This window comes from Melopsittacus undulatus, chromosome 3 (assembly GCF_012275295.1).
Source record: "Melopsittacus undulatus isolate bMelUnd1 chromosome 3, bMelUnd1.mat.Z, whole genome shotgun sequence".
In the NCBI taxonomy this organism is placed as follows: Eukaryota; Metazoa; Chordata; class Aves; order Psittaciformes; family Psittaculidae; genus Melopsittacus; species Melopsittacus undulatus.
This window is the reverse complement of record NC_047529.1, coordinates 30,021,046-30,165,224: the sequence shown is the minus strand read 5'-3', so window position 1 is coordinate 30,165,224 and position 144,179 is coordinate 30,021,046. Positions and strand designations below refer to the sequence as shown.

The window sequence follows — 144,179 nt, the reverse complement described above, 5'->3', positions numbered from 1 at the left end:
TAGTAGTGTTCTACAGGTATATCAATTTATAGATACATGGATGTTGCTTGCATTCTTTTTTACAAATATTTGCTTAGTTAGATTGCTAGTTTCATATCATTAAATAATGGATCAAAATTATCTTGTGCATCTTTTTACTTCCAGATTTCAAATAAAAAGAATTAGTTCTAGTCACTCTCTCAGCTCACTACAGAAACAAATCTCTCTCCTCCACATAGCTAAGCTTTTGCATTTTGCTGTCCTCGGTCATCAGTGCACCATACAGCTTACACACTAGTACAGGATTTTCTAATAAAAAGCAAGATTTTTTTGCTGCAGCCAGTTTTGTGAGCTGGGCAGAACAGGAGTGTACTCTGGCACCATCTAGCAAAAGCACAAAGTAACTCTCTTGCTCCTTTCTGAGTACAGAATGAAAAGGGAACATTGAAATAACAAAACTGGGAGAGAATTCAAAATATTGGCACTGAGCCTCTTTTTTGACACAAGTGAAAGAGTGCTTTAAGGATCATTTGCAAGTACGTACCCATTGCTCAAATGTGGTTTTGTACTGTAGCATAAACTGATTTCTTCTATTTCAAGGAAATGGGATAGAATATATAATCTAAAGCAATGATTTAAGCCTCTTTAGATGGGGATTAAAATGGAAACTTTCATTTCTAAAGTGTAGGCTTCTGATTTAGTCTTACTTGGACTCACCAACAAAGGCAAACACCAACTATCTCCTGAGGACCAGAGTGATTTTAACAGTGGCTTGTTCACTGTTCATGAAAAAGCCACTTAACCCTTATATTCAGTATCTCTCTATACACAATGGAAAACCAAAATTTATTTTACAGGGCTGTAGTGAAAAAAAGTTCTTGAAAACTTACTGGTTGTTGTGAAAGCATGACCTGATCTCAAGCAACTATTGTCCTTCCCATTAATATTCTAAAACTCAGCTTTCAGGCAGAAGCTTAAACTTTTAAAGGGAAACAAAACCTGGCGATGAAAAAGGAAAACATGTTATGAGCTCTGCTCGGGTACAGAGGGTTTGCTCCTCAGCTGGTACAAATTGTGCTCCTTTTCAGCTGGCTTCAGAGGGTACCCCTTTACATTGCCTGAAGGCCTGGCCTGTGTTTTCTAGCAACTCTGACCTTAGAACTGCCTTTGTTTGAAGATGTTTTATGGAAACCTCGTCTTCAAAACATTTACTTTTGAAAGACAGAGACAGTTGGAGAAGGTTTTTTTCATCAAATAACAAATAATTGCTAACTTCTCTAGGGCTTTAGAAAAGTTAAACACAATTAGCCTGACTTTATAAACCCTATTGTTTGGGCTCATGTTTTAATTTTCTTCTCATCAAATGGCTTGTTCCATAAATACTTCCTTTTCTTTCATCTCACCATTACCATCTTGCTTGCAATTTCTAATAGCTGTTTGGGGCAGTTTATAAAGAGCCAGGGTTCCTTAGTACTGGCAACTTATCCAGTCATTTTAAGGTATCTGTAAACATGAGGGAAATCAAGGGAAAAGTTGTTTAGCAAGATGTTTGAAACTAAAAATGTTAACTGTGTAAGTTATTTCAGACATAAATCAGTAACTGAAATACATAGGTATTTATAAACATTTACAAGTTTATCTGTGGACTTTTTCTTGCTTTTCTCCACTTACCTGAAAGAAGAAATATATTTAAATCGCTATGTAAGTCTCATTCCATCCTCTCTTTTTCCACCTATTCTTGTTTCATTTCATTGCAACCTCTGTGAAAAAAACCTAACTTTGGAAGGTCCATTCTGGAACCTGAATGCATGTGAATTTTCTTTAATACTTCACTAATTGATTCATATACCACTATATAATATCTGTGAAACAGTGAAGGAGAGAGCACACTTCTGAATTTCTCACCTCTCCAGAGGGACACTGGCAGTTTCCAGGTCTAAGGGATTTTCTCTTCCTGGCTTCTCTTAGTCCCTGTAGTGCATATTCAGGCTACAAAGAGCTAAATGCTTCCATCTGCAGGGTGTAACTTCAAGACATGTTATATATAGCTGCTTTCTGGGCCAACACGTAACTTGATAGAGACATATATGAGCACACCAGGTTACCAGTGAGGAATATTTATCCGTACCTTGCCTCCCATGGCATACATAGGCACAGCAGTTCCTGGCACAGCAGGTTGCTTGCAGGGCTCCTTTCAGTGCCAGGCTCTTCCCATGGATGTGATGTCCCCACAGTTACTGTTCCCCCCAGGGGCCCCAGAGTCCAAGCACAGCTGGATCTTAATTCCAAGTCACACTGCAAGCACTGAAGGAGCAATGCGGAGACTGCAACAAATGACCACGCTAATAACCTGCAGAAGTAGGGGACCAGTATAACTCACATAACTGATCTGTGCTCCTGCCACCATTTCACAGGCTGGTGAGAAGACTCGGCCTAGGATCTCACAGAGATCCACAATGTCAGCTGATTGTATGTGCATAGCTTTTACCCAAACGCATTTGTAAGAACAATGCTTGGAAACACTTTTAAATTTGATTGCATATGTTATTTAGATACCTGCATTGGCTATTCCATACATAAAGACAAATTTTTATTGGCTTCTTCACGAGTTTAGAATGTGTTTGTGAACGTAGCTATGTGAGAAATTATTTGAAACTGGACCTTCTTCCATTCTGCTGGAACAATCTCTATGGCTTCAGGGTAAAGCAAATGGAAGGCATTTTATTTAAGCTCTGGCAAGCTTCCAGACTCCAATTTTTCACGAAGTCATGATACACATATGCTGAAAAAGTTGACATATCTGAAGTCTTTATGCAGCACAAATGTCACACTAATAATAAAATAAATGGACTATGCTCTAGGCCTAGGGTTTGTTTTTTTTTTTTTACCATGCCAAATTCCTCTGTAGGATAAAGACCAGAGAAATTATCTCTGGCAAACAGACTGATTACCCTTAGTTTCATTAATAAGCTATTGATGTCTCCCTCTAAAAGACCCACACATGCAAATACTGGCCTTCATATATTTAGATTTTTCTCTATCACCCCAAGACTGTCCTAGCTCATCACAGCTGTGTCCTTTCCAAGCTGTCAGACTCACATATTAACTGATATTTCATCAATTTGGCCTGAGCTGCATTTCTGAGCCCCAAGGGGAAAAGCTAATGCATTAAACACAGAACATTAGCCTCCTGGAAGTTGTATTTCCTTCAGAAGGAAAGAAACCTTCCTCAGTCTGGCTGTACAAACTAGAAGCACCAATATGGCATGGAGAAATTCTTATTGTTCCTTATGATTTTTCATGAGTATTTCTGCCCATGCATCTCTAACATACAGATGTGCTTTACTGACCTTTACTTATTCTCATCCACATGGTAAAGATGGGAAAGGTAAAAGTTACCTGGTCCTCCGCATTTTTGGGTATATTTGATGCATAAGGAAATAAAGATGCTTATTTTCTGTTTAAAAGTAGTTGAGGATACCAGGGAGGAGTATTTGGAGCTGGGACTGGCAATCAGGATGGATGGACATTAGTTTGCTAGTCCATAGCCCAATGTCTACAGAATCATGCAGTGCTGGAGGTAGTTAGTTTGTAGCTGTACAGATGGTCATGGATGATAAGATTTGCCTCAGGCAGGAGAGCTGTTCTTGCTTATTCTACTGAAATGCAGCCTTAGATATTTGTAGCTAAATTGCTTTGATTTTTTTTTATTTATTGTAAACTCCTCAAGTTAAAAGGGTAAAGCTCAATTTACGAACAAGATGTCAGAAGGCGAAGTATAAAACGCAAGCATCCCTTAACCTAGCTTAAATACAAATTTCAGAAACAATTTCTTTTAAAATACATTTAACTTGCAAGCTTACCAATCACATCATTTCCCATACAGTTCAAATCAAGACTCGGCAGAACTTTCTCATTAATGCATCAAATAATGCAGATGTCCTTTTTTTGCCCCCTTTGAAGTGACATATGCTTCAATTTATTTTTAATCTTCTTAGTGATGTTGTAAGTAAAGCCGCCCTGTGTGACATATGAAGTTACTATTTTCTTCATTGCTATGGATCTGGAGAACTCAGGCAGTAGTGGCTAAACCCAGATTGAATCAGGCTGTTTAACCTAAATGCCAAGGAATGAAAGCCAGCATTTAATTGTGAGGACATACACAAAGGCAAATGCAATGAATTTGCCCCTTGCACTAAGACACGGAATACACTAAACACTTAAACCCCCACATCTGCACTTTTCTTTTATAAGGCACATTTTCACTGCCAGATGAAGTCTTTCAGTTGTAGCTGTGTGGAACAACAGTGTCATCCAGTGGTTAGTTGGCTAACCACACACTTTTCTTCCCTCCAAATTTTTCCAGCGTGCATCCCAAGCTTGCTGTGTTACTTGAGAGATGACAGCTTGAAAATGAGCTGGCATGAACAACTCGCCCTCTGCATCACATCTTTAAGCAATATTTCAGGTAATAGAATAGCTTTCTGCTGCGTCAGCACCGGGGAAGGAGAACAGGTTCATGAGGAGCCTCTCAGCCTTTTGGAGATGGGGTGCAACAAGCAACCATTTCATTTCAGGATGATGTAATCAAGGAGAACTTGCAGTTCTTACAAATTTGTGGTCAGGGCCATTTCAACAGATTTTTGTAGGATTTGTCTCTAGGAAGCCGTTTCAGAAGACTACTCAGAAATCCAGCTAGTCCAAGGAGGGGCAGGCAAGTTGGTTCTTGAGATGCTAAAGACACTTTGCTAACCTCCCTTGGCCTTTGGCATTTGCAGCCCAGGGGCTTGCTGCACCAGAGGTAGCACCTCCATATTCAGCAGCCTGTCATAGAACTCTATGTAGTTTGCCCATAGATCCCTGTAGTTTGCCCAGTTGCTCCTTAAAACTGTGTTCCTTCTACAGCCAAGAAGCCTTGTACTTACATATATATGAGCAGGGAAACAGATTCTCTTGTTTGTTTTGACTCCTCCACCAGTCCTTTCTCCCAGAAGAGGAAATGAATAATCTATCCCAACACACTTTTTCTAGGCCATCATGATGCCAGATCTCCTCTCATCCACCTCTTTGAGCCGCCAGACCTGTATTTAATTGCGGCAGCTATTTTATATCTTTGAGTTTCTTTGACCTTCTCTGTGCTGTTACCAGCTCTACAATATCCTTTTTGAGACAGAGAGACATGACTGCAGGTAATATTCAAGATTAAAGATAACATTTTTGGCAAAGCTGGAACTTCCTTCCACTTTCAATAAAAGAAAGACAAAATTAATAATACAGTTTTGGTTTTTTTTTAAATAACATAAAGATCTTCACTAGCATAAAAATAAATTTATTTGACTTTATTGTTTTCATGTATTTTCCTCTGACCTAAGGATTAAATATTTATACTACTTTCTATATAATATATCTAAGTATTTAATATTTTATACTGTGATTTGCCATGGTCTAAATGAAATCCTTTAGCATTACTAAACTTGACATTTTTGAAACAAAATGAAATAAATGTTCTGATGTTTCCAAACTTAGGGACATAACTAAATAGAAAGATTCAGTTTGTCATAAAATTCAAAATTTCCATTTTATTTTGGCATAAGTTGGTTAACAAAAAAAAAATAATTCATGGGAAAAGAGTTCTATCTTCTCAAGGCTAGTTGCAAGAGTTTTCCAGATGGGAAATGATGCAGCTTCTCATGGGAATATAATGCTTTCTGTATATTTTATTAAAGGCATGCATACGATCACTTTGGAAAAGACATATTAACCTCAAGATTTATGCTTTGTTTGCAAGAAAAAATTCTGCCAGGGAAAAATAAAACATAAGAGACAGCCCAGGAGAGACCAACCTTGTGACTACAGATACTTTTATTTTCTTTGTTAGAGATACCTTCCTTTTTCAAGACTTAATTTTCATTTCTCTTGAATGGAACCTTAGAAGAAATTCGCCAGTCTCAGAGTCCTAGACCCCTCTCCCTCCTTTTGTCCATGCAACCCTCTCTGTTTCACTGCAGGAGAGCACAAAAGATAAGGAATTTTATAAAAGAACACAAGCAATTTAGGCACAATTAGATATGTGCTTTTAAACTTGCTAGGTGCATTTAAAAGTCTCCCTAGACAGGTTATGAGCATTTATATCCTCATTTATATGGCCTGCCAAAACTACTTCTTTAAATTAGCTTGAAGCAGGCCAGATAAACCTAGAAGGAAGTCAGTTGTCTTTTCTTCTGGCATATAGATAGCCATTGCTTCTGCTTTCAAGGCTAACAACAAACAAGATGAGGGTAGAGATAAAGAGGACAAAGACTAAGCTATCTTTTTCCTTAAGAGCTCACCATGCAAGCAGCAAAATGTCAAGATGAATTGGATGAAATAGTAGAGTAAACTCCAATAGGAACAATCCATCTTTTGAAAAGAAAGGCTGCCAGATAGGCTGAAAATGTTCCTTGGCTAGATTACCTTTTCCCCAGCAAAGCTCATGAAATCATCACACTAAGCAATCACAGATAAAATGATGGGGTAATTATGAAGGTTTGAGCCATAATACTCGAACTTGGCAAAAAAAGCAAGATAAAAGCTCTCTGTTCATTAGTGTTATTAGGTTTCAGTTTGTGCTGAAAATCTATATTTTAAGGAGCCTTGAAGAGTAATTTCTGCAAGAACATACAGTGAAAGAAGAGGAGAGTGTGTGTGATAGCATCTCTGCCAGTCTATCTGGGACTGGGTAATGCAGGGGGCATTAGAGGGGTGGGAGGAGACCAGAGGAGGTATTTCAATGCTCCTCAAAAGGTAACATTTCTAAGAAAGTTTTGGGGAATGTGTGTTGAGAATCTGGAGGAAGAAGGCAGGGTTTATATGAAGGTGACCTTCAGAAACATGCAAGCAGAATATTGTCACTGCCCTCTGCCTACAGCAGGAAGAGAAAGCTGTATGTTCATGTGCGGGGGAGTGCAGTCACAGCTACAAACCCAGGTGCTGCCCATATGTTTTTGTATTCTTATTTTAATGAAAGTGTATAACACTGACACTTTTTTTCTTAATCCACTGGTTTTTTTTTTTGATGCTTTTTTTCTTCTTTCTGCGTTTGGGATTTTTCTGTTTCCTTATGTTTTTTGCAGGGGATGTATAGGTGGTATAGCTGCAGCTTTTACAAGGCAAAGCATATGTACACACACAGATGTTCTGTTTTCATATGAAATAAGTTTTCTAGCTTCCAAGGAGAAAAAAGCAGGACAAGGGTGCTTGTGACTTCATGCAGTAAAGTTTTTAGCCATCTGAACAGTAGTGCACAGAAAGTCCATGTTATGAGATGAGAAGGTAAAAGTATGTTCATTCATAGAAAGCAGGTGACTAACACAGGCAAAAAGCAACCTCAACTGCAATAAGTCCTAAAATATATTTGCAATATATGGACAATATAAATGTGGGCACATACAGGGTTAAACCCAACATCCAGGGCAATACAATTAATTCAACCCCCCATTCCTAGAGCAAAATTCCTTTAAACATAACTCTCCGTGGTTTCTGGAAGCCAGACCTTCACAACCGAATCACACCTTGCCCAGGCTGCAGGCTGGTGGGGTGGAGATCCCCTAATTCACTTGGGCTAGAAAACCCAAGGAGAACCCTACAGTGACAGAGAGGGGAAAAAACATAGCCTCTCCCTAATCTCTCCACACTGCTCAGGACAATTCAATAAGACTGTGCATTGGTAGAGTATTCCTGCCCCGTACTGCAGCAAGTGAAATACTCCAGACCCTCACAATTGTGGCTGTAATTCCATTGAGGGTTTCTGGCGACATTAGCCAACCCCTGAAGTCTTCCTCTTGATGGAATTAGAAACCTGCTATGGTCTGTGGGATAGACATCGATGTTGATGTCATTAGCATCAACAATGCTTCTGCCTGAAAAGGCTGAAGCACTGAAAAGCAGCTTCTGAAAGTAGGATAGCAATATACAAAGGAATTGAATATGCTGTTTGCATTATTTGTTATAATATGGTACCTCCTTGCTTTTCTCCTTGCTTTCACCTTGCTAGCACCAGTATCAACTAAAATAGCACTACTAAAGGCAGTGGGATCATGCTGCATAAACCCATCTGATGTGAAGTCATGATTAAGCTTTAAATATAAGTATATTGCTAATTCTAGGGTAGCTATCAGACAGTGGTGGAAATCCTCATTACCTAAGGGGCAGTTTTGTGCCTGGAGCTGTGTCTGCATGGGGCTTTGCCTTCCATAGAAGGCTGCCTAACTGGTTCCTGCACTTTGTCATCTTAAGTGGCCTAAAAATATGCTGACAATAAAAGCTTTTTTTGACAGTTGTGTAGAGGCCTCTAGTGGGGAGATAAACAGAGGGTGGAGGTTATTCTTCCTTCTCCCTCCCCCACCCAGCCTAACACTCCACCCAAGGCAGAAGAGCCAAAAATGTGTCCAGTGCAGAAGCTTTCCCTTATTTTTGAGAGTTAATCTCCTCCAGACTTGGATTACCACTGGCTAATCCTTTAACCACAGGCACATAATGTTGGAAATGGATAACTTAGAAACCTGCTCAGAGCACACGCATTTACGACACATGCACGGGTTTTTGGCTGCTCAGCATCATGCCTGTTAAGAGCAAACACTGCCTGCTGCTATTTGCTGGCTCCTGCCTTGCTTAAGAGGCCTGTCATACCCTTTCTACATTACAGAGGGGTTTCTACTGAGCTGCTATGCACTACCCTCCGCATTATGCTGAAGCTCTGCTATTCCACCTCCTGCCTTCTCAGAATGTGTTTTATATTTTAGTTGGAGAGCTGTAGTAAAGATTTTAAATGAGGGGTTTCTGCTCATTACACAAGCCTGCTGCTCTATTAAACAGATAGATGTTGCACTTCTCATTGTGCTGGAGCCTTCTGCAGCAGTTTGTGTACTGTGTCCCACACTACACTGCTTTTTATTTACATTTCAAAACACCTGTCTAGTGCTGTGCATGCTGCACAAAAATTAAAATTACAGCCTGGCGCAGAAAATATGCTAAATATTTCTGCCTCGTTGATATTGCACTGGAATGTGTGAGAGGGGAGCGGGAGGAAGAAGCATCATTATTTCATTTGGAAAGCATATGACGAACCAGATCTTTTTGATTAGTAGTGTGAAGCACAGAGGTGAGTTACAGTACAGGAGTAATAATATGTCTTGGCTGATGAGTCAGCACCAAGCAGGGAGGCAGTGACATTGTTTTTTACTCTGGGCATCACAGGTATTTGTTTAGCAATCAGGCAGTATCTGGGATATTGATTAAGTATAGATAGCAATACTGATTGTAGTCTAATCATGTAACTGGAAGGCAGCTTTTGAACATAATTACTTATACAAAAAATCATCCATGCTCTGTGCTGAATTATCATATGAAAAGGAATATTATTAATATTCTGTAATGACACAGAGGAGAAAGTAATGATGATACAGTGTATTCTGAGTCTCCATTAACAACTAATCCAATGCTACATTGGTGATTCAGTGTGCGTTGTGTCTGAACCATTTGGTGTGAAGTTAGAGGCAGTCAAATTCAGTCCTACCCACCTCATAGTCTTGGATGTTGATACCTGCTTCATGTAGGATGGAAGGGGCATTTTACTCTTTCAGCATAGGCAAACTTCAAACTTACAGGGTTTTCTTATAAAATGTCTGTTGCATTTTCCTGCAAGCTCCCTGCAGTATCAGTTTCTAATCAGCTATGTATTTTTGGTGCTTATAATGCCTAGAAAGTAATTCTGAGTTATCCATGACTAGAAAGTCACCAATAATTGAGAGAAAAGGCATACCTTCTGGCTTTAATTTTAATACTTTAATATTGACCATTGGTCATTTTAATGTTGACCAGCACTGGTATAATCAATTAAGAGTATTTGTTAGGTTCACAGATTTCTACTACATTGGAAATACAAAAGTGACATTATGCCATTATGCCGCATGTACGTCATTTCTGTCTCCTAGGCATAACAGGGAAACAATTTATCACTATATTGCACCCAGCATGTCCCCATCTATCAGCCAGCCTTCATCATATGTTTGTGCCTCCATTTCAACAACAGGTACCAAATGTCAACGTTGTATTTACTATTGTTCGATTCTGCTGAGACAGCTCCTCTAAAGTCTTTGTACAACAAAACCCAGTCTTTCCCCAGAAAAGGCTTTTAAAAACTGCACAGAGACTGTGCCAAGGTAGGTGTCTGCGTCACATCAGCCGCCATCAGAAAAATCCAAGGTCTGGGTAAGCTCTTTGGAAATTATTCAGGTGTTCAGAATATGTCTAGTCTACAACCAGCACGTAAGCTTCCATTGCTGCCATGAGATTTCTAGGGAGACAGCTGGCAAGTGAGGAAGTCCATCCGCCAACAGAGGCGTTGAGACAACAATACTGCTCTTCTGAACACATCAGCCAAAGCAGCCTGAGGATGTCTTTGCCTCTGGGGGGCATCTACCTGCAACATTGAAGTTGTTTCAGTATTGTCAAACTGAGAAGTGTTTTCCACATGCTGAAGGTTTGTTGTTTGCGATATGGGCACTGGTCTCACTGGAGAAGAAAGCAGAAATTATCTTCATTTATTAAGATAAAGACTTTAAGTATCACTAATTCCTTAAAATAATTCTTTAGGTAACTGAATCTACATCAGACATTTGCTTTCAGTCTCTGGAATTGGGCTGGGTCTCAGTACTTCAGTGACTAGGAAGTGGTCATGTATCTCTGATGACAAAGACTGCATAGATGTTTCAATTTAGTCATGTTCAGAAAAAAAAATGCAGGTTTTAATTCTAGTTCCCCTCTATTTCCTATACAATTCAAGGGTGTTTTCATTAGTTAAAAGACCTGACAGTGACGTGAGATGTATAAATCTGGATTTTAAATTAGGTAATTTGTACCATTTGAGACAACCCAAAGCACATTCTTAGTTTAACTGACAGAGCCCTTCTGTCCCAAAATGCTGTTTTCACCTCTATCAGAGACTACTGCTCCAGAATAAGCTACAGATCTCAGCAACTTGTGCATGTTCAGCTGAGCACTGTTGCTGGATCACCTATACTATTAAATAGTTAGCACAGTCATGAGAATGTTTAATGAACTAGTAGAGATATCTCTGTTCCCAGGACAAGAACAGATGACTCAAGAAGCTATACAAACACCACCTTCCATCTATTATCATTATCCTTTAGCACTGTGGAAACCAATATTTGACATTTTCAATCCAAAAGTCAGGGGCTTTATAAAGGCTCCTAAACTGTGACTGTTTTTTTAACTAATACAAGCTACAGACAGCTCTTTCAACCATTGTGACAGTTGGATGCAGTCTCTGCCTCAGTTCCTCCAACATTTGCATGTGTTCTCTGCAAGCTGGGCTGAATCAGCTGGGATATCACAGATCTTCTTGTGCAAAGTTCCTCCTGGAGAAACACTGCCAAATCTTCTGCTGACTATGGCACACACAATTTTCCTAGTTTGACTACAAATCTTAGCAGTATACTGCTACCTAAGAGCTATTCAAATGTTGCTAGTCCATTCACTGAACCCAAGCACAATGGTATCTTGTGCTTGCCTTCATAAGACAAGAAAAAATTAAGAGCTTCAAAGCTTAATTTTATATTCATGAATTGCAAAGAAACAGACCTGTAATGGGTGAAGAATCCTAACATAAATGTCAAGGAGTTTTTATGCCCATTATATTCTCACCTTAACAAATCAAAATAGTTTAAAATTATTTTGGTGGCACAACAAGAGCTGGTGGACTCTAGAAAGCAAGTTTCTACTGCTTAAGAAACAGTATTTGCCTCACAGTAGAAAGTGAAATCTGTTTCATTTACTCATTTTGGTCATCAGTTGGTTTTCTGATGGAGCAGCAGAATGTACAGTTGGGAAAAGACCTTTTTTATTTATTTGCTTACTTACTGAATCTTTTTCATTGAACATCTGACAATGCAGCCAAAGAATGAGCTGTTGGGATCATGCCAGTGAGGTCAACCTGCCCAACATTTCTTAAATGAGAAAAGTAAAAGGTTATAGAAGTAAGTGCAAGAGCAGAAGGATGAGAAGGTGCACTTTTTCTTTCTCACTGCTTCCAGAATACACACACACACCAGAGAGTACCAGGCTCTGTGTGGTTAGTTGCATACTGACACATCAAAGTGTGTGTTTCAGTGAATTTGTAACAAAAGGACAGGCCACACCAGCCGTTTGTTTCTCAAAAAAACATAAACTTCCCTGGGGCCAAGTTGTGGTGCAACTTCCAGAGCCACACAGGAGAACAGCAAGACTAAAATACCCCATAAAAAATTACACTGTGAGTGTCTGCTAGAGCAGGGCCCTTGGTGACTCAGCTTGCCTTGCAGTCTGCTGCTGTGGCAATGTAACACTATGAAGCCTTTTGCATGGCTCTCACAGCAAAGCCACAGTTTGACCTTTAAAGAGTAAGTCTCCATCATTGTATTATGCCTGAATTTTCAGGCATTGTCAGTGGTCCATGTCAATGGTTAGTTTTGGAAGTTACATGGTGTTGCTGGTTAATATAATAGTTAAGCATGTGTAAAGTTGGAATTCTGAATATTGCAGCAGGGTGTTCATAACTTGACACATTTTTTCAAGGCAAAACTCAGTGTTACTGTTGGTAGCAGAGTCCTGTGTTTGGGCTGGGGTAGGGGAGGAAGTAGAAAAGGGGACAGGATAGCTGAAGGAGGCAAAAAATTTCAATAAAGGAAGCTTAGGTAAGAGGGTGTTGAAGGAAGAAGTGTGGCAGAAAGGAAAAGCAGCAGAGAGCTATAGATGGAAATGCTTTCCTTTTCAGCTACTGCTGGGATGGAAAGAGGGTCAGCAGTTTTATCTGGGTGGAAGCAGTACTGCTTGAAGTAGTAACTGTCCCATATACTTCTCTGCAGAGTCTGGAAATGGGGAGTATATAAGGCGGAATAGCCTGTCCCAGGGCAGCTGCTTGCTCTAACCCTGCCTTGAGATGTCCTGCCTCAGATTTCAGCTGTCAGAAACAGCAGGAGCTCCACTGACTTCAGAGTGCCACCTCTTCCCTTTCCTCTGTCAACCACAGCACCCAGGGGGCAGTAAAGGGTTAAGGGTCTGGCTGGAGCGTATGCACAGCTGCAAGTCCAGATGAACCCTTGCAGACATTGTGCTCTGCTGTTTGTACAGGGTTCATTTTCTACTGCACTACAGCATACTTGCATACCCCTGCTCACAAAGGCACAGGCACACATGCACACACGAGTGCCCCTCTGAGAAGATTACAGTAACCAGCAGTTATAATTTTACTTAAGCCTTTATGACGTTTTTAATTAAAAAGGCTTTAGTGCTTTTCTAACATGACATTTGATTGCACTCTAGATAATGCACCCTTGCCGATTCTGCCAGCAGTAAAGCATTTAGAAAATGTATGAAATATTTTTATAAGGAGTTTTGCCTGATCTGTTTTCAGTGAAAGACAATTATTTCAAATCATGTGTATTCTTTTGAATAAAATAGCAACATATGTCAGAGCAAGACAGCTGAAGAAATTCACCCTGTCCAAACTGCTGTCCATTCTGAACTCTGTTTTCATTGCTGCCTAGATTCACATTTCTGTTTCTTATATGAATTTACACATTTTTGTTGCACCATTTTGAATTATTGACTGAAATGAAACCTGCTACAAGCTGCTTCTTGTCTGTCTGGAAAACCTGGGTCTGATGGCCTTGTCATCCATACCATTTTAATTTATTTGACTTAATCCCGATTTTCATCTCAAGCAGAATCAAAGATCCTTATTTCTCAGCAGCTGTCAGCATTATGCCTTATTATTATTTTTATAACTATTAATATTTATATTCCTTTGATTTATTCACATGTATTCCTTTATCTGCTTTGGTCAGCAGTAATCACACTATGCTTAAACATGGTACCTTGTTAATCTTTGACACTGAGCTCTAATGTTGCACTCTTTCCTGGATTTATGCAAATCTGAATGCAGAAATGCTGTTACTGAAGACCTCACACGTTTTGATGCTATGGATGCATTTCCAAGATAAAAATTCTAGTACCACTGCAGTGATCTGAAAGCCGCCATTGCCAAAAAGAGCTCCTAGATCTTTCTCAGAATAATAGATCTCTTAGAGAATTATTTGACTTTTGCTTTTTTGGGTTTTTGTGTTTGGGTACGTTTTTTTTCCGATTAAGCAAAGCTCATAACATTTCAAACTGTTTCCACCCAAACTGAACCAAAACCATATTTAAAGAATTCTGAATACAAAAAAAAAGCAAACCCTGGGTAAAGCCAAGTTGCTATTTCAGAACAAATTAAAGCCTTATTTCATTTTTTTCAATTTGTAGGGGAAGAAAATAAGTGCTGAAAAATATTGAAAAAGTTTTACTTTTATTGCCTTAAAAAAAAAAAAAAAAACTTCAGTGGAATATCCCTGCAGAAAGCTTCAGTTGTGGGAAACAAATTAGTCATTTCATGACAAATTTTGTCTACAGCTCTATCAGGGTATTATGCAAATGCTTCCCAAATGGGTTTGTCCTGAGATCATTCTTACAAAATGAATAACTCTCACCCTTTTGCTATGGATGAGGTAAAAAGCACAAATATTCACATCAAAACCTCCTCTTCATTTGTTAAATCCTGATTTGAAATGTCCAACCCCAGATTTTTCAGCCAATATTTTACGGCACTTTAGTTTTTTGTAGGCCACTTTATCTACTCCAAGCATAATTCCCTTGCAGACCAGACACCACATGTCCCCTCATAGGCACTACAGTGAGGAACACACACTTGTAGTTACTTCCTGTGTTAAGAAAACTGATTTATGCCACTTGCCCAGGGATGAGGGTGGCCTGACCCTGCAAGAGCCCTGGGGTTCAGCTGGACCTGCTGCAGCCTTAGCACATCTGCCTGTGCAAAAAGAAGAATGGAGGTGACTGGCAGGGGATAAGCTGTGTGTTGCAGGAAAGAGATGGCTTCAAAGGGACAGCTCTGGGGACTAAACATTGTCCAGGCAGAGTGCTCTGAATTTGAATCTGCTTAAAAAAATCATCCCCACATTGGATCTGCTGTCAGACTGTTCCTTTAGGGGGCATGGGGAGAAAATTGTTATTCCCCATTGAGGATTGCATAGGGCTTCACAGTCAGAGGGCAGGACTGGGTATCACTCTCTGTTTTAACATTGCATCCAGCCTTCCAATGGCTGCAAACTCTTCACTGCTTTCCATTTTTATAGTGAGGCAAAGGTCCTTTTTAACTAGCCTTTGATCCATTTCCTGAATCCCATCTATGCCACATGATGTGTGAGGTGGGGATATAAAAGAAAACATTTTGTCAGACTAAATCTGGTGAGTCCCATCTCATTCACCAGCAGTTTGAGCTTCAAATGACAACAACCCCTACTCCTTGGCCCCATACAGAGAGTGGTCCTCTGTTGTGCACATTTGAGCATGTAGCTCCTTGCTTTTGGTTCATCCCATTTTTTTAAACCTTTTTTTATCCCCTGCTTTTAACTGCCCACAGCCCCAGAAGCAAGCTGGGAGTGCTGGTGGATGCAGCCCTGTGCCACTGTGCTCAATGCCCAGTGCTGAATGCAGGTGACGAGGCTGTGGGGAGAGCCCTGCTCAGCCCTTTCAGACCATGCTCACCAATGGGAGCATCAGGTCTCCTTAACGAACCTCCTCTGAGCTGCAGTGAACTGAAAGGCTGCAGAGGCTTATGACCTGGTCAGATGTTGATAGCTTTCTTTCTGGTGAATGCTACATGTTCCTGCCACGTAGTCAGGAGTGGCCCCACAACGCGGGTTTCAAATGCAGGGCAAACCATGGAAATGCTGCAGTCATTCATAAGATGGTGGCTGAAACTTTCTAAAATGGGAGAAGCAGCTCGTGTTTTCCTGCATGCCATGCTGGGGAGTCAGTGCACCATTTTCACAATGGTTTTCCTGAATGTTTTGCTAGCACTTTTCCAAAAGCATTCACAGCGGAGTAAGCATGCTGCAGGGGTTATTTCAGATCCGAAAGTTATGAGAAACTAAAAATGGGGTCTTAAAAGGATGTGTTCAGGCAGCTTTCACCATAACTGGTGCTATATATACTGTTTAGAAGAGGCATGGACTTGCAGAGTACAAGTGATTTTTGAGTCACAGCAATTATTTTTCAACGATAAATATTCCCCTGCTTTAAAATCAAAACTCAATACAACCATAGCTATGGAACTAACAGATTACCTCCACAATGAAATTTTATAATATCTTTAACACCAGTCATTTATATGACTCCTGCCATTATCTGTGGCCTGAAAGATATCAGGAGGAGGGGGAGGAATTCCTACTGACTTGAAAGAGGTTTTTAGAACCAGCATAATATAGAGTGCAGTCCCCTTTTTCTTAATGACCCAATTTGGTTCAAAGAATGCTTCAAGGCATTCAAAAATGCTTTAAAAGCAGCAGGTTCTCAACTACGTATGTCAAGTTGCAGCCAAGAGAGAAACTTTATAGCTCATTGAAAAATAAGATCATATGATGGAAAATCTGACACACCCTTAATTATTGCAGCCTGAACGAAGCTATTACAATAAAGCAAACTGATAAAACTTGGGAGACACAAAAGACAGGTCTGTAATAGGAAGCCAGACCAATGCCATGTGTGCCTCACTGCAGAGCTCTGGGGATCTTGGCTTTTTAATCAGAGTACCTGGCTTCTAGCCTCAGCAGCATGCCTTCTGCATAGCTGCATGGAAAACCAGCCCAGGATGCACTTGAACAAGGCCCGGCATCATTAAAATAATAAAAGATCCAGTTATTTTATGCTTGCTAAAAATCAAAGCTGCTGAGCCACAGCTACCTGCAACATATGATCCTCTTACACTCTAGTGTATTGAGCACGTTCAATTTCTCTGTAAGGGGAAGAAGTTACAATGCATTAATTTCAGACATAAAAAGCAAATGGGGCATAGGGGAAATAGGACTACAGTATTATTTAGGTACTTCAGTCCTGCAGCTTTTCTGAGTACTGGTTACCTAATTGTCCCTGAGGAGCTGGGTTTGGGTGATTTGCTCACAGCCGCAAAAAAGGGCAGTGACAGAAAAGACAAACCTTGCTTTAGCAGGCTGTTTTAAAGATAGAGCATTGTGTTTAAATTCTGTGGAATTGAAGGTCATATTAATCACCTTATTTAATATTCCCCTTTTCTCTTAGAAGGGCAGTACAAAGATACGTGTAAAAGCTGCATCTTTATGCTGTTTGTCAGCTTAGCACCTTAGCTTGTGTTCTCTATGAAAAGGAGATAAAGATTAAAAAAAACAAAAAAACAAAAAAACAAACTCCAACACCTAAAAGGTCTCAAAATGGCTTTAAACTATCTTTTGGTTTTCCACCTTCTAACACAACCCCATACCTTCTGAGCCAACACCTCTACCCTCCACCCCATTCTTCTAGCTCTTTATGCTTTATGCGTTTCTACCACTAAAGCTGGCTGTGCTTATCCAAAGGTATAACCCCCCCCCCCCCCCCCCCTTAAATTCCAAACTGTCTTATTCAGTGCTCTCGCTCCCTCTCGTGGCTTTGTATTATCTCTACAGCGACTCTGAAGGATGGCTTGCAGAACTGCAAACGAACAACTTCACACAAGACAACGTTAACCTAATGTGCTGCAGATTTCCCTTTATGTACAAGTGTGCTTGATACACTGGATTAATAGAAGGAGTAAAAGAAAATAAACTTAAAAGAAAAGCAACTGGCATCCCAACAGATTAAGGTACACAAATGGAGCAAGGCAGGTGGGTCTGATCTGCGGTGCTTCCCCCTTTGATGGAATTTATGGCACAATCCGTTTTAAAGTCAAAATGCTCACACCAGCTGTGCCAGATCCACTCCCTGTATGGGGAAATCTGGGCAAGAGGCAGGAAAGGCTGTGAGGCTCCATTTGTCAGATGTTGGCCCCCCCTGCAGATAAAGCCCCAGATCTCTGTAGATCTCTGAGGAAATCTGCCAAACCCAGAGTAACATCCCCTGGGTCACTGGGGTTCTGCCCTCCCTCCCCAGTCCTTTGTGAAGGGGAACCTGGCCTCCTTCATCTCCCTTCAGGCCCCCATGGTCTTGCAAGGGGAGGATTTCACAGTAGAGGAGCCTGCCTCAGGCAAAATTCACTCCCAAAATTCACACTAAGAATCCTTTTTCTGGAGGTCAAAAAAGGGGATCTTAGTGTCAAGAGGCAGTGCTCCTTTCTGCAGAGTCTCTGCACAGATTAACCAGGGACAACAATAGGTCATGTGTGCAGACAGCTGGTGATAGAAAAAGTATGCAATCTGAGATACCTGCTTCTGTCTGGGCTGGGCAGACAACCCTTACAAAAGAAAACATTTGACAAAAGAAATAAGAGATATTTGTCTAAAAGAAATCATGTTCCTTCCATGCCCTTTCATGCTATAAATATATTACGAGAATAGGAAAGCTTTTTGAAATCCTTTTAAATATTTCCCATACATCTCTCTTGCTTCAAATATTTGATTCTTCTTATTGAAGCACTTGAAAATTAGTATATCTTGAGGATGTAACCCTTTTCCATTGCCTGAAACAGGATGAGACACTTTCTCACCCCTGACCAACACACAGGACCCACTTGCCTGAGCCTCAGCATGTACACAACTCCTGTTAAAGACCAGGGGCTTAGTGCCCAGGGCTCTCCACATCTGAATGTTAGATTCCAAATCCACCATGTGGATCCTGTTAATTCCACATTGAGAAAGAATATCAGAGCTCAGAGTGATAATCCATAATGGACCTAACCCAAAATCCACAGCCAAAGCAGACATGACCTCTGAAGGAGCTCAGACCCAGATCCAGACTTCTGGGGTTTACCCCAGCTCCAAAGGCTCTATGTGCAACATTAACACAACCCAAATCCCAGGAGACAAAAGCAAACCACAGACTTGTTGATGCCCCAGCTGTGCTTGTTATATTGAAACTGGATTCAGGAGTTTTCCTGTCAAAACTGGCAATGCCACTGCCATAGCTGGGAGCAAGGTGCACGATTTGCTTTTCTGCTTCAGTGTGCTAGTATGTTCCCGCCTGTTTTCTCCCAGATACTGTAAATCAAGGTAAAGCAAGGTCTGATATTTGCTAAAAAGCTGTTTCTCTGTAGGGTGGGAACTAGAACAATAAGCTTGATTACAGAAATCGTTCAAGTCCTTCCCACTGGTCCTCTTGTCTTATGTCAATACTTCCAGTTCTGTTTCTATTTTCTGCTCCTTAACCTGGCAATGGGAAATGCTAAAATCACCTCTAATTTTTCCTGAGGGATATGAACCAACACCATCTACCTTATTTTCATTTGTCTCTCTGTGAATACAGCTGCTGAGGAAGAGGAAAAACAAAATCAAGCCCTCAAACAGAGAGGTGAAACAATGGTGAGAACTAGCCTCCCGCAAAACTTTCACACCTGCTGGCTGTTTTTTGATTCAGACCCCTCTGAGAGCAGGATTTATCACTGCATCAGAATTTATAGTCCTGCATGAAGTCAGGGGAAGGTATATATGTGAGGGAAGTTAAGCTTATGAAGCTTCTTGAGCAGTTTCTTGGGCTGGTAGGTTTGGTTTAAGAGTTATAATCATGACCAAAACACTCCTCCCACACATACTGCTGATGTTTTCTAAAAATTGATCAATGTATCATTTTTTTGCTATCTGACAAAGATGAAGTCAGAATCTGAATGAGGTACCTGCATTTCACATGCACGGTATAGACTTTGATCAAGGAACACATTCCAGCAATAACACGCCGTTTAAAGGTCTCCAAAAGTACAAAAGAGGAAAGGCTGAGCAGAAAGTCCATACTGAGTCCTCCTCCCTGTGAGATGCATTACTCATGCCTGTCCAGGACTGCAACCTCACCTTGGTGGTATCTTTCCTGTGAAAAGACAGGCCAGGTCTCACCACTGACTTTGAGAGCACAGGGGCAGAAATGCTCTTCCTTTATACAACAAAATATATTGCAGGAAACCCTAACCATGGGTCAGATCCTTGCTCTGCCTTCAGAGGTTCAATCCCTTGTCTCTTTACTCTGGTAAGAGTCAGACTAAAATACCTTTGGGAATAGGAGTGTTATTGCTCCTGTAGCCCTGAGGGGAAAATATTAGGAAATCACCACCCTTATCTTGCCTTTGTGAGAGAAGTCACTCTGCTAAGGAAGCACAGTGCAGACTGAGTACTGCATGCAGCAGGGTTAGAATTGTGCTAAAAGGCATTCACACCTAGGGGTGCAAAACAACCTATGTGGAGCATTGTTCCACCTCCACTGAAGTGTCCCTTACATGTATCAGGTTATGCATGGGTCATTTATCCCCACTGATGAGACTATAAAAACAGCCTGGGTGAACTTCTGGGATCCGCTGACCCATGGCTGTCATTCCTTAGGGATGCACATGAAACTTCCAGCAATTGAAAAAAAAAAAAAAAAAAATCTAATCTTGTCATATAATTAAGTCCTGTATCAGAGCCAGATTTAATTCCCTATGCCTTCCCCTGAATGAATATGCACCCATACACACACATACACTCATACACATATGCATAGCTCAGGATGGTATGCATTGAATCCAGCATCCTTGCATCTCTACAATCTTGCCATCATGCATTAGTGTGATTCTATCACAGATGATGAATTTTCAAACAGAAATGCCTCTACCTTTTGTATTTTTGCCATTTTTTTCCCATTGCTGATTTTGTATGGAATATTTGCTGTGCTTTCAGTGGCATGACCTGTCAGGAGGGAAACACGTGTTCCTCTGAGCCTGCCTTTTATTTGAATATCCCCCATTTTTTCCTGTCTCATTCTTTATTACAGCATAAGCTGAGCACAGCCCCACTGATTCTCCTGACTTAGATCTCCCCTCTGCCTGGTGGGCTGAAAACTTGGAGCAGCTCCCAGGTTGCTTTGTTTGTGTTGGAAGACTTTTCCTGTTTTCCTTTTGCCCTTTGAAGGAGCTTTCTTTAGCCTCCTCCAGTTTTGTTTGATCAGGTTTCTGGGGCACAGGCAGTGTCCCAGGGACTGCTCTGGCTGGTGAATTTGCATGTACAAGTGACTGCAGACTGTTCTGTTCCCTTTCTCTGGCACAGTTCTGCAGCTGCTCTTTTGTTTTGCCCTGAAAAGAACTGCCCAAAGAACTTCCTTGGAAAAGAACATGAGGGTAGGAACCCCTGTCCCTTCTGAGTATTGTGAAATCATCCTGAAAAACCACCCTGTAGATCAAGCATCTCCGCAGGATTTACACGAGCAACAGGTTTTGTCCCTACAGATTCAGGAAAACCACTGTAAAATGCCAGCAATATCTTCCTAAGATCAAACACTTTGAGAAAGTGAATCTATTTTTGGCGAATGCTGGCAATGTTACATAAAGGTGCTTCCTTTGAATTGCAGTTGCAGATAAATGTGTCTTAATTTCCTATGCAGAGCCCACATTCAGATGATTTCCTAGCTGTCTGCTCAGTGAAACTCCCACACAGAAAAAGGAGATGCTTTTTATGGTACCTTGAGAGCAATTTGTTGCACAGATGATGCATCCATCCTCCAAGGGATGCAGCTGTAATTGTAAAGCAGATGAACTCTATTGCTGAACCCTTTGCTGTGTTACAAGAGTCGTGTGGGAATGCTGCTGGTAGCTGAGGAGCTGTGCTGTTACAGGGAAGCAGAGTCAGACCCAGTTAAAGGCTTCTGATCCAAATACCACAGCTAAACCCAAACACAGTTCAGAAGCTGGGAACTGTTAAATAAAAGCTAACTGTAAGTGCTTTCCCTTCTTTAAAATAGTCTATATCCATTTGCCGAAACAATCTCTTGTGGGAAATGGAAAAGCAGAGCAAAAGCCATATTGCTTGGGCAATACACATATATAGTACACAAAAATAATACACAAACTGCATTATTAAGGAATATCTACATAACTCATTTGAGAACAGGCACACTTAGGTAATCAACTTCAATAAAATGTTGTTGTAGAGTGAGAAAGATCAAATGAAAGTATTATCATAGAGACACTCGTGACAACCCAACAGAAACATTGCATCCTATTTTAGAGTGAAAACTAAGAACAGTTTTAAGTTGTTTAATGATTTATTTTCTTGGAGGGACAAAATGGGTATCAAGGTTGTCTGAAGATTGTGTTGCCAGCTTACAGGCTGGGAACCAGGAGCACATGCAACTGGATACAGACCAAGCTTCAGAAACAGCAGCAGCACAGTATCTTCTATGTGTCAGTACACTGAAATCTGCTTGCGCTGGCCTGTCTGATTTGTTAGCATAGTGCATTGTTACTTACCGCCCCAACCTCATGCAAGTCTGACCAATATCACTAAAGTCAAGGAGGGTCCTCTACAAGAGTGCCCGTATCACCAACAAAAGCCTCAGAGGCATTGTCCCAAAAGACTTACAGGTGTGGGAGGTCCTCTGCAGAAGCTGTGTCTTCAATCTTCTCAAGAAAACATGTGCCTGGTGGATTACAGTATCTTTTGCAAAAGAAAACTGGAAGCCCAAGCAAGTACACAGACTGCACTAACCTTTCTCCTGTACAGCTGGCCCCAGCGATGGGGAGAGCAGCAGAGACAGTACATTACCCCACTGGAACTTATTCCCTGCATGTCACGTGCTTAAAGCGGGGCTTTATCTGGCTGGCTTTTTACATAAGTAATTGGTTTGCACACATGGCATTTTTCGTCATATTTCCCTTGCTTTAGAACACATGATATGCACAGTCTCTATGGTTGAATAAAAGGTCATGACTGACCAGCTGGTAGCACAGAATGCATTTTTACACTAATGGCAGGGTATTCTAGCCTTTGTTTCACATTGAAATAACTGCATATTTACATAAACCCTACATCTGTTTAGTTGAATTAAGCCAGAGAGTGATGATCTTTGTCTTTACAAAAGAGCTGATTTAATTTTATTGAACATAGCTTTCCATTTAAAAGATCAAAGTCAGCGCAGCCCCCTGCAGCAACAATTTAGTCCTATGCGTTTCTTCAAATATTCACATGAAGAAAATAGGGGAACTGGGACTCAGAAAGCTAACAAATTTTAACAGACAAGTAGCAATTAATCATTCCTTTAAAAAAAAAACACAAAACAAACAAAAAAAAACCCAAAACAAACAAAAAACCCAAAACCAAACAAACAAAAAATAAAACCCCTTTGGGGCCTTTGTTTATGCTCGTCTTGATGAGAGATATTTTTCCTTCCACCAAAGTGTCGGAGTCTCATGGAGTGTCCTGACTCTCCTGCCTCTGAAACTGTCAGGTATTGATAGTGGAGGCAGCATGCACATTTCTAGGCCAGTTTCTAGAGGATGGTAAATGCTATGGGGAAAAGACACAAAATAAGTAACAATGAAGAAAACTGGTGAAAACCTGGCCTCTCTAGCTATCATGTGTTAGTTCCAGGCACTCTGCACAGAGAACACCAGTTTACATATAAAGTTGTTTGTTATCTCTACTAAAAGTAAAGGTAAAAATCTTGACTATGAAACTGTATCTGTAATGGAGATAGACATTTCCTGTCTTCTGAAAGAGCCTGTATGACACCTCCGAGTATCTAACTTAGGGGAATTAGTCATTGTTTTGCAAACTTTTAATTTCAGGAGAGGAAAGGCTGAACACCAGCCTTATATTTCACTGCTGAAGTTTGGTATTTGCTTACAAGTGGTTTCCTCACCTCTCCAGCTGACAGCAGCACTTACTACTCAAACACTGGGTGAACACCATGGCTACACCCCATGCTATGGCAGGATAAGCCCAAGCACACGCTAAAATCCACTCTTTCTGGCTCCCTTCCTGGGGTTAACCCCTGCAGGCAATGTGGGAATATTGACCAAAAATAGCTGTAGGGTCAAAAATCTGTTTTGGCTCCATGAAAACGTTTCCAAGAGGTACATATTGCTACTGCATTACACCTACGTAATACATCCTCATTAGTATTTCAGCTTGGATCAGCAATGCACTTTTGGAGCATTTCTCCTGACCACCATTCCTCACCACGCTTTGCTTCACGTTATGAAACCATCCTGACACCTGGGAACTGGACTCCATCCAGACAAAGCTAACCCAAAAGATCTGGTGTAGCATCATACTTACTGCACTACAGCCGCTAACACGAAACCAGTCAATGTGGGCAGATTAGAGCTGGTCTGAAGTAAATCTCTGAAGTACACAGAGGGCACACTGAGTCCCCTGCACCAGCTCCTCTGTGCAGCAGATTTGTCCTACTTGTTCCAGGCCACCTGCTAATGTATGTACAGTCCAAAGAGGCTGCACTGCTGCTTTCTAACCCTCTCACTGCTTAAATGGGTGAATAGTGCCATTTTAGGTACCATATGGTATCCCTGCAGGCCTCCAGCTGCCACTCTGCAGATCAACAGCTTAACCAAATGTCTCGTGTCATATCTGGCAGCCCCATGCAGGCATCTCAGATACCTTAGGGACACAAACTGGCTGTGGATGTCTATGTTTAGGTAACTGAACAGCATTTTATTGAAGTATCTATTCCCCTCTAAACCAAAACCAATAGAAGCAAATGAGGTTAAAAATGATAAATAAGGTGTTTGAAATACAGTGGTAAGAAATAAATAAAATAAAATAAAATAATAAAATAAAATAAAATAAAATAAATAAAGTAATCGTAGAAGTCTCTCTCTCTAAAACCTTGGAGACTTTTTTTTAACAACTAAAATGTACACCTAATTTGGGTGTACAGCCTAATTTGGGCCAATATGTGTGTTATTTTGTCCTTCAAGAAACACCTGAACTTTACAAACATTATTTATTGTTCAGTGAGGGCTGGATTAACTGTATTCATCAATAAGAAGCTCAGAATTAAGTTTCTGTGTGTGTACTTTACTAGTCTAACATCCCAGATGCTCTGAGGACTATAGCATCAGTATCTTTACAAGATCATGTCCTAAAGCTAAGTTTGTACTCATAAATCAGTAAGTTATCAAATTACTAAATTTGCTGGCATCATAATAAAAGAAACAGGCTTTGGCATGTCCTCTGCCCTGAGAATGACTGACATAGAGCAGCCTTCATCTATGATAGCAAATGCCTGGCCTCCAGAAGGGGTTGCCCGTAGGTGAGCAGGGACGGATGCTCTAGGGGCTGGCCACACTCAGGACTGTGTGGCAGAGGCTGATGGTCACCAGTCACCACTGTGTCACGGGCTAACCTCCTGGTCTTACACAACAGTCACTCTCCAAAGCCTCGGAAAAATCTACCTAGAAATAGCCTAAGTTTCTGAATCCACGGGGAAATATTTGGAGCTTCATGTCTTCTAACTGCTGAAACCAAAATCCTGACCTCTTGTGGCCATCAAACTGCCCAGCAAAACAGTTTCTGACAAACACATGAAGCAGGCGATGCACTTGCTGGGTGTGCAAAGGCCAGCATTCATTTATTCCTGCTGCTCCCCGCCCCGCCCCAGACCTGCCTGCGTTTCAGCAGCCAGTGACAAACCTCACGTTTGCTATAAATGTAAATTAAAGTAAGTGTAGTCTTTTTAGATGCTGTTGACAAAAATGGGGTAGAAATGCCACAGAAAAGGGAAGTAAGGGAGTGATTATGCACATTAACATCCTGCCTGTGATGCACAACCTATTGCAGACCTTTAATTCTTACAAAGACATGAGATAGGCAACGTTGTTTTGGTCTGCCTTGTTTTGCTGTTCTGCTAGTCTGACTAAGTAGATTTGGATTAAAGAAAAACAGGGACTGAATACACACTGCCTATTTAATAGTAATTAATAATGTCTGATGCCACTTGCATATATATCATCAGCACTATTTTAAACATAAAACTAGACTTTTAAGAACTCAGCATCAAAACCAAACCAAAACAAAACCAAAAAAACAAACAGGCAATGTGGCTTCACGTGCAAGTTTGCATAAAGAAAATATGTATTTAGTGGCATTTCTCAGGCCAAGTGATCTCTCATCTAGAAAACATAAGGCTACACAGTGTTTAGGGCAGGCACACTGTATCCTCATTGTCCATGTGCAGTGATGCTGTCTATATGTGAATTTCCTATATTAAGTACTGAACACTTGAATGCTTCCTAATTTCTAAAATAAGTGGAGCACCTCCAACTATGTATTTTCAGTATACATGTATGGCAAATCCCAAAGATATATTATACAAATAATACATGAAATACAACAGCATACATTACTAGTATGTATAAATGTATTCTATTAATAGCATATAATCATAAACATTAAACAGTGCATGAATAAAACATATTTTTAGAAGTTTTTCTTTCTGTCACCTTGGATCTACAGATTGGGTATAGGAACTGCAGTACTGACTTTTATTTACAGGACTGATTCACTGATAATTGCACTTGTTTAACACAGGAAAGTAAATAAAAATAATGTTTTAAATCAAATTTACATTTTAGTTATGTGCTTTCGAGATCTGCAGATAATTTCTGACCCCAGAAAGGCTTACCCATATGTTTAATTTTACACTTAAGAGTAACAATAGTGAAAATAATGCACATAAAAATGAGCCTTTGCAGAGCGAAAGTCGTGATAGTAGCCTGCTTTCACATTCATCATGCACAGAAACCCACTCAAGGAGGAAAAGGTGAAGTGAAAAGGTACAATCATTCCCACTCTCCCGCATTCTCTGCAGATTTTCATTTCATATTCCCATTCCCTCAAAATAAGACAAATTGACATTAACAAATATTAATAGGATAGATAAAATATTTTGTAGGAAAATAATTCAGCAACTATTTATAATATTTTTTTTTAATTTCAGGTTCTTCTCAGGCCTCTGTTTCTAATATGCCAGCATATGTTTCCCTCTGACATAAATTGATATTTCAATTGCATGTGTTGACAGGCTTGGGCTTTACCATTTAGAGGCTTAGGTGCTTACTGACCCTCACTTAGGACGCATTTTTTCCAGTATGCCCATCATAGCAACAGCTGCTCATCCTTTATTCCAGTAAGCAACACTGGACCACTGGATTGTTTCTAAGTGTTATGTTCATTTTATTCTTTATTGATGAATGACATTTCAGCTTCTCCTTGGGCACCTAATGCTCCTGCTGCAGTCCAGTGAATCCTGGTACACAATCGATGCAAGAACAGGTTTTCCTGGTGATGAAGATGCAACGTGATAATATCTTGAAATGCCACATTGTTAGAGAGCACTCTGAAGTACTTCATACATAACCCTAGTATGTTTGCAGCTTTACTAAGAATGCTGAATAACATGTGGGTAATATTTTGTCTTTTACAGAAAAGTATAGTAGGAAATGGTGAAAAAAATAATCTGCACAGATTATTGCTGGCAGAAGAAAAAGATTTTTCTGTGAGACATAGCACATGACAGTGCATTTTCAGGTACCAAACCCAGAGAGGTAATAAAAAGTATCTCTGAAGTGCAATAAAGAGTTATGTTTTAAGTGCTATTATACAGAACTTGCTTTCACAAAGCACAGTGTTTCTTAATTAGCTGTAGCACTGTGTTGAGGACCTCTTCCTTGGAAGGACTGGCATCTATCTCTTGGCATGAAGGATTCATCATCCTTCTGTATGATTCTTCAACTCTGTTTAAAAACAAAACAAGAGAAACAAAACTTCAAATTTCAGGGATATGAAAAAGCATTAGTCATCAGCCTTGGAAGAAAGTGTTTGCAATGCAGAGAAAAGGGAAACAAAATCTAGCATGAAGCTAAGAATGAAATCTACTGCAAAGAGCGATAAATCATTAGTAACTATTACAATGCAAACCTCAAAGCACACAGTTTCCTTGATGCTGATTCCCAGAGCTCTATTCATATTCACATGGCATGGCACTGAAGAATTTGTTTCTTTGCAGCTTAACACTGCTGTATATATATATGAGACCCAGTCTAGCAGTACAGTGGACAGTCTACTTCTAACACCTGCATCAATTTATTCAGAGCCCACTCAGGCTCACCTCTCTTAACTATATGACATGGCATTATGTGGATGTGTTCACTGATTTCAGCTTTGAGTCACTGCATTACAGAGCCAACACAACATTCAACCCTTTCCTCTGATCAACTTTGCTAACTGGATGAATACCAGGATGCAATACAGGGTGAAAACCTCCTTACTTAAGCTATTCTCGTAATGCAGAACTCTCCCACATTTAGCCTATGAGGATGTGAATGAGAATGTTAATATAATTTTCTGTGTTCACACAACTAATAATGCCAAGATTCAAGCCACATGTCATAAGATGAATCGAGCAAGATTCTGGATGTTCTTATATCCAGACTGACATAATTAACTAAAAGAAATAATCAAGGGCTTTCTGGTGGGAATAAGAAGTAACAGAATTAGAATATGAAATATTCTTAAATGGCAGCATGTTTCCTAGCTCACCTATCCCTCTGCAGATCCCATTATATAAGCCATGCGTCCTCACAGAGTTTCTGTCAAAATTAAGCAATGGATATTTTTAAAGTACATCATCACCTGAAATTTTAAAATCCTACAGGCAGATTTCAGCTTTGTTACTTGTAGATATGGATACTGACATTCAGGTGCCTATACTGAGCACTAGGTATTTAAGTTTCCACTGCAAACAATGATGATCTAATCAATAAATTTGGCAGAGCCTAGACAGCAATTCAGAACACCCTGAAGCAGGAAACCTAGAGTGCAATTCAGTTGGTTAGGCAAATGTGTCTAGTACTGCTTGAGATGCTCTGGACTATCTCATTCAGCTTGGAGTTTCTGGTCGAGAAAGTGTTCACAGGTTCTGCATCATATCTGCGAGCCTAATGCAGATGTCTCAGATCTTATAGAATGGCTCTAGATAGTTATGCTTAGATCACTGGGATCCAAAAACATCTCAAGTCATATCAAAAGGCTCTAGATACTTACGCTTAGACCTCTGAACTCCAAGCGGCTGGTAAGCTGAATCACTTTAAAGGCTCCATTGAATGTATTAACTATACGGGGATCTGGGACACTTAGCACAACTAAAGATATCTACAAGATCTAAACTTTATTCCTTTATTCTGAAGCTCAATTCCAGACTTTTCTGGGGAAGCTATATGTTTCAACTTCTTGCCTCACAGTTCTGGAAGTTTTAGGTTGCTCTCCTTTGTGACCTCAGTATGAAAGGTGCTGCAATCAAAGCAGCAAGTAGCAAAACACAAGTATTTTAACTCAAAGCTCCTTTGCAGGAAAATGTAGTTCTTAGCCTGCAGCTTTAAAACACTTCTAATCAGAAGTGACAGAATTTACCTTCTAGGCAGCCATGAATCCTTTCCAAAAAAAAACCACACCTCAATCAAAAAACTTAAGACATTGGAAATCCTTGTCCCAGTAATGTGAGTGGGACATTTGCTACTCATCCCAAAGGAGCCAAGATTGTCTCCATTGGCTCTATTCCTCCTTAAAGTGTACCTTTGGCGAAACAAGGTGTTAGCTTCCAGTTCAGCTTCCTCCTTTGTTTTCTCCAGGCCCCGGTGCTGAAGTCTCCGGATTCGCTCCTCTGGGTCAACAGTCAGAAGAAGAACAAGATCGGGTTTAAGCAGATCACCAGGCCACTGGTACACCTCATCATGAGCTGGTGGAAGATCCTGGACTTTCCCATTTATTTCAGTGGCAATTGTGTAGGCAGCTGTGCTGTGCCAGTACCTGTCAGGAAAATATAGAATGGAAGGAGAAATTTTAGAGAGGACACGAATTCTTCAGAAATATATGAGACAGGCATCACTATAATGACAACTGCAATAATGATGACATAGGTGACACTGTGATTTTGAAGGGAAATGTAAACAGTAGTTCAATATTATCCATTATTTCTTAATTAATTAATTGATAATGAGTGATAATACTCAATGCAATTACAGTGAATTATTAAGTAAAACCTATGGCAGAAGCTACGCTTTTTGCAGAGTGTTCCAGATGCTCCTATCAAAAGAAAGTCTTCTCATATAATGAGAGGTCAAAAGAGAAGTTATAGTGTATGTCAAAACTCAGTACCCTAGGCCCCCTTTTCGTGGTTTCCATCCTACTTCATGCAACAGATTTGGCAGAGAGCATTCAGTCTTCAGTTCCATGTGAATGAAGACAGAATTTATTAACGGCTATGCATTTCACTTGCATTTAACATTCCCACCACTATGAGGCCCTGTATTTTATATATTTATATATAAATATTTGTATATTTTTGAGTAAAACCCACTGAAATTTAACCAAAATTTTGGTTAAAAATAGTGCCCATACAGATGCAAATAACTTCTATGTACATGTGCTGTGAAGGGGCGCGGCAATACATCTACTGAAACAAACCAGGAGTGCAAAGTGCATGTGGACTTCCTGTATTAAGAACAACGTCAGAGCTGCCTACACAGGTAGTGAAAACAAAAAATAACATAAACAAAACCAAAAAAAGTAGGAAGCATATTTCTGGCTTTACATCCTCAAAGAGTAAGTCTACCTAAAACTCCATCATTCTAAACCACCTGTATCTCAGACGCATATGAGAGTTAGCAGTGATCAGGAGCCCTCATCCTTCTTGGGCTTGTCACATGGCCTTGGTTTGGGTCAGGCTGCACATCCCATACCTCTACTATTCCTAACTGAGGATGCAACACTTTTCATTGTGTCCTAAAGCCAGTTATGAGTATTACACTGATGGCAGTGCCATTCTTACTGCTATCATAAGTATTAATCTTTAGAAGATTTAACGATTACCTATATGCAAAGTAGCATTCTCCCCCACCCCCCACCCCCAAAAAAAAGAAAAAAGAGAAAAAGAAAATAAAACCAAAGACTGTCATTAACAACTTCTGCCTGTAACACTGAACAACTGTATGACGCACTGATATAAGAGGACTTCTTAAATATACAAACCTGTCTACGATCACAGGTGCCTGAGTGGATGCTTTTGCTATTTCTGAAGCAAGAATGTAGTTGCCCGCAGCATAAAATGCCCTTTTAATGGGTGCTGGCTCATCATCAAATATTGCCCTCCACTGGCTGATGCAAGCTGGTGGGGACCTCAGCAGAAAGCCATTCAGGGTGTCCTTAACAGACTGGGTTACAGTGGTTTTGCCTGCATTTCATTTACAAAAGGGAACATTTATTATGTTACACACCAGATACAACCATGCTTTAAAAAATGATAAATGCTCCTATCTGTTCACTTGAAGCACATGTTCTGACACCCAACTATGTAACCTGAGCATCTTGTGATGAGGTTTTCAGTGGGAAATGATCATGAGTGTGATTGTAGGAGCTATTACTCCACTCTGTCCTCCCAGGCCTTCCATCCCTCCCTCTTACCACCTTTTGGTCTTCACACCCTTAAATGCATTAAATGCATGGGCACTTCTCTATATATCCATCTATTTCCATATATACCCATTTACAACATTTTTTCTAGGTCACAGTTCATGTGGATGTTGCCACCCTGTCACCCAATACTTTCTTCTTAGAGGGAATTTTCAGCTTTCTTTCATTGAAAAGTCAGAAAACAGTTATTCAAAGGCAACAAAAATACCTGCCTGAGACAAGATGCTGCCAGCTTCCCAGACTACCAATATTTTACTTCATTTATTTAAAAATCTCTCAGGTAAAAGCATGTTTCATCATTTGCACATGAAATTTAATTTCCTGTACTCCACTCTTTGTATTCTTTCATCTACATCGATAAAGAATTCATGCTCTGAATGAAAATTAGCATAGACTGCTTGATCTCTCAAGAGTAAAAGAAGACAGGCTGGTCTTTAGTAATTCTTTTAAATTAACTTTAATTAGTAATTCTGTCAGATCTGTCACAGGTTTCCCGGATTTTCTGAATTGCTAAACCCTATGCCTGGCTGAAAGCCACAACGGTCGCTCTTTCCAACAATTTCCCACCTGGGGTACTTTAACCACACGCTCCTACCTGTGGCGTCCAGCCCCTCGAAAACCACAACGGGAAAGCTTCCCTTCTGCTGGTGCACAGGGCATTTCTCCAGCAGGTCGAGCAGCGCTCCGGCCTCCGGGATCCGCGCCGCGCACTGTAGGGAAAGAGACGAGACCCTTCACGCCCCTGCCGCCGCGCCGCGCTCGGCAGCGGGTATCCCCGAACCGCGGCACCGGCAGGGGCTCACCTCCCGCAGGCGGTCGCGGACGGCGGGGGCTGCGGAAGGCAGGGCTCGGCGGAGGGGATGCGGGCCCGGCGAGCCCGGAGCGCAGAGCCGCAACATCGCCGCTGACAGCGGGACGGGAGGGGCGGGAGGCGACCGCGCGGCCGGGAAACGAAACTGCCCGGCGGGCGGGGAAAGCGGCTGGAGAGGCCGGCAGGCAAGAGCTGGCCCTCGGAGGGGCGGGATTTCTGCTGCCCCCTCCCGCTTTACTGGAGTGAACGGGCTCGGTCCCCGTGAGAAACGACTCTGTGCATGCATAACTGAAACTGGAAGTGGAAAGTGTAAGTCTTAGCCTCGGGATTTGACCCGTCCCACCCCTCATCCCCTCCCGAGCAAAAGAAGGTCACACTCCCATGGTCTGCAGTGGCTGAACCATGGGGTCTCCAAAATAAAACAAATAATAAAATACATTAAAATAATAATTAAAAAAGCACAAATACACTCTACTTCTTCAGTCTGGCCTGAAGAGACAATCAAGTCATGAATCCAGTGGACTGTTTTGCTGTGTTGCAGTGCCCAAATGGCACTGAGCTGTGAGGACATTATTCCTAACTCAACCTCATTATCCTCTCAGTCAGTACCTTAATAGCAAGATCAATGCACTAAAACAATTTTGGAAGTAAAACGTACTTTTACAAACCTGTGTTTTCATAACTTTATGATGGCCAGTTTCAGCTTCCATCTGCTCAGAGACAGGAGCAGGAAGGACTTGTCAGTAGCCATAACACCTACGTAGTTTCATGTCAGCTGCTATGAATAATTTGCCCAAAATGTGGATTTTGAGTTTCAAAAATATGTAACTTGAAATGTAAGAGAACCTGCACCTCTTTCTGCATCTTAGTAGTTCGGAAACTGACACTTAGAGATATCTAAAGTTAAAATTCTGACGCATCTTCTGAAAGAATATACTCTCGAAAAAGTCCATTCTGCAAGAAATTCCTCAGGAACTTGGAGTCTACCTCTGGCCAGCTCAAAAGAAAGAGTTTCTGCAGGGAGAGGGGAACAACTCGTAAGCAGTATTGGTGAGACAGAGATCAGCTATACTAGTTGGAAACTGCACATGCTGAGGAAGATGGAGGCAGGCTGGGCCAGAGCAAGAACTGGAACACAGCCTTGAAGGCTCCTGAACACAGTCTCAGAAGCCGGTACTAAAACTGGCCTTTTTTTTTTTTAAGGGAAAATATGCCCTTTTTTATGCCTGAGAACTCCTATGTCATTCCACCTCACTCATATGCATGGCCATGGCAGGTGGGTGTGGATGCCAGAAGACACAGTATAAAATACCATTCATTATAGAAGACACCAATAGATGGCAATTTTAAGTACATATTAATATGCACTACTGAATCAGACTAGTGCCTCTTCTCGTCCAATATTTTGTCTGGCAGAATGACATGCTGTGCAAAAGCCTGGAGTATCCGTGGTCTCTTATCCTAGTTCTTATGCTCCTACAGCATCCACAGTCAACAAATTAGGAATGTTTGACAGCACATCTTCATCTCTTTCTTTTAGCACCTATTTATGGACCCTTGCTCAGCCATCTGTTTAAATCCCTTTCTGACTCCACAATAGAGTCTAACTCCATAAAACCGCATGGTCTCACATTCCAGCAATGCACCTCTTGCATAAAACCAATTTTCTTTTATAAGCTTGAAACTCATATTTTACTTGCTTCAATAAGTGCCTCTTCTAGTAACATTACTAATTTTGGTTATTAACAGTTCAATATTTGGTTTATTTATCACCTTCATGATTTTGTAAGGCTCATTCAGATTTCCTCTTCAGCTTTTTCACATCAGAAATAAGAGTGCCTATATATTGAAGACAGCTGATTCATCCCTAAAACATTTATATAGAAGAAAAACTTCCCTAACTCTGTGAGGTCCTTGATGAGATGTGGAGATCTGAACTGTACCACTAGTTAAGGTATGGCTACAAATACTGAAGTTTCACAGAGCAACGAAAGGATGCCACCTGCCTTGCTCTCAATAACTTTCTGGGTGATACTTAGCTTTTTGCTGACTTTTTGTTTTCTATTGTCCCTCATAGAGTCATTGATTTCAGAGGGGTAGCAACAGTGACTCCAAGATCTCTTTCCTGAGATCCCAGTGCCACTGCCAAGCTCAATACCTTGTATACTCAGGGTTTCAATTATTCTTTCCTATGTGCACCACCGTATCTTTCTCTACACTGAAGCTTATCTGCAGCTTTTCTGTTTATTCGGTTTTTTTGAGGTCCAATTGACTTGCAGCCAAGTTTCATTGCAAAAGCATTTAAAAGCTGTCCATGTTCCTCACTGACCTGCCTGGTCCCTTGCTCTTCGTTTCTAATGTTTTCCAGATGCCACTGTTGCCTTTCCCCTCCCTACTGTCTAAAGGGAGAGCTGACTTTCATTTTCTATTTCCCCTCCCACTGCCTTGATACAATCTTGTTTACAAGCATTCATGAGACAAGTCAGTGGTGCCTTTTTACGTATTTATAATATGCTTATGAGATCATTTGTAACAGACACATGATGTCTGTCCTCCTGGCTAATTACTTAAAAGTATCTTCTTGCAAGATTTTAGGTCTTTCCTATCAGATTATACAGAAACAGTTCAGTCAAAAATATAGAAGAGAGCTGCCTTTTAGGTCCAAGACAAGTCTTTGTATTTAAAATCAGTGCAGGGAGTAGGAGTGTCTTGAAATTAAATAATGGGAAGTATTTTTCAGTTTCTTCACAAGGACCTTTATAATTTTGTCTTCTCTATAGTATGAAATGATGCTGAAAAGCAAATGTGCAAATTATGTGAAAAACACAGTTCTGGTGCCTCTTCACATCTCTGAACATTCACTGTGTTTGGATATAGTTACAGGGAAGAGCCATATAACCACTAAAAACCTTTTTGATCTACCCAAAGTGAAAAAAGAGGAAAAAAAAGCCCCAAATTAATCAACCTAACACTTTAAAAATATACCTCAGTGCATAGCCCTGTAATGTAGATAAACAGCAGAGACATAAGCAGGAATTACTTATGTTTGAAGGCCCATTAAATGCGTAGGTACATAAAACAGACACAAATAGAACACAGCTGTTTTGATGCACAACAAGCTTTCAAGAACACCAGTAAAGAGCCTTCCAGTAAGGACAAAGGTCTGGGTGTAAAATCATAAGAACATAGAAGTTAGCATCATATTAGGCCAAGACACCCTCATCTTCTGACCACTGTTGGTGGCCAGTGCCAGATGTTTGGAGAAGAGTATGGAACAAACCCAGAAGGATTCTTCTCCCAACATCTTGTTGCCAATAAAGGTCAGACAAGATGGTCCCTGAAGTCCCTTCCAACCTGGTACTCTATGAGTCTATTATTCTATGATCTTGGCCCAGATTCTAGGACTCATGTCTTTATATACTCCCTGAGGTGGAGATCATATATACACCACTAAGGGTCCATGGTGGGCTTCTTTCAAATGTGCCTAATCGGTGTATTTATATCATGTGTTTCAGAACTTAATTTGCATGTGGGTTTTAACTTTGGTAATTTTCCTTGGACTGCATTCCAAGGAGGGGTCAGTCACTGCAAGTACAAGGTCCTTGACAGAATCCCATTTATGGTGCTGCAGGTGCTAACAGGGAAGACATAATTTCCAGATGGGAGTCGATCAAGAAATAATATGTTAATCAAATGCTAAAAACTACATCTGCCATTGCGTGGCTTCTCTGGTTGTCCTTGGACCACCTGTGTTGGTCAAAGGTGACGTGATAATGGCTCCTATATTAACCTTATTTGTGTTACTGGCTCATGTCAAGAATTTGCTTTCCCTAGCAGCTGAGGCACCATGCAACAAGATCAGGGCCGAGGCTGCATTAGGTCTAGGTCACTGTGCCAGCCTCGGTGTATCTTCTGCAATTTCCAGCCTTTCAGAATGTCAGGAAAGTTTCTGAGACAGGGTGAGCCAAAGGAAAATGTTTTACCTGCAGTAAGATCTCTATACAAAGCTATAGGCAGTGCTCATGAACTTGGTGGCATACATATATGTGAATATATACATACATGTATATAATCATATACAGCACAGTATTTCTTGAGATCCAATATCTGCAGTGTTGAGATTGTCTTTTAAGTTCTTACGCTTATCAGAAGTATTCCTAGGAAAAGTTTTCCAGCTCATACGATGGAGAAAGGCTATAGTCCCTACATCTGCATTGGCTCAATTTTATATGAACAAAAGCTAGAAATGAGGTGAGAAAGGAATCTGAATTTGGGCCAAGAAGATACAAAATGGGGTAGAGTTCCTAACATAGAGAAGAAGGGATGTATGGAGAGAGGGGGAAATAGCAGTCTTTACCAAATTAATTGAAACACTGAAACAACCAAGAAGCAACTTCAAAGTCAGGTTTCAGTCTCAGCCTCAAGGAACTTAAGGGCACATGGATAATTCCGCCCATGGTTATTCGCTGACAACAAGTTCTGAGACAATTCTGGAAAGCCTCAGGAACAGAGATATTTTGCACCATGTTGCATCATTATACATTTGCGAGGTGGCATTACCGGGGTTAGACACAGCAAAAAGCCTCCCATCCTGCCCTATGGCATGAATGCATTCCAGTAAGAAACAGCTGGTAGAGATAACAGTATAAATTGGCTGAAGGGAAAAACCAAATCCCCATTATTCACTGACCCAGACATTATTGAGTCAGTAGATCATCTCCAGGAAAGTGAAGAAAAGGTGATGGGAATTTTAGAATAGCAAATGACAGCACTAATAAAAGAAACAGTTTTTATTCACAAGCAGATTTTGTTTCCTATTAAAGTTTGTGAACAGGATGAAGCTAGCTCTGATACCCCTTTTCCAAGGGGAAAAAAAAAAGAGTCAATATGAAGACAAGATTCTCCTGCTACATTAGCAGTTCTGCAGGCCAATGGAAGTGAGTGAAGCTCCTCTTTAAGCCTGCCATAGCCAACATGCAGTTGGCGTTGAGATTCGAGTATGGCAGCAACAGAAACATTAAACTGCCCATGTGAGAAAGAGGACAGACTGGCTGAAGGCAGTGTGAGGCTGAAAAGCAGTGGAGGACCTCTGGGTGTGCCTAGACCCACTGGGAGTGCTAATAGCAACTGGTGGACGTGTTCTTTCTCCAGCAACGGCTGCCCTGCCACTGAGGAATTAAGGAAGATGGGAACTGGCAGCTTAGTCTCAGTCTCTCCTGGTGTTATCATGAGGGGCAGTCATCTGCCCCACCAACATGTCAGTTCACAGAGGTACAAACTTTTCCTGCTTTTAAGACTAAACCTATTTTCAGTTTGGTGCAGTAGCTTTGCTTGAGGTGCTTTAGGCAGTATGGGAGACCAAGAATTAATGAACCTTCATGTATTTTCTGTTCATGAATCTGAAGTCATCAAGCTCCCTAACCTGGAGTGCTCTGCAATGAAAACCTTTTTAAACAGCTCTTGGCTGTCTCTGAGAAAGATGAAGCATAGTTACACTAGCTCAGCTTTCCCCCTGCTTCAAGAGTCACACCGGTTTTGACCAGAAGAACTGAAGCCACGGAGTCCACACACATTAAAGGGGGTACTTAGATGCTAGACGTGCTCAAACCAGTCAGCAGCCTGAGCACTCGACGGGTTTCACGATGGCACTCAGCCAAGTTATACGGGTCTGGGGCAGAAAAGCGAGGGGGGAATGTGGGTGTAGCACAACGAGAAAACGAAAACACCGATTCCTGGCCAAGTTTCCCTTCTGCGAGAAAGGAAAACGAAACCGATTGCTTCCCCACGCCCCAGAACGGCGGGATGGGGCGGGAGGAGACGGGGCCGTCGCTTTTTAAGCGCTGAGCGACCGGCGCTTCGCTGCAGCTTGCAAGCCGAGCAGGGTCGAACCTAACCGAGCCAAGCCAAGTCAAGCCAAAGCAAGCCTGGTCGAGCCGAGTTGAGCCGAGCGCAGGCGGATCCAAGTGAAGCGCAGCGTAGCGCAGAGGAGCGGAGCTGAGCCATGCAGCTGGGTGCGCTATACCGCCTGCCGCTGGCGGTAGCCCGGGCGGTGCTGGCGGCGCTGCGCGGGCGGCTGTGCGCGCTGTGCTGGAGCCTGGCGCCCCTCTCTCGGCCCCTCTCCCTGCCCCTACCCGGCTGGGGGTGGGTCTCGGCCTTCAGCCCTGTCTCCCCGGCGGGACCCCGACAGGAGCGGGACGACGACTGCGACGCGTCCCTGACGCCCACCAGCGTCAATTACCACTTCACCCGGCAGTGCAACTACAAGTGCGGCTTCTGCTTCCACACAGCCAAGACCTCCTTCGTGCTGCCTCTGGAGGAGGCCAAGAGGGGGCTGGCGATGCTCAAGGAAGCAGGCGAGTTTGGCTGGGTGATGAGCAGCAGGCCGAAATGGCGTGGGGAAAGTTATCCCAGGGTGTGCCCCTCTTCATATTGCTGAGGTCGGGTAAAGATAGCGAGTGGAAGGAATGAGCAACAGGTAGGTTGAGGTTCATAGCATCTTTCTTTGGTCCTTTTCTAGGAATGGAGAAAATAAACTTCTCAGGAGGAGAACCGTTTCTTCAGGACAGAGGGGAATTTGTAGGCAAACTGGTCCATTTTTGCAAGCAGGACTTGAAGCTACCAAGCGTCAGCATTGTCAGCAACGGCAGTCTGATTAGAGAACGGTGGTTCAAGAAGTATGGTAAGGAAAAACTGCTGTGCAGAGAAGCACTGGCGGGGCTTGGGAGCTTCTCGGGGTTTGAGAGTTCCTTTGGGCAGCCTCAACAAAAGATGGGCTTTGATGCAAGTGGGAGATGGTTTAGTTCATTTATAGTAAATGATTTAGTTCATTTATAGGTTAATTTTTAGTAAATGCAAACCAAACTTAAATACTGCTGAAATATTCTTGAATGTACATTTTCAACACAGGCGGTTTGTACTAGTACCTCTTTGGTATAATAGTATAATAAAGTAATAGCTCAAACTATCTTCATAGCTGAGGACACGGACACATGCACACACAAAATGTCTGTTTTGGCTCTGTTTTGGTGCTGCAGCTGTGGTTTTTGTGGTTCATGTGGTGACTCCACAAAACTGTATTTTCAGGTGCTTTGTGACATATCACAAGGAAGTGAAAATGGGCACAGTCCTGACAGCTTCTGAGGGACTGAATATTAATCAATTTTTAAAACTTGCTTTCAGGTGAATATTTAGACATTCTGGCAATTTCATGTGATAGTTTTGATGAGAATGTCAATGTTTTAATTGGCCGTGGTCAAGGAAAGAAGAACCATGTGGAAAATCTGCATAAGCTGAGAAAATGGTGCCGAGAATATGCTGTTGCTTTCAAAATAAATTCCGTAATCAACAGATTTAATGTTGAGGAAGATATGAATGAGCAGATCAAGGCACTCAACCCCGTCCGCTGGAAGGTAAGAAAGTAGTGTATACCATAGGTTTCATGTTCAGAGAAAAGTAATTATGAAGTCCTGGAGTTGTCTGAACCTCAAATGACCTCAGGCAGATCTCCAATTTCAGCTTGGTCTGCTTGTTAGTGGATTTCTTCTCTGTGTTATGTGGTGTTGAGACAAGTTCTGTCTTTTTCTGCAGTTAAATGGAGCCCAGTATGTCAATAATATTTTCTTATTGTATTGGAAATTATTGTTTCAGTGTATGTAAACCTAGGGGGTTTTATGATACTAAAAATAAGATAGAAGGTATTTAACATTTGAAAATGTGTCATGGCGCAGAGAAAACGAGGAAAAGTGTACAATGATACATTAGAGTTAATACATCATTAGCAATATATAAGTGTCCATTAGACATTAATGTTCCATATTAGTGTATTAGAGTATTAGTGGTTAGTGTGCATATATTACAACTCCTCCATAAATGGGATGAATGGCTGATACCCCAGAGTGCTGTACACACTTCCATTCAGAAGGATCCAGACAGGCTGGAGAGATGGGCAGAAAAGAACTTTCTGAAGTTCAACAAAGGTAAGTGCAGGGTCCTGCACCTGGGAGCCAACAGGCATAAACTAAACCAAAGGAAGTTCCACCTGATCGAAGAACATATTTACTATGAGGGTGACTGAGTACTGGAATAAGTTGCCCAGAGATGTTGTAGAGTCTCCTTCCCTAGAGATCTTTAAGACCCATCTGGACACAATCCTGAGTAATGTGCTGTAGGTGACCCTGCTTGCGCAGGGAGGTTGGACTAGATGATCTCCAGTGGTCCCTTCCAGCCTCAACCATTCTGTGATTCTGAGATTGTATTTCCTACTAGAAGTGTATAAAATACATTATGTTATCAATTTGAAAATGGGTAGATATACTGTGACTTATAAATATGGGGGAACTTGTGGTGAAATATCACATTATTTGCTTCATGAAAACTGGTATACACACATGATTTCCCAGAAAAAAAAAAATAAAATCTGTAAGTGAAATATTGTTCCTACTAAAGGGCTGTAAGGAAAATATGACATACATCATAATATTTATCAAGCTTCCTGTTATACTTTCTTACTGGGGTTACAGGACACATTGATGACAAAGGCATCTTCCCACCCCCCCCCCCCACCCCCCCAAAGTCTATACTGAATTCCTATTTGAGGACTTGACTTTTAGAAGGAGGCTGTTAAGTAGACAAACTGTTACATTTTGTTTCTGGGGAGTCATCCCTATCTTTCCTTTGACCATCTGAAGCTAGTTAAACTTACAGTCACCAATCAGGTTAAAATCTTGAAGAATAAAGATTGAGTTGATAGCCTGCACTGTACATAGTACTTACTGGCATTTATAATATAACCATACTATTTGAGGTTCAATCAGAAGTTTATTTGAGCTTTGATTATCTGTGCTCTTATTAAGACCAGAGCAGTTAAGATTTCTGTGGAAACCTGATCAGGAACCATTACTGTGTAATTACATTTGGGACTATGTAATGTTAATTTGCTACAAACAAATCTTCACTGTTCCCTTCGTGTAGCATTCACTTATCACACTTTCTAAGAGTGTGGCTCCACTGACAGAAAAATCAAAGACTGAGACAACTGAAGGTTTTTGCCATGATGACAGTCTCTTATCCTCAAGGCAAGTAGAAACAAAATCTTAACCAGGTGCCTTCTGTCTTCAGGTATTCCAGTGTCTGCTCATAGAAGGGGAGAACAGTGGTGAGGATGCCCTGAGAGAAGCAGAGAGATTTGTTATTAGTGATGAAGAATTTGAACAATTCCTGGATCGTCACAAAGATGTCTCCTTTTTGGTACCTGAATCTAATCAGAAGGTAAAATTGAAACTTTCCTTTTGTAACTTTATTTTCAAATAAATTTGGAAAGATGGAAAGGACCTAGAAGCTTTCATGGCAGTTAACACATTCCCCATTAGTGCTGGCTTCAAAGAAGCACAGTCCAACTTTGTCAGCAACTGGATTTGTTATGGTGGAAGCCAAGGTTTTCAATTTTCTTTAAGCATTTTTATTGAGCACAAAGTTATTAATAGAGGAGTAAAACCTCATTGATCTCAGTCCTTTGGAAACCAGTGGGAGTCCTCTCACAGTGTTGTGTGGGCCTCTGCTCAGTGAGATAGATGTAGACACCGAAACTGGAGAAAGTTTTCCACAGCTCAGACGTGAACTCTAAACAGTACTTAAGCTCTCTGGAATTGAATAATTCTTCCACACCAGGGCACAATAATCTGAAAAAGTTGAATGCTAATGTAAATGAACTTTATGTTCCAAGCGTAGTTTCCTAATAGAGATTCACCATGATGTTATGCTATGACAGTGTCTCTGACCTGCATGAACTAAGATATCCCAGTCAGCATTACATTGGGTACTGAGGAACATGAACTAGTATTTTTGCCTGATATATCTTACTGGGTACTCCCTTCCACAAGAAAATTGTGTTTTAACATTGTCTATCTGAGCACCTTTGGACTACACTTTCAGGCTCTTTGTTCACAAGGAGACTTCTGTTGCTATTACAGAGCCCAGCAGTTAATTTGATGAGCTGCCATTCAGCTTACATTAGCTGCAGTAAAGGACATCAATGCCTAAGGGTGGAACCCATGATATTTTGTAAGATGACCCCATATATGAGGAGAGCTAAAACTCACTGTTAAGGAAGTTTATGAACTGAGTGAGGAATTACTAAGTTGACCCGAGCTCAGGAATTCTTAAATCTCCCATTGGAATGGGAGAGATGATCCTTTTCCTCCGCAAAGATTATGGTTCTCCATTTACAGTTTATTTCTTAATGTATGGAGAACTCAAGTGAGGAGGCTGAGTTGCCTCTACTATGTAAGACATACAAGTGGGACTGTACAATCTAACATTTGAGGCATTTTGTGATCTGGGAGATTACCTTTGTCTGCTGGGTAATAATTAAACACCTCAGCTTAAATGGCCACTTTATTTGTTTGGAATATTATATAATCATTCCTGTATGCAAACCAGTGTAAGTTCTGTTGGTATAAAAGTTAGTAGAAAAGTTGGATATTATTTAGAACACTTTTATCCAGTTGTGTACCCACATTTCAATGAGACACTTGAGACGTAATATTCCAAGAGTTACTGGTTTATTCATGAATTAAATCCTGCTAGTAATCCTGTAGTTTATTTTTATAAACTTGATCCAAGCTCACTGAAATAGTGGTAAGAAACTGCCTGTTTCAAATGATTGTTTGTATTGTCCTTGATGTTTCATGAGAATCAAATTTTGATTTGTATATTAATTTTTTTTTCTTTTGGTCTATTAAAGATGAGGGATTCGTACCTCATTCTGGATGAATATGTAAGTTTTTGTTTGATACTTGGTATTTGTTTGCTAATATGTATATCTGTACAACAGTGATAACCAAATTAATTTACTGTGCATTCTATAAAATAACTTACCATGTAGTACAAGGAACAGATGTAATATCTTCGCATCAAACATATTAAGAACTTAATAGAAGACATAAGGAGAAATTGCCATCAGGTTTATATATAATCATTGCATCACAAACCTGAAAGTGTAGATATATGTCTTTGCAGGACAACTTTGCTGTTTTTCTTAAAAATACAGAACTCATCCTGAAAGCTAAGTTTCAAGGAGTCTGCTTAGTTTACTTATAACTGAAGAGGAAACTTTTAATCTTTAGGAATTATGCTAAGGCTTTATTCCTGCTGAGATGTGTTGATGTATCTGACTGTGAGCTTCTGAGCTTTCTAAGGACTAAGTGAAACTGTTCATGCACTTGTGCAGGCTTTTGTGGGGATTAAAGAGCAACTTGTTCAATTCTGTAGAAAAATTAAGCTTTTACAAACTGATTTTCTAACATCTTATCTATTGATGTTCCAGATGCGTTTTCTGAACTGTAGAAATGGACGGAAAGAGCCTTCCAAGTCTATCCTAGATGTTGGTGTAGAAGCAGCTATAAAATTCAGTGGATTTGATGAGAAGATGTTCCTAAAAAGAGGAGGAAAATATGTGTGGAGTAAAGCAGACATGAAACTGGACTGGTAACTCAATATACTGAGTTAGGACAGGTGCATTATGTAAAGAAAATGGATGTGTGCATATGTGCATGGATGTATATGTATCTAATGCTTTTAACTACACTAGGTGTATTGCATATATGGCATACACAGTATAGTTCTGTATTTGAATGTGCTAATATTTTAGAATGTAGACTATGTTCTTAGCCGTTGTTTGGGTGAATATTACCAAGTAGCTTGAGAGCTTTCATATAAACAGATCTCTGAGATCGACTTTCTAGTCCATTGTATGAAGGGCAAACCATTAATGTAATGTCACACAGGAAACAATTTTAAGATAATACGTAAGTGTGCATGCCATAAAACAAACCAAAACACATCCCAACGTCTAAGTCATTATAAACAGCTTTAAGAATGGGTAAGTGGAATTTATTCACGGGGAACGTTAGTCTACTTCCTTCATATGGAAAGGTGGATTGCAGTTCCTCGCTAGATCACAAGAGGGCCAGCTGGCAGTCCTTAGGAAACCGCCCTCGTTCTTGGTTTTCTGGCAACGGTCACGGCTTTATAATTACAGTTTTCCAAACTTAATTAGTTTCCCCCTCCCCATGCTCTGTATGAAGAGTATGGGGATAAGTACTGCACAAAGCAGAAGTGAGCTGCCGCTACTCATTCATCCTGTCCATTGCACTCAATGCCTGGACTGTCTCATAAATTTAAATGTTTGCAGCAGTTGGGAACCAGCATGTATTAAATATACCATGTAGAGAAAAATATATCTTTCATTTTTCTGATAGTGTTAGTTTGTTGGGTTTTTTTTTATATTTTTGAGAGGACTGTTTTGCATTCACCTAAATGTAGGGGAATGCGCTTAAGTAGGAGCTGCTACTTCTGAGTAAATGAAAGTGCACCTCTGAATACACTGTGAATTTTTTTCCATGTATAATTCCTTCAGTTTCTATTTTTACTATCCTAACTAAATATACTGTCTCTAGTGCTCTTTTGTCTCTTTGTATTTTGCATTTTGCAATCACAACACTTCCTAAGCACTTACAGTTCAGTATTTTTTTTTCTTGCATTAATACTAAGTGACGTTTAAAATGTGGCCCACACACATTAACCCCACAGTCTTTTGGCAGCTCTTTCACTGACCTCAGTTGGAGTTCTGCCTGAGTAGCGAGTATGGGCAGCACAAATTTATGTAACTGGGGTTTGATTTCCTCTGCATTCCCATTGCTCAAATGTTAAACCCAGCCTCTTTCTCAGCATCTACACTGCATGATAGAAAAGAAGCATTTTCCTTTGCTACTGGCCCAGTCCCAGCATGGAGAAAGATTTAGTGCATCAATGTACCAGTAAATCTACCAGCTTGCTGCTGCTGCAGAAAATGCCAGCTGTATCACAGCACACAGATGCGAGGCACACAAACTCCCATTCAGAACCAGAAATCCTGCCATTCTCTGCTTTGCATTTTATTCTGTAAAGGGCTATTCTTTTGATGCAAGAGCTCCTCTGTGCCTGCGGAGGAAGCTGTAGAGTAAACAAACTGGAGGTGAAAATGTGATAATCCAGTAAATAATGTAAAGACACTGAAGATGGCTTTTATCAGAATATTCTGAGTCCTTCTCTTCTTAAAATCTTAAGGATTTTACATTGCCTTTAGTTACCAAACCGAATTAAGATAAAGTTGCTGCTCTGTGTAATAGTCTTGCACATTGGAAATTAAGAACTTGCGTAACATGTTTTGACAGACAGTCACCATAGTTAATGAATAGCTATCAGTATTTTTTTTGTATACAATTTTTTTTTTGTGTAAAATCTCAAAAATATTCTTGGCTACAGCTTGGTTAACCTAGTTTTGTTGTTTTGTTTTGTTTTTTTTTTTTTTTTATCTATAAACACAGTTCACATTGGACCAGAAATGGACTTTAGGCTTTCAGTTTGCACTGAGGCCTAACTTTCAGCATAGGGCTAGAAAATTAATACCGAATTAGACAACTTCATTAGACAACTAATATACAACTACTCCTAGGCTTAGAGATTACATGTACACTGTGACGCTTAAGAGTCATGATTTGACTCTTAAAGTCCTGTAAACACAGATACGCTTAATTGCATTTTCGTGTGTAATCTCCTGGTACTGCAGCCAAGGGCTTGCTAAAGATGCTGAAGTGGGAAGGAACTTTTACTGTATTTTGCTAACATTATGCAGCTGTTAATTTGTAAAATTTGTTATGAATGAGTGTTTGGGAGAATAACCTCAGTTACAATTATGAATATAACTTGGGCAATGAGTAAAACTGTCATTTAAGATGTATTTTAAGATGACTTCTTTTTCAGCATGAAGTATATTTCAATGTCACAAATAATGGAATTTTTAAATGATGGTGTCACATAATTAGTGCCAAATATTTTACATTGCACATTTCAATAAATGTATCTATTTTCTTAAGTTTGTCCATATTATTACTATGATTTTTTTATATAACTCAGAACCAGACTAGCAGAATGTGTGACTGCATGTGCAAGAGAGCTGTAATTCTGGGTGCAGTCTGTAGTTAACACAAGGAGCTTTTTGCATGGTGCCAAGGGCATCTAGACCGAAAGGAAGAACAATAGCGGTGATTCTCCTTGTGATGAACAGCATTTGTTACAAGCTTGAGTGGACTGGGCTGTGCTGGGAGAAGATGGTTAAAACATCTTGTGCTGTTTGGATGACAGGTGTTACAAAAGCCACAGCTATCCATAAATATCTGAGGACAAAAATAGATGATCTGCTATGGTAAATAAGAGAGAAAGGATAATCAATTTAGTGGCATAAAGACTTTAAAGCTCATCGGTCTCCAGGCTGCAGTATCAACTCTTGTACTAGGCAGCCTGAAATTGAGCTTTTCTCAGTAATTGGTTGTCTGTGATGGGAGGCTTAAGCTTTTCATTCCTCCTTGCTTTTGACATCTTTTTCCCTGGGTATTGTAGTGGAGTGAAGGTACACAGAAGCAGAGCTGCAGCCAGATGCGCTACAGCTTCTGCGATTCTCTGACCGTGGTGCTCCCGGAGGCTGCTGTGTGCTGTCACCCCTGCGATGGGTCAGGCAAGAGTGTAAACCAACCAGACAGCTCTTTACTCATCTCCCCATCTCGGGGTTACAGAAGAAAGCCGGTGGTTGCTCCATACATCAACCAACAACGGGAAAGCAGCTGGTTTTGCGAAGCACTGCTTGCAAAATAGCCATGCCCATCACAGTTTCCTTATGTTTACCTCCTTCCTATTCTTGCCAGAGAGCAAACCCTTCTGCCCTCCTTCGTAAAATCAATCTCCCATTGTTTCTCTCCTGCCGCTGAAAGATATGCTGGGCTGGGGAGCGTCACACTAGAGCAACCAGAGACGCGCGTCCGTGGAATAAATTAAAGCAACATGGGAAAACCGGCAGCGCTGCGCGGCTCTGCACAGCTCGGCCCACCCAGGGAGAACGCTGTTCGGAACACACAGGGAACACGCCCGGGGCTGCCAAGAGGGAAATCCCGGGATCCCCGCGCCCGCCGGGCAGGGAGGCGCCCCCCGCCGCCGCCGCCAGGGGGCGCCGCAGTGCCTGGCGCGGTGGAGCTGGGCGGCTGCTTCAAAGCAGGCGGCGGCGGCGCGGCGGTTAATGGCGCCCGCCCAGCTGCGGGCGCGCCCGCCCCCGCCCGCCCTCACCACACCTCCTGCGCCCCCGCCGGAGAAAAGCCCGGGAGCGGCGCCGGTCGCGCACACTGCGGCCCCGCGGCGGGGGAACACCATGCCTGGGGCAGCGGGATAGCGCGGGGTGTCGCGCACCTTCCGCGGGCCGCCCCGCCTCGGCTGGGGCTGCAGCCGCTGGGTAAGGCGACCCGGGCAGTGAGCGGGCTGTGAGGGGTAGCCGAGCGCGGCGGGAGGGGTGCGGCCGGGAGGTGGGGGAACCTCCGCCCGCGCCGCTGAGCCCTGAGGGGTGGCGGTGTCTCTGAAGCGGCGGTGGGACAGCCGCATCCCCTTACGTAAAGGGTTCTGCTGCCGCTTGCCGCACACATGCCTATCGGCGGGCTGCGGGCCTCCCCCGAGGAGTGCTGCGAGGGCAGAAACTGCGCGGCTCCCGCTCTGCCGTGCGCCTGTGCCGGAGAGGTGGCACTTCGATGCGGACCGGCGGTGCCGGTGCTGGGAGCGGTACCTGGCCAGGAAGGGTGCTGCCGTAGGTGCTGCCTGCAGCGCGTGTTGCCGGGCACGCAGTGAAAACGGTTGCTTGGGCTCGTGTGTTTTTTGCGCTGTGATTGCCATAAGTGAGCTAAAGCCTCGTCAAACGATCTAGTGCCTTGGAGTGCAATAGCCGCTCTTGGAGGGGATGAAGAGAAAGGGGGGTGTAGATTGACATCTACAGCCGCTGTGGTCAGATGCAAGTGAAGTGTGCAGTTTGAGAACAGACTGGTTTGCTTCGGTTGCACGGGTGGGAAAAGCAGGAATAGGACTTGTTTGGGGTTGTGGTTTTTTTTTTTGGTGGTTGTGTTTTTCATTCCTTCACTGCGCTGAAGAGATGCTGCCGTTTACTTTTTTTTATGTGTTGGAAAAAAGCGTATGTATGATAGTAAGGTTGTTCCCTTACTCCCTGAATCTCCAATGCCCTTTAAAACCAAGGGTATCTTGCCCTGAAAAATCAGGCCCTAGGGTCACTTTGTTTTTGTTTCTTCTGTAGAGCTGGAATAGGGAGTGTCAATGGGGCAGACTGGTGGAATAAGATAGAAGCTGCTTGAGTTTCCACTGTGTTCTTGGAAGTACTGTCATTTCTGCCCTGGAACATATTATCCTGCGTTTTACAACGAGCATGCATGATGATATATATATATAGATCCATTTGTTTATATTGTTCCTTGTGTAACCAAACAACTGTTAGCATTGTGAAATGGATTGCTTCATTTTACATCAGTTTATCAGTGCTGACCCAGGAGAGGCCACAGCTGAAGTCAGTGCTCTTGGGCAGAGTACTACTGGAGAGATTACATTGGTACTGTAAACTCCTGGTTACTGGACTTTGCTTGTGTGTGCTCCTCTTACAGACATGAGATGTACTGAAGAGGGGTGGGGAGTGGGAGAAGAGGCTGTGGATATGTTCTATGCTGAGGGGCAACTATGTTTATGCTTAGATTGGACTTTTCAGTGTGGGAAAATTTAAATTGCTCCATCCTGGTAATGCCAGGGCAAAGTGACCTGACTTGAAGTTTATTAAATACCTAACTGAAGCAAGATCAAGTGAGATAAGAGTGATGGTTGTAGTGAAGTTTTTGCTTTTGTTTAGGAGCTATTTGAAAAAGACAGGATTTCTCCTGGCCTCAGCGAAGTTTCATACCTCTGCCACTCTTTTGCCTTAGCCATTGTGTTTCGTTATCCTCTTGCACAATCTGTATATTATGAGGGGGAGAAACCATCTGTGACTGAAACAGTAGTACAATGACGGATGTTTCAATCTGATAAAGCTACTCTGAATGAGACATGCTTTAGATAAAACAAAGGGTTGATTTCCCCTCCTTTCTAAATCACCCTTATTCCTATTCTGGGAGCTGCTAGATCAAATCACATGTTTACCATCTGCAAACAGTTGTATGTTTTTGCCCTTGAAGTACAGTAGTATAAGTTACCTTCACTTAAAACCTGGACTTTGCATATTTCAGTATTTTAATGCAATAATTTCTGTAATAATAAAAACCCAACCTATATATTTGCTTAACTGCTTTTGCTTGTAACTTTTTTTTCAGTACTACTTTTCAAGTCTTTGTCACATTTTCTGTGTTTTTTTGTTTGTTTGTTTGTTTTTTTTAATAACTTTTTACAACTTTTAGTTAAGCCAATGGACAAGGACAAGGCTGCTGTCTTAACTATGAGTTTTGGCTGCAGTACCACACTGGGGGTATGAATGGCTGCAGTGTATCTGCTGTATTTACAAGAATGCTCTCATAGGCTGGCAGAAGACTGTTGTTTGCCTTCCCAGTGCTGATTCAGGGTAAAATAACTCTGATCATCCTGCAGCTTGATGTGTACATGTAGACCTTTTCCCTCCTGGGGACCTAATGTAGCAGGAGAATAGGAAGCTATTATATTTACCACCATGTTTCCTGTGGAGTGGTATTAATAGTTGCGCAGTTGAGATAGTTTATGGTTTGATAAGGAGATTTGCTTTTAAATGTATTCCTATTTGTATCTTGAGTTACAAAAAGGAAATGGAAAACAATAAAAAACCAACCTACCACTCAGTTTGAATGGTTTAGCAGTTCTGCTGTGTCTAACTTAGATCAGCTGTTATTTTTGTAAGACAGGATCCTTTTCTATTTTGCTTTGCAGAACTGAGCTCATAATATTAATCTTCTCATGACCTTTTGAAGGAGATCAGACAAAAAGATCATAATGATAATTTCTATTTTTCACTTCTGATAGCTGGGAGGAACTGTTGAAAATACACTTGTTCCTTTGGCTGCCTGCTGCAAAGTGATGGGAATGATTTTTCTATTTCATAATTAGATCAGAAGTGCTTACAGCTCTTCTGTGTATGCAGGCAGTGGATACTGGAGTTGGCAGTGCTAGTATGAAATGGGTTTTCAAAGAGCTTGATTGTTTGCTGATGGTGCCATTTATGGTGGTGACACCATCAGTGTCCGCTCTTAGAGGCTGAAGGAAATGATGAAAAGCGAAAGTGAACAAGTGTGTCTAGTAGTCTTATTTATTGTGAAGAAAAAATTCTCATCAGATGATTCCAGTCTTGGCCAGACAATGTTATTTACCTCTTATAGCATCATTTCCATATTTTCATTCAAAGAGTAGCGAGTGGTGGCTGCTGCATTACATGTTATATTCCAGGTATCACTGCGGCAGTTTACAACTACATCCTGTTTGTTTAGTAGAAATTACTTACAATTGAAGAAATGAACTAAAGTTTATTGAATATAAGCTTTTCTACTGTATGATAGCCAAAGAATCATCTGAAATACTCATGAATGAAGGTGAGCCTTGGAGGTTGTCCTGAAAATTACAGATTCTAACTTATCAGTTTCTGGCATAACTTTTTACTACATATGGATGCTCGACTTGGTTTGCACTTCTCACTGCTTTGCTTGTGAGCAGCAAGGTTCCAAAGCTTTGGAATCTTTATACTCTTCCAATTGGAAATGTTACTGTCTGTTTTGTTTCTGGAGTATTGGGGTTATTTCCTGTTATCATGAAACTCCACACAGAACTGTGGTCTGTGAAAGCTATCACTGTGGTTCTTGGAAAAAGTTCCAGCTGACCTGCCTTCATCCCCACTGCAGCCTCTAGTAAATAGGTCATATGCAGCATAAGAATTGGATATTAATTGGATAATACCTGCAACTGTTGTACACATCCAGCCCTTGTGGAGGACTCTTATATGAAGCTAGTGAGGAACATGAAGATGAACTTAATAGATTGCTGCCTTAATATATTTTCTTATTGGCCCACCATAATCTGTTATGTGATCAGCTTCTGCCTATGCTTATTATCTCTGCTATTGTTGTTTACCATGCAGTCTGCTTCATGTTTTATTGCCAGTGAGGATCCATACAGAGGAGAACATGTGTGGATTTCTTCATGTTGCTGATATTAATCTCCTTTAATTATATATGTATATATATATAAACATATTTTATATATAATATTTTCTAATTTATATTATGTATTTCATACATATATAAAATATTTTTTACCCTTAAATTTCTCTGTAAGCAGTGTCTGCTAGGGGCAAATGCAGCAGAGTTGTCAAGAGTGATCATGTGCTGTCCCACCCACACTGGCTTTCCTGAAGCACTCGTTATGGCTTTTGGTGTGTCTTTTCTCAGCACATTACCCTTGAGCATCCTGTCCAGGTTTGGGTATGCTGATAACAAAGCCTTAATTTTGTCAAGCAGTGCAGACTCTTGAGTAGCCTCTTGCTGTTGCAGGTAGTTTGTATTCACAAGATCTGTCAGACCTATGCAGGCTGTTTGTGATAGAGTAGCAGAAGTAGTGAGGAAGCGAGGTTATCACTGATCATAGTCACAGAATGGTTTGGGTTGGAAAAGACCTTCAAAGATAATCTAATCTAACCCCCATGGCATGCACAAGGGCGTCTTTCAGATCAGGTTCCTCAAAGCCCCATGTAGCCTGACCTTGAACACTTCCAATGGCATGGGGGTCAAAATAGATGATCTTTGAATGTCCCCTTCCAAACCATTCTGATGAAGTCCCAACAGTTTTCAGGCAGGGCTGCCTGCCCACAGTGACTTTGCAGGGTGGTGTGGGTGAGCAAAGCCCACTCCCTGCCCAAATAACTCGTCCCTGGGACTTTAGCAATGCTAATGTCCACTTAGGAGGAAAATGTGTGTCGTTTAACTCTGATTTTTTATATATATATATATATATTTTTTTTAATGTTGCTACTTAAAGTAATAGTTTTCCCTTCATCACTATGCCTGTGTTAAGAAATACATCCATCCAGACAGAATGAGGGCAATGCTCTGTGACTTGTGTGGTCAGGCTTATGTCTCCAGTGCAGTCTTGTAACAGTGCAAATTCAAGCTATCAGCAGATTGTGTATATATATTTTAGCTTGTTTTTCTGAGAAAATAGACTATGTGCAGCTTTCTCTGAATGTCTGCCTTTTGCTCTTAGTAACTTTTAAACCTCTTGACCAATTCAAGTTGCATCTGTGAGTGGGGTAGAAGTTTATTCCAATAAACCTACAAGTTTCCTGGCATTAGGCAGCCTAGGCAGATGGAAGTATGCCTGCTGAAGGAGAGGTTGCAGTCTGAACTTTCCCTAAAACTTTGACACACATTCCTAGGAAACTGGATTTTACTGGCTCAGTTGCTTACGAATCAGCTTATATTGTGCTCTTATTTTTTGACCCTGTTTCAAATTAGACTGCTACTTCCTCTTTGGCTATTTTTGTAAAAGAATTTGAATATGCAGGAAGAGCAAGTGTTTAGTCTTCAGCCTCAAATAGCTTTGTAATACTGCAGAAAGTGCATGATGAGAAAGGAAAGGCTCATTTGATTCTTAAATGTTATATTCTAATACAGGATTTGAGTGTTCTGATTATGTGAATTTCCTTTTGTTAAAATAATTATTTAACTCTTTTTTATTATTATTTATTTTTCTTTTTCTTCTTCTTTTGCCTTCTAATAGCAATTCTGTAGACTCCCAGAAACTGTTAGGGTTCTTGTAATGGTCTTGTATGAAGTTTGTTCTCCAAATGGATCATATGACTTCATAGGGCATAAACTGAAACATAAACTTTCATATTTCTTGTCTGTATTTGTTTTACATGAACATATACTGTGTGACACTTTCAATTAGCTTATCAGTTTTGCACACAGATATCTGTTGAATATGTCTTATGTTCTGTTTGCTTCTTCATGCTGATTTGATTAATATTGTTCTATCATCTTTCTTCATGCTTAATATATATGTTGTCGGGCATTTGGAGCCTAAACAAAAAATACCTACATCAACTTGAGATTAATTTTGCATTACTCTTACCTTTGTGTACTGTCCATTTTTACTTTTGTGGAGAAAAATTCTGACCTCATGTACACATTGAGGATATGTGTAAAATGTGTTAAATTTGTTCAGAAGTGATCCATATTTAAATAAAAAAAAAAAAGAAAAGAAACTCAAGTCCTCCATTTTAAAGCTTTTAGTTTTTTCCTGATGGCATTTGTACTTCTGATATACGTCTTGGGGTTTTGGAAGGCTTGCAGTTGACATTTCTCTCTACTTTAAATTACTAGGTTATGCTTGTGTCAATTATTCCTTGCTAGTTGTGTGTGTAGCAAAGATGTAGTGACAACATCCACTAAGTTTCACTAACTGTAGCTGTAAAGCTGCAAGGGTAGGATAACCATGGTTGTGGCTGTAGAAGGCATGTACCAGCTCTGAGTAGCTATGGCTGCATGTTGCACCTTGAGGTTTAGTTTCAGCTGATCCTCAGGGCCAGCTGAGCCTGGACTTGCTCTTAAGACTCTGCTGGGGTCATAGCCTTTGTGCCTTGGGTAAGCTCCATTAAAGCAGTCCAGGCAACTCTTCATCTCACTGGGAGATGAAATCTGTAAAGGTTGTGAAGCACAACATGGTGGTGAACTTTGTAGTTGCCACATGTGTTGATGCCAACCAGTTCCTGAGGGTGCAGTGTGTATTCTCTCGTTTGCAGCTCTGAAGGCAGTTAAAGGTTTAAGTTCATGGATTCCCATCCATTCATACACACCTGCAGTGTATAAGCTTTTTCTCAAGGCTCCAAGCTAGTTTGTTTTTCTTTATCTTGTGATGTGACAGTCCCCAGCCCTGGGAAAGATTGTTAGGAGCATTTGTACTGTGCAAGGCTTGTGCTAACCTCTGTTGCAGACCCTGGCACCTGTCCATGCTGTTGTTGGCTCAGTATGTCAGTTTGCTTGTGCCCTGTACTTTGCATTGCTGTGGCTCTGAGGGCACCAGTCTCCTCAGTGTGAGTTAATCCTCCTCTCCGCTGCAGTTTCTCACCTCTGCTTCCTTCCTGAGCAAATGCCACTGGATCCTGGCTTGCATTGAATTGCTGACCTCATTGGGCATCAGCTGCTGTGGTGGTCAGAATATGTTACCTTTCATATTTACCTCCTTTCTTCCATAATGTGATATCCCATTGAAGCAGCAGCATCAGCCACATGCTTTGTGTGGATTTATGTCTGAAAATTCTCAAGTCTTTTACCAGTGACTGCTACTGAAGGTGAAACTTACAGTTCTTGCTTATTTTACTGTCCCTTTTACATCACCAAAGAGACATTACGAGGGTGATACCCCACTTCTCTCATATTTTGTTCCAGGTTGACATTACTTTTGAAAAGAATCTCACTTCAGAGGGAGAAGCAATATAGTTCTAACTCCACGTTAGATATTGAGCTTAAAATCAAGTTATGCAAATCCTTAAACAACTCATAAATCCAAAGAGTGTGATAGTCTTTTTAGCAAACTGTCAGTTACAGCTAAATATTTTCACCAGTTACTTCACATTTCCATTAGCTCCTTAAACAGCTGAAGATCACAGATTTGAATGAAATATGTTTATGGCTGTGTTCCCCACCTTTCAAATTAGACTACTGCTATGAAACTTTATTACAGTGACATTATAGTAAAGGTGTGTTCAGGGGCTGCTCTTCCTTGGGAAAATCACCCTTTTGTTTTCTCTTGTTTGAGAAGTTCGCATGGGTTTTGTTTCCCTTTCCTTCACAGTTCTACTGTACTGGTCTCCAGGCCTGTCCTTGTTACTTTTGTTACTGGGAATTGTTACTTTTGGATGGAATGATACAACATGACTGCCAATGTAAGGAAGAGTCAAACCATTCTGTCATCTCATTGTGCTAATAATAGCAATGTACCATTTTTCTGACAGGCAACACTGCTGTTAGTGGCAGCTTCAGGAGGGATCACTGGAAGGGCAGTAGGGTCATTCAGGATCTTGGGTTTTTTCCTTTCACCTTAGTATCTTTTCTCATACAGCCTAACTTCTCACCCCTTGAGACTGAAACATCATTTTATTTGAAACAACTGTTTCTCACTCTGGTATCAACTAATTTGGATCTTGAACTGTGGAAGAAGGATGAAGATGGTGCTATTTTTTGGAAGACAATAGAAACTCCTCACAATTCCCCCACTCCCCCCCAAAAAAAACCCAACCAACCAACCATCAAACAAAAAAAACCCCACAAAACAACCAGTCTTTGTACTACCTTGGAGAGAGTGTTACTAAAATTTTGACTTGGAGAGTGCCAGGGTAAAACAATCCATGGGAAGGCACATCAGAATGTCTTATCAAAGTCACCTCAACTAACATGAAAAATCCACTTTTCTCAATACCAAGAGAGCTTTCATATGGTTCCCTGAACATGGGTGACATGGGAATTGGACAGCCCTACTCGTTATTGAGGTTTCGAAGAATTCATAGTATCTGCACTTTGATATGAGGAGAAAAAAAAAAGGAAGAAATCTTTATGATCAAAGAAATTTAAGGAGAGTAGTCTTAAATGAAAGATAGTAGAAATCTGCCAGTTTATGATAAGGTCTAGATCTTTCCTAGTTTAGAGACTTCTGATAAATGCCTTATGAACTTTGGCATTTTTTTCTTTAATGTTTCCTTAAGATGAGAAGTTAATTGGTGGTGTGTGAGTCTAAAGTAAGAAAGAAAATGACCTGTAAGTAAAGTACAACTTTATTGCTTCAGAAACAACAGCAGCCCTATCTTTACCCTGTGTAGCTGCCTGCATTATGCTAAGGACTGTGTAAAACTGCTAGCAAGTCAAAATAGCCCGTTTCTTCACATAGGCTGTTTCCCCTTTGGGAGGGAAAGGGGAAAACAAGCACAGAATAAGGTTGGAGGGAAGTCAGTGTTTGAGTGAACAGAGCAGCTTAAAGAACCTATTGATAACTACATGAAGCTAAAAGCGAGCAGCCTGCTTCTAAACAGGTATTTGGAGATGGTGATTTGGAAGATGGGAGTGGTCTGTGCTCTTGGAAGTTGCTGAAAGTCTGTAGGAGGTTAGTATCCAACCATCAGCAAGTAGGTCTTTGAAGAAGCATGTGGGAAATGCTCTTAGTGGAAGCTGTAGACCTGAACTCAGGTGTTTTGTGTTAGGGAAAGCCTTTGTGCCTGCTCTCCAAATGTTCCAGTGCTTGAGTGGGAAGAGATCAGAGGTTCCTCCCTGAGATCCCTCTTGGACATTCATCAGAGCTTTGATTATTTTCATTCAGTGAAAATATGTATAGCTCGATAGTGGTAAGTGCTGTAACATGACAATAAGAAATAATTTGAAAGACTTGTTTGTATTTAGTATAGAAATCTTAATTTTGAATGCATCAGATATAAGCACATACTGTTTTGATGCATTTATAAAAGCTCAAGAGGGCTTAATGATAACAGTATCTTCTGTGTTGCATTGTTACATGGTTATAGAGTCAAAGTACCAAATTGACTTTCTCTTTAATTGAAGTGGTTCCTGACATTTAAAACTAATATATGCCTACAGTGATAGGAAATCTGCAGGGATCAGAAGAGATTTTCTGATTTCCCTGAGAACTTTTTTCTGAATATGCAATTCTCATTTCTCTAAAGCAACCATTATTTTTCATAATAAAAGAAATTTTTTTTTTATTTTTTTTTTTTTAATTTCATTCCTACTCAGCAGTGGTTCAGTACACTGAAACAAGGGAATAGTAATATTTTTAAATAGGGATGCTTTGTATGAATTATTTCAAAAATTATGTGCTGCTTTTGAATATTGATATTTCCTATGATTTTAAAAGTTAAGTAACATAATGGATCTGCAAAGAAAACAAGATTTGAGTTCCTCAGAAAGGGATAATTGTAAATATAGTGATTTTCCTGTAATGCAGTATGCTTTGGCAGATGTCACCTATTCTGGTGAAGTACCATATATGGAAAAAACATGCAAATGCAAAAAGTTACTTCAGGGTAATCTGTCCCAAAATGAACCAGAGCATTGGACATCTGATGGTACATCTTAAAAGTGTATAAACTCTTAGAATATAAAGATGTGGTATGTCTGAACTGGTGGTATGTAACTGAGTGAGCAGTACTGTATGATGGGAAAGACGTGAGTTATTTGAGAACCTTCTTAGAGGATTGCCTAGTGTTAACCATGGAGGCAGCCATGATGAATGGGGGCCTTTGACTACTGTGGTGTTATGGCATTGCATGCCATGATATAAATAAGTACACAGAGAAGGGGCTGTGTACCATCCATACAGAGCTATACTTTTCCTCTGGATAGTCCTTGTTTGGATCATTCGCATCTTTTCCGTGCTATCCCTCTATTCTATGTGTATTGGGGAGCATTGGGTGGCTGTCTTGGTTTTAAAGCTACATTGGAAACTTTAGGCAGAAAAAATGAATATAACTCACATATTTTAATTCCCTTTTTCATCAAAGAACTGTAGTCCTCTCTTAACACATACAATGCCTTTGGTAAATGTGCTGATACAACACAAGACATGGGAAGAGCCTTGACAGTCACTGTCCAGCTCTAATCCAACAGGCATAGAGAGAGTACTCCCATAAAGACTGGGGACTACAGGGAGTGGATGCTTTGGGATAATGCCATTATATCAATTTCTTCTTGCTTCCTATTTACCTTTGTTTTGGCTGTACAGCTCACTGCTAGTCAGCTGTGACCAAACCATTGCCCAATCTGTCCATCTGGCTATAGACTACACAAAATACATTTGTAACTCTGCTACCCTGTGTAATTCTGTTGCATGTTGTGTGGATATTTTGTGGCCTCAAAAGAGTTGCTCTGTGTGTTTCTCTTCACCTGATGAGTCTCCTGTGTCAAGGGCGAATGTAGGCTCTTTGGGACTGCGGATATGTGAACCTGGGACATTTAAAATTAAAATTTCCTTAATAAATATAAAGTTTTAATAAACCAACCAATAAAAAAAAACAAAAAAAGACCAACAAAAAAACAAACCCAACAAACACAAACCCACACACTAAACAAAAAGTGTGAAAAAAAGCCCTCAAAAACCCAACAAAACCCAAGAAACACAAACCTACAACAAACTGAAATCCATCACCTTTTCTCCAGTGAAATACTTCGTGTGTTTCAAAGTATCTGAGATGAGCAGCAACTTCTCAGGGCTCCTTGTGATTGACTGTTAAAATGAGGTCAGGTTAAATCTGTGTGAATTCTAGGTCATGCTAAACCTGCCATTGGACTCTTGTTTAATTTCTGTAGTACCTCAAGTGAGGAATGGATTTATGTTCTCATATGTTTCTGAGAAATTGATAGAAAATTTCCAAAATTCAGACTTACATTGCACTTCTATCCAAATCATAGTCAAATTATTTTGATATTTCTCCTTAAAAAAATAGACTAGCAAGCCATATAGAAAAAGCATTTTTTCCCTATGGAGTATTAAGACCATTTAAAGTAATGTGATATGCCTACATCTCCCTTTTTATAAGAATCATACAATATTTTGTCTACTGCATTTGAAGATCATCTGGAAAGATTACAAAACTTTCTTCAGTAAGATAAATATGAAATGCTGATTTCATTATGTTAACGGTAGGTTTTAAATGTTTGTTATTCATTGGAAGGAAAAATAAATACAGGGAAGACATTTTCCATTCCAACTTTTTAATGAGCAGTGTGTGTGTATGGGGAGCTTCCTTCTCATGAAAGCTTAATTGTGTGTGCTTTTCTATTGCATGCATTATAGTAAACCTGGTAGTTAAACCCAAGATAAGACCACCTCTTCTTACAAATCCAGAATGACAAGGCTTCTTCTGAAGGTGCATCCAGGAGTTAGTAGAGTAGTAATAGCTGTCAAGTTCAAAGCAAAGCTAATAATTCAATCTTCTGGCCTACCATGTGTTTTTCCTGTTTTCAGGAACCAGCATCTCCTCTGTTAGTATGAATAGTTATGTTAAAATACCTTTTATCGCTGTGCTTTGAGCCTTTCTGTTTTCATGAAATTGTGTAGCTGCTTTCGTAAAAAGCCTTTAAAGAGTTTCCCACATCTGATTCGATATAAAACAACTTATTGTCATGAACCAGCCAGATAAATAACCATTCAGCTGTGGTAGCCTAAGTAACGCTTGCCAAGAGAAAATGATGTGGGATATGTAAACCATAGGGAAGGACTGTGGCAGCTGGGTACCTTCAGACTCTGCTCTAGGGAGTCCATTGGAATTTCACCTCCTGGCTTGAATGGCTGCAGAGTTAGGCTGGCAGTGAACAGCAAGGAGCTTTGCCCAAAGCTTTTATTGTGCCTCTCTTTTCACTGGATAGCATACTTGAGTTCTGCTTAAATGTTTCAGGATGTAATCTCCCTGGCACAGGGATCACAGGACTTTGGTTTGGTTGTGGCATGTAAATACCTTGCACAGCAGAATTTTCCTTTGAGTGTATTGTGTCCTTGGTTTCTGAGAGAGCTGTCATTGCTGAAGGATTTCATCTTTCACCCTGCAATCCCTCTTTCTGTAGAGGTGATGGTGTAGGACTGTATGAAGTGTAGCCCTCTGACAAGGGTAAGGATGCTGGTGAGGAGATGGTGTTTTGCATAATCACATATTGTCACCACCATAAGTAAAGGTGGGAATCTAAAGCTGAAACTCTTTCTTAGGTATGCAACCTGTCAAACTTCATCCTTGTTCCTATGTGTCCTTTAGCTTTTGTCCTTGGACCCTGTGGCTATCTGGCTGTGAGCTGCATCATCAGCTCTGACAGGATGAAGCAGAGAGAGATGAGTTTCACGGCCATTCATGCCTCCTAGCTACTCTTGGCTGACACAAAAAGCAGATGAACCATGGGCTGTCATGCAAATATAGAGCAGATCCCACAGCCTTTCCTTCAGCATCTGTCACTGATGCTGTGCTAAGCCTGACACAGGTTTGCTAATTCTGCCTGTCAGCTTGTGGCTCTGTGCAATAGACATTCAGTGTCAGGAAAACGATTACAGCACAGCGGCAAAAGCATGCCAGGTGAATGGAGCAGCAGCTGACTGCAAAATATAAACAAGTAGATGCCTGTAGGAAATAAACTGGGAATCAAGATGCTCCAGAACTGGGCCTGGACAAGACACCATGTAGCAGGTTCATTTGTAAGACAGAAGCTTAAAATAAAAAAAAGCTGATTATGCTGTTTACCAGTCTGTCACTTCCAGATTTTAGTAAGTAAATAGACACAGAGAATTTCTTTCGTTTTGATGAGTAAAACCAAAGGTAGGTGTGCAGGGTGTGGCTGAATGCAGACAGTTTTCTCAGTAACAAGTGTTCTAGATATCCCTAGGGTGGGAGATTTTCCATTCTGGAAAGCGGCAACCCTGCATAAATACAAGGGATCAGGCTGAATACAGAACTTTAAGTTAAAAATGCACTTTTGAAGGGAGAAAAGAGGGCTAATTTAATCCTTTGCTGATGGAATTTATGAAAGAAACATTTTGCACAGCATTAATAACAGTAATACCCAAATTCTAGCTTTCAAGCCTTTAAAAGGTTTTTTGAAAACCTGCAGGAGGTATAAAAAAGAGCCACAAGAGTTATTAATGGTGAAAAATTCCTGATGGTGATTTCATGTGGAAAGGGTGGGGTATGAGCAGATTTTTTTTTTTTTTTATTTTCCTGCATTTGCTTTATTTGTTATTATTGGATCCTTGTCCAGATAATTTTAGGACAGACTCAATCTCATCCAAAGACACATGTCTAAAACAGGTCAGATGGATTGATCTCTCAGGTACATCTCTGAGATGGATTGTTCTGTTGGTGATGAAGAGCAAAGTCACAAGCTGATTTCAAGTAGGCAGCTGTCTCTTAAACACTGGTAGAAAATAGTCAAGAGAAAACAGGCTGAGAAGATTATTAAAATTATGGGGAAGGATTTTTTTTTTTTTTAGTTTTTTCTTGCAGTTAAAAAAAAAAAAGGTTAAAATGGCAAGGCAGCATGAGAGATGATCATTACTTATGCCCCTTCAGAAATACTTGTCAAACTTTCTTGGTTGAAGCCCAAGGAAGGAGGAAGATCTTGAGTGCCTGAATAAGCATTTTAGCTGTCTGACAGATCAGAAGGAAATGATTGAATTTTATGTATATTATGCATTTGTTCTACAGAACTTAAATGTGCAGGCTCTTGTTGAATGTAATGGTCAGTCTGCAGGCTGTCAGGATGCTGGCTAATCAAGGTAGAGCCCCTTGGGAAAGCCTCGTGTGGGAGAGGAGATAAGAGGTTTGCCTGGCTCTGTGTAGAGCTTAACCTAGTAGCTGGATATCACCAAAGATATATTGGAGAAGAGGATTGAAATTTTCAGTTTGGGTAAAGAGAGAGAGACCTGGAATAGGTGGTCAGTCCCTTTGTAGAGAGTATAACTGGATTTCTGTGGCTTGAAGAGATTGCCCAGGAGTAAACAGGAGAGACAAATGCTGCTGATAAAAAGGGCATTATTTCCTCAGGATCCCTCCTGCCTTGAAAGATAGAAGTGGAAGAGAGGGCCTCAGGAAGGCAGTACTGGTGGAGCAGTTAGTGAAGTGCTCAGTAAAATGCTGGCAAGGGCAAGATTTTAAGAGGAAGAAAGAGGTCAGGAGATGCTGGAGTTGGATGGAGCTGATGCAATAACCTGAAGCACTAGCCAGGACAAGTTTCATACTAAGGAAGAAGGGCTGGCAGACGAGCTGGAAAACATCTGTGTCAGAGCTGTATGAAAGGACTTTGCAGGCAGCTTAAACACAAACTGTACTCCAACAGTATTAGAAGGGACTCAGCATGTTAGCTGCCTTCACAAGATACTGTCTAGTACTAAACTCTCTTTTACTTTCCTTTTCATTTGTTTTATTTTCTTCATTCTCACACTTAGAGAGGCATAACTGGAGCCAGGGGCTGAAAGTCTAAATGAAAAGGTGAATAGCTGCAGCTCTTCAAACCAGTGAATTGCCCTTCTCACCATTAGGGAAAGTGGAGTCCAGCCTAAGGCAGGCCATGTGCCCAGGCAGTATTTGTTAGCCATGTGCAAATTGCTTGTCTCACTTTCTGGGTACTTGGGAGATGGGTAGTAATTTGTGGTGTTCAGGTTAACAACTTATTGCATCCAATGGTCCTTCTGATTCTAAGCACCAGAAAGCTGTTTTCTTATTATGGTGTATCCGCTTGTAAAATGAAAATAGATTTTGTTGGTTACTTTTTTTTCCCTTGTAAAATGTCAAGAGAATATAGGAAGCGGGCAACAGCAACATCTTGTCAGATTTCCTGATTTTCAAGCAGGATCTGTGGCAAAGAAGCAAGTAGGAGGGTAAGGTTAAAAGTGAGCAAGATGTGCAAGAGGAGGGAACCTCTTTCTGGTGACAGAACTGTGGTTGATGGGTAGCTGAGAATGTTACATTGTATATATGTCTGAGCTTGCTCAAGTAAAGGTTGCCTGAGTAACTACTGTTTTTTGTTGTTTTTTTGTCTAGAAGCATGGTAGGTATTTTTTCCTTATCACATCCGTCTCTAAATGAATATCGGAGAGTGGAGGATGGGAATATTTCAGGAATTAAATGTTAATTTTTAAAAATTCTAAAGGTTAAGGCATGCTTCAATAATTACAAGTATTTTTAAGTAGCATGTTGTTAAACTTAGGGTGAATAAGGAAGACCAGAACCTTGTGTGTTTGGCTAGAAACTAATCTCAAGCTGCATTTTTTAGATTTGGTAATGAAAAGAGGGTATTATGTTAAAAATTTACATACTCAGTTTGAGGATACAGGTTTTCTGAATACTCATTGGAAAGGAACTCAGCTGATGACTTCTCTCTCAGAAGCAACACTGTCAGATTAATCTGAAAATGGAAAATAGCTTGAAGTCAAAGTAGGACTCTTGCCAATTGCTGTGTTCTGAATTCATAGGATCATGGAATTGTTTCAGTTGGAAAAGACCTTTAAGATCATCGAGTCCAATCATTAACACTGCCAAGTACACTACCAAATCATATTCCCAAGTTCCATGTCTACATCACCTCCAGGGATGGTGGCTCAATCACTTCCCTGGGCAGCCTGTTCCAATGAAAACATTTTTGGTGAAGAATTTTTTTCCTAATATCCAGTCTGAACATCCCCTGGTGCCACTTAAGATCATTTCATCTTGTCCTATCACTTGTTATTTGGGAGAAGAGACTAATGCTTCACTACAATCTCTGTTCAGGTAGATGTAGAGAACAGTAAGGTCCCCCCTGGGCTTCCTTTTCTCCAGACTAAACAGCCCCAGTTCCCTCAGACATGCTTTGTAAAACTCATGCTTTGGACCCTTCATCAGATTTATTGCTCTTCTTGGGACCTATTCCAGCATCTCAATGTCTTTCTTGTAGTGCAGGGCCTAAAACTGAGCACAGGATTCAACGTGGGACCTCACCAGTGCCGAGTACAGGGGGGTGATCACTGCCCTGGCCCTGCTGGCTGTGCTATTTCTGATACAGGCCAGGATGCTGTCGGCCTTCTTGGCTGCCTGGGCACAAGCTGGCACATGTTCAGCTGCCATCAGTCAGAATCCCCAGGTCGTTTAACACCAGCAGTTTTCCAGTCACTTTCTTTACTCAATGAACAGTACACCAGTCTAAGCCATGAGCAGCCAGTTTCTCCAGGAGAATGCTGTGGGAAATAGTGTCAGCAGCTTTACTGACATCTAGACAGGTAATATTTGCAGCCTTTCCCTCATCCACTAAGAAAGAAAACAAACAAACAAACAACAACAAAAAACCTCTTGTGTAATGGGATTCATTTTCCTAAGCTGATAAATTCAAACTGAGGCAGTAAATGCAGAGAGTAGAAAGGGTTGAGAGGCAAATTTTGCCTGTCTTCACTAAGGCTGGTTGTCACATCACACAGCTTTAAAAGCTCGTTGGCAGAATGGAGCTGTTAGTTCCGGTTTTAAACAGTCAATCTAAATGAAGCCTGACCCTTATTTTTTGTCTTTCAGGCTTGTCTAACACTACCTTGAGCCAAATTCCTAGACTGGTTGGTGGTTTCTCATGGGATCCCTGTGACTGACAAAGGAGAGATTGTTGTGGTAGGAGTTTGCCTTGACTGTCTTAACAACACTTGGCCTGGGCACAGACAGATGTAGTTTCCAACACAGCCACTTTTTTTGTAGGGCTCTTATGCAAACAGGAGCTGTGGAAAAAGAAGAAAGTGCCTGAGAGATGGCTTTTATAGTCTTTGGAACTGCTATTGTGTTACCCCATAAAAATCTAAACCACATAGCCCAAGCTACTACGGAGGATGGAATTTGTCAGAGTTTGCTTTTAATTGTGGAGTTCTAGAATGAAAAGGATTGGTTCATTTGCCAATTAAATGTAGGAAGAAACCCAGAATGTGCATTCTAGTGAACTTTTTAGTGAAATCCAAGGCACAGAGAGAGACTTGTTTGGTTTTGTGTAATTCAGTTACTGTCTTCAAAGCACAGTTTTATAGTACAACCTAAAATGGGTTCACAAGGCTTTTATTTTTATATCTTTATATAAAATAAATATATAATATGTACCTTTATATCTTTATATAATATGTATCTTTATATATCTAACAGGGCCTGTTTTGCTTTCATATATGGTCCTTGGTTTAATAGTATAATGTCCCACAATTTGCAATTTTAAACAGCAGCAAATTGATACTTCAGATAAGGAAGATAATAAAAAGGTGATTTCCTTTTTTGAGATGGCTACATATCTATATATACTCTATAGCTAATTGTTGATATATTTGATAGTTGTGTTTCCAATCAGTCAAAAACAAGTAGCACATATTTATCTTGTTTTCCAGAAGGCAGTAAAATATCTGCTTAAATAATTAAAGTCCCATCAGCTTATCTATTTGTGGTTTGGAAAAGATCATCCTGTAGATATGACTAGAGCTGGAAGTGCTGCATTATACTTATGCTAATATATAGCTATATGCAGAAATAATGACATCTTTAGATTCTTCATTTGCTTTAGCTCATAGTTTCCTGTTGGTTGCTTTCCATTTTCCCAGCCAGTGCCACTTTCGCACGCATACTTCTTCTGGAAATAGTATTGAAAACACAGACTGGCAGACTCCTTTTTTTTTTTTTTTTTTTTTTTTTTTTTTTAAATCTTTTCGCTAAAGCTCATGTTCTTGGCTTAATTATCAAAGTGTAATGATTTTGCTTGACTTTTTCTGATCACAGGAAAAACCTCTTGTGAAGAAAACATAATCATGCCCTCGTTGGCTTGAATTTCAGCATTGAGATTTTAATGTAAGAAGCTGTATGCTCGGCTTCAGTAACATGTCTTACTGTAAAGTACTGTTTAATTATAAAGCTTGTTGAAATATTTTTTCATGTTTTTTTTTTCCTGCTCACTTTCTTTGCACTCAGTGAAATATTTTTTTTTTGGTAACATCTTTTTTTTTTGCTAGGAGAAACACAAAATGGGGAGAAAAGGAAGAGAGGAAATTTAGTACCAAAATATCCAATATTGTTTTCCATATCTCTTGTTTAAAAAGCAAGGTTCAAAAAATTTACAGTTTCATTGCTTTCTTTTAATTTTGACTAGTTGATTTAAAATTTAGAGAATGGAAAGGATTTCTGGGGTCCCTCACACTTTGAACTGTAGGTAGTATAATTCCTTTAATAAATTTTCAACTTGCAAATAATCTGCATTTCTGCTCCCCCTACTTTTAGAAAGCTGTAATAGAAACATAAAATGCATCTCTGACTCTTCAGAACTTGAAGAAAGTTTCTATATAATACATGGACAGTGGCAAATTTATATGTTTGTTGTGGTCAGTGATGTCTTTTTAGCTTAAAGAATTTCTCTCCCTTTGTGTGATGTATATTAGCCTGCATCTTGTGCTTTCAGGGAGTGACCATATCTTTTATTGATCTCCATGTCCCTTAGCCTTCTTTGCTAAGATTAGCTTTCCATCCCTCTCCCTGAGAGTCCCAAGGCCTTCAAGCATAGTGGTCTCCCTCTGTGCCCATTCCCCACGATGTTATCTGCAGTGCAGCTTGTTCTCCTCCCTGTTTAGTTTTCTGCTGAAGTGTTTTTGAAGTTTCCTGCAGAGGTTTCAGGATCATCTATTTTTCTAAGCATGAAGGGAAAAGTGTGCATAAGGTACTCTGAGGACCTGTGTCCAGTCTCTTGGAAAAGTATGTGCAGCTGGTCATTCTTTTTTTCCTTTTCTTGAAGTAGAAACCTCAGTGTATTTGCTTTGGCAAATGTGAAACAGCTATGGACTTCTATGATCAGTGTGAGAGCAGCTCCGACATACTGTGCCCATAACTAGCTGAAACAGGCCTTGTTTCCTTTGAATCTTTCTGCTGCCCACCAACCTTATTTCACTGAAATGTCTCTAAAGGATTACTGAAATGGAGCATATCCTGGCAGAGGTCTGTACTGGAAAATATTTGTGGCATACGGATGATCATGAGGTATTTGTGTAACAAACAAGAACATACCATGCATAGTTCAGACTTAATACAAAGCAGAGGAGTTTTACCCTCTGAGTTTCTTCTCCTATGAGGCAAGAACCTGCCACTTGTTGTTGTCATTGTGATTGTGAATGTAGTGTCAGAATTCACTGATCTTTTCTAAACATCTGGAGAAAAGCTTGTGTGTCTCATCATCTTTAGAGATGCTTTCATCGATGTAGCTTGCTCCTGCTCATTAGCAGGGAGAGAAGGGAGCAGATGGGCAAAATCAGAGTTTGCCAGTAAAAGGCAAAATTCTTCTCTAATGATCTAGCGTGGGCTTGAATTTGTGGAGCTTTCTTATGGAGCTGTTCATTTCTGTTTCATTGTTTATAACATTAAAATAGTTATAGTGTTTCATTTTACTGTGGAAGGAAGCAATCAAAATATTTTGGCTTTGCTTCAGACAAAGGTAATGTTTTGTAAATAGCTGTCTGTAACCCTAATGACAGCTGAGACCTCTATAACTAAATCAATGTAACGTAATTTGGTGATAAGTGTGCAGTGTGGATGATCTACGATGATGACACATTCATAAGTTGCATTATGATGATGACGTTATGCCCTGTAGCAGTAGCCAGAGGCATAGCTTGGCCCAGTCCAACATAAAGACTTGGCTAGCTAAAATGAAATTTAATAAAGATGTAAATAAAAACTGCCTACATCAGTCAAGTAGTGGGTTTTTTTTTTTTTCAGCCTGTGACAAGAACTGCACTGCAGAGGTGACAAACTCATTCTGTGGTGACAGCCACAAGTGGAGTTTGGTTTTCATTATAGCTCATGAAACAGAATGTGAGATTAAACCTATCTGTTTGCTTTAGTCCACAAAAAATTTGCTCCCAATAGCAAAGAAAGTTTTGAAGGTAGGAAATTTTGTTTGCTTTTTTGTTTTGTTTTTTTTTTCTTTTTTGTGTGTGTGTGTAAGCAAAATGTAAAAAAGTAAACTAGGCCAGTTCATTCTAGAGCCCTCTGCATTCCTGTGTTTGCCTGGTGGTTAATATGTGTAGGGTTCGTGGCCTGATCAGAGCAACATGTAGTGGGTCTAACCAGGCAAAGGCTTCTCAGTCTTCAAGGTTTTAAATTTTGTTCTTAATGTCTCTGTTACTACAGAGGAACTTAGCATCCTGTTGCAATAAATAACTGTGGGTTGCATTTCTGAGGCTTCATTTGAAATGCTGGAGTGTGTTTTATCTTTTTATTTGTTTTGTTGTTGTTTGGTTTTCAAAACACCAACACCTGAATGGGAGTTATTTCCCCCCTTCTTTTGCAGTCTGTCAAACTAAAATCTGGCTACAAATGTTTACTTTTTGAACAGGTTCTATGTGTATGTGATACTGATTTTCTCAAGTTTGTTCCAGATTCTGTAAGTTACTTCCCTGTTAAAAGGGGATTGCAAGAGTCAGTAAAGTTAATTTTACTTTTTGAGGGGTTTGTTTGTTTGTATTAGTGTTTTAGGAGAAGGGTTTTTTTTGTGTTGTTTTTTGTTGTTGTTTGTTTTATCTTTTTATTAATTTTTTTTTTCCCATTCTGTTCAGTGAACTCTCACTAGAGGACACTGACTACTGCAGATGCACAAAGCAACAGGGAAAAGCAGCTGGATTCCAGTACTTAAATGTGCTGGAATGTCCTGGCAATGTATGAAGTAGGGAAAGAGGCACAAGTCAAGACACTTGTCTGCTGTTATGTATTTTGACCTTCATAGAGAAGAGTTAGGCAACCATTGCATACCAGTCCTTGTAGCAATCATCTGTCTTGTGCAAAAAGGTCTTGTTGCTGTTTAACAGAGGCAGTTCCTGAGCTTTCACAAGCAAAACTTCTACTTTTTCTTTTTTTTTTTTTTTAAATTCAGTTTACAGAAATTCATTTCAGTGGTATTTGAGAAATTTTCTTGACCCTTTGTAGGTTCAGACATTAGAGTGGGTCTTGAATTTTATTTTTGATCTGTTTTCCATTTTCTTCTTAGTATAGTAATTCCAATAGGGATTCATAGTTCTTTCTGTGTTTGCTGTCACCTCAGTGTTACTAAATTTTCCTCCCATCCCCAATAGCTAGAAATTCAGCTCTTCCTTCTTTTTTTCTTAAGTTCTGGCTTGCTTTCTCCTTATCTGAATCATTTAATTTTCCTATAAAATTTGCAGGTTGGCTTGAAATCATGCTGCAGGGTAAGAACTGCCAGTGAGAATGAAGCTGCCAGATAGCTCCGCATCTCTAAGAGGGAACCCGTCAGCTTCACTCTTTTCCTTTGCTACCATGGTAAAAGGCTTATTAATCAGTAGTTCTCTTAGCATATCTACCATAATTTCGAGGTGCTGTTTCCCATTTCTGTAAAGACTAGAGCCCAGGGAGGAGGAGGAGGCGGCAGGTTGGTGGCTGGTCTGTCACAGGCACAAGCTGAGCTGCACAAGCTGAGCTGCACAAGCAAAGCAGTTTTCACAGAGGATGTGTAGGGAACTTCTCCAGGAACTTGGAGCCCTCTCAAACCTCACTGCTTGCTGTTCCAAGCACAACACCCACTTTTTTACCACACTTTCTTTAACCAAAATGTAAAGCCAGTCTCCCCAGAAGAAAACATTTCATTTCATATATTAGTAGAGAAGGCAGGAGTGAGTACAAACTGTCTGTGACACAGGATAATTATATTGCCTTATACACTACATACCACTTTTCTTTTTTCCATCTGCTAAGTCCCTGACCAATGCAGGAACTCTGGTTATTTCAGGTTGCTGGCAGGTATTGATTCATCTTCCTCAACCAACTCGGGTAATTAAAGCATTTGGTTAGAAGTTAAGCTAGTTTGTCACTTAGTATGAAAGTGTTGTGCCTGAGTGCAAGAGACTGTATGACTGACCAGCTCCTGGGAAAAGAGGTCTGCCCAGCTGCCTGAATTATTGCTCTGGTGCCATTTTTCTGTAGCAGTAACAGGTTCCTTTTGTATTGCTTTGTGAGTATTTTTTTCTATTGATTTTTTTTTTGGTCATCTTTATCAGGCATTTTTACAAATGGTGAGTTACTTTTGTTCATTTGCTAACAACCACATAGAAACCCCATGTGGTCACCTTATGCTTTATATATTTTTAAACCTTGTATTTGGATGTTTCCTGGTCTGCATGTCCTTCTCATTTTGACTGTTTTCCATAGACCTTCATTAGTGGGTTTTTGTGTTTTTGTAAAGTATGAATAGACTACAAATGTATTGGTAGTTACTGACCTAGTTGCTTTGTCAGTTGTATTCCCAAACTCCCCATTAACACAGCTGTGTGACTGCCACTATTAGACTTCAGAGGCTTAGAAAGCTTATGCAGCATTGCCTTAGCTTACAGCTAGTATTGGTTGTAATGTCTGGTGTAGATACTTTCCTAATCTCCATTTAGAACAAATATGGTATGGATGAAAAAAAATCTGAATTTTGTATCTTCTGTATCATTGTGAGGTCTTCCTACACTGCTCTGATCTGTCCTTTCATACCTAAATGAGTTTTGAAGCACACTAAGCACTTTTGTTCCAGTTGCAATGCTCTTGCTTCCATTTGTGCTGACGTGTAAAGGAGATGTGCTGCCCTTGTGTCTCCAATTTTTAAACAAATGGATATTCTAACTGTCTTGAGGAAGAACACAGCAGTCAGCTACTATGCTCCTCCTTGTTTGTTTTGAAAGTAGCCCTGCTTTGCTCTTGAATCTATTTAATTGGTTTCCTGCTGGAAAGAAACTAAAGGGCTGCCTTTGCCAATTAACTAGGGCAGAATACTGCATTAATAGACAATGTAGGTTAACCAAGGATTTCAGAAATGTGGGATACCTTTGATGGTTAAACACTTGTTCTGTGGTGAAGGGTTCTTTCCATTAAATATGACACAGGAATTAAGAAACTGCCAGGGTTCAGTTCCTTCATTTGAAAGGTTTCTTTCTGTCTAGTTTTAATAGTGACAAACTATTTCTTCCTAAAAGCATGTAGAGCTCTTAATTCCTAGCCAAGCACTTATTGTCCTATGGAAAAAAAACATCTAGGCCTGTGACACAGCTTACTCATGTAATAGACTATTTACATGAGCTTTAGGAGTATTAATATCCATATTTTAAGTGAAATTTCTATTACTGGCCTCCTAGATTGCTAGGTGCAATAAAGTCAACCAAGAGGGAGTAATCAGATTGAGTTTGTTACTAGGAATATCTAAAAACAAACCACAAAAGCTATTTTTAAGCAGTGGGTGCAATCAGTGTTGTTTAGTTTAGAGCCTCGGAATAATGCCTTTCCAAACATCTCTATTTTAAACTGGTATGTCAGACCACTGTGGCTGCTCTTTCATAGTGTCCTTAATATAAAACACTATGGTGACCATTAAAGTAAATAGGAAAAACTAACATTTGCAGAACTTACAAAAAAAACCCAGTTAATTTCTTAGTACAGTGGATTCCCTTTAAATAGGTGGGTATGTCTTAAGAGCTGGGTGGGTGGTGTGTGTGTGTGTACTGTGCTACTTGACTGGGACCATAATGAACAACCACATCTGTGATCTTCCCAGAAGCTGAAAAGAGTGCAGGCTTCTGTGGTTTGTCTTGTTTGGTTTGGGAAAGCACAAGTTGAACCTGGAAAGATGCCTACTATCTGAAATGTTCAGCTGTGGCATCTGGAAAGTACAGAATATGTTTACCTACCATTTTTTAATTCATCCTTTTTAATAGTTGTTTTCAGTAAAATTTTGGTTTACTAAGGCTTTTTCACTTTCTGTTTTTAGCACTAAAATAATGTTAAATAGTTGATGTGACTGCTTCTGCTTTCTCAGGCTGCATACAAAAGGAGGGAGAAAGCTCCAGGAGTCAGAAATGCTCAAATACTATTTCAAGATACTTTCTGGCACCCAAATGGGTCTAGGTAAAATGGTTGCCCACTAAATTCAGCTACTCAATCCATTTACTGAGCAGAGAGTTTAGTACCAAAGCTATTAATATTAGTTGAATTATTTTATAACTTTGTATTGATATTAACTTCTGAAACCTGTGGTTCACTGCAGTGTGCACAGCACAAACATAAAAGAAAAGGTGAAATCTTTTCCTAATGAGGAGTTTGAGTGTGATACTGACCCTGTTCTGGGTATGTTACAGTACGGAGGAAGACCTGACCTATTTTTTAAGGCAGTTTGTTTGATTTCCATTAATAAACTGGCTATGACAGTGCAGAGCAACCATCTGAGTATCTGTCAAGATCCTGAAAAGTTTCAGAAATGACTGGTGTCCAAGGGGAGAGGCTTGACACAGGTGTTTTACACAGGGAGAAGCAGCATGTCTTCAGAGAGCTGTTAGTTGTTTCCTGGGTATTGTTTTTGTGGGACAAACTTTAGTCACCTTCTAGGCCATGAGCTCATTACTTGGACTTGTGGAAGGAGCTCATTTTATGGAGTAGTTCAGGAAATATATTTGGTATATCAATGCTTTAAATATAAGTGTTGCTGCTTTATTTTGTTTCTTTAGGAAGCAGAATGAGTTAATTCTGGTAATGTGAACTTCCTTTAAAACCCATCAAGACTCAGTGCAAGAAGCTTTTCTTTTAACTGTTTTGGTTTTAAAATTCTTTTTTTATAAAATCCTAGAATGATGGCCACAAACTTAAGCTGGCCTAGAAATGTGTTTCTCCTCACCAATAAGTCTGCAAATTTTCCTCACTTTATGTTGCATGCCAGATTTCTCTGCTGGGAAACTGTGAAGAATAAGTAGGTGTTTTCTACCCCAGCATACGCTCTGGTATTAAGCATGTTGATACTGTGACCCACAAGAAGTTTGCAGCCAGGGCTGTGTTTCAGTATCTTTCCTGCCCATGCTCAAAAGCAGAGAGGAGTTCCACATTGAGCAGAGTGCAGGTGGCATGTACAGAGCCACAGACCAAAGCTGTCCCTATCAATGTGGGATATACCCCAACACACCAGAACTGAGTACCTGTTGCACTGTGTGTATTGGTTTGGGGAAAGGTTTAATATCGTCTAGAAGTGCTAAGAGGCAATGCAAAATATTAGCAGGCAATTACTATCTTGTGAGTAGACTTTTACTACATTATCAAATCCATCAAGTACTCTGGTAACACTGGGTGTTTTTGCATTGTATCATTGTTACCCGAGATGTTTCCTCTTTAGCAGGATGAATTATGTGGGTATGTAGAAGGTATAAAGGACAGACCTAAGTACCTTCATTTGACTTTTTCTAACAATGCAGTGATATCTAGGGTAACAATCCTTTTTTATTTTAATTTTATTTATATTTTTATTGCAGTTGAAATAAACTATGCTGATACCATGTTAGAAAAGTTATTTTTAATTATTTTCACTTATTCTGTATGAGTTAATATTTACCTTCATGGGAGAAACTTGGCTTTTGAGCTACCCAGAGAAAATATATTTGGAAATTATGAAAAGAAAAGGTTAAAACCGCAGATTTTTTATCAGCTCCACACTATACTTGCTAAATGAGTTAGTTGGCCATTAACAAATGTAAAACTGCCAGTAGCTTGTTCTTAAGGCTTTGTTATAAATGAGGAAAGAAAAACTGTAGTTCAAGCTGCAAAAGCATCTTAATTTACTACAATTCATCAATGAATAAGAGGAGATATCTAAATGGAAACTAGAAGTAATAAACCAAGGCCCAGCACCTATTGATTTTTATTAGCTGTGCTCAAGTGTACAAAGCAGTACAGAGAAAATCCCAATAGCATTCCTCTGCATGTGTTCCCGGAATCAAAGGTCTGTAACTTATCTGTACTTGTTATCTAGACAACTGTAGCATGGGGAACCCTGAAGGGAGTGTTTCCACTGCGGTCAGCTCTGCTCTTTCCTTTCTTTGCCTTATGCTTTCTGCTGTCTCTACGTGCTCTTAATGCTTCAGCCTGTGGTTCCGATCTTTCCGCCTTTGCTGTTGCAGAGGCATTGTGCATGGTCTCTGCCACATGCAGCTGTGATGCTATAGTGCTGCTGCTTTCTGCACTAAACAGGTACGTGTGTTATAGATGCGTGTTTATACTGCAAAGGTAAAATGTGGAGAGAGGGGATTACAAACAACAACTCAGGAAACATTACTATGCAATTGTAATATTATTATGAGGGATTAGAGCTGGGGTTGATGTTGAGGCTAATACAGTATGCCTCTGGAAATACTGCAAATGCTGATTGTCAGTCTGCAGAGGAAGAAAATGTGCCTTTAGGCTGCTAATTCACTGCTCATTCACCCACCAGCCTATGTGGTGTCCTAGGTACCAGCTGATGTGTCTGAGCCAGGACTAAGCTGTGTGAGCTGCTCAGTTATGCCGGCAGTTTGAAGCAGAAGAGGTTATCAGTTGTTTCTTATAACTTGGGTGATGCTCTAATCACTAGATCACCCTTTTTTTTTTTTTTTTTTTTTTTTTTGGTGTGTGCAATCTGAGCAGTTCACGTAAGAGCTTTGTCTTAAATGTGTTTATTGAAAGTCTTCCAAGGCCTTTGCTAAATGACTTGACTGGACCATCAATAAGAGTGGAGGAAGAAACAAGACCAAATTAAATATCTGTCTCTCAGCAAAATGTTACTGCATACTAGGAATCTGTCTGTAAATTCCTTAGCCCATGGGAGTGTCAGGTCTGGGCCCAGGCAATGCTAGTTGAATATCATATCAGGACATGGAGAAATGTGGTTGTAATGTGTAGTTTTGTAAAGTGCAAAGGAAACTTGGGAACAAGCAATGCTTCATTCACTGAGCTAGCTAGCATAGCTGGGATATTAATATAGATTATAATGAAATTAAACTTTGTAACATTGTGCTTAAAATGTCAAACTGCTCCTCTCCCAGAGTGAAGAGGAAGATTTGTTCCAAGCCAGTTTCCTGGTAGGACACCCTCTTGTTTGGCTGACCTGGGCTATCCCCCTGTGGGTACTCTGCAGTGGAAGTGAGACTGAAGTACTGGATTGTGATGCAGAAGGTGTGATGGGAAGAGGGCAGGAGGAAAGCAGAGCAATAGTATTATATATAGGAAGGGAGACAGAAATTAAGAAACAAAACTTTTAGGAGGATGCAGGGAAATAATGGTATTTCAACCGCATGTATGATGAATTCACAGTCATCAAGTTTGTCAGGCCATAAGTTTTTTATAAAATGTCCTAGATGATAAATGTATCTTTTATCATGTGAAGCATCAGGTGATATGAGGAGTTGACTGTTTTGTGGGAGATGCAGGTATTCTCAAATCTATACTGTTACCCATTTTTAAATTCAGTGATACTATTAAGAGAAATGGTGAGTAGCTAGTACTTTTGATGAGCCTGGATCCTGTTTGCGGGATGTACAGCGCTGGCTGTATTGGAGTTCTCTCAATGTTTGAGGTGGAGAAAACCATTTTACTGATACATAGTTCAGCCCATTGCACAGCTCAAGCCACTGGATTCATTGTCAGGAGATGGAATTCTTCCAGAAAGATGTTGTGGGTTGTCTTGTGGGGTTTTTTTTATTTAATTTATTTTTTTTTATGTTGTTGGGTTTTGTTTGGGTGTGTTTCTTTGGCTGGGGTGCCTAGTATTAGACACAGAACCTCCCTCTGAAGGCCTTCAAAATCACTATCCTTCCTCTCATTGAGTAGGTAGTGCAGGCAGTTATCTTAAAAAAATCTGCTGCTTCAGTTGCTAGCAGTAGGGTGACTAAATATATCCTGTCATAAGTTCTTTCTTATGCTTAGCCTGACGTGTCACACCAACATAGAGAATGAGTCTGTATACCATGGCATCTAATTTAAATCCAATATATTTTTTCATCCTTTGAAGTTTAGAAGGGTGGTTCTGGGTCATAGCTGATGTACAGTGTGATATAGTATAATAGGAGCTGTTACTTCTGCAGAGAAGCTGTCCAGCTTCTAGCTAGAGTTGCTGGTTTTAGGCCAGCAGATGGCTGTAATTACTGTACAAAACACTTCTATGAAGTTTTTCTCTTTCTACAAGGAGTCTTTCATCTTGTACTTCAGCAGTATTTTCTTGTCACTCCTATTGACTATATATGCTCTGTTGGTGCTTCTCCATCTTAGAATTGTTAATGGAAGATAATTCTTTAGAAAAAAGGAGAATTCCATGATAATCTCTGAGGGGCAGATCTGGGATGTGAGACCAGGAACTTGCTGTTCACACTGGGAGCTGTAAAAAATGCTGTCTCTTACAAATATCTGTCTGGAATTTGGTGTTGGTTACTGAGTTACAGGAACAAAGGGAACTGTCGGTAAGTTAACCAGACTTAACCCCATTCTGAATGTGTTTTTCAGCTACCAGCATACCTGATTTGCAGTTCAAGTGTAGCACATGAGGGGATGGTACTTGCATATGTATTGCCTTATAACTAGGATGTGAGCTGTTGTTAAAACCTGCATCATCAGCGTGCAGGTGACAGTAAGTGGGTTTATGGTGGGTTTTTTCAGTTCCATGTACTTTGTTCCTTCATCTGAGACTTGTTGGGATCAGTGGAAGTACAGCACTGGGCAGTGCATCAAACATGCATTTTGCCACAGTTGCAAGGAAAAAGACAATTTTTATTCCCTTTTGAGTGGTGGAAATGAAAGAATTGCTCAGCTAGTCTGTCTGTCTTAGTCAGAACTAGGGCTCAACTCTGCTTGCTTATGTTCACACAATTTTTCATAGCATTAAATGTAATTTCTAGCTTTAAGCTTCCAAGGCTTTTCTCTGCAGCTCCCCTTCCCCCCCCAGTTAGAAACCCACAGAGCTCTAACTTGGTGTTATTTGGACTTTGTGTAAACATAGCTCTTACTTTTCTGAGACAGGAGAAGGAAGAACTTTGTGGTATGTTGAAGTTTCAAACTTCTCCTTAGTGATTTATTGCTATTGTGGAAACAGCTCAGAGTGCACTAGTTCATCAGTTCTTTGTAAGCAGAGAGGAGAGAAAGAATAGGAGGAAGCAATGAAGGGGGTGGAGGGGGAAAGAGTTGGGGAAAAGAAAATAAAAACATAAGAAAATGTAAGGGGCAGGAGGAAAGGCGTAGCAAAGCAGTTGTTTTTGAATAGTTGGTGTACAAGTTTCTGGAAAATAATAAGATGTTACCCTAATCAGTGGCATTGTCTGTGCCCTTATTATTACTCTGGTCTTCTTAAGCTAGAGCATAATTCAGACATGAGTGACTTCTCACTGCCAGATAGTCTTCAGAGGTTGTTGTCGCTGCAAATTGTATGGTCAGGTTAAAACTGGCTTTGGTTAAAACCAGTCTCTTAGGTTGACTTCATGTTACCTCACTTTAAGACCTTTTACGAACATTTAATGTGTCAGCTTTACCCTGGGCTACTTTTATTGTGGGAGAGTTGGGACCAGCAAAAGGGCAAGACATATGGGTGGAAATCAGCCTAAAGTTTAAGGTAGTTTAAGTGCAGGTGGCTACTGGGTTACCTGTAGCTAGTAGGAGAACTGTGGTTAGTATGGCCAGCAGAACTGCCGAAATACTCAACGCACCCTAAAGTAGGTACTTCCAGCCCACAAGTATACCGGGAACTCATAGCTGGAAAACACAAAAGTATTTTCTTGGCCATGTCAATTTGGAGTAGGACTTTCCTGAGCTGCTTACTTTGGAAAATGAATGCTAGCGGTGTAGCCCTTGGTGTACCTATGGTTTTGAGCATGAATTCTGTTAAGAAAGGTGGTGACTACAAGGTTCAGAATACTCAGTAAATCTGAAGACTTGGTAATCATCCGCTTTCTTGTGGTAGACGCAAAATCTGAAAGCATTCAGCCAAGAAAATTATTTTGACCATTCCTGATTTTGTCTTCTCATAAGTAAAACGGCCAAGTCAACAAGATGTTGCTCTTTCACTCCGAAAGTCTCCTGGCTATTCAGCACCTGCTGAAATGGTTATTCATATCACAACTCCTTTCCAGAAAGGTTACACTGCTTTTGGTGTATTCAGCTGTCAGTGGAGAGGGAAGGCTTGTGGTTTTCTTTTTCCATGAACTCTTGTTCCTTTGGTCATGATGCCAAGGGGTTGTTTTAATCTGCTTATCTCAGTTTCACTGCTGTTTCAGTCATGTAGTCTTGGTTCTGGTTTGTTGAAACTCGAGGAGAAGAGGAACAGTAGACTGCAGAGCATTATTCTTAATATGGAGAAAATCTTTCCTGTTTCCTAGATTCTGCAGCTGACTTTTCTGTCTCTTAAATACTGAGTTTAAATGTTTCAACTGTTAATGATTTAATCTGTGAAGCTTCCACACTTTTTCACTGGCTTAGTAGTTGCCGCAATAATCCGTAGATGGTATCTTGGTCTTGTCCCTAGTATTCAAAGGCAGTGGTTCATTGCATTAAAGCTTATGGGAGGTTTTAGTGAGGTTGTAACGGGTTCACTACTCTTTAAGCAAGTAAATTAGATGGACAGTCATTCTCCTCATGCCAAAATGTATTGCATTCATGCTGGTTTCAGATCCAAGTGATACAATGTCTAGGCTTTTCCCCAGTATAATGTGGGTGTAATTTTCCTACTCAACATGGAGGAGGATGCTTTTAAAATGATTATTGTCTTGCTCTAGCTATTTCAAATCATCTTGAGGCCTTGTTTTTGGCTGTTAAGAGTGCCCAGAGGTGTGCAGAGGGTCTGGGACTGCAGTGCTGGGAAATGGAATGGCGCAGCACTTCCAGCTGTCTTGCCTGAGGTACTCTGCTGCTCCAGGACTCGTATAATCTTTTGGATAGCAATCATTTTTAGACATGTGAATTACAAGCAATGTTCATTAATATTACCACATCTCTGTCCTTTTGTTCATGTCATCTTTTGTGGATATTAAATGTTGGGGGCATAATGCAGTGGAATTCCACTTGAGTTACAGTATTCTGCACAAAAATATACTTCTGGGAAGAACCAGAAGATATTTTCCCCTATTTTCTGCTCACTTCTCCCCTGTCTTTCTTATGTTCTCTACTATCTGTCTTCTCATCCCCTTTTTTTTTATTAAATTACAGTGTTTTGTTTTTTTGTTTTGTTTGGTTTTGTTTTTTTTTTTTTTTTTTATCTCCATGCCTCTGAATCTTCCAGTTCTTTCCCTTCTGCCTGACTGCAGTTTGTCATATGGAGTAAAGTAAGTGATTTTATTTTATTTTTTTTCATTTGAAATGTTTTCACCCATGCCTGCGGGGTCTGAATAACAGTCACACCCAGTTTATTTCAGGTTGCTGCTGTTTGGCAATGCTTCGGGAAGCCACAGTGGCACCAGAGGTGGTGACAAACACAGGGAAGATGCAAGGTCAGAAAAGTCTTTGGCTTTCTCACATTTTCTGGACAGTATTTTTGGGAATACATAAAAGGATCTTGCTGTCTGAGGTACTGCTGCGTGGAAAGATGAGCCTGTGGCATGTCTATTTTTAGCATTATTTAGATGTTGGAGCTTTAAAAATTGTCTTCTTTGTCTCAGTAGTATCTTTTCCTCCTGTGTATTTGATAAGCAGTATTGTCATATATATCCATAGATCTAGAAGCTGTCCATTACCTTTCTAATTAAAATCTTATTGTGGTCTGTCCTGTAATCAAATTAAGCTGTGTAAATTTTCAGGGGTTTTTTGGGGCTTGTTTTTTTTTTGGCCTTGGAATGTAATCTCTATACATGTTTTTATATTATACATATGTGTACATATATATATTAGATATGCATATTTAAAATATGGTGGCTTTTTATTAGTCAGGAAGATAAAGAAACATAGTGGCTATTCATGGGGTGGACTGAAGTCCCTGGAGTAACTGGTTCCTTCATGTTATGTTGACCAGGAGATGGAAGCTGCTGACAGTGCTTTAAGCTTTTACAGTGTCTTTTATCTCTTCTAGGCTTGGGCCCTGGAATAGTCTTAAGATAAGAAGAGAGATAGTGAGCTTGGGGTTGATGGTTAGCCACTGTAAGGACTTAAAGGCCAGGTCTGAAGAGTTCATGATATGTTGTGTGTTAACATGACTTTCTGCAGATTTCTGTACAAGCTGAAGTTTCCTATGTGTTGAAAAGAGTTATGCTGAGAACAGCAGCCTGTTATACTGCTGGAAGACAGAACATGGCTTTACTGGCTGGGATTGTCTGGAATTTGAAGGATGACAGATCTGCTGGGCTCATGCAGTTGATTGTGCATCAGATTTGATCCTGGAGTTAGTTAGGCATTTGGCAGGATTTGAGAGTCAAAGGCAGGCAGGCCTTTGTCTGTAAGTTAGTCATCTCTAAATACCTGAACATTTATGCAAATCCAGTCTTATGTGTGTTGGTTTGCCTTACATCTAGCAGAGTTAGTCTGCTTAACCTCCCAAGCAGTTCTGTGAGGATGAACACTTGGAAACAGTTAATGCAGTGACAGATGCTAGTACCTAGCTGGGATTGATAAGTAAGAGATACTAAGCCTGCCAACTTCTTTAACTATAAAATCTACCTAGTGGGTGAATTTATTCATTAATTTCTTTTATAGAAGTACTTTAAATGTACTTTATCAGCCTGTGGTACTGTTGTGTAATAAAAAAATGACAATACCAACAAAATATAGTTGCTAACTGGTCAGTTATCTCATGCAGGCTTCTTTGACTTTTCCCTAGCCATATAAACTTTCTAAGGATCCTTGGAAGAACATAGGAACAGAAAATGGCATCCAGGTGGAAACTCTGACAGAGGATTAGCAACTAAACCAGAATTGCAGGGCTGTTGCTGAACACCCTCCGCCACCAACCCTGGTCATGTAAACTGGTCCCTGCTGACCTGGGGTCTTGGAGATAGCTGTTGAATAGCATGCAGTGAGCTACAGCTGTGGCTACATAGCAAGGCTCATAATTGTTTAGGCCAGAGTAAAAATATTCACTTAATATATGTGGCAGGCACTGCCAGACCCAGCATGCAATATAGTGGCCTTTCTGCAAGCAACTCCACCTCAGAAATGTGCATTTTTTCTACATAAGTAAAAAATCTGGAAAAACTTTTATAAATTCATATTTTGATAGATTTATAAAAATGTATAAATAAATACAAGCATACTTTATATATTAAATATATAAAATCATATTGTGACAGATGTGTTTAATTTTAGGTAGGGAGAAGTGTAGCCTGGATTATGTTATATACACACATCCACTTATTTATATGTATAAATATATTATACAAAACTAAAACTGTAGTATAGCAGATGTGTTTGATATCATCTAGTAGCCTGCATTATTTTAACTGAAGTTATTTTGATGAAGAGGCACAACAGGAGTGAGAATCAATTTTAAATCCTATTTAAATCTGACTTCTAAAAGATCTGTTTTCCATAATGTCAGTAAATTCAGATTAAGATAACTCTGTAAGGCACGTGACTTAAGTGTACCTGCTTGCTGTCTGCTCCAAGAGGGACTGAAGCCCTTAATTTAGAAATTAAATTCATCCCTGATCTAAAGGTGAAATTTAGATTCTGTTGAAAGCTCTATTTTAAGTCTTGCTGGATGAAAAAGACCCAGCATGCTGTGTATGACTTTTATTCAACCATATTTTCTAGTCACTTTATTCTGACATAGCTCGTCATGTATCTGTGAAGTGCTGACAGTGTAACTGTAGCTTGACTGTGCAGTGCCATGAAATATTTGACTACAGTGCAATAAGAAAAATAATGATGTTCTATGATTTCTTAAATGACTGACATAGAAGAAAGTTGCATTATTTCCTGTTTTCAGAGTTCTTACAGTTTTCCCAGTATTTCTGTTTCACTGTTTTCTGCAACTTCTTGAAGCCTGGAAAGAAAGAATTATTCTATTCTTGACTTAGCAGAGATGAAGTCTGCCATTTGTTTTCACTTGAAAATGTAATCTGTGTAGGTGGACCAAAAAGTAAGGGATTACTGTTCAGAAATCCAGTTTGTATTCACTTAATGAATTATTATTGTGCAGAAATAATGAAAGTTCCCTTTCCTTTCCATACCCATCTTCCTGAGCCACAACAATAATGTTTAAAAGAAAGTGTTGGTACAGCAGCAAAACTTCAGTCACTTCTCTGTATTTATGCAATGGTTCTTTTCTTGTGTGGACTTGCACATGGTTGCAGAATTAAGTAGTCATTAGTCAGTTGCTGATTATTTATGAAAAGCCTGCTCTGAAAAAAGCAATTTCCTATGCTTCATACTCCCAGCTCGTCTGGGGATGCTGCCCTAGAAAATGATGTGCTATATTTTTTACAAATTCAGTATTACCAGGTATAAACCACAGTCTTCAAAAATACGTAATCGAGACTGACCTTGACTGCAGTAGAGTTTGGAGTCTGAACTCCCAACCAACCTCTCTTCTGGATTTCTGTGTTTCCAAGTCTGATTTGATGCATCTGTTATAAGGACCTGTGAAGTATTGATGTTTGTGTTGAGTCTGCTAATCAACATTAAATCTTTGATGAACTAAATATTTATTGGGTTAAGACTGTTCAGTAGGTGGATTAGGCTGTAGTTCTGTGTCCTTACTAGCTGCATTTCTTGGGTCCTCCTGGCAGATAGCCAAACCACAAGGCAATATTTCCTACTGAGTGGTGCTATAACTGGTGGTCTTCAGCATGAGGGCACATCAGTACATAGTTTTCAATACTTTGCTCCTCTAGGACTCCTTTCAGTCGCCTTTTCTATTTCTTGCTGTTACTTTATGTTGTCACTAAGTTAATTGCACATATCTGGAAAGTGTGAGAATACAATCTGAATCCATAAGAGACCACAGCTATGGGACAATAGGAGTCAATCTGGTTTTGACAGAGGGTGGGGTTTTTTCCTCTGCTCTTTTGTTTGTTGTTTAGTTTTGGTTTGGCTTAAAAAAAAAGGTTTCTTAAGCATCATGCTGTAAGCACAAAAGCTTATTATTTAGTTGCAGTAGTGTACCAGGTGGTTGTGAAGCAAGATCTAGTTTGTGCTTTGGAAAGCTTTATTCTCTATTCCTTCATAGGGATATCCAGCAGAGATTCTCCACTGGAATGTGGTAACTTTATGTATTTTCCAAGTCTAGTTGGCAAATTTCTTGATCTTTGCTTTAATGCCTCTAGCTGCAATAGATACTTCACCCTTGTGCCCCATTGTGAATGTAAGGTCTCATTATTAAAAGGAGTTTGGCAAGGAGGGCTGAGCAGGCATGGCTCTGCTTCTGTTTGAGGCTGCATTTAGGTTTTACTTTGTTATAACTATGGCTGAGTTCCTCATGGATTACATGCCAACTGTATGGGGAAGCCAATTTCTGCCTGCCTTCTGGATGCCAGCATGAAAGAAATTTCACTTTGATTCACTTTTGTTTTGCAGGAGAAGACAAAGAGGGGAAATATTTCTAAATGAGGTGTTCCTTCATGTCCTGGTTTGAGCAGTAGCAGTCATTTTTCTCCTTCTTGGTAGTTGGTGCAGTGCTGTGTTTTGACTTTCGGGCTGGGAACGGTTGCTGATAGCAAGTATGTTTTGGGTTACTGCTCAAATATTTTGTTTGTTCAAAGCCTTTTCTGAGCTCATGCTCTGCCAGGGAGGAGGGGAGGCTGGGAGGAAGGAGAGACAGGACACCTGACACAGGCTAGCCAATGAGGTATTCCATACCATAGCACGTGATGCCCAGGATGTAACCGGGAGAAACCTGGAAGGGCTGGATGTCTGGGGGGATGGAGAAGGTATCGGTCAGTACTCGGTCGGGCAGGGTGGGGTGAGTTATGGGTCAGTGGCTGGTGAGGTGTTGTATTCTCTTCACTTGTTATTTGCTTTATCATTATTGTTTGTAGTAGTAGTAGCAGGAGTGATTTGTGTTATGCCTTAGCTATTAAAATGTGCTTTTCTCAATCTGTGGGGGCTACATTCTTTGGATTCTCCTTCCTAACTCTCCGGTAGTTGGGGGAGCAAGGGGGGGAGTAATGAGCTGTGTGTGGACTTTGGTTTAAACCACGACACTTCATTATAGTTGTACTACAAAAGAGGAATTACCATGTGATACCTGTAAGTCTCTGTTGAAAGTCCTAGGGAACAAGTGTAAGCCTTGGAGCAGAGAGGTTATTTTCACCTTTATTCACATCTTCACCATAAAACCTGCTAGGATTTGGTCTGCCTGATGTATGCTAGTGCATCCTTAAATTTATTCCTCTTCATTGTTTATCTGCTAGTTTCATGTTTGCTGCTGTAAGCAACAGATGTGCAATAAACTGGGCAGAGTAAGCAAAGGACACTCAAACTAAACAAACAGTTCAGGTGTGTTTGATTGCTGCTTCTCAAATATTTCATGAGTCTATCTCTAAGTAGTCAGATAAACCTAGAAAACTGGTTTTGCTGATATTTTTGTGTTAAATGAAAAAATAGTGGCACTTGACAGTAAAGCAGCAGTCTAATAGCCTTAAAAATCTTGGGGTTTCATTCATATCACCATGTCAGATTCTCATGTCTCAGAAAAGACTGCCTAGCACACGTCCCGTTTTGTGATGTGAAGCCATTATTCATGTACTGTTCTGCAGGACGGTTTCATCTTTTTCCTTTGAAACAGTTCAGAGTTTGTGGGTGGGCTTTCAGAGAAAGTGCTCCAGAGCATCCCTAAAAATGGGATTTTAATCTTTCTAACCTCCGCCTCTCCTCCCTGATGGCTGCACTAGAAATAAGTATGACTAGGCTCTGCTCTTTTGGTGTCCTTTAGGTGCTTATATAAAGGGCATCTTCTATGAATTAGACTGAATGGAGGGCTAATGTAAAAATCTTCACTTTATTATGGAAAATTTGGAGATGTTGCTGGAATCATGTCTATGATTAATAGATATCCAAGTCTCAGACTTTACAAACATGCCTTTGAACTGTCTATGTGATTTCTCTGGGGTGGAAAAAGCACATTTTGCTTAAACATATGCCTAGACCTAGTCAATAAACATTGATTTGTTGTAGTTCTGGAGTTCATCTCATTACAAGATGGGGTAATATGACTTAGATGTAAGCAGTTCCTGCAAGTGCTAATAAAGGGAAAAATAAAGAGAAAAAAGGAAAAGACAACCTACCCACTGAAAAACCTGTGATCATGGTGGGAGTGGTGGAACTGCTGGTGTGGGGAAGGTAAGGAACCAGCTGATTTTGAGAATGAGGGAGGTGAGGTTTTGTGGACCACCCAGTAACCTCAGGATATGAATTTTCCCACACTTGGAAAGTCAGTGTCACAAAGACAAAGCAATACTAGTAAATATGGTGTTAAGATAACATAAGCTACTTAAAATATTTGTGGGAGTGTTTGGTTTCTTGGTTTAACTCCCCCCAGCCCCCCACCCCCAAGTGTGTAACCTGTAAATTAGCTTTCATTTTTGTGGGAATACATTTGTTATGTGTGAGATTATTTTCTTTCTGGTTAGTCAGTTGACAACTCTCCATCTGGGCCCTAAAGCCTAGGATAAAGATGCCTTGCATGGTCCTAACCTGTTGCTGTCTTGAGGGTGATATATAGGCTTTAAAGCCTCTTTTTATAGCTCACTTTGTGTTTATATTTGCCCCCATTGATTATTACTACAACAAAGTTGTGCTTTTGGCATATTGCAAGGCTGGAGGAAAAATGCAGGCTAAAACTCTGAGTGTACTCAGAATGTTCATTGTTTCTAAAATTAACTTAGCAAACTGATCGATCTGTCATGCTCTTTGGAACAAAAATATCTGGCTCTGTGAGTTGCAATATCATCAGACTGGAAAAGGGGCATAATAGATGCTTGGTTTGTGAAAGACCTTGTGAGTGTTGCCTGGGTAGCTGGAGTTGTGGGAGCTAAGGAACGCATTTTAAGTGATGGGTAATCAATGCTATTGGTTTTAATGTAATTGTAACTGCTAGTAAAAATGACAGAAATCGAGAATGAGTTTTTGGTATGTATTATGTCAGATAAAAGTTTGTGACCCAAGCTTATATCCTACTTGCTGTTATGTTTTGTCAGTATATTATGTGGGCTTTTTTCTCATTTTTGCTTTTGATATGCATGTTCTACCAGACAGGGGATATATAGCCTGCTGCAAGTGCTGACATTGCCCTATTAGCCGCTGCTGTTTATAATTTTTTTTTCCCCAAAGGCAGCAGATTATAACGAGATTTCCAGTGGCAGAAATGGACTGTATCAATATAAGGGAATGATGGAGTATCTTGTGCTGCTTTTCAGACTCTTCTGCAATGACTACAGCAAGATATAGGCCTACCTGGGACTTGGTACTTGACCCATTAGTGTCCTGCAAGCTTTGCCTTGGTGAATATCCTGTGGAACAGATGACAACAATAGCACAATGCCAATGCATCTTCTGTACTCTGGTAAGTTTGGTTTTTATTTTTTTTATTTGGCATAAGAAACAATGCACAATTTTAACTGCAGAAGTCATGTGCGTTTCTGTTGAGTGGGTTTTGCCCTGAAGTACTGATGCTGCAGTGGAAATAAATACTGTTGCTGCATACTTGGCACAAATTCTAGCAAGTAAACTTTTTCAGTTTTCCTGTTTAAAAAGAAAAAAATAGTAATTATTCAGTGCTTCAGTATACTGCTGTATACAGCAGGGTTATTCACACTTCCTTTTTTTTTTAATTTATCAGTGGCTTGGATTTAGTTTGTTTGGGTTTTTCTGCCTTTAAACTAGACTAGAATAGAATCCTTTCAGTGGGAGGGGACCCAAAACATTCATCTGGTCCAACTGCCTGGCCACCTCAGGACTGACCAGAAGTTAAAGCATGTTGTTAAGGGCATTGTCCAAATGCTTCTAAAAGAGTGACAGGCATAGGGCATTGATCACCTCTCTAGGAAGCCTGTTCCAGTGCTTGACCACCCTTTCTGTAAAGAAATGCTTCCTAATGTCCAGTGTAAACCTCCCCTGCAGCAGCTTTGATTCCAATGTGTTCTGTTACTGAATACTGGGGAGACAGATCAGCACCTCCCTCTCCACATCCCCTCTGTGTAGAGCAAAGGGGTTACCACTCAGCCTGCTTTTCTCCAAGCCTGACAAACCCAAGGTCCATAGGTGCTCTTCACAGGGCATGACTTCCAGCCCTTTCACCAGCTTTGTGAAATATTTTAAATAATTATTTTTTTATGATTATTGAGATGTCATGGGGGGTTGGGGTGTGTGTGTTACAAAATGGCAAAAAAGCAATGAAAACAGCTCAGTTTCTAATACATGTAATATTCTAAAAGCTCCAAGTTGTCACAACCAACTTTAAAGTTGATGTTCCTTGGGAAAAGAGAAAGCGAGCACACAGGCAGGTAAACAATCTGTTGCAAACACTGTGCCTGTCCAATTAAAAAGTACATATTGCTTCATTATGCACTTTGAAAGGAGTGTTTGCTCAAGCATGCGAAAGTATATAAAATAATAAGCTTCATGAAAAACAGAATAATAGGCTTCATGAAAACTGTTCTCTACTGTTTGATTATTTACAGCTGAGGTTTTCTTGTGTCTCTCCCTGTTGCCTGGATGCAGAGAAAATTTTAATTTCATTTTTCAGTAACATTTAAGTGGCAACAGAAAAGCGGGGTTACCAGATATGTCTTCTTTACTTTGTTCCTTCTTATTTTTGCTGCCGTCACTTATCTTCCATAGTTTTTTCTTGGTAGAACAGGGTTACTGACTCCTACAACTGTTTTGAAAGATATAACCTGTCACAGATATTATTTGCCAATAACATGTTCTTAGGATGTGGCATAAGTAAATTTACTGTGGTGATGTTTGTGTTGAATTCTATTCAGGTGGAATCATCAGTCCATTTTCACCACTTGTATTTAATTATCCTGAATGGTTCATTCAGCTTTGAGCTGTTTAAGTAAATCAGCGCACCTTAGAATCATAGAATAATAGAATAGTTAGGGTTGGAAAGGACCTTAAAACCATCTAGTTCCAACCCCCCCTGCTATGGGCAGGGACACCTCACACTAAACCATGTCACCCAAGGCTCTGTCCAACCTGGCCTGGAACACCACCAGGGATGGAGCATTCACAACTTCCCTGGGCAAACCATTCCAGTGCTTCACCACCCTTACAGTAAAGAACTTCCTCCTATCCAATCTAAATTTCCCCTGTTTAACCCATTATGCCTTGTCCTGTCACTACAGTCCCTAATGATGTGTCCCTCTCCAGCATCCTCATAGGCGCCCTTGTCTGACTCTTGTCTACCATTTCTATGAGCCTTCACTACAGTGACATCTGAGTGCTCTGAAAAAAATTATTTACCTGAGAGTTTTCCTGTGAATTAAGATGAAATAGTATTACTTTTGCTATCATTGATGGGGAGGGGGGTGGGGGTGGAAGAAATAAGAATCAGTCCCAGTAGCTGCAAGCGGCAATAGCTATATACCTGTTACAGCCCAGGAATTCAGCATGACTGAAACCCATTGCCTCCGTTTCTACCTTGTGGACAGCCTGCTAGTTATTAAATTATGTAACAAAATACTTTCATAAAGAATCAGGCAGTCGTTAAGGAAGAGTGTGACAACTCTGCACTGATGTTCCTCCAGTCCTGATTTTCAGAAACTTGCTGTTTCTGAGTATCACCATTGCAATCCTCAATATGAACTGTGTTTTGTAAACAGCCAAATGAAAAGTTACTAAAAAGCAACAGGAGAAAAATATACTCTTGACTCAAGATTTGGATTGAGTCTGTGTACAGTAGATCCAGTACCTTATACTAGGATGAGTGGAAATATAATTGGAGAAATATTTGACCATCTCTGTTTTGTTCTTGATTGACCAATATACAATTTTATCCTGGCTTCTTCTTTTATGTAAGTGATCAGAAGTAACTAATGGCTTCTACAGTGACAGGAGCAAATAAGAAATAGGGATATGTCCATTACAAGTGTGAAAACTGTTTGCTGCAGTTCTTGCCTGTAGTTCTAGCTCTTCTGCCTAAATCGCAGCAAGCTCGGAAAGAATGAGTATGTATTACAAAGAGCTTTTTCAAGTGCAGTGCTATTGGTATGTGGGCAGAATTTAGATCAACATGCAGATTTCTCAATCCTATAATATTTTTGTCTGCAATTCTTCACTCTTTATAACCATAGAAGTGCTGTGGTAGAAATCTCATGAAGGATTGTCTCTTCCTGACACTTATCCAGTAACAGAGCATTGCTATTCAGAAAGATAGAATGGGGACACTGTTTCCTCTTGATCTCTGGCAGAGCTGCACATGGATTGAATAGAGCAGACTGCCACTCCTCTGCTGATAAGGCATAGATGCTACAATTTCCCATCGTATTACTTTGCCAGTTGTGGCTATTAGCACAATACTCCATTATGGTTTTTATCGTTATGATCGTTAATGTGCACACAATGCTGTGAGTTCTCAAGTTTTGTATATCTCATCCATTAGGAATGTATCCGTTGTTGAATTGCTTGAGGTACCAGAAGAACAAAAGTCTAGGGAGTAGAAAGGGAAGCAAGCTATCTGCTGCTGGCTTTTTGTTTGTTTTTTCCATGTATTGTCAAGGGGTAAGCTAGTATCTCTTTTCTTCTGGAATCCTGTTAGCAATAGGATGAATCTTAACTGTGCTGTACAAATTTTGGACCAAAATGCTTAAAGGTCTTGCTTTTATTAATTCAGTTTTCCCTACTTAAATAGCACACAATACATAGCTAGTAAACCTACATTTCAAGATCATCAATTATCAGTTGCTTGCCATACCAGAAGTAGTTGATTTTGTGTGTTTTCTTCAGAAAGCTTTCCTTATGAAACTTTTATCTCCTCCAGAGGAAAAAGAGAGTGAAACAAACAGAGCATCACTTTTCCTGTTTGTTTAATTTGTTTTGCAATAATTAAAGCACAAAAATTTTTCAGTTATTTCAGTCATTTTAATTTTCTAGTTATTATGTCTTTGCTTTTTTTTTGGGGGGGGTGAGGGGAGGAGATAGGGAGAGAACAATTCTAGTCCAATTTCTGCCTAAAATCCTGACCACTTTGCATTCTATAATGAAATGCTCATGTGTCTTAAAGGACAGGATGTTTCCTTGATGTGTTACCAGTTTTATATGTACTAAAGTTACAACAGGCTTTGTTCCAGTTGATGTTCTTGCATGGAAATCAACCAGATACTTGCTTAAATCAATTCTGGTTCAGGATTAGGTGTATATGTGTACGTATCTATTACGTAATTTATATATGTATAAACAGATGCACAGAAGTGTCAAATGATGTGTTGCAAGTACAGTAATGCCACGTTTACTGAAGACAGGCTAAGCTCCTCTTCACAGTAGGTTGTTCAGTTCTTTTCAGGAAGTTATGCAGTGCTGATCATTCAGATGCTGGATGCTTTGTTGTTTTCCTTTCTCAAATTTAAAATCAATCAAGTAGGCAGTTCAGGCAAGCAAACATTTAGAAGTATGAAGCCTGAGAGAAAACTTGTCTTTAATTGGAAAAAATTTTGATTACTAATTTGCAGCCCCCTTGTTACCAAAGGAAAGACTGCTATTTAGAAGTGAGTGAGAGAGAGGTTCTACAATCAAAAAGAAGATAACAAAACTAACCTACCTTCTGCTGCTTGTTCGTGATTTCTTGTTGGCCAGCTGTGGACATGTAGATCAGCTTTATGGTGTTTGAAACTAACACTGCTATGCCAATTCTATATCTGTTTAGTAGATAGTTATACTCTGTTTTTTACCCCCAGGTTCTACATTAAGCCCTTGAGACAGCTGGTTAATCTTCCCTGGACATCTAGGTGTCCCTCTGAGTTTGGTAGAACTATGATTTAGTTCTCTAAGTGTATTCTCTCTCAAGTAGCATAACAGTAGAATGTTGATAGACTCTCCTGCTACCAGTAGCCCTCTTTAGGCAAATACAGCAAATCCTGGTTAATCATGATTGTTCATATATGTCTGTTTAATTCTAGTCATTCCTCTAATTGAGCTTCTTCATAGGCTGGAGACCAGAAAGGAAGATGCTGTGATCAGCAAGGAAAATATCCTGCCTATAACTGGCAGCAGGCATCTTTATTATTTTCTCTCCCCTGTTGTAATGCTTGACTGGAAACACAGAGCTCTGTTGGCCTCTGAGCTGAATGACAGGAAAAATTATGATTTCCTTAATGTTATCCCTCACTCCAAATAAGGCAGAGACAGTGGCAGTTTCTCCTTGCCCTTGGGCAAAGCAGACACCAAAAGCAGCATGGATTGGAGCAGGTGGGCTTGGCTGCCTTCCCTATCCCACTTGGTTTGTCCCTGCTTATCAGGGGGAACCTACCTCAGCCAGGAGAGCATCAGGCTGAGGTGAGGCTGTCCCCCATCTCTACTAAGAGAAGATGCTCTGCTTACTTTGGAACAGGAGGGAGGGGGAATCTAATGGCTTATGGGATTTTGTAGAGCTCTAAGTACTTCTTAGTAGCTATAGTGTTTTCCTGTTTCCCACCAACTGCTGGTAAAGCTTATCACTTGCCCCTTAGAATCATAGAATAGTTAGGGTTGGAAAGGACCTCAAAATCATCTAGTTCCAACCTCCCTGCCATGGGCAGGGACACCTCACTAGTAAGTAAGCACAAGTAAGCTTGTGCGTACTTCCCCCCAAACCTTAGCAGAGAACTGACACTAATCTTGACATGTGATTTGTAGTAGGGAATTCACGTTTAGCAGTCACTTTGTGTTATTATTGCACGTCATATGCCTACCTGGGCACTGGCTTGTCTTGTGGGGGCTGTGATGACAAAAGTCCTGGCTTAAATCATAAGCTCATCTATTTACAGAATAATTAATGTATGGTTGGGAACTGCAGAACCCCGAGTGAAATCTAAATTTGATCCAGAGCCTTCAGCTCTTCCCTCTCCTGTGATGTTACTAAATGAGATTAACGTTACCCATCTTCATCTGGGTGTTGGAAAAACTAGTTCATCTTTTGTTTGCATAATGTTTCGCATGTGAAAATGAAAGGTTCTTTGTGTACAGGTGCATTGTCCTCCCACTCAAATATTAATTCTGTTCTGAAATAGAATAAATGTTGCTCAAACAGCCATATAGGGGAAGACTGATTTTTTTGTTGTTGTTGTTTTTTCCCTCCTGAATATTTGAGTTGCATCCTGCATATGTTGGCATTTGAAAACAAATTTATTTCTGTAAAGGTTATTCTGTGTGTTTCTACCAATGGCAGCCCTGAATAAGTGAGAACAAACAGTTTATGCAAGCTAAAGGAGGGGTAAAAATCCAACATGAAAGCATGTTTACATGTACATCCACTTGAAAGATCTCTTCTAAGATGAAGGTATGCACGATCTGCAAGATACTATCATTGTCCCATTTGGCCATTCCCGTCTATCTACGGATGTGAAAGATTGAAGAAGAATTTTTCACCTTCTATATATTTTATGGTACACTCTTATATAAATGTGCCTATAAAGTTCCTCAAGCAAACCCCAAACCCAGCAACCCACCATTTTAAAGGATGGACATGAAGTCTTCATTGCTTTCCCCTTATCTATTAAGACATTCAACTGGAAACACACATGGGTTTTTTTTCAGTTTCATTTAGTTCCTTTTGTTTTGTCCTGCTTGAATTTACACAGCCATTTATTGCTGTGTCTCAGAGGGTATCCACCATATTCTAATATTTCTCAAACTGAAGAAGCCATCAGGGATCCTCTTTCTGCATCCTTGCTTATACATACACTTTTTTCTTGCCCTCACCTTCATCTTTTGTTAACCGACGGATGGCCTGATGCTGACACTTCCCTACACTCAAATTGGCACAGTTACTCCAACACAGAAGGCTTGGAGGCTGCACTCAAGAGTGGTGTGGCATCTCATCCCTAATGTGAATATCATGTCAGAGAATCATATCATAGAATGATTGAGGTGGAAAGAACCTTAAGGTCACTTAGTCTGTGAGTTGTTTGCATCAGTTAAGAAGTGTGCCTCAGAGATTGCTGTGATATTTGTCAAAAGTATTTTGGCAGGGATTGAGCCAAAGCAGCAAAACCTTCACGGCTGTTCATAGGATAAATCAGCAGATGTCTCTACATTAACCACAGTGGCATTTTGCAAAGAGTGAATCCCTGCTCCTGGCAGGCTGCTGGCCATTTCCCATCCTGAAATTCCACCAGCTGATGGGAGCACAAGTGCTTCTGGACAACACCAATACATAGGACACTCAGATGGTTTATCCCAAGACATGGAAGTGTTTATCTTCCCCAGCCAAGACACTGTTTCATCAGCATCTAAAGGCAAGATGATGTGTCTAGATTTAGGCTGATAATAGAGGCTGTACCAGGGCTGTAGAACAGCTGGTTCAGTTTTTAAAAACTGACAGCACAGAGGGAGGAAAAGACATCTACCCTTGGCATTTTTGAACAAAAATAAATGTTTGAAAAGAGGCTGAGTGCTGGGCAAGTAGAGGCAGGAAGCCTGCCCAACAGAGCTTTTTTCAAATGATTTGCCACTTTGGGGAAAATGTTTATCACCTGCCATGTTATCTGTCTCTGATCCTGTCCCATCTGTCTCTGTTGGTGTGTACCTTCTTCATAGCACATAAGGCCAAATTTGGTCACTAGATGGATATATCCCTATTGCAGAGCTGTGGAATGCCTTGTAGGTGCTTGCCTTGGAGTCAGGATTTTGTATGCTTGTGCAGTATAATTTTTGCCTCTGCAACAAAACAAAGGCTACAAAGGGCAAACGTTCCTATTGTTGCTCTCACACTTGTAGATTTGAAGTATTATATGTCAAGATAAGTGACATGTTCAGTGTTCTTCCTGTTATTTATTCTTAAGAATGATGAATCAGCTGCAGGGTTAATAAAAAATGGGATGTTGGTAATGAAGATTTCTTTGAAAGTAGATTAATGTATCTGAGAAAAAGTCCATAAAAGTGGAAGTGATCTATTGAAGTTCAAAGTAGTATCACAGAACTTAAACATCTAATGTACATCTGTCTGAGCTCTGGGTGGTTTGTGAGGTTGAATATAGTTTGTGCTCTTGGATTTGGTCAGTATAGTTGACAGTATATCTAATAATAAAAAAAAAAGTAAAAATCACTCCCACGGTCATGTATGTGCCTCAGACTGACCTCTGTGACTAAGTGTATAGATATTTTCCAGTAAATCACTTGTTAACCAAATTAAGATTAGGGTGATACTAAAAAGCCAGATTGTAGATCTGATGTGAGCTGTGCATGTTGTAGCAGCAATGCAATAGTATTTCAAAGTTGAGCCTGTGATTGAATAAGAATACATTTGAGGCAGGATTAAAACTACTACTTTACGTAAAAAGGCCATGTAGTAAGTTTGAAAGAACCTTAAAAGGTCTCCAAGGAACCTACCAGTTATTTTTATTTTCTTTCACGTTTTATTGCGTGCTCTAAGCATACCACAGAGTTGGATGAAAGTAGTTTTGTTTTTCCTATGAAACACAGATTAAATGTTGGATGGCTCCTATTCACTGGAGTGAAAGGAAACAGACTCTACAGGAAGGACAGGCAGGGGAGAGGAGAGAAGAGGGTGTCAGCCTCTATGTCAACACCCAACTCAATTGCATGGAGCTCTGCCTGGGGCTAGATGAGGAGCTGACTGTGAGAGATTGTAGAGTCAGGATTAAAGGAAGAGCAGAGACAGTTGACTTTATCATAGGAGTCTGGTATAGGCCACCCAACCAGGAAAACTGAGTGGATAAAGCCCTCTATAGACAGAAGCAAACTCATGTTCACAAGCCCAGATCTTCATGGGGGACTTTGACCACATGGATATTGTTGGAGTAGCAACACAGCAGGGCACCCCACCTTGGTTATTGTTTTCAGTTCTGAGGCCTCCAATGTAAGAATGATGTGGATCTGTTGGAGCAAGTCCAGAGGAGGGCCATGAAGATGATCAGAGGGCTGGAGCACCTCTCCTGTTATGATAAGCTGAAAGAGCTGAGGTTGTTGAGCCCATCGAAGAGAAGGCTTTGGGAAAACCTTAGAATAGCCGTCCAGTGCCTGAATGGAACCTACAAGAAGGACAGAGGAGAGACTTTTTACAGGGGCATGTAGGGATAAGATGAGTGAGAAAGGCTTTAAACTGAAAGGGGATAGATTTAGATGAGGTACCAGGAATTTTTTTTCTGTGACGGTGGTGAGACACTGGCACAGGTTGCCCAGAGAAGCTGTGGTTGCTCCATCCCTGGCAGTGTTCAAGGACAGGTTAGATGGGGCTTGGAGCAACATGGTCTAGTGTAAGGTGTCCCTGCCCATGGCAGGGGTGTTCAAACTGGGTCATCTTTAAAGTTGCTTACAATCCAAACCATTCTGGGATTGCTAGATGAGCATCCCTGTTGCTTTTACAAATATCCACCAAAATACTAAAAAAAAAAAAACAAAAAAAAACCCAAAAAAAACCCAACAAAAAAAGCATGTGATACATATCTGCAGGAATCTGTGCTTTTCAGGAATAGGGAAGACTCAGATTCAAATTTTGCTGTCATTCTTCCCTCCTCTTCAAAGAAGTCTCCAGCTGTAGGCTGCTTATATTAGGTTTTTTTTCTCTTGTTCAGTTTTGCCTCAATGGAAAGTCTTTCTACAGTGTTATATTGCTTTCATGAGGGAAAAGCTCTCTCATCCAGAGTGAATTTGCTGTTTGTACAAAAGGGAGGGGATCCATAAGTCCCAGAGTATTATCTTCCACCTGAGACATCAACACCCTAATTAATCTCTCCAATTTTTTTGCAGTGGACACATTCAGTATCACACACACTCTGTCTCTCTGCCCCAGTATTTCACATTATATCACTATGTACTGTTCTAATCTGAAACTAAAAATGGGCATTACATCACATTACCTGAAAGAATACAGACAATTTCTCCATCATTAGAATTACTTGCTCACTTGGTGGAATTAGTACAGAACAGTAGATTAATTGGTATTACACTATCTTAGGGCAAGACAAGATACTACTTTCTCAATATTAATTTTTAAGTCCTGTAGTGAAAAATACCTGCAGAACATGAAAATACTACAAAATTCTATTAAAATTAGTTGCAGTGGTTATTCTCATCTAGGTAATATCATCACATGTGTTTTGAGTTTTGACTTATTATCCTTTTAGCACTAAATCTACAAACAGACCAAACTGCCAATGCATAGCTACAGAACAGTGTTAAATAGGTTCTCACTCATATTTTTCATATTATTTCCTAGAATACAAGGACAAAAGGGATCTTTACATTCATCTACCCTTATGTCATCTGTAATATGAATCATAAAATAACAGCCAGTGTTACCTGACCCTTCTTGTGATTGAATTCAGGTTTAGAAAAATACATGTATGTGTATATGTATGTATATATTTTTATAAGTTTATCTAATCCTGGTTTGCAGATGATGCAGAATTTGTGAGACCAGCAATTTAGTCTATATGTTAATAATCATCATACTTGGAAACATCTTACTCAGTTTGAGCTTTCTTCCCAGCATTGTTTTCCATTTTCACTCAATGCATTGAGACCTAGGCTTATTAATTTTAGAATCAGATTTTGGGGTCCAAAAATATTAAGAAAAACAATCTCTCTTGTTGAAAAAGCATGTCAGCCTTTCCTTGTGTTCCTGAAGTGTGGTGCAAAGCTCTTAGTGATTGTCAGTCCAAGGTGAAGGGTTATTTATTTGGTCAATATTTGTCAATCTACATATAACATTCACCTTTACCAGATGCATTGTAAAAAAAAATTCATTCTCTTTCTTTTTCATAACTTGGTAAATGTCAGATTTCTTTCATTTTATTTTTTTTTTTCCTTTTCAGTTTTATCAGTAGGTGTTTGGGGTTTTTTTAATGTTTCACCAATACCAGCATGTGATGATTTTGTGTAGTGCACATTCTGTTTTGGAATGGCTGTGGCCTAGTGCCAGCACTAAAATACACTTAAAGTTTTAAGAAATAAATCAAATGACATGGTGATGATATTTTTGGCTCTGCAGTCCTGTCACGCTTTTTTGGCCCTTCCAAACCCATTGACTTATTTATAAAATTTCCCATATGACTTGGCACTTGCATCTGCAGCACTAGTGCAGTCAGAAATCTGCATTTTGACAAAATCCACCTAGAAGCAGTTAAGAAAATAATACAGGACTATTTTTTGCCTTCCTAACTCTCAAATAAAAGGTGATATCTTGAAAAGCCATTCCTTGTCTCCTGTAATAATAATAACATGGTCTTAAAAGTAAGTTTGTTGTAAATTTTTTTTTAAAAAGGGAGATGTTGATTAAAAATATCATCAAGTGTTTTTAATTATGTGCATTCTCTAGTGTAAAATTACCTTAGGCACAAAGTGAACACATTTTTCTTTCAAAGTTAGATGGTAGATAAATATTGCCTCATGTGGAAACAATGAGAGTCAAATTCCTTTGTATGAATTATGATGGGTTTTATTTGGTTTTGGGTGTCAGGAGAAATAAGTCAAAGCACTATCATCAGAAATAGGCGTAATTGTTGGTCAAATTCTCTTAACAGAAAATTAAAAACCAGTCATTTTAATTGTTTATATTGAGATTTTGCTGTGGCCTATGCAGATTTGTTAAGAGTTGAATGCAGCAGGGTAACATTATGAGTTATAGTTTGGAAACTATAAAAAAATAACTATTTTGATTCTCACAAAGTATTTTGATCTTTATAAGGATAGGCAAAATGATGTGCAGCTCTAAAGCAACAGCCCATCATAAGTGGTCATTGAATATACCTTTCTGTGTGGCACAATCCTTGATGTACAGGGGTTTGAAGTACAACACATCTTCCAGAGCTTTAAGTATTAGGCTATGTTTGACAGCTTCAGAAAGGAAGTCATTCCTTTATTAGCTATCTATCTCTGAGCCCATGGCAAAAATGATGTTCCTAATGAATATATATGAATTAGATGTTCCTAATGTATATAGGTAGCTGATAGTAAAACTGCTGCTGGGTTGGGATCTGGGCCAAAACTTCTCAAAGTGGATGTACTCCTGCGCTTTGTCATGGGGATAGCAAAGGACAGTAGGATTCTTGGATTACAAGGTGAAAGAAAAGTCATCCAGACACCGGAAAGGACAGTAGTGATGTGCAGCAGGAGAACAGGGCAGGCATGCACAGAGTGTGCATATGCAGGGAAAAATACAGGTCTAATGCTCAGGGGAGCTAACCAGTCTCTTCAGACTGATCTTAGCAGTAATTGGAGCTTGTGATGCATTTTGACCTGCAGTTTATATAATCTTATAGCAAGTTTAAAATATAGTTTATATAGTCTTCATATACTTTATACGTAACATATATTGTGTAGTACTTGACTTTTCTTTGTCTACATAAAATTACAAGCTATATGGCAGTTTTCATGGGATTCCCTGTGTAACCTTCATATACGGTGGTATATTGCCATAATATCTTTCTTATAAACCTCTTTTAGAGTTGAAAGGCCATAATAAGGTCTTCCTGGATTGTTCTCTTCTCCAGGCTGAACAATCCAAACTCCCTTAGCCTTTCCTCATAGGAGAGGTGTTCCATCCCTTTAGATGGGTCTTCACTGTTCCAAGTGAAGATTTTTAGAGTACAGAAATGAAGTACAAAACTGAGTGCAAAGCAAGTGCTTCCTCTTATGAACTACTTAATTCAGCAAAGAGTTATTTTTTTTGTGCACTGCTGAGTCTTACCCTGGTTTCATCAAGTCAGATTAAGTACATAAGTGGAAATTTACAGAATAACCACCATCAGTTTTTGACCGGTTTAGAGTATATCCAAGTGTGAATTACTTTAAATATAATTTACTTATTTAATTACTGAAATTCAATGAGGTTTCGGAGTTTTTTTGAGAAAGGAAGAAATGGAATTTAGCAAAAGTATTGTTTCAAATAAAAGCAACTTTCCATTGACACAGGTCATTTAAAGGAAGCCTAAAGATGCTCCCAAGCATAATGGTTTTATAAAGGGTCAACATACAACAAGAAGGGTATCTTGTGACCTTATTCCTGCTTCAGACCATAGGTTCCTAATTTCAGCTCCTGTTTTCTCTGAAAAAAAAACTCATGTCATGCAGTTCATTTTGAAAGTTGTTTGGAGTGACTTACAGTCTCACATTTTTTGTTCATCCTGTATACTGCTTTATTGCCTTAATGGAAGGGGTATAAAGATATTTTCTTCCAAGATGGGATCCACTATAAGCTGCATAGAAAATGAGCAACAATTCATTTGTCATCTTTTTGTAGCTGTTTTGTAATGAATTTTTCATAGTGTATAACTGAGTACCTGATCCTACTTTATTTTTGCTTACATGCTGGTGCATTTACAGTACTGTAGCTAGTTTAAAGTTTACTGGCACAAGTGGCACATCTTATGTCTGCTCCCAGGAGAACCCACAGGTACCTTGTGCTTCATATTCTCCTGCAACAACTTCGGGTTGCTCCTTCTTCACCCAGGAGTTCTCTGGAGTGAGAGTCTTAAGTGGACAGGGTGTTTTTTTCTTCTGCCTAATTTAGAGTTATAATTCTTGCCCTTGAGATAGCATCTGCGTTCCCAGAAGGTGTAGCATAAGAAGTGCACTTGGCCATGCTGGTTTTGAGGAAGTAGGGGCCAGTGCCACATATGGGGAAGGGGAAGGCCTTAGACAGTGCTCATAGCAGGGATGAACTGTGTCATTCCTTGTAAGATGTGAGGAAAGGGAAACAAGTCAAATAGGCTCTGGAAGTGGTCCCAAACAGATTGAAAAGGAGAATTAACCACGTTAATGATTAATGATGACAAAGCTCATTCAGCTTGAAAAGTACTTTCTGTAAGTGCTAAGTGCTGGCATTAAAAATGTATGCATTTTCATTTTAATCCACACTTGGCGTCTGCAAATGGAGGGAAAAAGGGAAAGCCAATACTGTCATTATAACAACACTAGTACCTCTCTACAGCTGAAATCACAGTTTGCCAAGGCATGTGACCTAGGCTCTGGTTCTTGCAGAGCTTAGCCTGCTGTGGTTGCTGCTGCTAGTGGTTCTCTTGAATTGCTCCACTACCTGCCCTGCAAAGCTATAAATGAGCCTTAGAAACCTTCTGCAAGTCAAACATCTAAGTGAATAGTTCTCTTCACTAAATCCCTACTAATGAAAAGGAAGGCTATTATCTGTCACGTGGATTTTTTACACACATAATGCTTTTTAAGATAGCTATTATCAGATATCTGTTTTTCTAAAAAAAAAAAACTTAAAAAGTAGACCTGCTGTCTCAGTTGAGTAGGAGACACAGGGAAGGAGACTCTGATAGACATGATTTGTTGTGCTGTTAAGGTGGTGGCATGTTGCCACCAGAAAAGCTGTATACTAGAGAACCAGAAAACATGTGGGTAGGAAGTAAAGTTTTTGCTGCAGTCAGTCTAGAATAAAGCATTAATACAGGTTATAGGGGCTCTGAAAGGAGATGAATAGACATCCAAGAGGCAAAACAGAAAGAGAAGAGGCTGAATGAGCAGACGGAAAGTCTGGACCTTACAGCCACAAGCCACATGCAAAGCGTTAGGCTGGAGATGTGCTCATTAATGGGCCCGTTCGATGGCGTGGTTGGAAGGAAGAAGCAGCTTTGTGCTCTGACCTGCAGTCAGGCATGCTGCACTCAGCAAGGTCGATGTAGCCCTTTGCCTTCTCAGGCTGATGATCTTAAGGTCCTTTCCAACCCTAACTATTCTATGATTCTACAATAGTGAGTTTCATTGATTTCGATGATTCTACAAAGCTGCATACCTTTTGCAAGTTGTGTCTGAAAATGGTAATTGAAGTCCCTGGTTTGCCAGCTTGCTGCAGTGTGTGTAATCCTTCTCACCTCCCACCCAGCTGTATCCTGAGCTTGTTTTTTCATCTTCAAATCACTCTGCTGTTGGTCTAGCCTCGCTTTTTATTCACGTATCTGGTAACAGAGAGTTAGGGGCTTACTTTCTGTAGTTGTCTTTAGTTTGCCACAGCTAACTGAACTGACAGGCAGGGTGACAGCACCACAGGGTGACCCATCTGCTGGAAAGCAGATGCTCAATTGCTCTTTCTGTGTAGTATCAGAGTGATCTCCCCATCACTCTCTTTGCCTCCCCAACAGACACTTATGCAATAGCTCTCACCATGATGTGGGAAATGTGGAGGTGGAATGGGATGGTTGCTGTATAAGAATAATGAGGTTTGGTATTAATTTGCACTTAGTCTAAAATTTCCACATTTTTTCTCCGTTTTGTTGATGGCCCTGCAGTGCACTACTGTTAGATGCTCCATTTTCAGTTATGACTTGGGTAAATTGCTGTGGTTGCTAGGGGAGAAAAGTATTAGTATTACCCATATTTATTATTCGGTCCCCATGGAAACTGTAGTTCTCTGGAAGTCCTAATTCTCACATTTTTCTTTCCTATGGAAAAGATACGTCTTTAACCATGAAGTTCAGATAGTTATTTTCTAGAAATAGAAGGCAAGATGCACCACTCCTTTTTGCTCTCTGGTATGCTTGACAGATGTCTGTCTATGGATAGTTACTGCTTACTAAGCTGTGTTGTGATTTCCAGTCACATAAAGATTTTTGGAGTGTGGTTAATCTAATTTTATCGTGGTGGTGTTTTATTATTTTTTCCCCTCCTAGCTCCCTGTTTGATTTATCCTTTTCCCCATTACTGTTATTTTTTAGCTTGCTGCATATTTTAAGTTGAGGAAGAGTTATTTGATGTGGAAATGAACTTGCTGTTTGCTATTTAAAGGCATAACTGTGTCAAAAGCTGTGAGCATAGCCCATGGCTGTGAAAAGGGGACAGTAGTATTTGTATTTTCAAAGAATTCCTATTTCAAATGAAAGCAGTTAAAATAGTGACTGGTTTACTCTTGGTAGCACTATTAACTCAGTCTTTGACTTTCTTATAGTGCCTAAAACAGTATGTGGAGCTTTTGATCAAAGAAGGTCTAGAAACAGCAATCAGTTGCCCTGATGCTGCCTGCCCAAAGCGAGGTCATCTGCAAGAAAATGAGGTATGGTTTTACTGTAAGTGTTACAGCTGCCATTGTTGTCAACATGCATTTTTAATACCCGCTAAATGTCACATATTTTGTCTCAGTTTGTTGAAAATGCCTTAGATTATTGCTGTTCCTAATTGGAAATTTGTCTTTCCTTTTTCTTCAACAGATTGAGTGCATGGTTGCGTCAGAAATCATGCAAAGGTATAAGAAGCTGCAGTTTGAAAGAGGTAACGCATGTATCACTACCTACTGCAAGGCTGTGGGAGTGGTATCACTCCAGAACGATCCCATAAATAAGAATCTGGCTCTGCATGTGCACGTGGAGTAGCATTATGCATTAATCATTTGGTCATCACAAAACAAACCAACAACAACACAACAGTGAAGAAAGCAACACACAACCACAACAAAAAAAACCCTAAAATGGATTCTGTTTTTGTCTGGATGATTCTCAGAACTGCAGCATTCTGGGAATGAGCTAAGGAAAGAAAATTGCTATGTATTATATTGTTCAGGGGACGGGACAGATGGACTTCTTTTTCTAGTTTTGCTGTTTAAGTTGACTACCAGTACTCCAGGGTCTGGGGAAGCAGACTGACCCCTTTTATGGAGCCACTATTATACCCTGCGATGCCATCTGGTGCAGAATTGCTAAGCACTTCTGTATGTATAAAATTAACCTTGTTAATTTTTATGAGGATATAAGCTGACTGTGTGCCTATGGGGATGTGGAACTGTGTGGCTGTTGAGAACTTACAGTAAGGTTTGCTGAGGGCAACACCCAGCCTAGAAACTGCTGAAGTAATTGGCAGGTTTTTACGACATCGGCGGGCTTAGAAACATGCAGTGACTTGCCAGAAAGTAGCCTCCAAGAGAGGGCTGAAATTGTAACGTGCTATTGTTAATCATACGGTTACATTAGGGCAGAGGACAACTTGAAATAGAGTCCTAATAGGCAAGGCACTGTAAAAACACTTTCTGATGGGTTATACCTGCATAGTATATGCTCTATTTAACTTGAGATACAACTGAAATAAAATTCAACATCGCATTCTCAGAGCAAGTTTAGTTCAGTTAATGAAAGCGGACAATTCAAACTAGGGAAACCCACTTCAGTTTGGTGCCTGTTTGCAAAGCAGGCCAGATTTATGTCTTCAATGGGTAGCATAAATTACAGGGTTTCTTTCGAAAATGTTTGTCTTCAAATGCCCTGCCAGTTAACCTCAGCTGGAATATATTGCTACAGAAGGCCAGTCTTGTAGCCACCATTGAATTTGGTCTTTTATGTCCCTTTGCAGAAGTGCTTTTGGATCCGTGTCGGACTTGGTGTCCATCCTCTACTTGCCAGGCAGTTTGCCAGCTTCAGGAATCAAGCCCACAGGACCCCCAGCTGGTCCAGTGCAAAGCCTGCGACATTGAGTTCTGCTCTGCTTGCAAATCTAATTGGCATCCAGGTCAAGGCTGTCAAGAGAATATGCCAATCTCTTTTCTTCCAGGAGAAACAAGGTGAAGTATTGCAGAAGATCAATTATTTAGAAATTAAACACTCCATCTTTGAACAAACCAGAATGTGAATAGCGAAGAGGCAATTCCCTGATACTTTGTGTTAAAGCTGCTTCCTTCACTTAGTCATTCCTGTTCTTCTAATGCTGTATTCCGAAACTGGGTAGCTCTTGCCAGCCTCACTCCTTGCCACCATTCCCAGCAAAGCACTAAGTAGCTACTTTAGCCTTTGCTCTTTCGCCCAAGTGGAAAAAATACAACATCCAGGCAGCTCATGAGCTTCCCTTCAGAGAAAATCTTGCTGCTGCTGCTCTGGACAGATGATCATGCCAGACAGTGATTTTTTTTTTTCTTTTGGATACTCTGTCAGTCATCCTAACTGCTACATATTTGGCTAATTATCTTAAGATCCATTTCAAGCCATTTCCAGTGGCATACTGAAGCCAGTGAATAAGAAAGGTCATTGTGCATGTGGACCATGTAATGGCTGGGCTTGGCCAGCCTTGGACCTAGCTATTCATAACTTGCCTTCTTCTTTCACGCTTTGTTGTAACAGATGACTAACTATGATGATGTCATTATGTGTTCTTGGTCAAATATAGTAACTTTTGCACATGCTTTTTTTGTGTGTGCTTGACCAGAACTGCAGCTCACTAAACTTCATGGCAAGGTAAAAAACTTTATCTGTTTTCCTTAGTGTTTTGGTTGCTTTTAATTTTTATTTCACATTTCATTTTTTACTCCATTGAAGTTTATTTTAAAATTATTTTAGAGCATAATCCTCCATTATCTACTCTGTGTTTGGAGTTTCATATACAGTTTATGGTTTCAAAGCATTTTTCTGTAATACGGTTGCTTATAGTGTGACCAACAAGTGTGTGTCCTTTTATCCTACCACTAGGCAAAGCAATCGATCAAGGGTCAGTCCTGTTTTCCAGCAAATTGTTGCTTCGCCATCAGTCATTCTTGTATCTCCCACTGGCAGTAGCTACTGGAAGTGTCATTTGTTAAGGTACAATTTGGTTGTTAGTGTGCAAAAATCTGCATATGGTAGAAAGATAATCAAGCAAAATAAATGTTCTTCCAGTGTTTCCATATTCCTCTGCATTGTGCCTATTGTATAAAAGAACATCCTGTGGTTTTGCACAGTCATGCAAGACGAGGAGAAGTGGTGCTTTCCCTAACTCATGACCAGTGACTGGTTAGGATAATGCTAGAGATGAAGAGATCAACTCTGAAAGAACAGCCTGCTCTCCAAACCTCATTGTTCTCCATGCCCTGGGAGGTAGTGAATGCTCCATCCCTGGCAGTGTTCAAGACCAGTCTGGATGAAGCCTTGGGTGATATGGTTTAGTGTGAGGTGTCCCTGCCCATGGCAGGGGGCTTGGAACTAGATGATCTTAAGGTCCTTTCCAACCCTAACTATTCTATGATTTTATGATTCTATATGGAGGGAAATTCCTAGGAGGATCCTTAAGGAGACAAGCAATTTATCCCTGGTGCCCCGATCTGAAGGAATGTGGTCTGGACTTCTTGTGTCATTCAGGGATTGCTTCCTCTTCTGAGGAAGAAGGGAGGACAATGATCTAGACATACAAAGCATTTAGATGTGAACAGGAGAAAACAATCTAACATCTGTTACTATCAATAGATAACAAAACCAGTTGGCAAATTATGTGATAAAGAAAATGTCCTGAATCTTACACAGGCACTATAGTCATTAAACATTTTTTTTTTTCTTGAGATATGTTTGAAAAATGGAGTATAGCCAAAATATCTGGTTAGTAAAAGTGAATTCAGTACCTGGATCTCTAGTAATTTATTTATTCTTTTTTTTTCAGCGAAAAAGTAGGCTCACCTTCTTAGTACAGTTCTTACTAAACTGTCACAGCCACACATATTACTAATTCCTCATTCTGTCCCACAGTTCAGTTTTTAAAATGGAAGAAGATGATGCCCCAATCAAGCGCTGTCCAAAGTGTAAAGTTTACATTGAACGAGATGAAGGCTGTGCCCAAATGATGTGTAAGAACTGCAAACATGCTTTTTGCTGGTACTGCCTGGAATCTCTTGATGTGAGTACATGCCATGCACTCTGGTTCTCAGAAGCTTAGAAGTTCATTGGTTTGCCATCCAGCTATCTTGTAAATCAATTAAATAGTAGTTCACTAGCTTCTGCACAACTTGGTGAACTGCAGCCTACCAGAGCTGATTCTGGTAATTTGATAGGATTTTTATGCTGTTTTACTTGTCTGACCTGTGTGATTTCAGCATTTTGCCTATGTGAGTCAGTAATGAAAAAGTAAAATTTTATTAAAATATTCTATTTGTAATCTTTACATGGAAACTAACATGAGAGAGGTCTTTGTTTTTTGCTTTATAATACTTCACTTAATACTGACTTTCCAGTGTTCCCCTCCTTGAAGGAGTTACTGGATGATTATAACAATGTTCTTAGTCTGTGGAAGTTTAACAGACAAACTCTAGATTCGGTGCGTCACCATGCAGGAGACTAGCAGTCAGATTTGTTTACTGTTCATTGTATTCTGTGGGACAAGAAATAGATCTGACATATGAAAAAGAATACAGTGTTCTTCTAGCATCAGTAATTTGTCAGTGTATAACCTGCTGCTGTCATGTTTTAACAATCAGCCTGTTATCATGCCCAAGGATCAGAGGATATATAATATACAACATCTGTTTCCATGCCATCTGTTTTATTTTATAACAATAGCAAAGGAAATGTTTTAAGACTCCCAAAAGCTATTCAGCTCCAGTGTTTGTCCCATTTGAATGCTTTATGGTCCTTAAGTCTCAGGCTTCTTACGTGCTCAGTTAAAAAACGGTGTTCTGTTGGTACTAGGCCTGCTATCTTGGCTGGTTTGTAAAAGGTCAGATAGGGACATCATTTATCAAAATTCTGTATTGTCCTTCTTCATCTAGTAAAAGGAACCAAGTTTGGGAAGTCTGCAATACAAGTATTCCTTTTCCTTTGCTCTCTCTGTGTGTGTGCAAGACATATGCAGTGGTCAGCTTATCTTCTTGGATCCTCTAGCTAAACTCCATTTAAATACACAGCTTGAGAGCCTATGGGAGAGGAATTCATTACAGATATATAACATTTGCTAAACACACCTTTTTGTGAAGACACTGTAAACAAAGCCCTTTGGAAAGGTTGGACGTGACCATATCTAGTTTACTAATCTTTTATCTTTCTGTGCAATTCCTGGTTATAAGTTCTCAGGAAATAGTACTTTATAACTTGAAGAGTTTGTACCTCTGTTTATTGCCTACTTTTTCATTTAATATTTTGTAGGATGATTTTCTCCTTATACATTATGACAAAGGACCTTGTCGAAACAAGCTGGGCCACTCCAGGGCATCAGTTATTTGGCACAGAACGCAGGTAAAGCTCATATCTTTAAAAGCTCTTTACAGGTCTATTACTGTCATAGTGCCTTCCTTTTCTGTACTCATTTTAATACCTTAGGATAAATTTCTTTTGACAAATAGTAACTGATTTTCATAGGAGCTCTAAAGAGGGCAATAGCTTAGAGAGGTTAGATATCCCAGAGAGGACAGTCCTTGACAGAAAGTCACTGAGAACTAGGAAGGATGTGCTTGCAGAGCCAGTTAAGTGCCAATCTAGATATGTTCTCAGTAAACCTGGAGGATGAACTAGGTTGACACCATCCATATTATTAAGAGGAAGCTCATCATCCAAGTGATCTTTAGCTCCAGATCCAGAACTGGGAATGAATTAGCCCAAGTATGCTAGGTATCTTATTATGGACTCATTCATATAAGTTGGATAGAAGGTAACCCTCTGAGTTTATCAGTAGTTACAAATACAGATTCAAGCTGACAGAGAGTGTGGGGATACCTCTTGTCTGGATCCAGTTTTGCTGGACCTAGCATGAATGCTAGTAATGAAAAAGCTCTCTGCATTACTTTCTATGCATACAATTTAAAAGCTAGTGTGTGACTTGGTCCAATCTAGTGCCTTCATAGTAATTTCAGAGATACAGGGACATATAGGTATCTGAGTCACCTCTTCCTAAACTAATTGTATGCTAGTAAAAAGCTACCTTAGCTTGAGATGAAGTGCTTTGCTTGAAGTACAGATTTCTTTCCATTTGAATGTACACATCAAGTCTAGAGAATAAGCTTTAAACCTGGACAGGCAGCTAAACTGAAATAAAAGGTGAAGGATTGCATTCCTCTCCCTTGGTGCTGAGCAATGGACTGGGTTTTGCTTGGCTTACTCAATAGTATCTTAGGAAGTGTGTGGCTACATATGCTTTCTTGATGTATCTGTAATATGACGTGATTAATCTGATATTTGGAATCTGTTCTTTGCCACAGCATTTGGTGCAGATAAGTTTGCTAGACAGTATGCTTGATGTTTTGGTCATTTTTAAGAAAGAAAGTGATAATTCTTTACCAGTCAGGATATAATTCTGCTAAACCCACTAAAAGCTAAATCAGCTTTGCAATTGTTTCCTTACGTTAAGTCTCTTTTGAGAATTTATCCAAGGTAAACTGAAGTGAGCATTTGGTTTGTTGTTTGTGGATTTAAAAAAGTATTTGTTTTGGACAGAGGGGATGGCTTGATGCTGAGTAGGGCAACAACTTCTCCAGAAGCAACAAAACCAGGTAGAACATGAGTAAGTAATACTCAGCAAGCAGTTTTGTTTAAGAAAGAATTAAAAAATACACATCACCACCACCCCCCCCAATAAATAAATAAACCCAAATAATGTGACACTTAATGAATTCTTTGATGATGTATTGAGGCTGGAAGGAAGGTGTAAATAGGTATCTCATAAAAATTACCAGTAGTCTGTCTGGTCCACTTGGTTGCTAACTTCCAGCTTGGCTCTGTCTGGCCAGCGTGCTCTTAGCCCAGGCTGCAAAGAGTTAGGCAAAGAGCATGCTGTCTCCAAAAAACAGTATGGCAGTAGTTGCAGCTCACAGCTTGCAAAGGAGATGAGAATTTAGCTCAGATTTATGTCTGCAGTAAATAAATGCAGGGATTAGTAAATGGAAGTTGTATCAGCTTGTGAGCACCTCCAATAAAAAGAATGAGCAATGAAATGTGCACACCTCTGAAGCTGAAAAAGAAATTGCACTTGGCAAGAAAAAACACTTCTAGGGCAAGGAAGTTTGAGCTCCTTATCCCTGAACAACAGAAAGCCAAGATTGAAAGAGTTTGGCTAGTAGGAGGCAGCAGTGACTGCTGTCCCACAGCGCCATCTCCCGCAACCGGCCTTTCCTTTCAGCCCCTGTCCAAAAATCCCTGGATAGTGGTATTGAAAAAGGAATACATAGTGATCAGAACGAGAAATTGTCCGTGGCCGACCAAAATACTAGTAAATCATTCCATCTCTACCATGGCTAATTAAATATTTGCCAGTTAATTGAACCGGCATATCTAGCCCTTGCTAGAAGAATTCTTAATGAGTACTGCACTCTAATTTCATTTTGCCTTCTGTTGTGAGGTTTTGCTGGCAGATTAGCATTCCACTCCTGCCTTCATTATTCAAAATTATTCACAGACACTCTCATGTGAATAAATCTAAATTATTTTCTCAAACAATTTGTGGGCATATTGTTGTAGCATTACTGTTACAGTTGCTGTGACATATGGGAAACTTCCTCAGGCAATGAACCTCAACTTTAATTTTTTTAAATAATTCCAAATTTAAACACTGTGGAAACTAATAGAGTTTGGCAGTGACAGGATGGGTGGGTCTGTGGTCCTCTGCCCATGCTGGGAAAAGGGTGATCAACGAATGTCAGTGAAAAAAAGATGCTTTTAGGTAGAGTTAGGTCATATCCTCTGAAACAGTTTGCTCAGTTTGCAACTGGTGGCTGAGATTGCCAAGCTTGTTTTCCTGCTGGTGGGAAGCTTGTGAGAGTATTCATGGATCTCGTGAACAACACAAAAACCTTTGGAGCTTTCACCAGTAAAATAGGGAGCACCTTGAAAGGAGAGTGTCTAATTCTCTTGTAGTCTTGATCCTGATATTTAATGTTTAGATTTGATCAAGAAGAAAGTGCCTTGTTGGTTGCTTCATTAGTTGTTTGAGATATAGCAAAACTCAAAAGGCAAATAACCATCTGCATCACTTTGTGTGATGGGACTGAGTTGTGCACCATGGTTCTGACTGAAGCAAAGAAACATGAGTGTTCCCTCTCTGATATCACTCATGGTTACTGATCACAGGAACTGACTGTAGCATACAACTGGGGGGAAGTCCTGGCTCTGGTAGGGTCAATGGCATTTGCTGAGATCTTTTTGAAGGGCACTAATGCTGACATAGTGTCAGCAGAATTCAGACAACTGCTGTCCCTAACACAGTGCTTTCCCTTGCAGGTGGTAGGAATTTTTGCAGGATTTGGTCTTCTTCTTTTGGTGGCCTCCCCTTTCCTTCTCCTTGCTACACCGTTTGTTCTGTGCTGCAAGTGCAAATGTAATAAAGGAGATGATGACCCTCTACCTACCTAGACTGAGAAGATTGGACTCATCACATGTGTTTTGATCTTATTGTTGCTGTTGATGTTTCCCTCTTGCACTTAACATTGCTGTAGCCTTACTTGTCCCATTTCGCTTTTCATTGCCACACAGTCTTGGTTTCAGGAACTGTTGTTACTACTGTTGCATAGATCAATCAATAATAGACAAGGAGGATAATGGAAGGCAAAATTGGTGCTAAAAGGAGACCATGGACCTGGGTAGCTATCAGAAAGTAAGAGCTGACAATGCTAAAAATAATGCGAAAGGTTTCTGCTACCCTGTGGTGGACTGGGAAGTGTATGGAATGGTATCAGCAAAACGAGCTGAAAATGCATACAAATCTTCTGCATATCTGTTCACTTCCAAATTTGATGTCTTATTCCTGTATATATTTAAGTTGCAGATCATTTAAATCAGTCAACTTATTGTGACTTTTGCTATGTTTACTACGCATCTGTTTTTGTTAAAGCCATGACAGTATCCTTTTTAGTACCTATTTTTTCAAGTGTAACAAAATCAGTAAGGTGCATATAGGCCATCCTATGCCTTTCTTCAAATTTGGGGAGGGTTAGAGGGACAAGGTTGGTCCTGTTGCCTTCCAGAAATTTTATGAAGTCTTATAAGAAATTTGTTACTTTGAAAGCTACATTTTAAAAATTAATTGATGAAGTGGTAAGGTTGAGTGGTGACACAAACTTACTGTCTAATCACAGTTCCTTTAAAAATGCATTGATGGTATTGATTACCGCTGGACCACTAGTGTTTTTCTGAACTGTTATTTTTTGCTGTAGTTTAGGGTTCTGCTACACTTATAGGGCTACATAACTTCTAATCCAGGTATCTTAATCTTTTTATATAGAGAGAGATATATATAATCCTATTTAAACCAAATGTGTAAATAGCTGTGCTATTGAAATATTTTGGAAGTTCAAAATAGCTTGCTTCTGTCTTTAGGGTAATTATTAAAAAAATACAGGACTAACTTTACTATTTAGACTCTTGGGTTATCAATGAACCTTTCCTTTTAAGTATAAAAATGTAGCAGGGTTATCCCTGTAGTTAATAATAAAAATGCCTGGGATGTTTGTGGAAGTTGTACTTTTCCTATTAAACTATTTAGCCCATTTTCAGAGTTAACATTGTATGATGTATGGTGTGTGCTGTTAATAACAATACTGTGATGAAACAGCTTTTATTTGAAAAGTAATCACTTCGTTTGATAGCTTTGCAGCATTCTCAGTGCTGTGTTTCCAGGGTAGTAAAGTGTGCTAGTCATCATCATATTAACCATCATTGTTTCTCTTTAGAAATATTTTCTTGTAAACCATTTTTCTCTGATTTCAAAAGCCTACAAGGATTTGACTAATAACTTCTTGCCATGAAATATGAAGCACCTGAATGTGTATGTCTGTGTGTAGTACTGAAAGAAAACACTTCTGAATGGCTCATGGACTGAAGTTTGACTGTGTATTTTTCATCATTATTTATTTCTGTGCATTATTGATGTACTGAGATGGATAAATAGCCAGGATAAATTTGCACTAAAAATATATTAAGACCCTTAAATGCAACTGCTTCTGGCTGCTCCCACAGGCTGGGAATATGTTTTCACAGCTTAAGCATAAGGAAATTATTCCTTTGTTTATTATCTTTTGTACTGTCTGTCTGTTAAATAAAAAGACTGCAGGGTACAATTTTGGAAAGGGCCAATGTCTTTTTATAAAGCTATGCTAGAATTTCTTCTCCTCCCCCTTCTGGCAAGTTTAATAGTATCCAAATTCAAACTGTATCTAACCACAGATTTTAGCTCCAGGAGCTGAAGGTTATCTGCAGTTTACTTCTTTGGCTTGATCTTAATGACTGAAGAAAAAGGATACCTGGTTTCCAGCAAGTCTGAACTCCTTGTGATATCTTCAGATTGTTCATAGCAATGCACAGTTCAGACCTTTTGTTATCAGGGTGTTTTTAGTATTTTAGCTATCTTTGTTATTAAAATTGCTCAGAATATCTGTAGGAGGTCTGGGTAGTGCATTCTATCACTGTTTGGCAGCCCCAAAGGAGTGTGTGAAGCACTGCTGAGGTCAGTGGGCAGTGAAGTGGTTATCTAACTCAGCCTGTGCCCCAAAGGTTCCCTAAGCCAAGCACCCGGGTTGTCCTGAGTCATAGCTTCAGTGTGCAGAAATAATGGAAACCCTTCTATGAAGGACAGCTTCCTTCAGGTAAGCTTCAACTATGGCCTTTCAGCCTTGGCCCTGTAACTGTGTTTAACTGGAGAAAAACAAAATGGACAACAGGACATAAAAAACTCATGGGTTGTTGGTTTTCTAATTGGGAGCACCGAGGGATTTGGTGTATGTGGCAGAGGTTCTAATGACTGCTTCTACTACTGGGATGATAGTAAACCACAGAGGCACAGTGGCCTGTTAGCTGTACTGGAGTGTCGTGGTATGAGGTTTATTTTCTCTGTGCCTTTCTTAGAGACAGCCTTTATGTGACAGTACAGCAAAACTTGAGTTTTCCATGGTACTGTGTGGCCAGTTAATAATCAATGTCAAAATTAATGCATTTCTAGATTTAAAAAAGAAGAAAAGAATAAATCCTTTACAAATACAGATGTTTTTAAATAACAGTTTATAATCAGTGCTCGCAGGTAACAAATATAATCAGAAAACTATGTAATTCTGTCAGTATATCTCTGTCTCTGAGCTCAACATACTTGAATTGCTACTGGAGGTTTTTATGACATATCACTTGTTTCACACCATGGCTGTTGGGATAGACTATATGCCTACATATATTTACCAAATACCTAATAATTTCAGGTTTGCTAAATGTTATTCCACCTGTATTCTTCTCCGGGATTTTGTTTTGTTATGTTACTTTTGTAATGCTGATTTGTTTCCAAAGTAGCAACTTCTGGTGGTGATGTATTGAGTTCAGGGTGGTTTTATGTTGCAGCTTATGTTGATAGTGTGACATTTAATACCCTGAAACTGAACTGTAAATACTTAAACTCTGACATTTAAACCCCTGCCATGGAAAAGCGGATGTTTGTCTCTGCTGCTTTTCACATGAAATTCTGTTACATCAACTTTGGCTTTTTGTATTTTCACTGGAAAAATAAGATTCACTGCATGATTCTGTTGCAGTTTTATGGTTTCTTAAATGTTGTTTTTAATGGAGTTTGTAACAGTACATCATTTGCATGTTCTGTTGGGGTGAAGCGGTATCATATCTAGAGCACAAGTGGGGAGTCCAGGCTCCAGAGTTGCCTTTCATTAGCTGGGCTGAAGTCAGACCTGAGAGAGATCAGTAGCACAGCCTGCACAGTGGCCATAGCATTGAGTTTTCCCCATGCGACATTGGACAAGTCACTTATCTCCTTTTGTCTCAGTTTAACCATCTTTTAAATGGATGGGCCTACCTCACAGGAATGCTGTGAGGGCAAATTCACTGGTTTTGAGTCTCTTCAAGATTCTGTGATGAAAGATTATATATAAATTCTTACTGCAGTTTTATGTTAATATTTCAATTTTATTCATGTTGGCATTCATCCTGAAACCTCCTACTACCAACTTCAGCATGCCAAGAGTTTAGGATGCTTTCCCCCACATACCAAGCAGCATCTTTCCTCAAATACTCTGGCTTATGAATTAGCAAAATCCCAAATAAGAGCTGACTGGATCAACTTTCAGCATACTGTTGATCTTCTGACATGCAGGAAACACAATCAGAAGTAGTGAAAAGCTCTCTTGTTTATGGAGCTGACATGATAAAATATGCATGGATCAGAAAAAGATGAAGTGCTTTTGATTTAAAATTGTTATGGGCAGGAAAATAAAAATGAAGTTTTGCGCATTTCATCTGTAGGCCTTTTACTGTGTAGGAGTTAATATATTTAATACAGGCTCTTTTCATCCCAGTGAGGTACAGCATGCATAAAGCTTTGTGCAGGGTTGATTTTTTTAAAAAAAACAAAGTTTGTACATTTCACATACATAATCTAAAATCCTGAGGAAAACAGAATACAGTTGTTGATGCCAGTGATATTAAAGACATCAAAAAAGCCTGCATCAGCGCTTAATTGCTAGTGCACTTATACTAAGTAAGGCATGCTGTTTGTGTTTATAGCCCTGTGGTCTCCATTATTGCTTTGATTTGTGTATCTCTTATAAGGATTCCAGGAACATTAGGTACAGGTGTGTGGTACATAACTGAACCTTTCTTGATCATTTTATCATGGATGTATTTTAAACCTGTATAGGTATAAGCATGAAGGAGTCATGCATATGTATAGATAATGTATTTGACCCGTGTAAAACTAGTTCTGTTGATGTATTTGAAATATAAGTACATTTTGTGCCACTAACACTGTGATGTATAAAAGAGCTGTTGAATGCCTTTTAATGTTGTGTTTTGTACTTTGAATCATATTGAAGAGTTTAATTTGTAATTTCAATAGATATTTTAAATGAATGTGGCTCCTGTGGTTCTTCATAGTGATATTTCAGTGCTTTACATTCACTAAAGAAAAGTGCTTTTGTTATGATAGGACTCCTGTGCTTGTCTGCCTCTTAGTCCTTCAGAGCAAGCACAACCTGTCGACTGGAGATCTCCTGCCCTCTTCTCAGCATCACAGTGATTTCTGATTCATCATCTCCCAGCTTAGCCAAAAGAAGGAATCTGGGTATCTTCAGAGCTAATTTGAGCCACAGCTGGGTCTTTGGTCCAGCTCCTATTACAGTCCACTGATACTCTAGCTGGGTGGATGCGCTGCTCCGAGGATCACTCTGAGATGGGTGTATATTGCATCACAAGTTTAAGTCTGGTGGAAGTGGCTGTGAGCAGCTTGTATTCCCTTTTGTCTGGTCTTGTGGAAGCACAGCTTTTAAGAACAAAGCCCAGTCTCCTGACCAAGAGAGCATACATAACTCTCTTTGGCCGTGGGAACTGGCTCTCAAGTTCTTGACTCCATCAATTTGTTCTTTGCGTTTTGCCTGAACTGCCTCTGAGGATGCAGTCTTTCCTTCAGTCCCCAGAGTTTCTCACTTGTTAGGATAATTGTCTGTACGTGTAAAAAAAGCACAGGTACAATTTCTTCAAAAATGGTATTATGCCTCTATGTGCTTTATACTTGGCAATTTAAGAAAAATCAAGGCCATATAATAGCTGCTGCTCAGTCATTCCTTCTTTCATTTATATGGAACATAATGATTTTTTTATCTGTAAGGGAAATATGAGTTTAGACATCTTGTTCAATTAACTGGGCAGAAAATAGTCTATAAATGCCACAAGGGGTTTGACCTATTCTAGGAAAAGATATTAACAAAGAAATCTTTCTGCTTTCTTCCTCTGCTCCCATAGACTGTTGCTTCCAGTTAGGTATGTTTTGCTTTGCAGTTTTCTTTTAGAGAGCAGGATCATTTCTCAGTCAATCGCAGTTATTAGTTTAGTGATGTTTAGCTCCTGGATATTTCTGCTAGATTCAGAGTACCTTGACCTACAAGGATTTTCTTACCAGTGCCTTCAGCTGCATGAGTGGGTTTCTGCAGCACCAGTCTGTAATCAGAGAAACAAGCACTGCAGAAACTCTGAGTAATAAACTTCATGGCCTCAGCTGTCTAAAATTAAAACATTTAAGTTGAATTTTTAAATGGCAAACTTTAAACTTAAATGGCAAATGTTCTGGTAAATAGTGTCCAGAATCATCTAGTCACCAGAGGTGACCCACATCCATAGCAATAAGTTCTGCTGGGAGGGACCCCAGCCCCGTAATAACTCCTGAACTATACATGGGCACTGGATGGGAGAGTTCAGGTCAAAATCATGCCAGTTAACTGTCCTGTGAGAACAGATCCATTGAGACAATTGAATCCCACAGCACAAAACCACTGTGCTAGTTCTAGCATTCTGCTAGTTAAAACAGTACTAATAGAGATGTGGCTGTAGAAATTGAATCATGTACACACACAGGTATGGGTGTAGTGCTAGAGATTGCCACTGCCAACCTGCAAGCACAATACATCCACTGCATTTTTGGTGTCTGTTGGATGTTGATCATCTGGTTTTTCATAAGAGATTTTGTGCTGTGGCTCCTTGCCCATTAAGCAGTGCATCTATAACAAGTGTCTTTATGCAGAATATAAAGACACTGGTGGAACTTCTGTTGATTTTGAAAATGAAAAGGCTGTTTTGTACAAGGAAGCATTTGCAACCCAGACCCTGCACTCTGGGAACCCAGATTCAGCCGTGAATCTGACCCCATGTCATTATGAGGTTTGTCATAACATTCAGGTGTCTGGCTGACTGGTGGTCAGTGCAAAGACACATGTCCTGGGTCTCTGGGACATTTTGCTTACCATACTATGATGCATACTAAGCTGTTTAGACCACTTAGATTTCTTAGTGTCTCAAGATGCTTCTCTGGTATGTTTATTCTCCTCACCCACTTTGATGACAGACGAAGTCTATGAAGCTGTCTTTGTCCAGGCATAAAACTTACACATGACTAAAACCAAATGAAACAGTCATAGAGTGCCTACCACAAGTACTACTTTCAGATACCAGGGCAGAACTTGTTGGTACAAATTAGAACCATGTTACTCTGCTCCCATACAGTGTTTCCAGATGAACGTGTGTAATGTGTGTATGATGACTATAACTGAATGCACATGTGGCACATATACAAAATGTTTGGACGCTGTAAATCATACAAACTGACTCATACATGCAAGCAATGGAAATGCACTTCAGAGACTGGATAGTCTAGTTCTTTTGTGTTGTGTGTTCACAGGAGAGAAAAATGTTAAGCTGTATGTGCTAACTGGTAATTTATTCCTGGTGTTCCTTGGTCACTTTTTCTTTTTTTTTAAAAAAAGCCCAAAATAAATTGAATACCACAACTGGTACATAAACTCTAAATTTAAACCGAGCTCTCAAAGAAGAGAGCCCCTGGGAGTAAATTCTAATGTCCACAATGCCATTTTCTAAAATTTGAATGTAAATATGTGTGTCTTGCTGAAATGTAGTACTTCATTTTTATGCACAGCATGTCCTTAAAGGTCAAATGTGGCTTCTATGTATGTTATATATGGCTACAGGAAGAAGAAATTCTACTATGCAATTTTGTAGAGCAGGAAATCTGATCCTGGAGCAATGCAGATTGTCCGTATTAAATAGGTGGATGAAGGTTCTGGGATATTTTTTGTAGCTTTACATGGAAGAAAGTGTATTAGGAAAAGAGCTAAAGCACTTCCTCGTTTAAAACACTGCCTTTTTTTTTTTCTCCAGGTAGCTGGAACTGGAAAAGTAAAAACAAATGTCTATAAATTGAGTAAGTAGGACTCCATTTATGCTATTAATTGGATGTCCAGGGCCCATTAAAATTGATTAGTCTTTCCATTACTTTCTAGTGAGTTTGGATTTGCATTTTAGGTGAGCAATGAGCTCATCTTGCTGCGTAAGAGCTCACTGTGACAGAGAACTGTGGGTTTCTGACAGGGTTTTCGCTGCCAGTGATTCACTTCAATTGACATGATCTGTTTTGTGTGACAGAATACAAGAGATTGATTTCAGTGTGGACCTATAAGAGTAGAAAGTTCCATAAGATTAAAAGAGAGTGAACATAATGCACTAATATAGCAGGTTCTATAGGGCTGACCTGCTCATACCAGTCTAAATTAAAGTCCGCAGGCTCAGCTGTTCTTGAGATCATCACTGCTGTGTTTTATTCTTGAGAATGATTACAAACAAGCAGGCTTTTTTTCTCTTTACTCTTTTTCTCTCTTTACTGAGATGATGCTTTGGATTTTGGTGGGTGGCAGAAATGCTTGAGCTGCCTCAAAATCCTGAGGTTTCATTATATTTTGAGACTGGTACTGTCATTTTGTGGGATTAACCACAGGAGAAATGCATGGAATTATGCAAGATTTAATTTTAAAACTGCCTTGGCAGATGAGCAGCATGCAGCATTTCTTTCTTTATTTTCATGCCTCAGTAATTAATAGGGTACTCTTTGAAGTTGCATGTAACTTCTATGATGGGTATAGGTCAAGTGAGGGATGTCCGAGATGTAATATGGATAAACTTTTCTTGGTGTATTAGAAAAGAACATGGAGAATGTATTTTAAGCCCTTGTAGGGAGCGGTGGTGCTGTGAGCCAGCAGGGTGCAGCCTCGGAACACCATCGCAGGCAGCAAGCGCTAGCTTGCTTGGAGAAATCCCTTTTAACAAAGCTTCTATCTCAAGCTTTTAAATTCTGTGCTTCCAAACCTCCACAGAGTTAATTGTAATGATATCATGGCTAAAAATAACGATGTTATGATGGGCCTGCACACTCTGCTGGGGCTGTTCTAGTCTCTGAAAATTAACATATTATTACTTCTGTTCTCTGAGAGTATATAAATCTTTTCTGAAAGTGAAAAAGCCAAAGTATTTGAACCTTCAGAAAATTGATATACGCACAGAGATGCCTCAATCTGCAAATGTGAAATGAGAGGTGCAAACCAGAAGTCTTTTTCAAAATGCCATATTCAGAGAGCACTGACTAACCACATTGAGAGAAAGGGAACACTACAAATCAGTTGGCTCAAAACAGATTAAGTATTGGCTAATAACATTGCATCTTTTCTATATTTTATAATTGACGGATGTTGTAACTGGGCCAAATTATTCTCTTCTCCCTTCCTACCCACGCCTGCTGTCGTATCTATGTTCCTCAATACAGATGTTCAGCAGGAACAATGCAACTGTCTAAACAATAACTCTAACCAGAGTCAAGATGTTTGGCAGGGGAGGCAAGCTGATGGGGGGTTGCTGGGAGTCCCTCTGCCTTTACCTCACTCTATTTATATATGTTCCAGTGTTCATGTGTCTTCCTTTCCCCACTCCAAGTGGATCTGACTAAAGCAAAGTGAACAGTTAGTTTCTTGTGGTTTTTGTGGCCTAGAGTTATGTTTCAGGGTCCTGCCAACACTAACATCAACTCTAACTTTAAAAAAAAATATAATGTGCCATTCTGGCTGCCACCATCTCCTGGCCAAACTTCCAGGGACTCCTGGGAAACTTCTGGTTCATGCCAGTTACAGCCTGTTAGGGATGTGTTTGGAGCATGTATTTCAGATGGATCCATTTTTCATTTCCAGGACTTCACAATTATCTTATATAAAATGGTGCACCGGGTATTTTACCAGACTGCTAATACTTTGCTCCCACCATACACACTGCATCGCGTTCAGCATATTGCCCCAGCCTTCAGCATTGGCCAGGCAGCTACAGGCTGGGGAACTTCTCAGTGTAGGATGCCTCCAGCCTTTCAGTGCTGCTTGCAACTCTTCTGTCTTCCTAGGAGCAGGGTATGGTTCTGGGTGCAGAGCAGCATTGTGTGTTGAAGAATGGCCCTTGGAAGACACAAGCTTACAGGGGCTGTCTCCCTGCTTCCCACAGCAGGAAAATCAGAGCAGAGAAATCCAGAGCAGCAGAAGGGAGAGGCACTGAAAAAGAGCAGCTCTACCTATGCAATGAGACAGAAATGTAAATCTGGTGCTTAGTGCCATCACCTTTACCAGCAATTTTATCTTTTCATTTATGATCTTAGAAAGTGCAGCATTGCAGGTTCTGCAGCCAAATACTGGCATCTCTTACAACTAAGACTTGGTAACAGCAGAAGGGGTGTTGTAACTGGGTTAAAATGTGAAAGCCTTATGTGAAAGCTGAGTCAGCTTTTTCCTTCGTGCTAAAACAGAGGAAACTAACCCAGGCATTTTCTCTGCCATTTGTATGTGGAAACAAGCAGAACACGAAAAGCTACAGTACCTGCAGGCAGTATCCTTGGCCCTTTTAGAGACATTCCAGGGCTCCCCTTAAACTCCAAGATCTGTGGAGTTCAGCTATTTCCTTTTGATTGCTTTTACCATTGTGCCTGAGAAAACCCCTTCTGAGCCACAGGGTCTGGCCAGAAGCTGTGGCTGCGAGGAAAAGGGAACTGAGAAATGTCTGAGGTTCCAGCAACACCTGCTTTAAATCACAGGATACCTTAATGACCCTTCAGGAGAGTCAATACTTATGGTCTTTAAACTTCTTGATTGCAACCTCAAAGGTATAGCCTGTCAGCACAGCTCTAAAAGGTTATAGCACTTCTTCTGGCTGGATGGACTGTGACTTTTCTTATTCCAACTTGAATATAAAGTTTTCAGAGAAGCTCTAGTTGGCTATCCAGTGCCAGCAAGGCAGCCGGGAGCTGCCTGCCTGCCCGCCCCTTTGTTGCAGATCTCAGCACCGTGAAGCACTCAGTAGAAATGTTCATGATTGTCTCTGCTTGTGGATAATCATCTCCAAATATCAGTCATATCTCCAGCAGCCCTACAGAAACAACTGTGGTGTTTCTGGTGTCTTGCTTCAAACAACAGTTATCGGTCTCAGTTGGGAGGCTGAATCAAGTGGGATTTGCCAATAAAACAACTAATGATGGCCCAGTGAAGGGGTTTTGTGGAGCTTTATTTTTCCAAGTATTCAACAACCACATGCGAAACACTGTGAACTGTAAAAGCTCCTGGTTACAGGGAGCAGTCCACATGTTGGTGTGGGAAGGAAAACCTTTTCTCTTTACAGGAAAATATCACAAGCTCTTTAAAACCATAAAAGCAGTCAGAACACGAAGTCTAATAAGATTTCCATTACTCTCTAGAGTATCTTGTATGTCCTTAATGTAAAATAGGTATTTCCACCTTGAAGAATTCACCTGCTCCTAGCATCTCTGAAGAGCTACTGAAGACTCAACATAAGGTTTGTGTGATGGATGTGTGGGTTGTGTGCTGTGCTCTGGCTAATTGCTGCCCCTGAAGCAGCTGGGAGGGGGCGGCCATGGAGGAATATTAAATGAGGGTAGTCCACAAAGATTAGGAAATGTGATAATCACTTGATTTGCCAGGAGTAGAAGCATCTCTGATTCATTGTTATTTCCATCAACAAGCAAGATTTCAAAAGATACCTGGCATCCATCTCTCTCCCACTCTACAGAAGGAAAGGCCTCTGTCAGTTATTATTGACTTTTGTTACACTAAAAACGTAATTTTCTTGCTATTTTGAACATAAGAAACAAAACTCAAAATTCCGACAAGCTCTTGAATGCTGCACAATGCCTGGCTTATTTCTTTTCATGTGTGGTGTCATGGCAACAGGAAGAATTCAAAATTAATTATAATTCAGGCAAGATGGCCTCTACTTTTTATGTCAGGTTTAGCCTGGCCTTGTGACTTGCTTTTTGCCATAACATCCAGAGTGCTCTTTGCTGCTAAGGGTTTTTCTTTCTTTGGTAAATAAATCTTGTGATGATTAATTTGAATGTGTGGCAAGGTACCACTGAAAAGTATGATTTTGGATTAATGTAAGACATGAAACAAACAGGATTCAAAAAGAAAAGCAGAAAAAAGGTAGTAAGAGATTGAAGGAAACAGATCTTGTTGAAATTTAGTAAAACCTATGAGTGAAACAAAGAATGTTCTTCTCAGTAGGAGCATTTCAATGAACATTGCTGTTAACAATTTCTCTAAAAAGGCTTGATTTATGGGCGTAGTAATCAGGTATGAGAATGTGTTTTGTCTGAAAAATGTTCAGTACCTGCTTTGATATGATGAGCCTTTAAGGTTAAAGACACTTTGATGGTACACAAAAATAACTCAGTGAGAATTCAATTAGGTTTTCCAGCCTAATTTCATTTGCTCATTCAAATACAAAGTCCCAAATTCTTCATGTTTCTCTCTGCTCTGCATTGCTAAATAGTCATGAATTTATGCATTTTCCAATAGAAATAAATAAATTCAAGTTTTTAACCATTAGGCAGTCTTTTACACCCAGAAGACCATCTCTGCAAAACTGTACCAGAAAGGCTATTTTGCAGTTCAATCTGCACATGAACTGTGCATCCTGTGAAGTAACCACAGCTGGCAGGAGGACTTGCAAAGGCTGAGATTAGTAGATTTCTGCAGCCCCTATTCTGTGCAACAAAGAAAAAACACCCCATATGATGAATGAGCATGCCATTTATGAGTCAGCTTCCCAGAAATCATGAGAGGTGTAAAGACCTAAATCATAAAGAGAAAGGAAGTTCTGGAGGGGAGGTTTTATGTCCATCTATTGGCTTTTGAACTGTAAACATCCATATCTGCAAGTTTTCATTCATTTTTAAAAATACCAAGCCAAACCAAAACCAAACCTGAGATTCAGCACAAGCTCCAAAAGCAGTTTCTGAATAAATAACAAATCCAACAAGGTGTTTCTTTTTTGTTCTTTTCTTTGTATGATGTTTTACATGCAGCTTTTTTCCTTTGTGCCAAGTCAGTCCTGAAATACACGTTCCAGATACCAGGTAGCCACAAAGAACCTACCATTGGCTAAACAGGATCGTCTATTTCTTAAACAGAAGGAGAGATGCTAATTTTTATTAGAATGGAAAACTATATCCATCTGGGGAAAAAAAGGCTATGTTCAGGTGTTACTGTGCATTTAGTTCTTGACTAAGTGAAGAATGAAATGGAAGACCTTGAGCTAAGCTGATAGTCTTTCAGGATTGAAACACTAGACAGTCCTGGAGGCTTGTGAACATCACTGTCATTCAGGACTTTGCAAGCTGTCAAAGCTACTCAGAGGGCACTTTGACTGTAAATCTCTCCACCCTTCTTTGCTTTTGTGGTCTCAACACAGTTTCTAGGAGGTTTTGCGCAAGATGTACTGATGACAGTGGAAATTCCAGAAGATAATGCCAATCCACACTTTGGCATCAGGGACTGGTGGTATTGCATAACTGATCTTTCAATATTGTGACTAATTTCTATGTCAGAACAACAGCTACTCATTGCAACAACTGAAGAAGAACATGTGGGAAAAGTAGCAACAAGCACTGAACAACACACTGACACATGTCCTGCAGGCAGAGTGTTGGAGAATTGATCCACCTACCAAATGTATGAGAGAAGCCCAGGCACCTTTCCCAATTCTTCTTGTCTCCACATATGGAACATCAAAGGGATGAACAAAGACTGTTAACCACATTTTTTGAGGAAAGAAAGTTACTCGGTTCAACAGAAATATCTTCTCCAAGATGCAGGATGGAGATGTTCTGGTGTGTGATAACACTTTAGGATCGGCTTTCTGAAGAAAACCTAAGAGACTGAAGGAGAGTAAAAGACAAGGAAGCAATCAGATTTACTAGTCTGCAATTACTCTGAGCAGTAGTGCTTTAACTGTGGCTCTTTCCATGTTTTGTATCTGTACTGCCTGTAACCAGCACTGTTTATAGCCACAGATGATACAAGAGGATTTATAGCATCTGAATTGCTCTAGCATGTTTTCAGATAGTTCAGCAATGACTATTGCCATTTACTCTGGATATGATTTTAAGTGACTTTGTTTCTTTTATGCACAGAGATAATGAGACCCAGGCTTTTTCCATATGGACTGGCAAGCAAGCAGTGATCAAGAGCATTGACATTTACCAGTAACCCCTCTCTCCCAGAAGCATGCTCCTAAATTGTCACTTCTGAAAAATGTGGTCCCAGTTAGAAAAACAGTGAGACCTCGGAAGCAGCTGAAGAGAGCCTGTGTGTTTAATCCATAGTTAACTAGGAGCAGGAAAACAGTAGGAGCCCAGTAACTTCCTGGATATGAGCAATGTTATGTCAGCTGAAAACTTGGCAGAGCTTGGCAAATTCATAGTGGGGGCAAGGAGGAAAGCCCAAAGAGTTAGGGAAGAGGCATCCAGTAGAGTACAAGAAGACAGTGTATTTAATAAAAAGGCAAACACGGAGCAGTGTAATTAAAAAAAAACTCACCACCATACAAATACAAGTGAAATGAGGGAAAAAAAAACACCAAATGCAAATTAAGCAAGTATAACATGCTTGTGTGAAAAGCTATACATACTTTATTTCAGAGAATACCTGTGTAAAAGACTTCTCTTACTGTGTTTGGTAAACTGTCTGTGTAGAAAAGGTCATATTAGGGTTACTTTGCACCCACTTTACAAATCTAATCAAGCTAGAACTGCTGGCAGAACACTTCCCCTCATTGACAGCAGCTTTCCTACCTGGCTGAGAACAAATGGGGTTGCCTTCTTTCAGCACTCCAGCCAGGGTCAGGGAAGAGGGAGCACTTCATATCTTCATACAGGGCAAGTTCAAGAACGAAACCTGTGACACTGTAATTTTATCATCTCATAGCTTAACATTTATTAAAAATGGAAGAATGATGAGTTGGCTCCAGAGGCTTCCATGGGAAATGCTTCTCAACTACAGGGGATAAAACTGAATGAAATGAGCCTGGAAACTGAGAAGAATTTGGCCTTGGCAGAAGGTGGACTAAAATCAGGGACTGGCACCCTTTCAAGGGTGTTGTGCCAGTCAGTACTTTTCCTGCCCAAATTAGAGGTTAAGCATGCTGTTAGGAAGCTGACAGGAGCCAGACACACTGCTTCTCAGCAAAACATGCCATTGATGAGGGGTTCAAACCCTTAGGAGACAGGGTTGGGAACTGTTGCATCTCATAAGAAACCAGACTTGCAGATCTCAGATTGTGTTGGCCCTGCTGACAAAGCCTGATGTCTTTCCAATAAAATATGTCTGTGAACCACCTTTTCTGCTTCAGTGTGTTGGGACTGGGGTAGAGGTAACAACAGTGAAGATGTGTCTAAAAGAAATGGAGATTTACAAGGCAGCCCTATTTCTTCAAAATCTTTCTCCCTCTCTTCCTTTTATATACATATATACAAATTCCCATATGTACACTTAGTGTGCTTTGTTTCTATTACTCTGCAAAATTATTCTTCATTCCTTTCACAAAGCTGTAGTTAGGAGCCCAAAGATGAGTTTCTTACTCTGACTCTTGCAGATTTTTATCTCACACAAACTGAATGTCTACAAATTAGATAGCTAAACAGCAAAGTCTCACATGTAATGGAAAGGTACAGTTACCTCCAGAGGGGGTTTATCTCACAAGTTATGTGAGATTTAGACTTGTCTCTAGGTTTGGTGTCTAAGAAGGTTGAGATGAACTGCTTGCTGTTTCAGTCCATTGGTGTTGAAGAAGCTTGGGGTTAGTTTCCTATAACACAAGCCAGCCTGTCTGAAGGCTGGTATGGGTCTTACCTCCAAAAGTCATTTGGTTCTTTCCTTCCAAAGAACCAACACTGGAGCTTGTGAGATATTTTTCCACATGCTCAATTAGCAGGCTAACAGGAGAATCCCTGAAGTCACTGTAAGTTGCAGTATGAGAGTAGTAACTTTTAGTTGCTTAAAGTCCTTGCCTAATTTTATTTCAGTTTTCTTTTGTGTGTTTGCTTTTCTGGGAATCGTTAGAGGGTTATTTTCCTGACTGTTTACTACAGAAGTTGGTTCCCATTCTGGTTTCTGAGCTGACAGGATACACTCATTGTTGTCAAGTGTTACTTCTGTGGAGAAAGAAAGAAAGGAAGAAAGGAAGAAGGAAAGAAGGAAGAAAGGAAGAAAAGAAAGAAGGAAAGAATAATGCGAAGAATCTGGAAATCTTTTTGGGAAATGAAAAGAGAGTGTTGCACACTCTGTGTTTTAGCAGTTGAATTCCTGAGGGAAGCACCTGATACTGGAGAAAGTGGAAACAATGAACTTGCTGCCCCCATAGATAGAAATGCAATGTGAATTTGACTAAGAGTAAAAATGGCAAATAGTTGAACTTTTGTGTCTTCTGTTCTGAACTCTGATTAGAAAGAGTCAGCTGAGCTCTCTGTGCAGCAGACATGCCTAAACTTTCCTAAAACACATGGGGCCAGCTTTGCCACTCTTCTGTTTATTGCCGTTTATACCCATCAGGTATGTAGGTGTGTTTTTCATAGCTAACAGTTCACAATTTCATATATCCAGTTGTAGACCATATATAAAGAGAACCATATCAGGACACTCTCAGTTTAAATCAGTATCCTTTTAGATAATTTTCTTTCTTTCCATTCTCTTCTAATTCCTGCGTCTCTCTTCCAGCATAACCACAGAATGCTGATGCCAGAAGCCATATGTCTTCACTTTGAATATTTATAAGTAGTCTACAGTCCCATTGGTTTATTGCTTCTGACAGATCTTTGTTTTTAGAGCTATTCATCAGTTTAAAAATAGATGGGTGTATTACATTCAAAAATCCCAATACAGGATGAGTGCTTTGATCTTTTCTTATTCAAAAATGTGCTAAATAATAATTTTTCATATGGTGTAACTTTCTAAGACTTGCTTAACAGAAGTATTTATCCATTTCTGAGCAGTTTGGTATTCCAGTATGTCATTTTGTTAATGAAAATGAAATTCAAAAAATACAGGTCAAACTAAAATCTCTTGCTGTTGCCATTAACATATTTTTGGCAACTTTTATCTTTGTTAATGTAGTTTGGCTAAATTCAAGGCTCACACATTTTAGATTCGTTTTTTGTTTGGTTTTCTTTTTTTTTTTTTTTTAAAAGAATCTCCTGAATCTGAAGGCCATCACCAATGATATTATTTCTGGAGTGGACAGACCTGAGATGAAACATCTATTCTTTTTTTTTTTTTATTTTGTACTCCAAGTCCCTTTGTAATTCCAAGTGAAAATATACTGGGGAAGAGAATGAAAATACAGGTAGTTTGTTTTTCAGTCACTTGAATATTTTGGGGATTCTGCAGTTAGTTGTCCACAAGGCTGCAGAAGTATATATGGCATTTAGGAAGGCTACTGCAACTGTCTCTCCCAGAAGCTGAGTTAAGCAAATAAGATGTCTCAAGAGGATGTCTCAGCTCACAGCTGTTGTGTGGACTGTAGCCTGTAATCCCAGCTGCACAGGAGGGGGGGGTATGTTGGCTGTATGACAAAAGCAAAGTATTTCTTCAGCTCTCTACAGTTTGAACAGTATATCTAACAGCGTGGTAGGTGTTGAGTTTCCACCTGAAAACTGGTCACCCCACCAGCCAATTGCTTGCATCTACAGGTATTCAGCCCTTGGAAACCTAAATTGTAATTTACTGAGTGATGAACCAGGAGTTATGGAATAATTTGAAAATAGGTACTTTCTATGCCTAAATCAAAGATTATCCCAAAATTCTCCTGACAGGGCTTTGTGTTTTTTTATTATTGCCTTTTCCCACTATAGCATGGTGTCCTGCAATGCTTTGAGCTGCTTTGTTTTCCTCGAAGCAAGATGTTGGATTGTTAAGGCATGTTCTGTATGTAGTAGATGGGTAAACAGTGGCTTTAGCCTGGAAAACAGGAAAATTAAGCTAGAAACAAAGATTTACTAATGGCTAAGTTAGTGAAGCTCCAGAACAAGGTAAGGATTTGGAGGTTTCCCAGTATTAGAGTTTTTAATAATAGATTGAACAAATATTTTATAGGAAGTGTGTTATGGATTGGGACCTCCTGAAATATTCCTGAGCTCTGCTTTCAAAGAACTCTAAATCTATACTGAGACCTTGTGTTATCAATAACCATTAAAGTAGCACCTGTGCCAAGCCTTCAGAAAAGTTCAAATGTGTTTGGACCCTTGGGAAAGTCATTATGGCCCCTAGGGCATTTTTAATATAGGAAGGTTCCCAAAACTGCACTCCCCGGTAGCAAATACTTAATATAGTATATGCAGGAAACAGTCTGAGTCTGTCCTAACAGCTGCTTCACATGATTACAGGGTTGTATTTGTATCATTATTAAGTGCCTGTTTGTGAACAAAGAGGTAAAGTCTTGCTTAATAAATGGAAGAGGTCTTTCCTTGCCCTTATAACAGCCCACAATAAAAGCACCAAAAATGAAAAGACAGACACCTTGTGCAATGGGTTCAGTTTTACAGTGGCTTTGAGAAAAGATAGTAAGGAGGAAAAATATCTGGCTTTGAAATAGTTACAATGAAAACTTGGGAGTGAAGAGAGCTCAAGAGACAAAACAACACTGAGAAAAGGATATTTACGTGAAAACACTGGCAAGGGAAGGCCTTGTTTCAAAGACCTATGCCAAATCTGCAAGAGAAGCCAAGTTTATTTGTCCAGAAAGTAAGTTCTGGTGTAGACACACTCAATAACCTTGCTCTCTTTTTGATAACCAAACAGTGGGACGGTTTGGAGAACACCAGCTGTGCCATGTTGACTAGATTTAAAACCAAACAGAATACTTCTCTGGTTGGAGGAAAGACTTGCTGTCTTTGCAGATATCAGCTGCAGTGCTTAAGGAAAGTTTTTTATGAAGGTAAAGAAATAGCAGTTAGTGCTGTTTGCCAAGCTAGACTTACTTGGGAAGTCAATAGACTAAATCTCTACTCTCTTTGTCTTACTTATATAGCTGAGTGAAATCACCTCTCAAAAGGGGTGTTTCAAGAATCCATAGTGTTTCCGGAATCTAGAGACCCTTTCTAAATCTACACATTCACACTGCAAAAACCCCAAATTGTTCCTGCTCTCCCATTGTGTAGATCAAAGCGAGGATAATGTTCCCAGGGACATATTGGCAGCTTACTGTTTTCCAGGTGTGTACTACATTCTTCCTTAGTCCCTTTGGGCTAGCTATGAGCTGGACAATTATACTTTAGAACAATACATGCACTGAGGATCAGTAGTCAGGCTCGGTAGTACTCATGCAAGCTTTACACAGATTGGTTTTGCACAATATGCACGTGTTTGGTAGGCTCCAGCTGGATCTAAACTCTCCCTTGCTCCCAAAGCAATGGAACAAAATCCTATTAAAGTGTTTTCCTAAGAGGTGAAAAGCAAAGAGACAACTGCACTTTCATTTTTCCTGCATATTTCTAATGTAAGATAGCTGCAGAATTTACATATGGAGGAGTGGCAGGAAAAGATATGACTCATAATTTAACCTCCTGGGAAAGGAAGGAGATTGTTATTCTTCAGGTTGTCACAAATGCAATACTGTATTTCATTTCCATCCTTCTTACCTGTATTGTATTGTACAGAATGAAAAAGGCAATATCAATAGTTGCAAAGAAATAAAAAGTATAGCAGTATAAATCTGACTGATCATATTCCAAATAATGTTTTGCATCTGATTGTATATGTTATTACTTTAGCTTGTGAAAAAAAAAAGAAAAAAAAAAGGAAAGAGAAATAAATCAAAGTAGGAAACAGAAAAGAGCCATGGGAAACAGATGAATGATGACATTCAAAGAATGGCATGAAAAGCTGAAGAAATGCTACACAAAGCCAGGAAATTGTCATTTTGCAGCAATGGCATTTATCTGTGATTTTCTCCAGTGCTGTTTCACCACATCCATCAATGAAGGACACACAGATGTCACCATGAGAAATTCACAATTTGAATCAAGTTCCACAGCAAGCAACGGAAAGACTTTGATTGACTCCAGAGTGCTTTGGATCAGGCTCTTTCCATAACCTGGCTCATTTTGGCTCAGAACCTGAAATCACTGTTTTTCTTTTTAATAGCACTTTCCACTTCTGTAGTGAATTACATCCACAGAGCTCAGTGAAAGTTCAGAATATTTCCTCTTATGAGTTCTATTAATACCAAGCAAGATAACAACCTTTCACTTTGAAATATAGGCCTTCAAACACAGGTTTTGTCTTGAAGCACAGGTCTTGAAATATAAGACTACAGAGTGTGGAACAAATAATGTATAGTTGGGGAGGAATACAAAGAAATTATCCCAGCATTCAGGATCAAGTTAGGAAACCTAAAGTCCTGATAGAATTAAATATTGTCAAGGACATCAAGAAAAATAGAGGGACTTATTACAAGGGCATGTAGGGATAAGACAAGGGATAATGGCTTTAAACTAAGGGTAGATTAAGATTAGATATTAACTATTTTATGATTCTATGATTCTTGTGAGGGTGATGAGACATTGGCACAGGTTGTCCAGAGAAGCTGCGGCTGCCTCATCCCTGGAAGTGTTCGAGGCCAGGTTGGATGGGACTTGGAGTAACCTAGTCTAGTGGGAGGTGTCCCTGCCCATGGTGGCGAGTTGGAGCTCTATGAGCTTTAAGGTCACTTTCAGGCCAAACCATTCTATTATTCTATGATTCCATGATTCTATGATTCCATGATACTAGATTCTTACTCTACTAATCTCACCATTCAGAATCAGTGGAAAATTGTAATTAGTTTTGAACAAGAAATTGTAACATGCTGACTTAGAACAATGCATTTCTTATGAAACAAATGTTCTAAACCACAGTAACCTAAGAGGTTATTCAGATTTTGAAATACGAAGTCAAAGATTATTCTTCAATTTCATATTTTACTTATGAAATGGGATTTTCTTCTTTTATATGTGACAGTCAACATCTAACCTTAATTGCCACCTGAAATACAGACAGTCATTGCCTGTAACACATCATAACATGATAGAAACATGACTGAAAAAATCACTTTGTGTGTTGCTTGGCATTTTTTTTCCAGGATACAGGGGATCTGTTCTGTAGTCACATAGTAACAAATAAAATACTTTTCTTTTCTCCCTCTATTGTTTTTTTTTTGTTTAAATCAGTATCTCTGTTTATGCTAAAATGATTTTTTTTTAATCCTTTAAGACAGGGCAGCACACTATGAAAACTAAAGGAAATCAAGTGAAAAATCTCCCTTGAGCCCCAAAAGTAGAATGAAAGTTGTCCTGCTATATGTTTAAAGGAATGGAAAAATTCTTGTGTAGAGCAATATGATAGTGGAATCTTCTGGGAAATATGTCCTGGATTATAAATAAGTAAAAAAAAAATATTTTTAATAGACAAGCAGTGACTTATAGACAATGAAGATAAAATATGTCTGCAGAAATATAGACAGCAATGAGCACACAAGACGTGTGTGCGTGTACACGTGTGTGGGTTGCCCTTCGCTCCCTGAGAAGGGACTTCCAAACCCCAAAAGGTGAGACCAATAAAACAAAACAATAATACTGCTATTTTAACAAGAAACAAGAAAAATGCAACTCCAGCTTGATGCATGAAAAGAGTTTTTATCTCTCCTTCCATCTTTCCATCCTGATATAGCCAAGCATCATGATAAGATTGTCAGTTCCAGTGCAACAGTATACTCCATTTTTTAAGCCCAAAACAGATTCCAATGAGGTTGTCTTGATTCATTAAAAATAGCCATGTGCTGAGATGGAAGAGGGCTTGTCCTAAAGCCTGCTAAAGTCAATAGGAGCTGACTTCAATTGCCATTGGATCTAGGCCACCTATGACAGAGGCACCATGAGGTCACAGTGTAGCAACTTTGTTCTAAAGGGGAAAACCTAAAATGTTCCAACCCTCATAAGTTCTTTACTTAGCTGGACACTTTGCATCATGAATTGAATTCACTGTCCTTCTAGTTGAGAGAATGTTACTCAGACCTCAAGTTAGAAAAGATTATGGTTGCAATGCTTAGGGCTGCCTGTAGAACAGTGACGGCTCTAGGGGAGCTCTAAAGCTTTCTCCATAAATTACAACAGTGCATCTCAACTCCCTTCTTCAGCTGCCACCACACATGGCCTGGACAGGTTCAGTAACTGCATGTCACCTTAGCTATGGTTGCAGGGACCATCTTAAGGGCTTACATCAGTAGTTCAGCATTCAGCCCTTCATAGCAGATTCTTTGTAAAAGTTTTTTTTTTCTTTCTTAGATTTGCAATAAAGAAGTAAACATCATAGATCACATATTGCTGATGTCCTGCCTTTGCACATTGGCCTTTAGCCATGCAAGGGGAGCTTGTGCTAGTCTGATGGATAGTTCCAGGCCGGTAAGTTGTTACTTTTGCTTCTGTCCCCCAGCCATGTTGTAAGTTATGTGTACTTCAAGGCTCCCCACAAGGGAATGTTTTCCTGAGCCCAAGGATGGGGTTTGTAATTATATTGTGCAGTAATGCCACTAAATATGGAGCAGTGCAAGGTGAAAGTTGCTCTCTAGTGATTCTCCCAGAAGGGCTGCTAAGATGTGTGGGAGATTGGTGACAAGTTCAGGGTGGAAGCAGGTGAAATATGTTAGTGGGGCCTTGCCTGAATTTAAGTCTGATTTTGACCCAGTCTGGACCAACATACAGCCTCACATACAAACCGTGTAAAACTTGTATCTTTTCCCTGAGCTTTCGCATGAAGGTTTGGTTAGTTTAAGTTAAGAGCCTCAAAACGTTCAAAATATTAACATGGTTAAATGTTCAAAATGTCAAATGGTGAATTTAAGAGCCTCAAAATACTCAGATGTTAGAAAAATCTATGAAGAACCACCACAAATGAAGCCACAACCAGAAAATGGGTCCCTGTTGCCTCTCTAAAAAAAGAAAAATAGTATGATGAGTTACTTTTTATTCTGCAACAGTTGCAAAATCTAAAGAAATAAAATAGAAAGGAAGAAAATGTTGTGGGCTAGATTTGCCTGTACAGAAGTCCAATATAATTAATGGTCTAGTCTTGTGGAACTGTATCTTAGATGGTTTGGTTGAAATAGCATCATCATAATCAGAAATGTCTTTAAAAAGTGTTTCTAACAGCATCAGGTTTTGAGAAATATTTAACAACTTATAAAAAGAAATGTAAAATCAAGACAGGTTTATTCCTGGGAAAAGCTAACATGAAACTTTGATATAATCAGAAATTTATGAATTCAATCAACATCTCCACAACAGACCTCTCTGTCTATCTTAGACTTATACATTTCCCAGCAGAATTATTTGCTCTCTGTTAGACTTGATAGATACAGTCCTCTGTGTGCTTGCAGTAGTCTGAGCTCTGGAATTTCTGATGAGTTCTGCTGCTAAGGATGCTTGTCAGTTCTTATCCTGGATTGAAGCTTATGTCAGGAAGTATTTTATACCAGTACTATTAAAAAGGTAGCTTGAATTAACTAATATTAGCCAAATAAGTAAAACAATTTTTTTTTCTGTACATGAAGTGAATCTTTCATGGACAGTAAAGTTTTTGTCCATTCTCACTGAATAAACAGTATTTTTAGTCTATTATCTCCCATCATTATTGTAATGTTACTCAATAAAACTAAATGCTTTATTTGTTCAGCAGGGTGACAGTGTATTTCCTTAACAACACAACATCATTGTGTGCTTTAGGAAACAGCTGCACAAGCCAGTAAAGTGATGACACATACTTGGAATTTTCTCCATCTCTCAACCACATTTTGATGAATATCCCATGAAATGAATAAAAGCTATCTGCTGTAAATGTCAGGCAGGTGCTATGCAGCTGCACACCAAACACGGAAAGACTATTTCATGAGAATCTATCTGCTGTATCTATCTCTTCATGTCTCCATCTCTGCACTGTGTCTACCCCTCTACATCTTTTCTGTCCATTCTGCATAAATCTCATCTCTAAATCTCTTTAGGTTTTATCATCCACTTGCTGCTATATAAACCCAGGTTTTATTTCTTTCTGTGTCTATGTTATTCCACCCCCTTTACTAAGGACAATAAATACAGCTATTTTTTTTACTTTTGGTGTTGATTGGAATGTCCTATTAAGGGATAATCAAGAATGTCAGCTCACCAGTAGGTACCATTCAATTAAAATACTCATCAAAGTGGGACTGACTTCTGAATTTTGACCATAACAGATTATACAGTTCTTGCAGCACAGAGAATTTTTAAGAGATGTTTTGCCTTCACATTGCACTGGATAAAGGCAAAGAGGCATTTTAATGCCACCTTGTCAAAGGTTTCCTCTCAAGGTGGGTATATTTGGTTCAGCTGGCTGACAGACAGCATGTGTTTTTCTTCAGTGAACTTTGATGCTATGTACAGCCATCTCCAGACTTTCAAAAGAACGGATAGGACTAGGAGAGTGTTGGTGTGTGCTGTCCCTGTGGCTCTGCTTGGCACATACTGGTGATCACATGGGGATGGGGGGCTCCCTGTCCACAAACTTACTGTTCTCTCCATTGTATATGGAATATGGATGGGGCTAACACTTTCTAAAATGTGCTTAAAATGAGATTCATCTACTCAAAATCTATTCACATGCCATGAACTTGTCTATTGCACCTGATATATCTATGTGGATATTTGTGCATTTTAATATAATAACTTATAATACCATATTGTATCATATAGAATCAAATAGTGTAGTAGAATAGAATAGAATACAGTATAGTGTGTTAAAATATAATCTAGTAGAATAGAATATACTAGCGCAGGACATGAACAGAATAGAATAGAACATGAAGATGAAGATGAAGATGAACATGAGTATGAATATAATATTTCAACTGGCAGGGACCTACTATGCTCATTTTTCCAACTGCCTATGCACCTGTTCTGTATATTCTAGTGCATAATACGTATGTTCATGTGTGTGTATGTCTGTGTGTAAAGCAGAGCCACCAATGTTACCTGTAAATCCGTAGTATCAGCTTGTATCCATGTGATTGCAAAACTGGGAAGACTGGCTAATACACCAACTTGTGCAGCAGTTCAGATGGCTCTTTACTGACTGGAGAAATGGTCCAGAAAGAATTTATAAGTTCAACAAAGTGAAATTCCAAGTTCTGCAGCTGAGAAAGAATGACCTCATGTGCCAGTACACACTGGGTGCCAACAAGCTGGAAAGCATCTTTGCAAAGAAAGCCCTGGGTGTTAGTTGACCATAAGCCAGCAACGTGCAGTCATGGCAAAAGTCAACTACATTATGGCCTGCATTAGGGCTACATTAACCAGTAAGTCAAGGGAAGTGATTCTTCCTCTCTATTCAGCCCCTAATAGCACAGCTGGAGTGCTTGGTTAAGTTCTGAGCTCTCCAGGACAAGAGACACATGTACATACTGGAACACTGGCCCACTGAAGGACCACAAAGATGATGAAATGGAGCATCCAATATCTGAGGAAAGGTTGATTCAGCCTGGAGAAGAGAAGACTTAGGGGGAATATTATAAATTTGTATAAATACATGTTCAGAAGATATAGCCAGACTTTTCAGTGGTACCTAGTGAGAGGAAAGAGGAAATGGTCACAAATAGAAATACTGAAAATTCTGTTTAAACACCAGAAAAATATTTTTTTTATGTGACTCTGAACACCAGAACAGGATGCTCAGAGAGGTTGTGATGTCTCCATTCTTGGTGATATTTAAAACCTGACAGCCCTGGGAAACCTGTTCTTGTTGATCTTGCTTTGAGCAGGGGGTAGGACTAGGTGACCTTCAGAGTGTCTTATGTCTTAAACAGTTCTGTGATTCTGTGAATGTGTGATTCTGTGGATGGGGGTGTCCAGAATGTCTTATTTGCACAGCATTTTGTCTTTATTCTCTGTTAGTCACATTAGAAGCCTGGAAGAAGAAATCTACCTCAAATGCACGCAGTAGGCTTCTAGAACTGCTGACATTGTCAATTCAGTGCCCAAGAGGTGCAGGCACATGGACTGTCTTCCCTGTTGCTCCACGCTGTCTCCAAAGTGCTCCACTACTACTTATCTTTCTCATCTTTTTGCGCAATGGATTTTATCCAAAGGTTATATTATGGAGATTGTATTATCCTCATGCTTTCCTTTCAATGTTACTGAGCTAATGCAAAAGTAATGCAAAAGTAATGCAAAATAATTGGTCTCCAATCCAGACTTCAAAGTGCACAAAATTTATTCAGCAGTCTAATTCATGATCATTACTATTATGATGATCCTATGAGTAAGAAAAATTCAAAGTCAATTTTAAGCTCTCTTACTTTGGTTTTACTGGCACTGATGATTTGCACTGAAAAATGTTGTCACAGAGAAAAATAGCTGAGGTCTATTTTTCTGTCTTTCCAAAGGAAGAAACAGCATTTAGGCGAACCAATGTTCAGTTCTAGTACATACCACTTGAAAAGCAAGCTATTCTTACATGAAACAAACAATAAATATATGGGAGATTTTATCTCTGACACTGTAAAAGTTGGATGAATATAATCATTGCCTGACTTAACCTAGACTAAGCCTCATGTATGTTCATATTACAGATACATGAGAATCTTTGTCCCCTGAATAGATTTCTGAAATCAATTTCTTTAAACTTCCAATGCACATAAAGAAATATGTATGGGTTTTGTTATTAGTTCCTGAGTGTTAGGTTTGCATTAGATAGAATTGATAATAAGGATAGGATTAAGATATGTTTTAAATAAGTAGAGTACTGCCCTGGGTTTAGCAGTAGCAGTTAATTTTTCTTGTTCTTAGTAGCTGGTGCAGCACTGTGTTTTGACTTTCAGGCTGGGAACAGAGCTGATAACACCAATGTTTTTAGTTGTTGCTAAGTAATGTTTACTCTGACCAAGGACTTCGTGAGTCTCATGCTCTGCCAGGGAGGAAGGGAGGCTGGGAGGAAGCAGAGAGAGGACACCTGACCCAAGCTAGCCAAAGAGGTATTCCATACCACAGCATGTCATGCCTGGGGAGGTAACTGGGAGTTACCCGGAAGGGCACGCTCTCTTCTGGGGTGGGCTTGTTTCGGCAGGTGGTATCGTATTCCCTTCCCTTGTTATTTCTCTTCTTCTTATTATTACTGGTGGTAGCAGCAGTGGTTTGTGTTATACCTTAGTTACTGTACTGCTCTTATCTCAACCCGTGGGAGTTATAGTCTTTTGATTATCCTCCCCATCCCTCCGGGAGTGGGGGGGGGGGAGGGGGAGGAAGGAAAGAATGGGGGAGTGGTGAGTGAGAGAGACTGTGTGGCTGTGTTTAAACCACAACAAAAACTAAGTTCTATAGTAATTAGAGCTGAAATAAATAATTTCTATTTATTTGTTATCATAAAGGATACTACCTCTGTTTATTTGCTTCTCACATAAAACAAAAAATCAGCCTCATTAAATCAAGGAAACAGCATGATTTCCTTTAGTCTGTATCACACAATTTGTAGGTAAATATTATGTTGTTCATTGAGTTTATGAGACAAAACTTACCAAACTAAGAGCTGAAATTAAATGTTTTCCTGTTATGTCTGGTTTTCCTTTTCTTTTTAACTCTGTTTATTTTGTATATATTGAAAACTGAGTGTAGAGGTCTACTTTTGTGCTCCCAATGAAAAGGGGTTTTGATTTACTTGCAAAGATTTCAAGCAGAAGTGCTTAGTAAAACTTTCAGTCATATTGAGTATTCTACCTGACAAATAGAGAAAAGGAGAAGTTATTTATGCCTTTTTCACTCCCCAAATGGACTAATTTCATACCATACTCCAGAATATGAGAATATCAACAACACAACTTGTCTTCCAAGTCTATGCTGGTTTCAAAGGCTTCAAGATACAGAATCATAGAATAATATGATACAGTCTAAACCAAGCATGTAAAAAAATAGCTCTGCAAATCCAGGCTTATGTATAGCTCTTTTTTCTTTGGAATATCTGCATGCTTTACAGTGAGTTTCATCTGCAAGTGATATGAGAGTTTCTCAAAGGAGCAATAGTTATGTCCATCACAGATTTTTGCACCCTTCCAGAGCAGATTGTAATCCCAATGTCATGACTATTCTATTCTCTACATTTATCTTTCTCAAAATGGATACCATTTCCAGTAACTGACAACAGCATTGAAGCAACCAAAAGAAATTAAAGTTGCTCTGAATCATTCAAAGGGAAGAATAGAATCCAGTAAAGAATATGGAATCAAAGAGAGTATGTATGAAACAGCTTAAAAGTGGTAATACAAACTACCTAAATTTAAGGCAAAATTCTACCTACCTACTCACTGTGTTTAATAACTGTTTGCCCCACCTGTCTACAGACTTTTAGGATTCTTATCAAAATTGTGAAACTAATCTGGTATTTCACTCTCATCACAGTCAGAAAACTCCATGACATTTTTTAGTGCTGCAATTTAAACCCACAGTACTGGTTCTATCCTTGGTGTGAGTGAGAAAGAAAATTAAAACCAGCTATCACCACACATTTCTTTCCCTTTTTCAGGGAGCTGCTGATTGCTGATATAGTTTAAAACTACTTTTAAGTCTTCCCTTCACTTTTTTATTCACTTTTTTATTTTATACCCCTTCTCCAGAAGTGCCCTGTTTCTCAGGAATACATGTACAGCTAAGCTCTGGCTAAAGTCACATTTTATTTGAAGTGGAAAAGATTCCATCGCATCTTCCATGCAGTACACCTGCTTATTATAACCAGTGTGATGTTATCACTTTTGTAATTTATTCCACTGTCACCTGAAGTTTAGTTTGTGATCCACTGTAGTTTCAAGAGCTTATTCTGTAACCAGTTTATTTACTGATGTATTTGTACTTCACCCTTTTTTATTTCTTACAGTGCCATGTTTTTCACACAGCCTTGCTGAATTGTGTCCCATTTATTGCATACCATTATTCAGTTTCTTAATGTCATTCTCAACATCAAGAATCTGTTTAATTTATCAAAGTAATTATGAATTCCCATCCCACTGTATACTGTATTTGCAATTCCAGATTGTATTTTACATTAATTTCTTTCTTAAGAGTGAAGTACTGAAGAGGTAACCAAAATTTAGCCTCCTGCTGTTAAGTTCATGTATTTGTTATTAAGGTGAATTTGAGGTAGAATTTGTAACTAAAATTATTCTTCATTACAAGATAAGAGAAATTAAGAGGCAAGGGAGAAAGAAACTTGTGAGGGAGTGGAAGGAGTATCTTCTCTTCTGGTTTGCAAGGCTGTTGAATACATTATTGGATCCCTTAAATTAGAAGGTTAAATCAGTCCCCAGGGCAGACACTTGTCCTTATACTCCCTTTGCTGTTCGTCTTTCTTGCGCCTGTAGACTAAAATTAAATTAGATGTATCCAGCTTTACATTCTCTGTGTCCTGCTGTATTTCTTTCCTGAAGATGCCCTTTCCTCCTTCTGTTATTACCCTGGAGACTTCCAACAGGTCTGTCTCCCACCAGATTCCACATCTCAGAGTGAACATGTGCATCCTGCATCATATAAGGCAAAATACACATATCTACAACTGATACAGTCATTTCCTTCTTGTCCCTCTTATGACCCTATTATAAATACCTCCTCCCCCCTACAGGAAACCCAAGTTCTCTAAGCTGCACCATCTGTATAGCTGTATATTTATCTTCAGGATGTGTCTGTCCTTGCTCAGGCTTTTACCCTCTCCGATGGGATTGATAAGAATACCAGCTGAGGTGCCGATTCTGTCATCATCACTTCAGGAGCCTTGCTGTTTCTTAAGGCTTTCTCTAGCTTGTTCCTAGAGTGGTAGTATTAGCTCCCAAGTGAATGAGCCACATGGAGAAGGTGTCAGATGGCTGAATGAGCCTTGGCAAACTTGTGCAACAGCTCTGGTTTGGGCAGAATCTCTCCATAAGCATTAGGTCATGAGCACAAATGGATGTTTCTGTTACTGAGAGAAGTGAGTCACCAACCACTACCACCTTTCATTTTCTTTTGTGAGCAGGGGTCATGAACTGCTTAGCTGTCAGAGCATGTGGTTTTTCTTCCTTCAGCACTGCAGTTGGTTTCCCACTCATCGCCAAGACAGTTTACTACTTTTTTTAAAGCTTGATAGATCGCCAGCTGAGGCTGAAGCTCCATCTGCCAGCAATAGTAGATCACAGCCAGCTTTCTCCCTGTGGAGAAATGTGTTCCTTTTTCTTCACTGGCTCTTCTGCAGACCTCAGCTTCTTTGTTCTTGGAGTCTCCACATCTAGTACATCTATGAAGTCTTTGTGTTCCCTCATGCTTCTCAGCTCACTCTCCCTTCCTGTAATTCTACTGTTTGATTTCTAGATTATACTTCCTGGCTCTCTGGATTCTGCTATAAACCACATTGACTGAAAATCCAGACTGTGACCCATGTAAAAGCATCTATGTTTGGGATCCTAATCTGGACATAACTCCTGTGAGGGCAGGTAGAGAAAGAGCTGGCTGCTGAGTCAGCTTTGGCAAGGAGAAATTACTCAGCCTCGTTACCCTATTTTCCATAGCTCTGTAAACTCCCTGAATCCTGGCTTATTTCAATTTCTTTATGAAGTATTCTCCTGTTGCCATCTGTTGCTGGTTAAGTGATCCCAACCTTTCTATGGGCAAGGGGGTTTCTAAGTCCTTGACTTAATACTTCAAAACTGAAACTGAATTTTAAATCACATTGCGATGCCCTATCAGCTGATGACCTGAAGAGGATTTCAGTCACATTTTACTAATCAGCATTTCTCAAGTGTTAGCTAACCCTCATGAAGGATGCCTCTGAGCCACCACAGTTAAGATCAGATTGGCAGTGTGGACTAAACATTTGTGCTTAAGCACAATGGGCTGCCCAGGTCCCCACTCACTTCTGGGATGGACTTTTCCATTGAACTCAGCAGCAGCTCCTCTGTGTATCTCCAGGGCTGCACCTAAACTCCCTGTCTGCCCCTCTGCAGCTTGTATGTTGGCATCTTTTATGAGGCAAATAAAGAAGACCAAAGTTAATAGGTTTTTTTGGCAGGGGATGTGGAGAGGAACATAAAGGAAAGAGGCAGTTGATTCTGACCTAGGCTATTGGGTTAGTGGTACTAGGATTTTTTATACTGATTTTGGTAGTCTTCAGAACAGGCTGATTGTTAGTCAACTACTATTACAATCATGTTCTAAATTAAAAGTCCTTTCAAAGAGACACCTGTGAGCCAGGTGTTACTTATTTCTTGATAGAAAAAAAAAATAAATTACACAGACTTATTCTAGAAAATCTGAGAGTTACTGCTAAAGAGCTCAGTATAAGGTTATGGTTACTATTATTTCAGTTGGAAACCCCGGCCAAGTACTTTGACAAGTTCTTAAAATCTCAAATCCATAAAAATCCACCCAGTTCTTTCATCCATCATCTGAATACTGCAGATGTGATGACAGAGGAAGGTATGGAGAGACTGCAAGGAAAAGTATGAAAGTGGCAAAGCTTATTTTTCCAGCTTGTTGTGTGGCTATTTCTCTACATGAAAACAGAGTTATATTTATGGTATAATAGATTTTCCAGAGCAAGATGCAGTACACAGTATCCTGTTTTATTCCTGCTGTCATATTTGAATTCTTGATAAACATTACTATATTTTCATCTGCTTAAGTCTGACAGAGGTTTTTAAGTGCTTTGGTTACCACAAAGCTATCAGTGGTCTCAGTATACATTTAGAAAAGGACCAGAATAACTGTTGCTAAATGTTATTCATCAGAGGCAGCAGGCAGAAAAAAAAACAATATTCTATTTTAATTCCATAAAAAATAGTTACCATTTTGTTATATTTTTAACTTTAAAGTATTGCTGCATCCTCAAGCTAATTTCTCTCATTCCTCCTTTTATCTGTTTGTACTCTAAAAGCAATTTCTGATACAATCTCCCTTTTCTTGTGCCTGTCTTACCAGATTCCTGATTTTCAAATCAGGAGAAGAAAGGGAACAGGATTTTTCCTGGATTTCCCCCAAACTGGTAAAACAGCAGCATTATTTCAGCTTTTAAAAGAAACTACTGTATCTATGTGTCTTGGTTCAGTGACTATTTTTTTTTCTCTTAAACTTATTCCAAATATTTAATGTGTTTTTAATTTAACATAATCTGTCCTTTTTCAGGTTCTCTGAAACTCTCCACAGTCCTAACAAAATGCTGGGTTTAGTACATATGCACTATCCTTTTTTGTAATTTTTCTCTTTTGTCCTCTCCTAGTTCACTTCGGTCACTTTGACCCTTAATTCTTAATTGGGACTAGAACACCTCCCGTATGAAGACAGGCTGAGAAAGTTGGGGCTGTTCAGCCTGGAGAAGAGAAGGCTGCGTGGAGACCTCATAGCAGCCTTCCACTATTTGAAGGGGACATACAGGGATGCTGGGGAGGGACTATTCATTAGGGACTGTAGTGATAGGACAAGGGGTAACGGGTTGAAACTTAAACAGCAGAGGTTTAGATTGGATATAAGGAAGAAATTCTTTACTGTTAGAGTGGTGAGGTACTGGAATGGGTTGCCCAGGGAGGTTGTGAATGTTCCATCCCTGGCAGTGTTCAAGGCCAGCTTGGATGAAGCCTTGAGTGATATGGTTTAGTGTGAGGTGTCCTTGCCCATGACAAGGGGGTTGGAACTGGATGATCTTAAGGACCTTTCCAACCCTAACTATTCTATGATTCTATGATTTCCTTTAGCAAGTCCTTTCCCCCCCCCCCCCCATTTCTTGTCATCTGGTTATACATATTTTTCACCTCCACCTTTCCTTGTTTTACTTTCTGTTCCTAAGTGATCAGGTCTGTTCCCCCACATTTCCAGGTCCAGTGAATCAAAACTGACCTTTCTGCTCGTTCAGCCTGGATTGAGTCTTATATAAATGGAAATTCCTCCTCCTTACCATTACCTTCACACAATGGGACTAAAGGGCTTTGTCCTCCTCCTCAATCAAACTCTGCTGCTTAATTTTTTAAGGACAGATCTAACACACTTACTAATCACATAGAATTGTGGTGGTTTGTTTAACTGGCCAGGAGGGGATAGAGAAGGCAAGTGCTAGTATGAGGCATCTGCTCCAGGAGGGTGTGTTTTATAAAGTTTGCCAGCATCTTGGCTCTCTTTGGGACTTGATAGAGGATTAGATACTTAGACTTTCCCAAACTCCAGTACTTCATCCTGTATAACATTTCATTTCAGTTCCCTCACCAATGATTTTCATAACCTTTCATTTCATTAGCTGCAGTGTCCTTTTTTTCAGCATTCTTTTTCTTTTCCTTCCATCTCCTGATCCCTTAGCTCCATAAAGCAGACTACCCTGTTGGGGAGCAATACCTGCCATTGCTATGTACAGCGGTGATCTGTAGCATCACCTCTGTACACAGAAGTAAACCAAGGCCAACATCTTGCCATAGCATTCAGATGATGTACAGGTGGTCTGCATGTGGCAGCTGGGGTTTTGGACCTGTTAGTCCACTGTATAGTTATATTTATTACTGAGAATTTATTGAAAGTGCTGTAGCTAAGTGTCATACATCCCTAAACTTGAAGGAGCAATACTACTTTCACTTTCTTACACTTCAGTCTTCTGCACACTTAAAATTGACTGGTGACTTTCATGAAGGTTATTAGACATATTTATGCAATGCTGTTTCAGTTGTCATGAGATAATGTCAATAGCTGAAGCAACATCTTTCCAGATGCTTTTGAAAGTAAAATGTGCAGTGTTTCAACATTCTTTCTTCTGGAATTTCACAAAAATCATAAAAATACGTAATCTACAGCTGATGCCAGCATGACTCTAGCTTAGAAATCATTTGAACCATGTATGAGGGATACAAATACAGGCCAGCTGCATTTTGCCATTGTTCTAAATGGAACCAAATTCTCAACCCATTTCGTTTTTAATTTTTTGTTAGACTGTAACATTCATCACAAAGTCAATCTTTAATATATTTAACATGCACTGACCTTCTGTTTCAAGGACAAGAGTGATTCAACTTTGAAGAGCACTCAGGACTGAATTTCTATCTGGTGGGTATGCTTTTATCCATTTTGGAATTTTGAATAATTGCAATAAAATACATTGTACATTTGATGACAGAATAACAGAAAAATGTATAAGGAAGCTGACATCTATTTATCTGAAAAATAAAATAAGTCAAGACAGAATTGTTAACAATTTTTTTTTCTTTGCCCGTAAGGCCAACAGCATCCTGGCCTGTACCAGCAATAGTGTGGCCAGCAGCCCAGGACAGTGATCATCTCCCTGTACTCAGCACTGGGGAAGCGGCACCTTGAATCCTGTGTTCAGTTCTGGGCCCCTCAGTACAAGAGTGATATTGAGGTGCTGGAGGGGGTCCAGAGAAGGGCAACAAAGCACAGGTCTTATGAGGAATGGCTGAGGGACCTGGGGTTGTTTAGTCTGGAGAAGAGAAAGCTCAGGAGGGACCTTATTGTTCTCTCCAACTACCTGAAAGGAGATTGTGGCAAGGTGAGAGATCATTCTCTTCTCTCAAGTAACAAGTGATAGAACAAGAGGAAATGGCCTCAGCTGGTGCTGGGGAGGTTTAGATTTGATATTTTGTATCTAAATGATTTTATGATTCTATTCTATGATTCTATCAAATACTGACATAAACAGTGAAAAGGGAGGGGAGTGCAATCTGAAGAGAAACCTGAAGAAAGGCAAAGTAACAGGCTTCAAATATGTAGAGAGCTGGTGCAGAGAGGAACAGGAAAATCTGTTTTCACGTCCAGTAAGGATATACTGAAAAAAAAAAGGGAATTGAAGAAAAAAAGGAGACATTCATGTGAGACATTGGGAAAGCTTACTAAAATAAAGTTAGTGAACCAGTGGAAGAGGTTACTTGGAGGTTAGGAGGCATACATATGGTATATAGCTGTAAATAAAAGGTATAGTCTGGGTATAATTAGAACTGCTGTATGATCTCATCATACAGCAGTAGGTTTTTGAGGTCCTTTCTCATCCTATTTTTCTATGGTACTATTTTTTTAAAGGAAACAGGACTTTGGTGTTTGGCCATGATTCACTCACTATTGGAATAATTTTGGAAAAACCCTGTGGTAAATTCTATCTTTAAATGTGATTTTTTTTCGTGATTTGTCTACATAGAAATGCACTATTATATTAACCATCTGTGTGTTCAGTTTGAGTTCCTCTCTTCATGGAGCTAGCTGGGCTCAAAAATAGAGGAGTAAAATATGAAGCTCCTGTCTCCTCTGAGGTGTCTAACTCATGTCATCTGCAGGACTGTTCACTGGCCATAAGGGGATGCACCCAGATGATATTCCAAGTTGGCACACTGAAGTGAGCCTTATCAGCAAGGCGTGTGCTACAAGAGACACACTGCAAAGGGAACGTGCAACATGTACAGACAGGGTGCCAATGGCATTAAAGAACACGCGGCGTTGTTCACAG

At 39.8% G+C, this 144,179-nt stretch overlaps 3 protein-coding genes across 3 annotated transcripts; 2 read left to right on the top strand and 1 right to left on the bottom strand.

Annotated features, from left to right (window-relative positions):
- Window positions 1-26,174: 26,174 nt before the first annotated feature.
- Window positions 26,175-32,401, bottom strand: CMPK2 (cytidine/uridine monophosphate kinase 2). The gene is made up of 5 exons (XM_034060425.1): window positions 32,108-32,401; window positions 31,900-32,014; window positions 30,864-31,065; window positions 29,409-29,642; window positions 26,175-27,571 (listed from the first exon to the last, which is right to left on the bottom strand). The coding sequence occupies exons 1-5, from the start codon at window positions 32,399-32,401 to the stop codon at window positions 27,451-27,453; spliced, it is 966 nt and encodes a 321-aa protein (XP_033916316.1). The 3' UTR covers window positions 26,175-27,450.
- A 5,601-nt stretch (window positions 32,402-38,002) lies between these two features.
- RSAD2 (radical S-adenosyl methionine domain containing 2) lies at window positions 38,003-46,027 on the top strand. The gene is made up of 6 exons (XM_005153234.3): window positions 38,003-38,468; window positions 38,633-38,794; window positions 39,295-39,524; window positions 41,233-41,382; window positions 42,857-42,889; window positions 43,439-46,027. The coding sequence occupies exons 1-6, from the start codon at window positions 38,117-38,119 to the stop codon at window positions 43,601-43,603; spliced, it is 1,092 nt and encodes a 363-aa protein (XP_005153291.1). The 5' UTR covers window positions 38,003-38,116; the 3' UTR covers window positions 43,604-46,027.
- Window positions 46,028-47,330: 1,303 nt separating this feature from the next.
- On the top strand, window positions 47,331-113,877 carry RNF144A (ring finger protein 144A). The gene is made up of 8 exons (XM_034061034.1): window positions 47,331-47,431; window positions 85,639-85,784; window positions 101,286-101,390; window positions 101,545-101,605; window positions 102,677-102,884; window positions 104,809-104,956; window positions 106,198-106,287; window positions 109,261-113,877. The coding sequence occupies exons 2-8, from the start codon at window positions 85,650-85,652 to the stop codon at window positions 109,390-109,392; spliced, it is 879 nt and encodes a 292-aa protein (XP_033916925.1). The 5' UTR covers window positions 47,331-47,431; window positions 85,639-85,649; the 3' UTR covers window positions 109,393-113,877.
- The last annotated feature ends 30,302 nt before the right edge of the window (window positions 113,878-144,179 follow it).

What these genes read in the sequence shown, in the direction of transcription:
- RSAD2 (XM_005153234.3), top strand. Translation starts at nt 38,117, where the DNA reads ATGCAGCTGGGTGCGCTATACCGCCTGCCGCTGGCGGTAGCCCGGGCG. An exon ending in TCAACCCCGTCCGCTGGAAG is followed by an intron (nt 39,525 to 41,232) that starts GTAAGAAAGTAG and finishes TTCTGTCTTCAG; the next exon opens with GTATTCCAGTGTCTGCTCAT. An exon ending in TACCTGAATCTAATCAGAAG is followed by an intron (nt 41,383 to 42,856) that starts GTAAAATTGAAA and finishes GGTCTATTAAAG; the next exon opens with ATGAGGGATTCGTACCTCAT.
- CMPK2 (XM_034060425.1), bottom strand. Translation starts at nt 32,401, where the DNA reads ATGCATGCACAGAGTCGTTTCTCACGGGGACCGAGCCCGTTCACTCCA. An exon ending in TCCGCGACCGCCTGCGGGAG is followed by an intron (nt 32,015 to 32,107) that starts GTGAGCCCCTGC and finishes CTTTCCCTACAG; the next exon opens with TGCGCGGCGCGGATCCCGGA. An exon ending in CGAGGGGCTGGACGCCACAG is followed by an intron (nt 31,066 to 31,899) that starts GTAGGAGCGTGT and finishes AATGAAATGCAG; the next exon opens with GCAAAACCACTGTAACCCAG.
- RNF144A (XM_034061034.1), top strand. Translation starts at nt 85,650, where the DNA reads ATGACTACAGCAAGATATAGGCCTACCTGGGACTTGGTACTTGACCCA. An exon ending in AATGCATCTTCTGTACTCTG is followed by an intron (nt 85,785 to 101,285) that starts GTAAGTTTGGTT and finishes ACTTTCTTATAG; the next exon opens with TGCCTAAAACAGTATGTGGA. An exon ending in GTCATCTGCAAGAAAATGAG is followed by an intron (nt 101,391 to 101,544) that starts GTATGGTTTTAC and finishes TTTCTTCAACAG; the next exon opens with ATTGAGTGCATGGTTGCGTC.